At 35.8% G+C, this 144,179-nt stretch overlaps 4 protein-coding genes and 2 long non-coding RNA genes across 11 annotated transcripts; 2 read left to right on the top strand and 4 right to left on the bottom strand.

The window, feature by feature from the left end:
• Nucleotides 1-10,098: 10,098 nt before the first annotated feature.
• On the bottom strand, nucleotides 10,099-27,933 carry LOC127850924 (uncharacterized). 2 transcript variants are annotated; one of them, XM_052384325.1, is made up of 13 exons: nucleotides 26,431-27,933; nucleotides 25,702-25,909; nucleotides 24,878-25,170; nucleotides 23,533-23,673; nucleotides 22,086-22,316; nucleotides 19,604-19,719; nucleotides 18,138-18,279; nucleotides 17,140-17,497; nucleotides 16,125-16,788; nucleotides 15,352-15,534; nucleotides 14,674-14,809; nucleotides 13,961-14,142; nucleotides 10,099-13,142 (listed from the first exon to the last, which is right to left on the bottom strand). In XM_052384325.1, exons 1-13 carry the CDS (start codon nucleotides 27,163-27,165, stop codon nucleotides 12,920-12,922), a joined length of 3,612 nt encoding a protein of 1,203 aa, XP_052240285.1. In that variant the 5' UTR covers nucleotides 27,166-27,933; the 3' UTR covers nucleotides 10,099-12,919. The 2 variants fall into 2 exon arrangements, with proteins under 2 accessions (XP_052240285.1, XP_052240286.1); XM_052384326.1 differs by having other exon boundaries at nucleotides 12,925-13,142; nucleotides 13,970-14,142.
• Nucleotides 27,934-31,868: 3,935 nt separating this feature from the next.
• On the bottom strand, nucleotides 31,869-65,319 carry LOC127850207 (mesoderm induction early response protein 1-like). 2 transcript variants are annotated; one of them, XM_052383069.1, is made up of 13 exons: nucleotides 65,273-65,319; nucleotides 64,941-64,983; nucleotides 57,487-57,617; nucleotides 51,218-51,352; nucleotides 47,556-47,688; nucleotides 44,300-44,376; nucleotides 43,733-43,783; nucleotides 42,959-43,085; nucleotides 42,097-42,194; nucleotides 38,025-38,106; nucleotides 36,349-36,443; nucleotides 35,548-35,675; nucleotides 31,869-34,930 (listed from the first exon to the last, which is right to left on the bottom strand). In XM_052383069.1, exons 1-13 carry the CDS (start codon nucleotides 65,279-65,281, stop codon nucleotides 34,363-34,365), a joined length of 1,677 nt encoding a protein of 558 aa, XP_052239029.1. In that variant the 5' UTR covers nucleotides 65,282-65,319; the 3' UTR covers nucleotides 31,869-34,362. The 2 variants fall into 2 exon arrangements, with proteins under 2 accessions (XP_052239029.1, XP_052239030.1); XM_052383070.1 differs by lacking the exon at nucleotides 43,733-43,783 and having other exon boundaries at nucleotides 65,273-65,317.
• On the top strand, nucleotides 61,174-62,046 carry LOC127850211 (uncharacterized). 2 transcript variants are annotated; one of them, XR_008035130.1, is made up of 3 exons: nucleotides 61,174-61,408; nucleotides 61,569-61,722; nucleotides 61,939-62,046. It is a non-coding gene; the product is annotated as an uncharacterized LOC127850211 (long non-coding RNA). The 2 variants fall into 2 exon arrangements; XR_008035129.1 differs by having other exon boundaries at nucleotides 61,176-61,413.
• A 212-nt stretch (nucleotides 65,320-65,531) lies between the features above and the next one.
• Nucleotides 65,532-102,983, top strand: LOC127850206 (dynein axonemal intermediate chain 4-like). 2 transcript variants are annotated; one of them, XM_052383067.1, is made up of 24 exons: nucleotides 65,532-65,697; nucleotides 71,380-71,560; nucleotides 72,108-72,218; nucleotides 73,985-74,067; nucleotides 74,363-74,457; nucleotides 75,013-75,194; nucleotides 75,860-75,967; nucleotides 77,517-77,586; nucleotides 78,614-78,760; nucleotides 81,431-81,555; nucleotides 82,713-82,815; nucleotides 83,243-83,278; nucleotides 87,209-87,348; nucleotides 88,216-88,302; nucleotides 88,541-88,618; nucleotides 92,411-92,484; nucleotides 93,013-93,167; nucleotides 94,670-94,793; nucleotides 95,612-95,699; nucleotides 96,078-96,206; nucleotides 96,629-96,726; nucleotides 97,107-97,182; nucleotides 101,397-101,480; nucleotides 101,654-102,983. In XM_052383067.1, the coding sequence occupies exons 1-24, from the start codon at nucleotides 65,651-65,653 to the stop codon at nucleotides 101,795-101,797; spliced, it is 2,565 nt and encodes an 854-aa protein (XP_052239027.1). In that variant the 5' UTR covers nucleotides 65,532-65,650; the 3' UTR covers nucleotides 101,798-102,983. The 2 variants fall into 2 exon arrangements, with proteins under 2 accessions (XP_052239027.1, XP_052239028.1); XM_052383068.1 differs by lacking the exon at nucleotides 83,243-83,278.
• Nucleotides 65,666-69,278, bottom strand: LOC127850210 (uncharacterized). 2 transcript variants are annotated; one of them, XR_008035128.1, is made up of 5 exons: nucleotides 68,737-69,278; nucleotides 68,207-68,283; nucleotides 67,916-68,011; nucleotides 66,421-66,502; nucleotides 65,666-66,129 (listed from the first exon to the last, which is right to left on the bottom strand). It is a non-coding gene; the product is annotated as an uncharacterized LOC127850210 (long non-coding RNA). The 2 variants fall into 2 exon arrangements; XR_008035127.1 differs by lacking the exons at nucleotides 67,916-68,011; nucleotides 68,207-68,283; nucleotides 68,737-69,278 and adding an exon at nucleotides 66,991-67,146.
• A 35,537-nt stretch (nucleotides 102,984-138,520) lies between the features above and the next one.
• Nucleotides 138,521-141,391, bottom strand: LOC127850209 (uncharacterized). The gene is made up of 2 exons (XM_052383071.1): nucleotides 141,299-141,391; nucleotides 138,521-140,322 (listed from the first exon to the last, which is right to left on the bottom strand). The coding sequence occupies exons 1-2, from the start codon at nucleotides 141,380-141,382 to the stop codon at nucleotides 140,050-140,052; spliced, it is 357 nt and encodes a 118-aa protein (XP_052239031.1). The 5' UTR covers nucleotides 141,383-141,391; the 3' UTR covers nucleotides 138,521-140,049.
• Between the last annotated feature and the right edge of the window lie 2,788 nt (nucleotides 141,392-144,179).

The raw sequence follows: 144,179 nt of genomic DNA, 5'->3' as shown, positions 1-144,179 counted from the left end.
ATAACGAAAATGACTAAATTTATTTTCAAGCATGGATAAATGAGTGTTATATCAGCTCAAGGCACCATCATAAAAATTCTACTTTTATGGTTGTCGCGCCAAAAAGTGAAAGTTCGAGTTAAGACCGTTTATGGATTAGACCCAGGTATACTTTGTAAATATTAAGGTGGAGTTCACGAGTGCCAGGTATATGTTTTTAGCTATAGATTCATTTGAAAGCAGTAGACTTCGCTAGTTATTGATTCTTGTTTTCAAATGTAAAAACATTTATTTTCAAAGATTTATAGAATACACATAATATTTACCTGTGGCCAAAAGGCATCATTAATTGTATTATGGTCGGCGGGATCCCATGTTAGAAACGCGTCCTTCCAAATGAGATGCAGGTATGCGGTTGTTTTCATCTTTTCTTTGGCTTCGTTCAGCTCATTAATGGCCAGGAGATGAAGTTAACTCTTATAACTGTAAAAGCAAAGTATAGGATATAGTTTTATAACAAACATAAATAATGAATATTTTCGATATAATATTTAATTGAAAGGCTTGACAACATGGTAACGCATGACAAACAAGATAGAAAAAGTTACAAGAAGTAACAACATATGTTTATTCGTGTATCTTCATACTGGGATGGAGTGCACATAATTCATACATGTATATTGTATGTTTAGTATTCAATCTGACATACTTATATTTGTGCACTGGTTACATCACTGCGACATCAAGTTTATATATTTCATAACAAATATCAACTACGTTTGTATAAACAACCATTTTAGGACAAGCTGTATTAAAACAATACAATACTATTATAGATAGAGCATGTAATTTGCCAAGGATGCATGTACTAACGGAAATATATCGATTTTGTTGATGTGTGGTTTTATTCATGAATATGTTGTGAGGCTGTTACTCAGAACATTAACATACCAATATGTTGTTGATCATTCATTTAAAGGTAAGGAACTTGTTCAGAGATTTTAGCGTTTGTTTTGGGTTTGCAATTAAATGTCCTAAATGAACATCGCAAATATTATGCTCCTGATAATAACAAGAAAACAGAAAACATGATGTGTTACATAGGCGATATGCCTTAATTCTGACAAAACTCGTCGCAGTCTAAATCCCTTTCTTTGAGATCATCTTCATTAACGTCATTCAACTGTGAAATTTGAGCGAGATCTATCGAAAAGATAAATAGCAATTGACAACACTGTATTTCGGAATTATAAAATAATACACTTATTGAATATTAGTTTATGTGATGTAAAGGGAATTTCAAATTTGCTTACTGAATAAGACTACTGTACTTCATTAAATACTGGCTACGTTGCATGAAAGCTTTTACTCGAAAACATACACTGAAAAGCATTTTAACGGATTTCAATTGTAATTGACTAACACAAAAAATGAACAAATATATAGGGCAGATATTGCAAAATATATTGTGTTGATCATGTATTTATAATTACAATTAATATGGTAATAACCCTCTTCTATGTATTATGAAATACCATCCATATATAAACAAAGCATGTGGATATTTGATAGGGACCGTTGGACGTAAATGTTTTCACTGGGAAAGGCTATTTCGTGCGAGTTATTGAACTTTCTTTGTGTGTCACAAAAAATTTTAAAACATTACAATTTGACCATAGAATAACTTGGGGTTTGTTATTTCAAATAAACATGATCGAATAATTTAATCAACTTAAAATATGTATGATTAAACACAATTGTTTGTTGATGGTATATTAAACAAAAATATGAAAAAAGAGCTAGTATTTTCTGTTCCCATTTATATATCGATTTTAGTGACATGAATGCAAATAAGATAATATAAGCGACGTCCCAGGGGTCCCTTAAATAAAGAGAGTGCTTTCAATACACAAGAGTGATGTCAATAAGCACTATAACAGGGCCAGTAAAATGAATTGATTTTCACTCGTTTGTGAGGAATGCATTTGTTCATATTGGCACAAGGAAGGACATTTGCTCCGGTCAAAAACAAATCAATTTCAATTTGCCTTCATCAAATTGCAGGACTATTCGTCTATTAAAATCAAGCTATATATTGTATTATTAACAGACAAAGAGCATTATTTTTTTCTCGAAAACTCGTCACTGCCTGAATTCCTCATTAGTATACTTTTATAAACTTAAGAGATATAATGAGTAAAACCATTTGCATACAACAAATTCACTAAAGAGGAATATGAAACTACATCTATAGAGTTGTTGTTGTGCTTTTACCCTTTGGCATCTTTTGAACTACCTGTAGATATTATATTGTGAAAACAGACAAGGGGCAAAGTTCTGCCAATACTTTTCATAGCATGAAACTCCGAGTATCTGTTCATGACGGTTATTCAACAGTGACAGTTAAAGGGGTATTTTCACGTTTTGGTAAATTGACAAAATTATAAAAAAAGATTTCTTATTCGCAAATTTTCGTTGTCGTTATGATATTTGTGAGGAAACATTAATGCTGAACATTAACCATGCTCTAAAATATCCATTATATGCATCTTTTGACGATTTAAAAATCTGAAAATTATAAAGAGTGGCAACGCGAAACGATTGAATAATTTCGAGAGTTATGTTGTTGTCGTTATATTTTGTGGTACTACGAGGAGTGCTTGTATGAAGTATAAAATACATCACTCGTTGTATGGGCACAGGTGGCCGAGTGGTCTAAGCGATTGACTTTTATTCCATGGGTAAGTGGTTCAAGCTCAGTTGATGGTTACTTTTTTTTCTTTCTTTCATTTCATTCTTCTTTGTATTGGAGCTTTTTAGATCAATTGTTTACATTGATCAATATAAAGCATTTACTGACTGCAAAAATAAGCGTCGGGACTTCATGGTTCCAACCCCGTCTGGTCGGGAGGGGGGCATTAAAACTCAAACAAGTATCTGGAACAACCAAGTTTCGAAACTGCGTACTTTCAATTTGAAGCGTATCGCCTAAAACTGAACAGTACTCTTCTTTCAAGACAAACCCCGACGAACATTATGTGGCCGCATCAGGAGTCTAACAAGATCATCGGAGTTATAGTCGGTATGAAAACTTAAAAGTTTCAAAACTTAAAGAGAAACTAATGGACATATAGCTGCTACACCTCATAGTAAATTTGCTCTCTTAAAAAGATAAATTTACAGTTCATACACAGTTGCTCAAACATTATTTATAAATTACGTACGCTACCATTTTTGATCAATTATTTGATTGATATGTAAATAAACTAAATTAACAACATGATTAATTTATTACAATTTGAAATCAAATAAGGGCATTCGTTTGACATATTTCAACATTTCTCTATAATTAGGAGAGAAGTAGAAACGAAAACAAACATTACCTATTGCCTCCGACTGGTTGTCCGTGGGTCGCACCCTTTTGTCGTAGCCATTCGTGACGAACAGTTTTATAATCGCAGTAAAAATGGTTCTGAAATAACGATATGCGAACACTAACAAACACGGAACACAATATTAAATGGTATATTCCGCAATTGCGACTTTACAGTGCTATTTCTAAAGTCACTGTAACGCACTCGTCAACTTTGTGGAAAATGAACGGCTAACATATTGATTAATACGGTTCTGACTACAATTGAACGACAGTTGAACCATTTAAGCTCTGGAAAAAATATATAACTTACTTTAAACCTGCTCTATAACATCCTTGTATTCACAATTTATGTTTTTAACAATCCAATTGTTTGCATACAAATGTTATGTCGGGAATGTGTAATGTTTGGAAAACAAATAGCTATCCAGTTATAAATACAAAGAATAAAAATACAAAAAATAAACAATTGATCCACAAGCACGTTTCAAACAAACGATGTTTAAGTTGATATTTTGTTATTAAGGACCTAGTATGTTTATGTATCCAGCCTAAAACTGTGAAAGTGTACCTTACGAATGAAATCGAATCATAACAATTAAGGCGAAAAGAAATCGAAATAATTGACTGTGAGCTTTGGTTTTGCGGTTATAAACAACGGTTCGAAGTGCACTCTGTATAATAATAACCCAACACTTCGCCATCAATTATTACATACATAACTTCAACTTTAAAGTACCGTTTAAATTAACGACATGCAATAATAATTAACAATAATGACAACAATTAGGTAATTTATATTATATGAGATGTATTGTTGTTGTTTTGTGTTGTTATTTGGTTGTTGTTATTGTTGCTGACACAGTAAGCTCAATAGCAGCAGTGTTGACATTTTTATCAAGCGTTTTTAGCTTACGCACGGTGTCGTAACAATTAATTGGTATAATTGTTTTGCCCCGTCATATAGGACTTGACGCTTTTTGTTTTAGTAGACCGGCTACTTTTATGGCGCGGCAACAGAAAACGCAACAATTGAATAAGGTTCCTTGTATTTGGATATGTGATACAGCTTTTATTGGTGGCAGCAAATTAGTATAATAAATAATTATTTAAATACTTAGCACACTAAAATAATAAGTTTAACAACATTCACACGTTAACTCATAACATATTGAAAATTTAAACCTAAACATCACGTTTGCATTTGTATCCATAAAAAAGAAACTTTCTCATAACATTAAAACACGTATTTCATCGCATAGATATCTACAGAAACAAACACGTTTTTATAACATGCAAAGACTTTGTTTTTATTTGAAACACAAATTTAAATAATTGTTAAACACAACGTATGTCTCTAAGTTCTCGGACACTCTAGATTTTTGGACACCATATATTTTTAGCCCCAATAATTAATATTTGTAACTCTTATTGTTCTGACTCTCAGATTTTCTATTAAAATGACCTTACATTTACGGACATCTGAATTTTCGTTATTTTCGTTTATCCCGTAATCACCCCAGGAAACCCGATTCCTTTTGAGCAGTGTAATACCATTGGAGCAGTGTTCGGTAGTTTAGCATTAACATGGCCCATTTTGCCCGATCTTCTACTTCAGGGAGCCACATTTCGCTCATTGTTTAAGAAAATTTGTCAGGATTTTTTCTACGTGTAGGCCAATACCTTTGTTATCAATGTTAATACACAGTTGTTTCAAATTAATCTTTGCACTTTTTATTTTTTCCAATTTACTTACTCTAAGTTCGTGCTAAAATACCAAACACTGCTCCATTGGTATTACACTGCTCACAAGGTATCGGGTTTCATGGGGTGGTAATGTAAGACAAATGAATTGTGTTTTCACAATAGGATCGCGTTAATAAAACACGGCAGATGAATGTAAGAAATCATTGGACTTTTAGGTTTGCTTTATTTATATAAAAGGCACCTGTAGTCGATACCTCTAATGAAGTCATCCGTGTGTGTTCTATAAAACATTATAACGTATACCGTATTAGCCATTTACTCACGAAGGACGAATGCAACATGTACAAGACATAAAATAAATAAATATTATCATAATTTAATAAAAGATTTTCCCAAAATGTGTGTAACATACTTTTGGGGCTGCCTGGCTGGTCACTATTCTGCCATTGGACCTGAAGTGAGATTTTCTATTTCTTTTATTATACCGAACATGTTTGTGCAGATAAATGTCAATAGAACTAAAATTTAATAACACAATATAAATTCCGTCAAAATGTATCAGTTACTATTAATAATAATATATGTACCGTATTATTGTTGTGCGCGAGTTGTCTTCCTGTGAAAGTTGGACACGGAAAAATTCGCTTCTTTATACAAGATTCATTTTTATTGTAAAGCATTTCACATATTGAGATATGTTTTATATAGAGATTACTGCTTATATTACAGAAAACATGTTGCAAAACATTGATCCAAAATATAGCATTTAGTTTTTGTATTTTTTAAGATGTGATTAATAATAAAAAACACAAACTAGTGACCTGCCAAACGAATCGTTACTATTAATAATATGATAATATGAACGGTATTATTGTTGTGCGCGAGTTGTCTCCCTGCGAAAGTTGGACACGGAGAAATTCGCTTCTTTATACAAAATTCATTTTTATTGTAAAAAATTTTACATATTGAGATACATTTTATATAAAGATATATGCTTTTATTACACTTAACATGTATTGAAACACTGAACATAAATATAGCATTTAAGTTTTGTATTTTTGAAGATGTGATTAATAATTAAAAAAAACACACTTGTGACCTGCTAAACGAATCGTGCGTTTACCCTGAGTATATAATGCAATAATCTTTACCAAATAAAATTTGCATAAATGTTACAAATAACTATTCTAGCGGGCACTATTACATGCGCGCGCATCTAGTCAGCGGGCGCTATTCTGAATAGCGCCCGCTGACTAGATGGCGCGCGCATCTTTACCGGGCACTATTCAAAATAACGGACATGTGTAGTTTATATACGCAAAGAAGAAACAAATTTATGTGAGGTATAATATTTACAAATAGTACAACACATTTCATTTAAAACTGTTGTCATTTTTTAATATTTCTTTATGTGTAATCCATCCTTGAAATACAATTACAGTCGAGTATTGCTTCATGGATAAAACAGTCTCATTTCAATGTATAAAACATGAATTATTCAGATAAAGAATAATACCTCAACAGACTTGTCTATTGAAATACGTTAGCAGCGTTCAATGCCATCAAATAATATTTGTTTACAGTTCGAGTTTCACTGATTCGTTCATCACCTGATTACCTTTGTCTTTATGGGACATCCTGTGTCAAGTGTCAGGGTTTGTCTCAAGCCATCTCCAAATATGTCATAGTGCAGTAAATATGAACCAGTGAAAACATTCTGGTATTGAAATATATTGTATTTCATCAACATTATTTATGCTAAACAATTTACGTTTGGTGGGAAATTCATATTATATCATAACTATAATTTATGCTGAAGTTACTAAAATGAACTGCAAAATGAGTATAATAACTGAATTGATAAAAAACTATTTGTGATATCATTGATTTTTAATTGATAAAAATAATATAACAAGTTTAATTAATCACCGAGAATTGTATATATGGATCGCATACTGAAACAATTTCAAAATACACATCATTACAACGTATAACAGACGGTGATGTGGCCAGTGACAAAAACACAGAAGAAACCTACTACATGTGTACATCAAACAACCAAAACATGTTACTAGTGTAGAAAAGCAAATACATAGTTTACTGAAGCAACTTGTATCACATCACTTAATTCATTTGGAAGATGCACCTTGCAGAAACTAAGTGTTAGCTTCAACAAACTTATTGCAACACATTGCACAAGAGTATGTATCTCATAATCTGAATTCCAATTAAAACACACACAGGGATTTGCATAATCAAACTGTTTGTTTTTTGTGTTACCTTCCGGGATACTAGGTACGATAATAGGTAAGGAAAACAAATGTATATTTTTCTTTGTTACTTGTTCAAAACTTAAGCTGAGCAATTATACATCTATTTCAATGACTGAGACACTCATTTGTCTTGATATCATTTGCCTAGGCTACAGCTTGTCTATAGCAATATTTTGCGATTAAACGTAGAAATGAATATATAATAATTACTGGATACATTGACCATAATAAAGCACCCTATGTATTTTCAATTGCATATTTTATTTTGAGAACATCGTTGAAAAATAAGAATATTATGTTCATCATTAATTCATAATGCCAATAAGAATGTGTATCAACATATCCAATGTATTCTAAAATATCATAATTATATAACTTAAGCATGTGGATATTTGATATGACGACGTTAATACAAACACTGGGTATTGCCATTTCATTTAAGCTAGTGAAAGTTGATTTGTGTGTCGTAAATAGAATACAAACATTATAATTGGACCAAAGAATCATTGTAGGTTTGTGTGAACTTGATCTTCACTTCGTCGAATAATGTTATCAACTTAAGGACTAAAACCAACTGTGTGCCATTATTATACTTAAGAGGAATATGAAACTAGATATGTTATTGTGCTTTTCCCATTTAGAGAATGAAATTGATCAAGGGGGTTTATAAGATACACAAGGATGATCCTTTGACAAGGATTTTATTGGGTTAAATTAACCCAGGGAAGATTATTTACTTCTGTAAATAAAACTAATCAATTTCACTTTGCTTCCCTCAAAATGCAGGAATATGCGTCTATTTAAATCCCTGTATAGATTCTAGTATGACAAACGGTCAACAGCACAAGCGTCGGGACGTCCGGGTGTACATAGAGACGGTCCGACAAATGCAATGCTTCATGCTTCCGTTCGGGTGTTAAAAAAACAATATATTGCACAACCAATATTTTATACTGGGTACTTTCAATTTGAAGCATATCACCTTAACCACTCGTCCATATCCAACTAGCAAGTTGTTGTGCTAGTAACTGTAAAATTCTCTTCTTGCATTAAAGGTCAGGGCAAAGTAATTGTGAACATTTTTTCGAGACAATTCCGACAAACAATAAATGGCCGCGTCAGGAATCTAACCACAGTATCCTTGGATTTGTCGCCCAGTGATCTTTTAGCATTGCTATTCGGAGTTTGTCTTCAAAGCTGTTCTATGTTAAGTACATCTGCTTAACGAAATATGAATTGAACGTTTCCCAAACTGACAGAAGGATTTTAGTTCCACTAAAACATTGAAACATTAAAAATAATATAAAGTTATTACAAATTTGCGTTTTAACTTATTTTTTTCTAATAAATTTGGATACAAACACAGCAGAAGACCGAACGCAAAAACGAGTTTATAGACTGCGGCTTATTCTATACTGTAGCCATTGTTAATTTTAATTCGATGCAATTATAAACTATATTTCTGTTCTGTTCTGTTCAGAAACTTCGTCACTCATTTTCGTCAATGTTTTTCGACACCGTAACAAGTCCTTAATCAACAGATCGATAAAACTGGAGATTCAGAGTAAACATGTAATGTACACACCATAATTTGTTTTGCCTAAAATAAATAATAGCTTAGTCAAACATGACAATAAGCAAGATAGCCAATAATTCAAGCATATGAGAATTTATCTCTATAACGTTCAGCTCACCGGATTTAAAGAGTTTCATTTTGTTTAACAATACAAATCGAATCTCCAATATATGTTAGTTATTCAAAACTGTGCATGCACTTACAAACGAATATCGAGTTGGCTTTTTATTTGAACGAAATGCGTCTCCTCATCACGGCATCGGACACACGAGTATGTTATCGTCAACGTTTGTGTGCGTTTTACGCGTAAATGCGTCAACATTGGACCGGCTAGTTCAGTTGAGGGAGGGCTGGACTAAAACCCGAGGTTCGCGGTTTCCATCCCGCAATGGCCACAACACGTGTGGTGTGATTGGTCATGAAATTCTTTCTAAGGTCATCTCCTCTACCTCTGATTTAAGTAGGGAAGGTGTCAGTTACTGTTTCTTAGTAAATGCACTTAATACTGTTTAGCCAGCTGGCATGGACAAAATGTGGGTTGGTTTACCGACTGCCATTAATTGACTGAAATACTGTTTACAACGGGAAAAAACTAAAGCAAACGTAGAAAAGCGCAAACACGTCAATAAATGTAATACTTGTCGGCATTTTGCTTGATTTGGTTGCTGGAGAGTCGGGAATGACGGGGGCAGATTGCCCGATACTAAACTGAAGTATTAATTATATAAACCTGTTATCCGCGAGTGAAAATATATCAATGAAATTCAAATGGACGAAAGTTTATGTTTGCTGGCAATGTTTCAGTGATACATCATGGAAGGTAGAATTAATGATGTATATTACTATAGATTTAAAATCTTGTGCCACCGCGATATCACAGTGCTTATAAGTTGTGGAGAAATACCTTGGACTATACCCGGTTCTATTTGGTGTACATTTGGTATGTGTTGAGAAGATAAAAACAAAACACACCGTTTTATAGTTTAAAATTCTACATTAATTAGCTTAAGAAATGAGAAATGAGATGCAAGTTTACTCAGCTTGTCTATAATGTGTATATGGATGGAATGTAAAACTCGTGACCTTTTACCATTACAACTGTAATTCGTACATATTCGAGCGAAAAATATACACTATATTATCCTAATTCTAAACCAATACAATGTATGATATCTCAATACAACTGTGGGTGTTATTTTCATATTTTATTTGAAAATGACATGATATACGGAAGCATGACGACTAAATATATGAGAGTTACAACTAATCAGTGTGCAAAACAATGGTTGAAGGATATTTAACGTTCGTAAAGCGGCAATCAAAGTCTGACTAAATTATGATTGGACACTATATGCATGCTGTTACACGAATGGTTTTGAAATATATACTAAAACAAGGACAAAAGTTCCAAACCATAAAATGGAAAATTTAAAAACAAGATGACCGAAATAGCATCGAGTCCTGCTCGTGAATTTACGGCAACATAAAGAATGTTATAGCATATATTTGATCTTCAGCGCTGAACATTTATTTTATGTTTGACGATTAATTTTTGAAATACATAAGACAAATTATTTTCAGGAACTGAAAACAAGACATATAGCAAATAGGAAAGATCACAAAGTCCCCCTGTTTCTAAAACCATAGAGCCGGTTAACAACACATAAATATTCCAAAGCTCAGTGAATAATTGTATGCGACCTTTATGTGAACTCATATAATAAAGCATCATCTCAACAAATAAGAACAACATGATTTTTGTGAATTGACAATTGGCAAAAGTTGTTTCAATTATAAAAAATTGTTATAATGTATTCTGAGAAACATTCTTCTCAGACATACCTCATAAGTTCTCTCACAATTCTCCAAATATTGACGTCCATCTGTACTTATTAAATGCACGTGTTCAATGTTTTTGTATGCATGTCGAAAAAATGCAAACAAAAAAAACATTTTATTTTAAGTTAGAAATGCCACTAGAAAATTTAAGTAAAATCATGCGAGGCTTAGATGCAAATGAGGTAGTTTTGAAGATCGGGTGTGTTTTTTCACTTAAGTAATAGTATTAACTATAAATCATAATGTATATCATAAAATTTCGTAACTTGTATAATGCCACAATAACCAATACACCGATATTACGACTACTTACATGCGTTTGTACGACAAAAAATAATGTTACAAAAGAACTATATTGCCTTTACATGGTTGCATTCTTTTTTGTAAATAATAAAAAAGAAATTACCCGCATTACACTTGGAGACATTTCTAACGCAACACTTTTCAAACTTGAATATCTCAGTTGTGAGCAAATTTTTTGATTTAACATTGTACGTGTGATCATTTGACTATTCTGAGCAATCTCAAGCTAAAATTATTCATGCGTGACGATCGGACGCTTTAGCAGGTGGGGTATGTATGGCTTCATCTTTCTGCACAAGGCAATGGTGAAACTCACTATTATTCTAAATTTATTTCAATTTCATCATTTAAGGTGTGTTGTTACACCAGTAAAACATTATTAATTAATTAAAAAATGTATGGCTAATTTGAATGTTCAGAGGCGCAACTGCGCATTTTGGTCAATTGCAGGCTACAACAAACATATGGAATTATTGCACACAAATATGAAAGTTTATAACACACAAATATTTTTTAAATTGTACAACACGAATATCGGCATTATACCACATATATATCAAAATATTGCATACATATTATGGACTTTTAGAACATATATATGAAAATATCGAGCATAAATATGAAATTATACAACATATATAGGCCATACATTATATAGGATTTTAACATATATATGTTGTATATATAATTATACCACATAAATATGAAAACTTTGAATTTTGAAACGTTTGACACGCCATAAGTGAGATATTTAATTTTGATAAGTGTTGCGTTGGAAAGTCTCAAATACACTTACATGTAGCATGCAATGCGCCAAAATGCGCGGTTATGCTCTTGAATATTTATATGAGCCAATTTTTTTAAGTAATTTGATGTTTTTCTGATGTAAGAACCCACCTAAAATGGTGACATTATAATAAATTTAGAATAATATGGCGTTTCACCATTCCCACGTGAAAAACATATGACACCATACATACTCCACGTGCTTAAGTGTCTGGTCCTCAGGGATGAATGATTTTATTTCGAGCTTGCTCAGAATGTAGTCAACTGATCACATGTACAATTTTAAATCAAAATCTTTACTAATACATGAGATATTCAAGTTTGAAAAGTGTTGCGTTAGAAAAGTCTCCAAGTGCATTATGTACTATATTGTGGAGTTAACATTTCGAATAATGCATTTATTAAAGCGATAGACTATGACATTTGTTACTAAATCTCTGTTAATGAATCACCCACAAACCTGTTGTGCCTGCATACTCAGTAGACCAAAGAGTAATTGCTTCATTAACAATAATAATGTTCTCTGTGAAAATGGGGTTTAATGCATGTGCGTAAAGTTTGTCCTAGATTAGCCTGTGTAATCCGCACAGGCTAATCATGGACCAAAATTTCCACCTAAACTGGATTTCCGCTATGAAGAGACTTTCTTTAAACGAACAAAAATCATGAAAGCGGAAAGTGACGTAACCTAGGACGACACTTTACGCACATGCATGTAACCCCTTTTTCTCAGAGCACGGTCCAATTTATATAATAAGATGCGTCCTGTTGGTTCGTCCGAGTTGCTCATGCACATACTGAAATAGGTGTTCGCGTTGAAGTACAAGTTACTTCGAATACAACGGTTCAAAGCAGTGTACAGTTGTTCTTTATTTTGTCTTGTGTATTTACATTGTCATGATTGTACGCATGATTGTATACGTGTCATACGCAGACGTTCTTTGCCACATGTAGTACGGGATCTTTCAAAGATAACGTTCAGTGATACTGAGCCAAATATATCGATGACGACAAACTTCAATAGATCATCAGTAGTTGCATTGCTCAATCCATGTTCTCTAATGAACCATCTTATAACATTATTCATGTAGAGTGTCTGGTTTTAAACACAATCTGTAAATCTGTTGTCACTTCCTCTGCGGTTGGTCGTACGTCTGGATTGCCATCCCAACATCTCTCGATCAACTGAACAAGGTTAGATGGTATGGCGTATCTTTCTCTGCAGTTTGGGCGGGTCCCTTCCTTTATGGCATCTAGCAGGGTCCCGACGTCAAAAGTATCGTAAGTGTCTTCCGAATACGCGTGTCTGTTCAAGGAAAAAAAACGATTAAGAATTGAGTCGCGTTCTGAGAAAACTGGGCATAATGTATGTCGTCCCGACATTTGCCTAAAAGAGACATCATTTACACACAAAATGTCATAAAAGCGGAAAGTGTCGTCCCTAATTAACCTGTGCGGATTGCACAGGCTAATCTGGGACGACACTTTACGCACATGCATTATGCCCAGTTTTCTCAGAACACGACTCAATTAGTGACCAAACGCATATGCATAATTGACGGTTGGGGTAAACAATTAATAAATAGAGCATAACAAATAAAACAAAAAATGTCTCGTGGTTTACAATCAAATACTTTTAATGTTTAGCAGTGTAAACATAGTAGTGTAATAAAGTAGTGTCTGCAGGAGAAAAATCATATCAATACAAAAATCATATCAATACAAGGAACTTTATCAATGACTAGTAATACATTGCTTTAGAATTCGACACAGAGCAAAAAAGAAAGAATCACACATGCATAAATCTGGAAACTACTCATTGGAACAGTCTATACAAATCTTTGAATGTTAAAACCCGTTTATTCGAGCCCTATGTGACCCAGAATTATTACAATAAAGATAATAATAACAATCAATTTTTAAATAAGAAGAAAAAATGCATTCTACATAGTCAGAATTGTTTCACCTTTGCACGTTAAAAGTATAGTGCATATGCACGTTAAAAGTATAGTGCTTATGCAAGTCAAAAGTATATGGCCAATACAACTAAAATTAAAGTGCCCATTTTACATGCTTTTAACATATATTGGTATCACAATCACTGTTGTTTTAACTAACACTAACCTTCCATACCAAAGTTCCCAGAGAACTATAGCGAGGCTGTACATGTCTGTCTTCTTCGTATACGGCTTGCCGGAGAGTATTTCCGGTGACATGTGTGTACGGGTACCTGTGTATGTGCCAGATAAGTCCGTCTCGTGTTTGGCAAAGCCGAAGTCGCACACTTTGACCACCCCTTTGCTCATCTGCATACATATGAGCATGTGCGTAAATCGTCCTCCCAGATCAGCCCGTGCAGTCCGCAAAGGCTTATCAGGGACGACACTGTTCGCTTATACCGGATTTTTTGCTAAGTAGAGGCTTCCTTTAAACGAAAAGGACCGAAAGCGTAAAGTGTCGTCCCAAATGAGCCTATGCGGACTGCACAGGCTAATCTGGAACGACACTAAACGCACATGCATTGAATCTCGTTTTCCCAGAGCGAGGCGCATATATCATTCTTTGACTGAGTGAGGGAAATAGTGTCTATCATTAAACAAAACCTAATTGACTTAAGGTTGTATTGTTGTTGTTTTGTTTTCCAAATTTTTGACACGTTTAAAACTGTTACGCATTTCATTTTTAAAATGCAATAGTATAAGATTAATAAATAAAAATCCGATAGTGTTACAATAATAAATTGATTATAACATCGACTAAATGAACATTGAAATTCCAGAGACATATACATATAAAGAGAAAATATTAAAATCTTTTTAACGGTATCTCGGCATTACCAGGACATTGGCTAGTTTAAGATCCCTGTGAGCAAAGTTGCTGGCGTGAATGTGAGCCAGTCCCCTGGCTATGCCAACCCCTGCTTTCACATAGAAATCCAGGGCTTCGGTCGGTCGATCTTTTGAGTCGTAGTGCCTAAGAGTTGTGCAATAACCATATCTATGTCACACGAAGCATTTATTTTAGCATTGAATTGTTATTGAATATAATTTAGATACAAGCAAGTTTATTTGCATTAGGATTGAAGCATTGACACTTATCCATTCGGCGAATGATTAACAGCTAACCGCCAGCAAAAGTGACATTTTGCCATCAAACAGTTAATATTTTTGTATAATTAGTTGCTGACTTTAAGTTATGAACAGACCCTAACACACAACGCAAACTTAGTACTTATCACATGCTATGTCACATATTGTTAGAGGTATATATTAATTGTTTCAAGAAGACGTAATGTGTTTTGTTTTCCTTATTCCGTATCAAAATCAACTACATGTATAGCAATTCGTTGTGATAATGTATTTGGCCAAATTTGCTCACAGATAAAATATCGATTGTAAACTGATATTTTGTGCACATTTCTAAAAAAAATTGCAATCGATCGCAAATGAAGATGCGTTTCAGAGAAAAATACTATCTGCAAGCACAAGTGTCAGACAATCCTGCATAATACAAACCCGCATTGTAGATGTTGCGTTTTGAAGATGAAGTCTTCTAATGACTGGTCACATATTTCAAACATGAACATGAGTCTGTGTTGACTCATGGTTTCCAGACTGCCCCCTTCAGTGATCGCAGGCATTCTATCAGAGTAGCAAACACCGATGAACTCTACGATGTTTTCATGTTGTTTGAGTTTCCTGCAATGCGCAAAGCTTGAATGGATTGTAACCCATGATTATAATGATTTAAACAAATGCTGCATTAGTAGTCGTGCCCAATATTTATTTCATTTAAGGTAATGATCACGTGTCAAAATTAATCGATATTACTTTTAGTATTGAGTTATAGTGTCTTTAAACACGTGAAACCGGAAAATAAAAATCGTAGAATGCACACTGCTATGAAAATGGATAGCATAAGTTACCAAAAAAACAATATTGTAATGACTAAGAAGATTGCTAAAGTAGATCGCTAGTTTGAACAAGAAAAGCACATTGTTATCTGATTCTTCTTTAACCCATTTATGCCTAGTGGACTCTCCCATCCTTCAAAATTGGATCAATTTATTTCCAAAATTAGGGATGTATAGTATATTTAGTTTTATATTTAGAATATTTTTTACAGAAATTCCTTTAAGCAAACAGCGCAGACCCTGATGAGACGCCGCATCATGCGGCGTCTCGTCTGGGTCTACGCTGTTTGCCAAGGCCTATTTTCTAGACGCTTGGCATAAATAGGTTAAGTTGTTTCCAATAAAAAGGCGTTTACCGCCGCCAGCAAAGCTAACCTTAGGCACTCCAATTCGGTCAGCTGCGAGTATAAGTCTGCAGAGCGCAGCGTTAGGATCTTCAGAGCCACTTCTCTGCAATTTCCAGTGGCCGGATACAGCGCCGAGTACACTGTGGAAAAGCTGCCCTTTCCAATTTCACGGATTCGTCGAATCTGCGCTACATCGATTAAGTCTTTCGTGACGAATTTTAATCCGTATAGTTTGAGTTGTCCAATGATGTCCTGCAGCGTGATTTGAATAGGCTTAAATTCTCGGGTTATTGTCTTGGACGACCGCCGGTCTCGCTGTATTTGCTCCACTTGTTGAATGTCCGCCTTAATCTGTGCCGGAATAGTTTCTTCGCAAAGATCCTTTATTTTCCTCTCAAACAATGACATGTACGTTTCTGAGATAAACTTGTCAATGACCGACTCTTTAAAGAAATCTTCGATGACTTGTTCTGTCCATATTGTCATGTACTTCGCTTTATCTTTCGTGTATTCCTTTCGTTGCTGTTTTGCCTGAACGGTCTGTTTTATAAGCATCCCAACCCCCACCGGAAGGAACAACAACGAGGCGGCTGTAACCACGGGGATCCATAGTGGAGCAGCCACAATCAGAATCACCTTTTCACTTGTGGTAAATACAGAGGTTTTCACTTCAATGTTCTGTTTCCCAAAATCTATAAAAGACCATTACGACACAATTACTCAGCAGTCGCTCGTAGCTCACGAATTACAAGCATACATTATTTCTTTGTGACCTTTGTAAAAGTTTATTACATTTTTAATACACATTTTTATGGTTGTACTTGTCTGAAGGTTTCATAAATGACCAATCCGACTAATGGTTTTTCCAAAAGTAAGTATCATTTTTAACTTTTAATATAAACGGAAATGCAGTTTTAAGATGACATTGCCGACCTTGCAAACCAGTCTAATTATTAAGCAAGACAAAGAACTGTTGTGAAGGTATTATTCACATTTGGGTTAGATTATCGGTGGGTGACAAACATATTTATTTACAACCATACCTGACAATCTTCTCTCTGGAGTTATTATATCGCCTTCTATGAGGTTCTGAATATCAGTACACTCTTCCGTCAGTAACTTGCATTCAAGCTTAAATTCGTGTGTAAGCTCGTTCTGGACTGTCTTCACTATTTGGTTACCAGCTTCCCACTTTGTGATTTCATCCATTATTCGGGCTTGTATCATACGCTCTCCTTTAAGTTTCGTCGCGTCGAAATCGTCCGCTTCGATAACCGGCGCCTGCAAATCTGTCCAGAGTTTAATCCGAGCTTGTACATCGGGGTTGTGTAAATACGCGAAGAGAGAACTCGCAAGATTGCGACATCTGACCAGCGCAAATTCTCGCAATCTCTTCTTCACCTGTTAAATAAATATAATAACATACCACTCCAGAAATATCACCAGGAGATAGTCTTGTCAACATCCTCTATTGATTTAAGCCTCGTTTTAGGAAAACAGGGTTTAATGCATGTACGCAGAGTGTAGTCCCATATTTTCCGCCTTAACTTGATTTTCGCTAAGGAGAGAAAGGAAACATTCCATAAAAGCAGACAATTTTGTCCCTGATTAGCCTGTGCGGACTGTACGAGCTAATAAGAGAAGACACTATGCATATGCATTACGCCCATTTTCCCCAGAACTAGGCTGAAATACCGTTGCCGTGGCGCAGTGGATATAGTGTGCACCTAGCGACCGGGAGGTCATGGGTTCGATCCCCACTGTCGTAGCGTTCTTTCGATCACACCGTGGACATAAAGTACTGGTTCTAGTCATAGGAAACGGACTCGAGGGCGTTTCAAATAAGCCTTAAGCTCTCGTTCAGCTAAAATAAATAGGTTTAAACAAAATACGGAAAAAAATGCAAATCTAGAAACATTATAAGAAGACGGTTCTGTGAACAACCGCGAGAAGTAATTATGTTTAATATCAATGGTAAAAGACATCAGTGGGATTAACTCAAACGTAGTGAGTTCAATATGTTTAGAAAAGACTCACTTACATGGCCTGCGTCTTCTCTCAGTCTCGCCAGACGAGTGTTCACTTCTTCGAACATGCGTTTCTTCTCCACTTCTGTTGCACGAGCACGATTCACGCGGGCCGCCACATACTTCCGTATTTGCTCGAGAAAGTTGCCTATCCACCTAGAAATTGAGGTAAAGTGATTCTTTTTATGAACGACAGCGATTAGCGTATAGAGACGTTCTTTAATACTTTTTAAAACACTAAAGCCAATGTAAAGCAGATGAAGAAGTATAGTAAAAAAACATTCAAAAACCTGTCAAAATGAAATTATGCATTTATATTGATTACAATAATGTCAACAATCCATACCAATTAAATGATAACATATTTTAATTATTTTAGTATTTGCCATACAACAATACCTACGTATGTCTACCCGGTAAACCTTTAAATAACGTGTATCCATCATTACGTGACTGTCTCAATAGAGCATGTTTATTTTGATACAAAACACAAGCTACTTTGTCAGAACTTGAGTTGATCATAACACGCCGTACTAACCAACTTGAGTTTTCATGTTTTCATTCGTCGGAATGTATGTCAGTCTATTGCAAAATATATTGACCCTTTTTTTATTTTAATCGTGTTTAAACGGTTTGCGACCCGGTATGTTTTTATTCAAATTGATATAATTTACCGTTAAAAGTTGAGTTGCATTGTGTTATGTTTATATTTTGCACATGCATTATATGATTCTATTTTCAAACTTGGTAGTTTTCGACGAAAAAATCTGCATGTTGTTTATCAGGTAATGCTTCTTTAATAAACTACGTGCCGAGTATCACGTGACCTTTTATATTTTCGAAGGTAAATTCCGCAGAACGGATGAGATATAACACATAGAGTTTGTACAACTTAAAAACAAATAGTATACAAAAAAATCAATGCATATATTTGTTATGAATTTTTCTGAAGACAAATACGAGAGTTTTAGTACTGTTTTAGCCAATTAGTGCGGAGAATGGAATGTAAGCAATGTGTATTCCAAAGAAACTGATCAGCCAGAGCATGCAGCTAGATAATGGAGATTGAGTCGCGTTCTGAGAAAACTGGGCTTAATGCATGTGCCTAAAGTGTCGTTCCAGATTAGCCTGTGCAGTCCGCACAGGCTTATCAGGGACGACACTTTCCGCCTTAACTGGATTTTAGTATAGAACAGACTTCCTTTAAACGAAAAATACCATAAAAGCGGATGGTGTCGTCCCTGATTAGCCTGTGCTGACTGCACAGGCTTATCTGGTATGACACTTTACGCACATGCATTAAGCCCCGTTTCTCAGAACGCGTCTCTATTGAGCCTCTTTCTAGGAAAACTGACCTCAATCCATGTGCGCAAAGTGTCTTCACGGATAAGCCTGTGCGGACAACACATACAAATGTATGACGACAGTTTATGCACATGCATCAAGCCTAGTTTTCCCGAGCGCGGCTCAAAGTATTAACCTGTAGTGTATGTTGGCGTTGCCCGTCAGGCTCGACAAGATCAGCTTCTGCAGCCCTCCCATCAACGCCGCATACCGTCCCGTGTAGCCGATACCGGAAGTGATGTATCTGCTTGCCTGAATATACAACTTACGGGTATTGATTTTCTGACATTATAATGAATAAAGTATAAACATGTGAAATAATTATGCGGTAATTATGATCTTATATCATAAAACTTCTTTAGAATTAACGGCGGTTGAATCAGCAACTTCATGTATTTTATAACGTTTAAAGATACACGAACTTCATGTAAATTAACATCGTTGTGTTTGACATAAACTGCAGAGATTTCATCGGTATACATTAAAGGCTTATACATTCAACGCACCTTTTACCTACATTGTACAAAGCATTTTATCTGAAATATTCACCAAAAACGTAAATACATGTATTGTGATAGAGTTATTAAGCGCAGAACTCAGCGGATTGTATTGTGTAAGTGTATAGGAAATATGCCGAGTAACAGGTCCAGTAAAGTGCATGAGCATTGCCTTAGACAAACAACAGTCCTCTACCGGGTTTATGATGTCGGAGTAAGAACAGATCTCCATAACCCATTTATCCCTAGTGGACTCTCCCATCCTTCTAAATTGAATCAATTTATTTCCAAAATTAGGGATGTATAGTATATATATTTCTATTTTTAGAATATTTCTTACAGATATTCCTTTAAGCAAACAGCGCATACCCTGATGAGACGCCGCATCATGCGACGTCTCATCTGGGTCTACGCTGTTTGCCAATGCCTTTTTTCAAGGCGCTAGGCATAAATGGGTTAAGCAAACAACAGTCCTCTACCGGGTTTACGATATCGGAGTAAGAACATATCTCCAGAAGTTGTACGAAACTAGCTTCTGAACTTGTTTGTATGGCTAGATGTAGATTCTAGTTTCCGACTATTTCTGTAACCAGAGCAACCACAATTCAGGTCTGATAACAGTGAAATAACGTGCATATTCCGCATATGGCCGTCTATCCTCATACAGCGTTTCATCAACCTAACTTTATAATTTTTAGCTGACGCACGATCCATATTTTTGTTTTCCCTAATGTCTGTAACAAAAGCAACTACATGTATAAGGACAAAAAAGAAGTATTCCCATTTTTTGAAGAATCTAGATTCGGATCGACAAATCGGCACACGAAAAAAACGGACATACCGGGGATAAATATCTAAACCTTCCGGGTACCGGTACACAAACTATAGCAATATCTCAGTGGTGCATATTTGGTACATTCATCCAATATGATTAACAACGTAACTCTAATATGTTTTGTCAATTTCTATTTTCTTTCAACGGTTTCCGTTGAATTTTAGGATGTGCAAACATTATTTATGATTAAATATCTCCTAAAAATTTAATTTGAATTGATATACGATTCTGTCAAAAAGATCTTAAACGAACAATATCTTTATAAAATGCAATCACATTAGAAAACAATCATAAATATTTACCTTCAGTGAAAATTATTAAACATTTAATTGAGTCGAGTTCTGAGAAAACTGGGCATAATCCATGTGCGTAAAATGTCGTCCCAGATTAGCCTGTGCAATCCGCACAGGCTAATCAGGGACGACACTTTCCGCTTGTATGACATTTTTCGTTAAAATGAAGTATCTTTTTAGCGAAAATCCAATTAAGGCGGAAAGTGTCGTCCCTGATTAGCCTGTGCGGACTGCACAGGCTAATCTGGGACGACACTTTACGCACATGCATTATGCCCAGTTTTCTCAGAACACGACTCAATTGAATATGCAATACAAAGTATCAATTCCTCTGTTTGCCCTGTATCAAGTATGTAAACTAATATCTCCGATTACACTTTAACGCATAAATATCATCGAGGACCCTCACAAACTGTGCCGGTGGAATGTTGATCGTATTTCTGAATTAACAGGGCTGAAGGTCTATTCTTAACATCTATTTGCAAGTCGTAACACAAAAAAAAAGATTTATAAGATTGGATGTGGTGAGTTTGTTGTACATTCGCGCGATTCAATCAAATGTTTAAACAACTGTGTTTTTGTTAAACCACTCTGTATAAATCAAACTCGGCATAGCTATATTGCATAACCAGGTGATGTGCATTTGTAAATTATAGCCCTCTCCGGTGCAACCGCGTGTTTCAATAAGATGCAAATACAAAACCGAACGAAACAGCAATCGAGTCGCGTTCTGAGAAAACTGGGCATAATGCAGGTGCGTAAAGTGTCGTCCCAGATAAGCCTGTGCAGTCCGCACAGGCTAATCAGGGACAACACTTTCCGCCTAAATTGGATTTTTGCTAAGAAGAGACTTCATGTAAACGAAAAATGTCATAAAAGCGGAAAGTGTCGTCCCTGATTAGCCTGTGCGGACTGCACAGGCTAATCTGGGATGACACTTTACGCACATGCATTAAGCCCAGTTTTCTCAGAACAACGCTCAATTATTCGTACCTCAGTGGTGCTCATTTTGTACATATATCTGTCCCAGGAGAATCCCGGTAGGTGCTTCTTTAGTTTGTCCACCGTGTCCTGCCAGACCTGCGCCTCGGAGCCGGGCTGGTTCCGCTCCCGCTCCTCCACGATGTCCCATTTGTTGCACACGAACATGGTACAACTGGGATCGAAACTGAACAGACCGCCCTTAGCCTCCTCCAGCTTGAGGCGATTGAAGATCGTCACCAGCTGCGAACAACAAGATTCGTATTGATTATATGGAGTTAATTCATGTGCGTAAAGTGTCCTCCCAGATTAGCCTGTGCAGTCCGCACATGCTAATCAAGGACGACACTTTCCGCTTTTATGGTCTTTTTAGTTTCAAGGAAGTCCCTCTTTACCGAAAATCAAGTTTAGGCGGAAAGTGTCGTCCCTGATTAGCGTGTGCGGACTACAAAGGCTAATCTGGGATGACACTTTACGCACATGCATTATGCCCTTTTTTCTCAGAACAAGGCTCATATGAGGCTAATCATGCACAGGCTAATTAGGGCAAAAAATCATTTAAAGGCGGAGAGTGTCGTACCTGATTAGCCTGTGCGAACTACACAGGCTAATCTGGGAGGACACTTTATGTACATGACTTAATTCCAGTTTTCTCAGAACGATGCTCATAATAATATTGTTTATTGCATCATTTTTATACACACATATGCTTGTTAATTAACAAATCTTGCCAATGCCGTTTAAAGTGTATTTGATAATCACAAATACTCCTTGTTTTACTTTTGTAATCTTCAGGTGAATTTTTTTCAAGATTCGTCGGCTTTATGTAATAATTTTATGCAATAGCACTACATACACTCATGCATGTGAATAATACATAAATAGTTGAAGAATAAACATTCCTCAGATGAGTCTTGAATCATTGAATATATTTTCGTTTAAAAGAGACTTCCTTTTAACGAAAAGTTACAACGGAAAGTGTCGTCCCTGATTAGCCTGTGGTGACAACACATGCTAATCTGGGACGACGCTTAACGCACATGCATTAAGCCCGGATTTCCCAGAGCGCGGCTCATTTATCAATAGTATTTGTTTTTTTAAAGAAATGAGATGGTCGTAACATAATACGTATAAAACATGTCTTTTGAGGACACATTTCATTGTACAGGAAGTATCGCGCATTCATATTTCAGTTAAAAGGTATATGTTATATTTCAGACAAAAAGAGATGATAGCTGCTTTATAAGGTTTATAACGTTTCCGTAGCGTGATAGTTAGTTATTAAAACGTATGAGCCGCTCTCTATGAACTCTCTGGTGTTCGTGCATTCCGCACGGGCTAATCAGGGACGTCACTGTCCGCTTTTATGTGTGGACTTAACAAGCTAATCTGGGACGACACTTTACGCACATGCATTAAACCCCGTTTTCTCAGAGCGAGGCTGGTATACAGAACACACCCTATCCTCCTGGACTCCGCCGGAGTTGGCGCTGTTGAGCACATAGATGAAGGCTGCCGCCTTAGGGAGGTACTCGAACAGTTTCTCGGACAGCAGCTTGCACTCACCGACGCCCGGTGTGTCCACGATTGTCACATGCGACTGTATGTTATATAAAAACATTCAATGCATGACACGCTATAGTCATGAAATCTGCATACATTGATTATTAAAACGTTACGATGAATTCATAAATTTAAACAAGAATCGAGTAATTTAAACGAAACACGAGATTACTCTGAGGGTTTTTTTACTCACGAAACTTTGACACAGATAAATCGAAATATACCTGTTTGAAAGGTATTCGCAAGTTATATTGAATTGTTTGGAAAAACTTGCATCACTTGAATAGTTTAATTTACTTTAATCCAAAGTTGCTATTTACATTTCACCATATCGAAATGTGTTGATATGTTCTTTGTGTAATATTATGGCCAAACTGTTTTTGTAAATTATAAGGATTACCAAAATGCATTATTGAATCGAAAGAAAGGAATAATGTTACTCAATACCAATAATATCATATTACGTTCGAAGTACACGAATGTCTATCAAGATATATCCGAAAAATAATATATAGGTATATTACCGCTTAATATATGTTTAATCAAATCTACCGGTAGCCATTTTGTTTAATCCATTGTAGGAGAAAACGTCTTACATATTTAAAGTTTGCATATTTCCATTTCGGACATGACTTAATTAAGATGTGTATGAAATAAATACTTGGGCACTCTATTGGTTCGTTTTACAAGGAACAAACACTAGTGGTTTCAGCAGTAACCTCAGTGGTCTCCATTTCGAAAGAATTAATTGCTTGTTAGACGTAAACAAAACCATATCTGCATGCTGTATCACGTAAAACACTTGACATGTCTGCTACATAAAGTGTTTTTACTGCGCATGTTGCGAGTTTACGAACGATGTGGTCGATTGTATGTGTATGTTTGAGTTTTAGGGGCAAGGATAACGCCGTTTCACAAAGTATCATTTTCGCAGTGACGCATTCGTTTACAATAAGAATCTTTGCAAAATTAGTTGCGACATACGAAGTTTCGTTTACATCTCTTAGTTTCATACACTAACCATATGTATATTTTAGAACAAAACTACACTCTCTCTGTCGCAGTTAAAGGCGGTTGAAATTGGAAACCATGCGAATATTTCGCATATGGAACACAAAGACAAAACCAACTGGTCAAACTAACGCAACTTCATGAGGTGAAATCAATCACTCTAATAAGGAAGTACTTATATAAGTTAACGCAAATTAGAAATATAATAATAGTATAAAAATTAAACGTACGTTGTTCCCGAGCAGCGGCAGTTGCCAATATATATCAACACATTTATAATCCGTTCCAGCATCTCGGTGCGTCACTTCCTGTTTCAACTTCTCTAACGCTTCCACGTCATGTTCTCGGATCGTCTGCCTGTGTTCCGTGCCGTCTGCCTTGTGTACCACGTAGTAGCGTTCGGCGTCTGCCGCAATAGGGTGCACGCGGCAAATGGTTGACGTCGCGCACAGCAACGAGTACGGAAGCACATCAGTTCCCAACAGCAAATTCAGGAAGCTGCTTTTGCCGGCACTTGTTTCTCCTGTGTTACATACACAGTTTAGTCTAAAGGATTTTTTTTATTGATGTACACATAAAACACACAAAAATATTGATTTAAATCACTATGTTTTAAAAAGCAAAAATGGCGTGCACGGTTTTGTGAATGTGTTGGTGTCTTTTATAACAAACAATAGCTTCATAACCTTATCAATTTGTTACAGAGTAGTTTGTATTTCTTTTCATGCAACATATACATTATATCAAACACGTAGTAATGTATGCAATGATTTCAGTGGTTGAAAATCATCGAATTGAGCCTCGTTCTGGAAAAACTGGGCTTAATGCATTTGCGTAAAGTATCACCCCTAATTAGCCTGTGTTATCCGACTAAACTAGATTTAAGTTTGAAACATTCTTTCTTAAAACGAAAAATTCAATACGAGCGAAAAGCGTCGTCCCTGATTAACATGTTTCTGGACTGCACAGGCTAATTTGTGATGCTACTTTACGCACATGCATTAAGCCCACTTATCCCAAAACAAGGCTCATATTATTTACTATAAGGCCTTACCTGCAACAACAATTGGACATTCGGCCTCCAATAGGTCTTTTTTGTATTTGGACATTTTAGAAACATAATCCCCATATAATTCCGATAGGGACGTCTGAAGATCTTTAGTTAAATGTCCGACAAAGTCTAGTATGGTGGTGTACAACTCAGCTAGATCATCCTTCATTTGGCGATCACGTATGAGTATTTCATTCATTTCGGAATCAAGCTTAAATAAATAAAAAAGTAGCATATGTAACTTAATAGACGACCAGATGTTTGTTGAAAATGTTTGCTCACAAAATCATAATACTGATAATTAAATACTGATACTAATTCAGCTTTAACACAAGCAATGGGACCCTTTGACATTAATTTTATTAAACCAAACTATTATTATTAATGATTCCTTTATTTAGTTAGTTAATCACGTTTATAAAAAGAACTGGAAAAATCCAATAAGTCTCGTTCTGGGAAAACCGGGTTTAAAGCATGTGCGAAAAGTATCGTCCCAGATTAGCATCTTCAGTCCGCACAGGCTTATCAGGGATGACACCTTCCGCTTTTATGGAGTATTTCTTTTAAGACAGGTCTCTACTAACTGAAAATCCAATGTAGGCATAATGTGTTGTCCTTGATTAACATGTTCGGAATGCACAGGCTAATCTAGGGCGACACTCAACGCGCATGCATTCAGCTCCTTTTTCCCAGAGCGAGGCTTAATAATGCATCAAATTTTAAAGAACCTACCGATTGCTGTACGTTATGTTTTGTAGTAAGTGCTTTATTTCTCTCTTGAATGATCATTCTCTTAATAAGAAGCCTCATTTCATCCAAAGAGTTCAGATCATGATCGATGTTACGTTCATCGAGCCAGTCAAACGCTCCGTCGATAGTCAGGTTTGCTACAAAATCGGCTACACTGCTGTCGTGTTCACTTTCACGTTGTTGGGCATCATATTGGTCACCATTTGTATAGATAGTGTCTTCCTTGGGATCAGACGCCGTAACCTTGACAGTGTCAGATTGACAAGAAACGCTTTGAGGATTGGAAGCAATGCCTGACTCCATATTGTCCTCTCCGGGAGGGCATTGGTGTCTGTCTGGTTTATTGGTGGAAGCGTTCATATCACTTGTAAACTCAGTGTCGTTTACACCTGTGTTCAGCTCACTGGTTGTATTAGAAACTACACTGCCGTGTACAGTTACAGGTGTTTCATTGTGTTCATGATTTGTTAGAGCTTCAGAGATATCAACGTCTTCCCCTGGGTCACTTGTCGTACTATATAAATTATTGTCCGAAGGGACCCCTTTGTCGTCTAGAATTGTATAGTCTACTTCCATGGTTGTAACTGAAGTCACACTGTCACCTTCAACAGAAACTGTGTCAACAGCATCATAGTTTGTTCCAACGTCAGCGCGTTCTACAGAGGCTGCTTTATCCTCAGTCTTAATATATATATCAGCATCATGTGGGGCCTCCATTGCGTCTAGAAGCGTGTGTTGTGCTCGCACTGAGTCGGAAGTAGAATGGTCATGAGCAATGTCAACTGATTTACCTGTTCCATAGTGTTTCACAGCGTCATAAATTTAAATCCATGTGTTATTTGGCTAGTACTTGTTACTTTATGTTTCTGCTATCCTTCGAATCATTAGTTATCTTCATGATTTATATCTAAAATCAACCGCTACGTTAAAATGTACAATTGAATCCAAAACAACGTATTGTTCGAACGTGTTATATTACAATTACCAAACACCTTGACCTAAAAAATGATGTTAAAATTCATCGCTGCACTACCGTTCACAACGCTATTCCAAATGTATTGTAGTTACTACGCAATTCATCGTTGTTATTTCAACACGCTTATTTATAAATTTCTGTAACTTTTATGTTCAAATGATTAGCATAATCAATTTGGTTAAACCATCACACGACTCAAAAGCTCAACCTCACTTTAAAACGCCTGTAAAAATGTAAACATCCAAAAAAGTTAATGATAATAATATCGGAGATATGAAATAACATCATCAGGAAGACAGTAAATCAAATATCCAATCAGCTGTCCGAACCTAAATCACATATTACTTATAAAGATAGTAAACATAACAGGTACATCAAAGCGACATCAATATCCGTGTTATTTCAATATGTTCAGTTCAAGGTTTACGTGCGTTTATCTCAAACGACAACCGAAAAAGAAAGCGGAAGATTTTATTTTGGTTTGTGTCGATATAAACACAAGTGTTATACGTCAGATATTTGTTCAGTCATGTCATTCTGGATCAGCAGACGACTTATTGCATAAATCAATCTTACTGAGGATTCCGGAGATAGCCGGTGTATCACGATAGCAGTGAGGCCGGGCAGTGAGGTATACATTGCAAAATATTGCTGACACAATCGAGGTCTTATTTTAAGCAGAATTGTTTGAATGACACAACACATAGGTGGTATGCAATTGCGTTGTAAATCCGTTTGTTTATTATTTTTATCTTAGTACAAGTAAGATAAAGCGAGATTTAATTGTTTTATTAACTAAATCAGTGTTAACAAAGGGACCAATTGCTGATAACTGAATAACATAAGCGAATATAGTGCTATATACAATCATTGTAACAAGTAACAAACAACCTGTCAAAATTAACATTCAGTTGCTTGTTTTTAATTGCGTTATATTGATTTAAAAAAAAATAAACTTGATGTAGAGACTTTTGAAAACATCATTTCATGTTTGAATGCGCTGTAAATGGAGTGGAGTAGACGCATAGCTCTAAATATAATTCTTGCCATGTATATACATTCATGTAATCGACGATTTACAAGAGATCATATAAAACGCCTAAACGGCGCTAAATTGTAAGGGTATTTATTTTAGTTATATACTCACTTTATTATTTTAATGGGAACATGTAAATGAGCCTCGCTTTGGAAAAACGGGGGTTAATGCATGTGCGTAATGTGTCCTCCCTGGTTAGCCTGTACGGTCCCCACAGGTAAATCTGGGACGACACTTCACGCACGTTCATTGAACCCCGTTTTCTCAGAGCGAGGCTCAACGGGTCAGCTGGGCCGTACTCTATATTACCCAATAAAGACAACGTGAAAATAGTGGTAGAGTTGTATCAGCGGGAGAAAAATGTTATCGTCACTACGTTGTTTATGGCAGGTGACTAATTATTCGACAAGACTCGCGACATACACAAACGAATCAAATTATAATTAAGCCGCGCTCTGAGAAAACATGGCCTAATGCAAGTGCGTACAATTGTGTCCCATATTAGGTTGTGCAGTCCACACAGGCTTATCAGGACGAACCTTTCCGCTTAGAATGGATTTTCATGAAGGAAATACTTTCTTTAAACAAACAAGGGCTGTTTGTAAAACATGCATGCCCCTCATATGGGCTGTCCGTTGTACTGGCAGCCATCGTGTGAATACGACTTTTGTCACTGTGACCTTGACCTTTGACCTAGTGACCTGAAAATCAATAGGGGTCATCTGCAAGTCACGATCAATGTACCTATGAAGTGTCGTGATCCTAGGCATATGCGTTCTTGAGTTATCATCCGAAAATCATTTTACTATTTCGGGTCACCGTGACCTTGACCTTTGACCTTGTGACATCAAAATCTATAGGGGTCATCTGCGAGTCATGATCAATCTACCTATGAAGTTTCATGATCCTAGGCATATGCGTTCTTGAGTTATCATCCGAAAATCATTTTACTATTTCGGGTCACCGTGACCTTGACATTTGACATAGTGACCTGAAAATCAATAGGGGTAATCTGCGAGTCATGATCAATCTGCCCATGAAGTTTCATGATCCTAGGCGTATGCGTTCTTGAGTTATCATCCGGAAACCATTTTACTATTTTGGGTCACCGTGACCTTGACCTTTGACCTAGTGACCTCAAAATCAATAGGGGTCATCTGCAAGTCATGATCTATGTACCTATGAAGTTTCATGATCCTAGGCCCAAGCGTTCTTGAGTTATTGTGTGACAACCACCTGGTGGACGGACCGACCGACCGACATGAGCAAAGCAATATACCCCCTTTTCTTCGAAGGGGGGCATAAAAATTCCTTAAAGCAAGCGTCGTCCCTGATTGGCGTGTGTGGTATTCACTCATCAAATAATATCAAATAATGCGAGGCAATTACACATTATAGACATGAGTTCGGGGAAGTACATTTGACCTTCACAATTGACCCTGGCCTTTTCGGTAGCTCCATGCAGCGATTTCGCGAAACATCATATATATTATGTCAACATTTTGCCAGTATTTTAAAATTCTCCAAAACGTATTAAAGAAAAAAAAATGGACAAGTGATATCTGACACAAAAACTTCAACAATGGCCTTGCATGGTGACCTCCTTATGTGACACAAAGACTCACGTGTTAAAAATATTTTCAGAACTTGAACATGCATTGGACCGGTCAATGGCTCTGTTCAAACCTCAAACTATCAGCTTCAAATTGTCAAACGACCCGCCCTATCGGACAAGCCAACATATGCAGCGTTTTATTCTAATATTCTTCAAGGCCCGAAACTGTTAGAGCTGGCTAATTCACCCGAACGATACAAATATTGGCCAATTTTGTGCCAAATGCACATTGGAATCTGCTTACGCCAGGGAACGAGTGTAATGTGATTGAATCTTGGTGTTAATGAGTTTTCACTTTATATTTACGTCACCGTCTTGTGATTTACATATCTCGGAGTTGTATCGTGATAAAAATAATTGATTTTCGTTTTGACAGAACTGGGCGCAATGCATGTGCGTAGCGACGCCAAAATAAGTCCGCACAGGTTAATCAGGGACGACACTTTCCGCTGGTATGGTATTTTTCGTTTACAGCTATCTTCTTAGCGAGAATTCAGTTTAGACGGTAAGTCTCGTCCCTAATTAGCCTATGTGGACTGCACATGCTTATCTGAGACGACACTTTACGCACATGCCTTAAACCCCGTTTACCCAGAGCGAGGCTAATTTTGTTGCCTTAAGTTGGATTGTGCCAGTTACAGGACACCTGTCATTCATTAGGTAACACGGAGTCTTTAAATTCCTCCTGAAAAGTACATGTACTTACTAAATAGCTTGTAGAACGTTTCGATTTAAACAAAGATGCGTGTGGCATGGGATCGAATCTTACCATGCGGGTTTAAACCACCCATGTTAGCTAGCTGTTCTGTAATTACGTTTTACTGCCCGTACGTTGGAAGTAATCCAAGTCTCTTAAAGATTGGACCCGAAATGTGAAGTCTATGGTGCTAACAAAAGCAGTAGAAGGAAAAATGCCCCGCCCACTGGCGGCCATGTTTTTCAACAGACCGAAACCATTTTCAAACTAATCCAAGATTTCATTGGGACGCATGTTCTGACCCTGTTTCAGGAAGATTGGGCACACAATGTGGCTTCAAAAGTGTTAACAAGGTTTTACTAAAACCATTTAAGAAAAACTGCCACGTCCACTTTCAGCCATGTTTTTCAACAAACTGGAACCATTTTCGAACTCATCCAAAGTATCATTGGGACATATGTTCTGACCAAGTTTCATGAAGATTGGACAATTAATGTGGCCTCTATAGAGTGTTAACAAGTAAAATGTTCACAAGGCATGACAAACAAAAAGCGATCACAAAAGCTCACCGTGAGCACCTCATGTTCAAATGAGCTAATTAAAGCGGAAATAGTCGTCCCTGATTAGCTTGTGCGGACTGTACATTCCAATCTGTGACGAAAGTTTGCGCACATGCATTCAACCCCGATTAACGAAAGCCATATAAGGAAATCTGCCACCCGCCTTGGCAGCCATGTTTTTCAAACACCTGGAACCATTTTCGAACTCGTCCAAAGTATCATTGAGACACATGTTCTGACCAAGTTTCATGAAGATGGACAACACATGGGACCTCTTGAGTGTTAACAAGTTAAATGTTCACAACGCATGATGGACAAAAGGCGATCACAAAAGCTCACCATGAGCACCTTGTGCTTAAGTGAGCTAATTAAAGCGGAAATTGTTGTTCCTGATTAGCCTGTGCGGTCTTCACATGCTCATTTGGGACGACACTTTACACACAGGCATTCAATCCCATTTTCACAGAGCAAGTCACACTTGAATTTTGTAGACATTGCAAAGTATCGGGATATGTCAAGAAAAACAGAGACCTTGATAACATCATATTTCTGTATTATAATCTACAAAATCTGTAATATGTACACAATAAATAAATGAGATACGATCGACATCCGTACAAAACAACTGATGGAAAAGTAACAAAAACAAAACAATCATTGTACACTCTCATATCATTAGTCTTATAAAATCCACAAACTCATTCATGTTAACAATGTTATATTGCATATTATGTGTAATCATTAACTACAACTTCCACTAAGCACCTTTAGAAAACTGCTTTCATAGTTATTGTGAAAAGATTAAAAAGTATGAATAAACAATTATTAACAGCTTGCATAGAACTGCAAGCAAAATAGTATTCCAACACTTACCAATCTTTACATCTCAAACCCATTGTTCTATAAATCATTAGTAGCATCTAAAAAGTTGTCAGACCTACATTTACATGTATTCTCAAGATATTCCAAAATTGAAAATAGCCTTACATTTCACTTCTTTGAACCCTTATGCTTCAAAATTGTCAATGAGAAATAGTAATCTTATTTTTCTTAAACTGTCAACATATATAAGAAAATCTCACTCTAATAAATTTTGAATTTGCAAGATTTTGTTTTTTAATGTCAGTAAGAATTTGACTATTTGTAAATTCCATATACGACCCGATTTAAACAAAAACAATAGTTACATTATATATTTATTTTTAATTTTGTTACTATGGTATTTGTTATTAAGAGAAGATACAGATTTTGTCCCCGGCCATAAGAAAAACTAATATCTAGTTCTTTGTCCTTAAAGCCATACACATTGAAATGAAAGTAAATTTACGTATAAATAAGAAACATATTTTATCTATGCCAATTAGAATCAGGGGTTTTTCTGCCTATTTTGGGAAAGAGTCTGACCAAATTGGGAATTTTTTATCGACAAAATTGGCCATTTTGGGAATTTTTGCTTCGAAGAAACTGCTCATTGGGAAAAAATTGTGAATTTATCAGGCTTAAATAATTCAGTGGTTTAACAAATAAATTTGTTTTTATTTGTTATTTTGTCTTCTTTATATAAACAGATGCAATATTTGGCATATTCAATGTTTATTCAAGTACTGTAGTTTTGTTTTTCAGTTACACTCCGAGATAAACACTGTACAGTCAAAACCTTATGGTGGTTACAAGGTAGAAATCCGTCTTTTTTGCGCTTTACAACTTAAAAAATAATCTTGTTTGTTGAAATTGACGTATACGTCTAGAAATCCTAACATCGGTTTAAAAAGCGGTACCGTTTGAAAAAAAAAATTACTTGCTAACTAGGCTATAGATTTAATTTTATCTGTGCCAATTAGAATATATCTGGTGGTTACAAGGTAGAAATCCGTCTTTTTTGCGCTTTAAAACTTAAACATAATCACGTTTGTCGAAATGGACGTATACGTATAGAAATTCTACTTTTGGTTTTAAAACTAAAAAAAAATTACTTGCTTACTAGGCTATAGATTTAATGACAATTTGTACACTTTCAAATTGCATCTTTATGTATTGATTAACATGTATTTTATTTCAAGGTGTGTGGCTTTAAATTAATATAAAACATTTGCAACTGAAAACATGTATAACATGTAAGCTGCGATTGTTTTCATTTCCAACATTTCAGAGCTGGACTTTTTAAAACTGGGCCAGACATGCAGAATTGCAAAGCATCGTGTATTAAAGTAACAGCAAAGTGTTGTGTCACTCACAAAAAAACTGAATTATGAATTAAACAAACTACTTTTACTAGGAAACTGCCATTTTTCATCTTATTTAATTTAAGCTAAATAATACTGCTGTATTGGAAAACCAGGCAAAATGCAAGTGCGAAAAGTATCTCCAATGATTAGCGCATGCAGTCTGCACAGGCTAATGAGGGAAGACACTTTCCAGTTTTACTGAATTTTTAGTTTAAAGACAGTCTCTTGTGAGCGAAAATATATTCTAGACGGAAAGAGTTGTCACATATTAGCCTTATTGTATTGCACAGGCTAGTCTGGGACGACACTTTACACTGCACAGGCTAGTCTGGGACGACACTTTACACACAAGCATTAAGTCTGGTATATCCAGAGAAAGGCTCATACATACTCTTTACAGCGAACAATGCCAGATCTTTTTACTAAAACGACGTAACAAATCTAAATAGTACTAGATTTTCTTTTTTGCTATTATCACTATAAAAATATCAAGGCAACATGAAAATGAACACAATTGAGAACAGACTATTAGTATAAATTTTAACAAAACATTCCATCACTCTCACATACATGTATGTGTCATTTTCATTTAACCCTTAACAAAGGTTAAAGCTTAAATTTACTTCCTTATACCAACTTCCGTACAAACAAGAAAAAGCATTATGACTGAAGGTCTTTCAATAACCTCATTTGACAGCTTAAAATTATAATTCTGAAATATTGCACAAGAACTTAATACAAAATATTTTGATATCCAATGAAAAGCACAAATTCCTGAATAAATTGATTGGACAAGGTTGGAATGTCACTGGGAAACTTCTGCACTCCTTGTTTGAGCAAGATCACCACCAGTTAGCCCCACACTAGATATAGGAAGGACCCCAGGGTCCACATGTTTAGACTGTTGACTTTCAACAGAGAGAATTTTAATAGGGTCTATAAGCTTTAAATGTGCTTCAGTGGAATTAGTCTTTAAACTGAGATCAGTTTTATCTAGCTCACAAACACTATGCTCTGCAACAGAATGATCAAGTCTTGATTTCTTTAAAGGTGGAATATAACTATTCTCTGGAAGTCCATTGTTGGCACCTATGTTCTCAACCTCAGCAGCCTTGTGTATAGGTGTCTCAGGCATGATACAAGGTATGGTGGTGGTGGCAGTGTTAAAGTCAACTCCGGGGTGAATGGGTTGGAATGCAGACCCCTTCTCGGAGTCGCCCCGTGCCCCTGGGTCCGGATGTGCAGGGGGCTTGAGGTGGTTACGTTTGGGGTCCCCGTAAAGCAGGGAATGGACGGGGCTGGCTGACCGGTCCCTGTTGGGTAACGATGGCGCCGAGGATTCCTGCTCATCTAGGAAACGCTCCATGTAATCCCTGCAATATAGGTACCAATATCAGCAAGATGTTCATAGTGCAGTTTTATCTCAGACTTACATACACAAGTTCTAATAATTTCATAAAAAATTAAAAACTCAGGAATTTACATGTCCACAAAATTGTCATTTTAAAATAAACCAAAAGATTTCATGCCGACAAATATTCAATGATTTTGCAGTATAAACAAATGGTCAGGTGTTTGTAAAATAGGGAAAATGTGCATGGCATTGTTTTACACAAAAAGTAAGAAGTATGATCAGGTGTTAACAAAGAAAGGCAAAAACTAATTATTTCATTTTTCTTAACTTTTAAAATATTTTTTTCACAGAGCTTGAAATTATACTTTTCAAATGGGAAAATTGGTAATGTAAATCTTATTCGGGACTTATTTCTGTTCAGTACCATCATTTCAATGATAATAGCAAATTTATTGTTTATGCTGAATGTTTTTGTCATTTGTATGAATAAACATATATACTTAACTATGTTATGTGTGAACAGCTAAAATTGATCAGAAGAGGTCATAATCAACAATGCTGATGTGACAGATTTACTTCACATCATGCTCAAGGGAGTAAATTTTAACATAAATCATTGGAATTATTTTTACTTACGTTACTCCAGGATGCAATGTGTATCGTCGTTTCTCCAGCCGTGTCTTGTTTGCAAATATATCATGTCTCTCAGTTTTCTTCCAGAGGTAATAAAACTGAACCAACTCTCCAACAGAGCGAGTTTTCACCTGCATTAAAAAAACAAGCCTCTTTCTAGAAAAACTTGTTTTCATGCATGTGCGTCAAGAATCCTCATAGATGAGCTTGCACAGGCTAATCAGGGACAACACTTTCAACCTAAACTGGATTTTGGTTATGAGACTTCCTTCAAACTTAAAATTCCACAAAAGCAGAAAATGTCGCCCTGATTAGCATGTGCCGACTGCACAGGCTAATCTGTGATGACACTTGACTAGCATGTAATATACGCAATTTAGCCATAAGAAGGCAATTTTTTTCTGGACTTGTATATAAGAAATATGAACTTTCATCAAGTATGTTCTAAGCTCAAATCAGTGTTCAAACACGTTGGTTTTGTTTAAGTTAATTTTCTACTTAAACAAAATCCAGACAAAAACGCATCAACTACTGGTGGTAATATTCTCAATAACAAGTCACAAATGCATAGTTCTTATCCAAAACTGAACAAAACAAACGGTAATCAAATTACCTCTGTATATTACTTGAACATGCAAGCAATAGCTGTAGATCCTCATAAACGTTTCTTATTCCTTTTTAAACTTATGTTCAAACTATCAGATGCTATGACAAAAGGAGCGGAACTAAACATTATAATTTGCAGAGGGCAATCAAAGGTCACTACTTGTTTAATATAAACAATAGTCTACACTTTATCCTTACTTTATTTTGATGTATCATGTAGAAGTCCTTCCCATAGAAGCGGAGACCGGTCTCAAAATTGCTGCATTCCTCCTCAGACCACAGACTCATTGGATCTGAAACACACAAATGTCATGTAACATACAAACACACAAATGTCATGTAACATACAAACACACAAATGTCATGTAACATACAAACACACAAATGTCATGTAACATACAAACACACAAATGTCATGTAACATACAAACACACAAATGTCATGTAACATACAAACACACAATGTCATGTAACATACAAACACACAATGTCATGTAACATACAAACACACAAATGTCATGTAACATACAAACACACAAATGCCATGTAACATACAAACACACAAATGTCATGTAACATACAAACACACAAATGTCATGTAACATACAAACACACAAATGTCATGTAACATACAAACACACAAATGTCATGTAACATACAAACACACAAATGTCATGTAACATACAAACACACAAATGTCATGTTACATACAAACACACAAATGTCATGTTCTTGCTCTGGGAAACGGGGTTAAATGCAGGTGCGTAAAGTGTCATCCTGGATTAGTCCGCACAGGCTGACACTTTCCATGTTTACATTTTTTTTTGTTTAAAAGAAGTCTCTTCTAGGAAAAAATCCAGTTTGGGCGGAAAGTGTCATCCCTGATTAGCCTGTGCACACTGTACAGGCTTAACTGGGACCAAACTTTTACGTACATGCATTAAACACATTATTTCCACAGCAGGGCTCTTAAAAAAATCAACTAAGAATGTAAATGCTTATACTGCTTTAGAAGTGTTGTAGAATAACAAAACCTGAATATACATAGAAAACAAGGGACAAAATTGTCACAAAACCAGGTTTTCATTGTGAAAAAAAAATCTGATAAAGGGAGAAAACTCAAACTGAACTTTTGAAATGACCAAAAAAAATTAACCCCCTTTGTAAGTTTTTTTTTTTTTTAAATCTATTTTTAGTCGTGGCGACCTTGACATTGGAGATATTGACGTGATTCTTTCGTGGGACACACCGTCCCATGATGGTGAACAAATGTGCCAAATGATTTTAAAATCTCACAATGAATGACATAGTTATGGCCAGGACAAGCTCATTTATGGCCATTTTTGACCTTTGAACTCAAAGTGTGACCTTGACCTTGGAGATATCGACGTAATTATTTCGCGCGACACACCGTCCAATGATGGTGAACAAATGTGCCACATGATTTTAAAATCTGACGATGAACGACATAGTTATGGCTCGGACAAGCTCATTTATGGCCATTTTTGACCTTTGAACTCAAAGTGTGACCTTGACCTTGGAGATATCGACGTAATTATTTCGCGCGACACACCGTCCAATGATGGTGAACAAATGTGCCAAATGATTTTAAAATCTGACAATGAACGACATAGTTATGGCCCGGACAAGCTTATTCCGCCAGCCCGCCAGCCAGCCAGCCAGCCCGCCCGCATTCGCCAATCTAATAACCAGTTTTTTCCTTCGGAAAACCTGGTTAATAACCATGCTTAATAACTGCAATTTTTTGTTATTTATTTCAAATTGTCCCTAAATATTGTTTTTGTTTACAACTAATAAAGCTCCACGACTTATTCGTCCATTTCAAGACTCTTCTTATAATGATAGCACACGTACCTGTGGCAGGAATTGCTTGCATTTTCCTCCGTCTAAGTGCCTCTTCTTTGTTGTGACCACATTGGAGTAACAGGTACAAAGCCTGCAAACACAACAAAGCAAGTTCATATAGTTTTGTGAATGTTTACCCCATAATAAACATAAACAAATTCAAAGATTAGTGTAAACTATCCTGTACCGTAAGCACATAAGTAATAAACAAACACTGCACTATAAATAAACATCAATTAACGTCTCCAACTCCCTGAAAAAACATGCCTTTTAAGTTGCAGAAACCTAGAATATATATGTTTTTAACAGATTTTACCCAAGAATTGTTTTCCCAATAAACTTCAAGATCATGTTATAACATATCATTAATAATTTTAATATATTAACCATCGTCAGATTGTAATAGGTTTAACCAATATTTTAATACATAAATAATCAGTTTATTTAGAAGGGTTTTACACCCAGGTTCCCCCTAAATGATTATCATATTGTGTTTGAGATCGGACACCCAGCACCTTTTTACAATAAGGTAGGTGTATTCTTTCAATTTGGATGCTATTGTTCAATCCGCAAACTTAACAGCCATAACTTCAAATTGGTTCTTTAAGCTTATCGAATAATTTGAGATTATGGCCTAGATATTTGTAAATTTTACCAAATTTGATATAAACTTAAAAAGTGCTTTTAGGGCCTGCTCTGAAAGCGCATCATATGTAGAGCTGCAACGATTCACCAACAGCTCGATTCGATTCGATATCAGACACTCAGATACCTATTTTTTATTAGATTCATCTTCAAACCTAGTTTTATCATATATTCACTCTTCTGCCTCAAAATAAACATTTCTGTTCAAAAGTGTCGCATACCTAGATATCTTGGGCATTTGTCAAATTGACATGACGCCTTATCTATAATCGCTCCGCCCACTAGAATTGATCCACCAATCAGCGATCGATTAATCGGGCGCACTCGTTAGCAACGACCTGTCCGCCATTTTCTAGACAAGCTACATGTTTTGGTTCACTTTTATTCCGAGTTTCTTTTGTTTTCCTTTTTAAAAAAATGATTAAAAAATGGTTAAACGGTGTCAATGGGGATTATGTAACTCAGACAATCGATATCATGACAGATTAGTTGGTGACATTGAATTTATTTCGTTTCCAAACCCAAAAAAAGATCTTGAGAAGTGTAAGAGATGGATAAAGGCATGCGGTTGTCCCCACGAACAACTGAACATCAAAAACCGCATGCAAAAACGGTTAGAAAGGGTTAATGCAACTCTGACATTTGGTATCCAGAAAGATAAGTTAGATGAATTAAATTTATACCATTTCCAACGCGGCAATGCGGTCTTGACAAGAGCGAGTGGAAGCTTCAAGAATTACCGAGATCCCCTTTATAGAACATAAACTTATTTCACAAACTTGAAATGTCATATAAGCAATAACTAAGCATTATTAAGTATGTATTATGTCACGTGTGCATGTAAAATAATTGAGAATTTTGGTGCCCAATTCGTGTAACTTTACGAAATCCCCGTTAAAATCACATTTCTGTGTGTGTCAGAAACAAGTGAAAACCATTTTGTTATTATTTTTATAAAGACGTATCGATAAATGCTATTGTAAAAGAGTTATTATTACTGATATTAGTTAACCAATTAATGCGGTAACTTCGGGGAAGTCAGTACCTGCGCGAGCGTCTGATATTGGTAGCCTTATTAATTTATAATAGCCTGACCGTATTCCATTTGTACAACGCTAATTTATATCAGACAATGTCCAAACTTACTGTGTTTTTTTTGCGCTTTAAATTATAGTGATTGATAAATGTCCCATAAGCAATGTTTAATATGATTAATATCGCTTTTATATGCAATAACATGTGGGATTGAGGTACCCACCCGGCGTCAGAAAGCGCGTAAAACTTCACCGAATTCCCAACTATAAAGCGCTATTTCGTGTCAAATACACGGGAAGGGGGGAATGTTTCTGTAATAATTTTGTTAATCACACGCGTAAATACCGGTGAAGTGTTAATTTATTGCAAATACCACCATTACACGTAATAACGGGTTCGATTTCGGTAAGCGCGAAAGCGTTTGAGAGCGTGTTTAATGTACCGATTTACCCGTTATAAATAGCTGATGTTCTCTTTAATCGTATATTTTTTTGCATTTGCAAAATAACTAAATGGCATCAACCCCTTTACAAGTGTAATATGGTGTTAAACAAGTCCATAAAATCATCCGGAATATCGCGTAAATCTATATGCAGTCTATAGGCAAAGAAGCCATTTTGGTGTTAGCTTGTCTAGGTTTTCTTCCCGCTGAGCCACGTGATTAAGTGGGCGGAGCGATCACTGATAAGGCGTCATGTCAATTGTGTGTTTGTTTGATATAGTTTGGTTGGTTCAATAGTGTTTTAAAAACTGTTGAAAGTGTGTTAAATTAACATTTGTAAGAAATATTTTGCAAGATATTGCCAATTGTCTTTCAAACTATGTCAATATTTCAATAAAAAAAGAATAGCAAATAAGAACTCAATTTTAATATAAAAACGTATGACTAGAAGATTGTGTTGAATACACAATAATATAAAATTAAATAAATAATCATAAGAACATCTGGAATCAGTGGAGTGATAGTACTATCACTATTATACTTATATCCAAAACCGATACAAGCATGTCTACCATTTAGCCATGACAGCTTCACCCGTTACCTATAGGACAAAGCACATTCTCTACTAAACTTAACAAATTCCCAACAGAAACAGAACTACTTTTCTGGCTGGCGACTTGAGTAGTTGCACTTGTGATACCTCTTAGTCTTGCTAAATCAACGTTATGTTTGCATATGTGAAGCACAGTTTACACTTTGCTTTATCGGGAGGGCTACCATCCCGAAACCCAAAATACTGCCACACTTTTGATTTAAGCTCCTTAGGCGCATCCGATAATTTCAATTTGTCGGCCACAACTTGTTCAGCCATTTTGATGCTTTTTTCGAAAGTAGACCGTAACGCGCTTATTGATTGGATGACTAAAGTAATAAGCAGCCAATCGCACGTGTCGTAATTACAGGTAAAGATAAAACCTACACCTTCCCGTATCAAATAGTCAGAATACAGCGAGCTTTACGTATCTATGTATATATATGTCTATATGTTAAAGAATCGAATCGAATTTGGTAGTTTGGTACCGTAATCGAATCGACGCATTTCGAACCGATTTTCGATGCATCGGATCGAATCGTTGCAGCTCTAATCATATGTTGCTGAAAAGAATCACATGGAAGTATTGAAGCTTTGAAACAAGCAGTATTGATGTTAGACAAAACACATCCTTTTGGATTAACAAAGAATAAGTATTGTCAGCATTTTTGAAAAAAAGTTAAAGGTCAGGTTTTATGTCTGCTTTGATGGCGTGTGCCAACTTTCACATGTTTCCACTAATTACTGGGACAAAAGTCATCTGTTAACACTCGGCGCAGTGTGCAGCCAAGGCACATTGGCTTATTAGCCTTACAGGTACCCATTTATACACCTCGGTGGAGAGGAGCAAGCGTGGGATTAATTTTTTGCTTAGAAAATCCAGTGCCCTGAGAGGGATTCAATCCAGGGACATTCCGCTCCTAGATCCAAGCGTCCTACCACTAGACCACTGTCCCTGCTATATATTATACAAATATTAGACAAAATGTGTCGTTTTGGGCTTACTTGTAAACATGGAAGGAAGGACAGACCGGCCAGTCGCTATATACTGGGCTGAATCTGTAGACGATGGGGGTATAAAAACACAAGATGGCCTCCATCTATATGGACTCATTTCTAGAACATACTCTGTACAGTCAAACAACACAAGAGTTAGCTTAAAGGGGGTGAAACTATTCCCAAGGCCATTGACCAAACTCAAAATCCTTCCTAGGTGCCAAACTTCCGAATAGTTTTCCAATCAGTTTGTGAGATATTGAAATACTCCAGACTTTCAAGGTTGCTATCAAGAACCATTTGCTTATAAGCACACATTTTTATCATCCATTTATTAAAGTACTGCTTTGCAATACGCATGTTCTGCCTACCTGTTCATCGTCCCGTACATGGGCCCCTGTAGGCACTGCATGGACCCCTATGGCTGTCTGCAGGCACTGAAGGTGAATCTCTTCCAAATATTTTTCCACTGTAACAGAAACTGTATGTGTACATTGCAGACAACAACATTAATAAACATGTCACTTGAGATAAATATAAGAACTCTTCACATTCATAAATATTAAACATATGCCTCCTATATGTGGCAAGTTGAGCAACTGGATTGCTAAAAAAAGTCATGTTATTTAAAAATGTTCACAGTCCTTACATGGCAGATGTAAAGTTACTCTTAAAAGCTAGTAATTAAAATATAAATAGTTACTAAAACAAATAATAAAAGAAGTGACAGCCCATGGAAAACTCAATGTTCAACATAGAACTTGTATCAAATTTTATTTCATAATAATTTCAAAATAACTGTTGTTTAATCATAGTGAACAGTCGAAATTTTCCCTGGCCCGCCAAAACATGACAAAATCCTCATAAGCCGGGACTGTCAATAGTTAAAACTGAGCAAAAGTCTGCAAAAGCTTATCAGGGAGGACACTTTCAGCTTTTGTGGAATTTCTGTTAAGAGGAAGTCTCCTTCAACAAAAATCCATGTTGAGCCAGAAAGTAAGGCTCTTCTTGGAAAAAAATACAGTTTAGACAGAAAGTGTATTCCCTTATAAGGCTAAACTGAGATGACACTTAAAGCACACGCATTAAGCCCAGTTTTACAAGAACGCGGCTCAAGAATGACAGCTGGTCTTACCTTCACTGTCAATCATTCTGCTGGGATCCCATAGTACAGCTGGTCTTACCTTCACTGTCAATCATTCTGCTGGGATCCCATAGTACAGCTGGTCTTACCTTCACTGTCAATCATTCTGCTGGGGTCCCATAGCAGCCTGTCCTCGTTCTCATAAGCTGGAGCATCCCCGTACACGCACAGACCCTCTGGTACACTGGCCTGGTAGGCCGACCCCACTGAGATCGTCTACAAGAAACAAGTACCTGTTTGTAACATGGCATAAATGTTGATCAACCTTTTACCCATTTTGACCCATTTTCAGTGCCTTAAAAAATCATATAATATTAAAGACATTTCTTAATATATTTAAATGTTTAATGCTTCCAGTCCAACCCTATGACATTGATGAGCACCAAACAGCTTTAAACCTGAACCTGAACAGCCTGGTTTTATGCTTGTTGCACATAGCCATTATAACATTTCTTCTGGTTGGGAAAGTGTAGTGCGTTTGTGTTACGTACTATAACCAATTTAAAATTTTGCACATACCCACTATATAATATTTGTGTCATTCTCGTCGTCATATTCTAAGTTGCTTTTTTATAAGACAAATATGAAGTACAGTGCTAGTACACAAATATGAAGTACAGTGCTAGTACTGTACTTATACATACAAAGACTCTTTAAAGAAATGGAGAAGTGGTCAAAATATGCAACATCATGTAAACCCTGCTGATGTTAAACCGTGTAACAGAAGTGTTCACATTCTCCTTCATAAAAATTAAGAGATTGACATAGCATGCACAAATTCATAGATTGATTGCAGAAACCAATAAAAGTTTATAACCCTGATGAAAATCCGAGAATTTGAGAAAGACAGAATTACAATTTACCACTGTAGGGCTAGCTAGCTTGTATCTTGTACTGATTTCCATCACTGCAATCTGTTATAAAGGTGAGATTGTAACATTTCCTTGCTCACAAATAGCAACAACACTCTTGCTTACTTGACCTACCTTATTTGGATGACTGGAAGCCAGCATTCTTTTTTATAATAATAACATTTAAATAGCTCAAATGGAGCTCGATCATTCAAAGTAGAGATCTCAAAGATCTTAGATTAAAATGACATAACTAAACATACAAGACTTTCCTTGGAAAACAAGGCTAATGCATGTGCGAAGTGTCATACAAATATAAGCCTGTGCTGGCTCATCAGAAATGACACGTAACGCACTTTTCTTAAACTATCTTTGTGAAACCGCCTTAACGCCCTCATTTTGTAAATAAAAAATAGTGGCAAATGTGTGCAAAAACGAGTCACAAAATTTATTAAAATTTAGAAAATTTGAGTCATGAACATCCTTAATTTCCAAAAATTGAAGTCTCAAATTTGTGAAAAACGGCCACTCTCTAAGGAAAAATACCCTGCATGCATTAAGCCAGCACTAGGCTTGTACCTTTTTCCATTCTTCCTCAGGTCTATAGTCCAGGTCCTCCTCTGAATCACTGTCTTCACTGCCAGGCTGACTGTGGGCTGCAGAGAGAAACACGGTGAACAATATCAAATACTAGAACTTACAAAATAAAGAATGTGTTAAACAAGTGCTGTCAGAGGACAGCCCGCTCGACTATTCGAGTGCTTGACAGTATAACGTAAGCAATCATGGGGAAATTGTTCATATTCAATAATTTTTTTGACCATCTTTAAGGCCACGACTTTTATATTTCTTGGTTTACAAAACCGCCGACCCTAATTTTTGGAAAATGGGAAAAAAAAAAACAACGGAAAATCGCCTTTTTTTTTAATATTTTATTCCCGACCGCACTGCAAAACGAGCGAAACGAGAAAAAAATCGATCTGGTTTGAGTACGGTTGCGAATAAAATCAAGTACGTACAATCACCGATTGGTTCACATATATTGCAGAGATCGGGATATTTTTCAATGTGACACATTATGTACCAGTCCTTTTATGGGCACTTCTCAAAATTTATTTCGGGTAAAAATTACAGACAATAAGAAAATCAGCGTCAGTAAAATGTCGACCCCATCAAAATTTATTTCCGAGTCTGTGACGCAACTATATTGTTTAACATGTTAATTATATTAAACAAACCCGATATTATAGTAGATAAAAAGTATTTGATAATTAGTATAAATAATCCAATAAAACACTGCCATTATTTACGATATATGTGTTTAGGAATTTTGTAAACACGTCTGCCATAGTTTATAGGAACTGTACAGAAAGTTTGGAAATCGGAACAAATCGGTATATCTCGGAAAATCATTGATAAATGTATTTATCGTTTCAATGCTTAGGGCCGAGTAATTTCGGCAAATCGGAACTCAACTTGCGTAAAACACTTGCTCAATTAACAGTTAAACTCCGCCTCCGTTCTCTGCAAAAGATTCGAAGGCGGAGCTATGCACGTGCTTTTATTAAATTGGAGGATTGCAATTGAGAAACAAACACACGATTGGTTTCGCATGTTGATTGCTAGACAAAGGAAGCCAATTTTTTCGGCGCGAAATTTGTCGCTTTATTGCTTCCGACAGAAAGCGGCTTTCCTTTGATGACGTCAAACTGTCAATTCACACAGGCTGCACATTTTCGGAAGACTTTAACTGACTCCTTGTTTACAATTCCAGTAAACAAAAACACTTGCTAACATTAAACTTTGGATTAAATTATCAAAATAAAGCAAAAGCGAAGTTGACAAATATGATTAAATTAATTCGCGTCAGTTCAAATAAGACGTTTTGCTTTGTAAATCAACGAGTTTTCATGACAACAACAACTTTGACAAACATTACCGCGACGACGCATGGATCGATCTACCTCGATTTTTTTTCATGCACGATCTCATAAGTCGAGTAAGAGCAAACACATACCAGGTAATTTGTGTATGAGTAGTTTATCTTATATAAGATTTATGCAACGGGCATCGCATTGCGTAATGGTGCGCATCGAATTATGGAAATGAAGCGCAGTTTTTCGTTTTAATGGGAGAAGAACGCATGTCATGTAATGGAGTGTTTAAAATTGCCTGATGTTACAAAAGGTGCTTTTAGGACTCATTTCATTTGAAGATATAGATGTGTTTTATTGCATAATTTGATTTTTTGTCTCTTTGTTAAGGTTATAAAAGATATGTTGTCTTTGTTCTGATGTTATTAGTATTAACTTTTTTTTCCAATGATGTTTTTTTTGTTTTTTTTTCGACCGCCCGATGGACCATTTTCAAAATAATTTTTGTAAACCAATAAAAAAAAAAGTCGTGGCCTAAAAAATAAAAAAAGGAAAAAAAAATTTTTTGTGGAGGGGGGTATGGTGGTTGAGAGGGGGGTATAATGTGGGGTATGGTCATTTATAAGACGATCTTAAAAAAAAAAAAAGGAAAAAAAAAAAAATTTGGGGGGGGGGGTGAGAGGGGGGTATAATGTGGGGTGTGGTAATTTATAAGATGATCTTTCAAAAATAAAAAAAGGAAATATTTTTTTTTTTTTTGGGGGGGGGGGGGGCAGGGGCAAAATGGGGGGGGGGGGGGGGGCAGGGGCAAAATGTTCAATTATCTAAGTATAAAAGGGGCCATAATTCTGTCAAAATGCTTGATACAGTTGTCTGCTCTTGTTTATAGGTTGGGGTCATGTTGGTAAACAAGTATGCAAAATAAGAAAGCAATATGTCAAAGGATTTAGGAAATATTTGGGGTAGTACGCAAACTATAACATAGATATATCAATAATATGCATATTTTAAGTATAAAAGGGGCAATAATTCTGTCAAAATACTTGATACAGTTGTCTGCTCTTATTTATAGGTTGGGGTCATGATGGCAAACAAGTATGCAAAATATGAAAGCAATACGTAAAGGGACATTGAAAATATTTTACTCAAACTTTAACATTTGCTGCATATTCTAAGTGGAAAAGGGGCCATAATCATGCAAAAATGCTTGATAGAGTTGTCTGCTCTTGTTTATAGGTTGGGGTCATGTTGGTAGACAAGTATGCAAAATATGAAAGCAATATGTCAAGGGACAATGAACATAATTGGGGTAGAACGAAAACTTTAACATTTGCACGCTAACGCAGACGCCGGGGTGAGTAGGATAGCTCCACTATATATATTTCATATATAATAGTTGAGCTAAAAACAAACATGACGTAAATGAACCTCAAGTTTAGGCAACATTAAAACTGAGATTCAATTTGACACAGACATGCTGATCCCAGAATAAAAGTATATAAACTACAATCATTTTAGGTCAGAATTTGACCCCCTTCATGCGGAAATGGGTCGTATGTGATATGCTGCCTGTCTAGCTCAAGACCAGACTGAGCAGTTTTGTAAGGACCACAAAACCTTGATAAACTTTAAAGCGCACAGCTTTGCTCTAGACCAGCTACGCTGACTGCATATATTTTCCCCAAATGTTATGGAAGGTTTCCCAAAAGAGATTTTTTTAGACCTCAACTTTTTGTTCATCAGCTATATAAGTTCAACTTTTGTAAATATAATACTGATAACACATGTATTCTCTTTTTTAACGCTTATTTAGCAAAACAACAACACTGTTTCCCAATTTTTGCCAAAACGCAGCGAATTTTCCCAATCCAAAGGAACCCAGCCCCATTCCCAAAATGGTTGAAAAACACACACTGGCATCTCAAGTATCATTGATGTCCAGTCTATGATCCAATACATACATCTGAGGAGCCTGGCAGTCTGTGAGGAGGTAACAGTCTCCAGTAGTTCATCCACATCTGCATTCTCCTCCTCGTTCTCATCTGACCCCGACAGCAGGTCACGTGCGATCTGTTCTTTATCCAATGTCAGGTCCTGGGAGAGATAAAGCAGGGCTAAAAATAAGCCATGTTCTGGAAACAAGAGGCCCATGAGGGCCTGAATCGCTCTACTGCTATAAACACTGTGCAAGTTTGGAAAGAATAAGATAGAAACTGTGTACTTAATCGCGCAAACAAGGAGAATTTTCTCAAATTCAAGGGGAGATTATTGTGTACTTATTTCTCCGATACTGCTCATATTCAATAGGATTCAAGTCCTCATTGATATAAAAATACTGTGCAAATTTGGAAATAATTGGATGAAAACTGTGGAATTAATTGCGTAAACAAGCGGGATTTCAAAATTTTCTCATATTCAAGGGGAAGTCATTCTGGACTTATTGCTTCGATATTGCTCTTTTTAAACAAGGGCTGTTTGTAAAACATGCATGCCCCCCATATGTGCTGTCAGTTGTAGTGGCAGCCATTGTGTGAATACGTTTTCTGTCACTGTGACCTTGACCTTTAACCTAGTGACCTGAAAATCAATAGTGGTCATCTGCCAGTCATGATCAATGTACCTATGAAGTTTCATGATCCTAGGCCTTATTATTCTTGAGTAATCATCAGGAAACCATTTTACTGTTTCGAGTCACTGTGAACTTGACCTTTGACCTAGTGACCTGAAAATCAATAGGGGTCATTTGCCAGTCATGATCAATGTACCTTTGAAGTTTCATGATCCTAGGCGTAAGAATTCTTGAGTTATCATCCGGAAACCATTTTACTATTTCGAGTCACTGTGACCTTGACCTTTGACCTAGTGAACTGAAAATCAATAGGGGTCATCTGCCAGTCATGATCAATGTACCTATGAAGTTTCATGATCCTAGGCCTTAGCGTTCTTGAGTTATCATCCGGAAACCATCTGGTGGCCGGCGGACGGATGGACCGACATGTGCAAAACAATATACCCCCTCTTCTTCGAATGGGGGCATAAAAAGGGTTTAAGTCCTCATTGATACAAAGACACTGTGCAAGTTTGCTAAGAATTGGATGAAAATTATGGACTTTATCACATAAAAAAAACTTTTTTTAATTTTTTTCTCAAATTCAAGGAGAGATAATTCTGGACTAATAACTCTGATATTTATTGCTCATTTTCAATAGGGTTAGACTCATCATTCAGATAAAGACTCTGTGCAAGTTGGGGTATAATTGGATGAAAACTGTGGACTTTATTGCAAGCCTTATTTCACAATTTTCTCAAATTCAAGGGGAGATAATTCTAGACTTTTACTCTGATGTAACCTATTTTCAATAGGGTTCAAGTCCTCATTAATATAAAGACACTGAACAAGTTTGAAAAGAATCTGATGAAAACTGTGGACTTTATCGCCTAAACAAGAAAAAGTCTCACACATGCACAGACGGACGACGGAAACCAAGCCATGATATATGCTCTTCAGGCCTTCGGCCAGTAGAGCTCATTATGGGCTGTATGCATGTGCATTAAGTGTCGTCCCAGAATAGCTAGTGAAGTTGGAACAGGCTTATCAAGGAAGACACATTCAGCTATAATGGCATTTTTCGTTTAAAGTCTCTTTGAAGTGAAATCCATATATAGCGAAAAATGTCTTAAAAGATTAGCCTGTGCGAGTTGCACAAGTTAATCTGGGACGACACTTAAAAGCACATGCATTAAGCCTGGTTTTCCCAGGACAAGGCTCAAATCATAATTATTGTTCCTATCATTGAATGATGTGATTAACACTGCATCAGTGACAACAAATCTCCAAAAGCTATCATAAGGAATGATGGATATTTACAGCCCTTCCGTTAGTGGATGTCCGGGCGTAAATTTAGCCGGAAAACGGCAGTCGTACGTCCATTATGCAAATGGTGGAAGTCCTTTAGATGTCCGATAATCCTCATGTACGCTATTTTCTAATACACAACACGTACAAATGTCAACAGTAAATCGGGTTATTCAGACCGTTAACTCCGCCTTTGAGCTGCTGTTATGAATAAAATTCTCAGCGAGTGGCCAATATTGATTTTTCCAGCTGTCAATTAAAAAAAATTCTTCTTGGTAAGCGCATCATCCAATCAGCGTTCAGGCAGCCGAATACACGCCGACCACACGTGAAGCTGTATTCAGCTGAATACACGCCGACCCAACGTGAAGCTGTATTCAGCCGAATACACGCCGACCCCACGTGAAGCTGTATTCAATAATATAAGCGACCTCTGTGCTACGAAGTTTTTATTCAGCAATCAAATATTTTTAGTCCACGCTTTCCCCGAGGAAGAATGACGTGATGTTGCACATGAAGTATAATTTTTGCATGATTATCATCTGTACACGCAATACACGAGAAATGTTTATTTGTTGGTAGAATTTTCTTAACTTTCCGTGAATAAAATCTGGAAATGATTTCAGATAACACGTTTAAATATACGCGTTTGAAAATACTAAAATTGAATCATGTATTTTGTTATATCAACAGCCATAACACATAATGCAATAAGTAGTTAACTAACGTGTTTTGAGTTTACCAAACTATGCATACATATTGGTCTACATGCATGAATGACCTGACAAGTTATATCGCAATTCAGAATGAAGTTTACTCGGTAACATTTAAAGAAAGACGCGTTTTTATACTCTGAAATTCGCTTTCACCTACGCAAACATTTCTGAAAGGAGGAACATGTAACATTTAAAAAATCAGTCGTTGATTTGTCATAATTACTAAACATGACCAATGCTCTGTGCTTTCAAATCGCGTCACGTGATTAATGCATGCTTGATGGGAGTTCCCCCATCCCACAATTCAATTTGTATATGCACTTGCTTAAAGCGGACATGTGCAGACCTCAATATTGGGCGTACTTTGGTTTTGAAAATAGCAATCGTAATAATACTGGATTATCGGGTAATGGATAGAGTTGGAACATGTACGTACATTAAATTTCTGAAATAGAAGTGGTACTTCAAAATGTATGTCTGGGTTGTCCAAAATTTTCGGCTTGGAAGTCAGGACTTCCAACTTTTAAAAGCTAATGGAAGCGCTGATATTAAGCCTTGTATGCCAGACTGGGCCTGTAAGAAGTCCTTATACACTGAATATTGTTTACCTATCTGGCAGACACACATTTTTTCATGTTAACTTTTTGTGTCTGAATGCACTAAAATTTCAATCTGATCTGTACATGTATACATTCAGATATATTTATGTTCATGGAGGGTTTGTGTGTAATATCCAAGAAATAATTAGACACAGCAAATGTGTGGGGACTGTACAATCAAACTAGATGTTTCAATGTCATGTAAAAATGGGTCAATACTGCCTCAATTACAATGCAGAAAGATGCCTCTATTTCTATTCCTGCAGGTTGGCACTCAGGCCTTTTTCAGCTGTATTCCTAAAGATAACTGGTAGAAACAATTCCAAGTTTGAAACAAAACTTCTTGGATTTTATTTTAAAGAAGTGTCTAATAATTATTATACCTCTATTTTATTTCAATTAAATCTAAAGAATTATTGTTCAAAATGGCCAGAAAAAGGCCGGGTACTAACCTGGTTACTGAGTATCTCCTCCTCACTGCTGGACCGTGTGTCCTGTCCCTGGGAGTCCAGAGAGTTGTTGCTGGCCTCCTCGGCTGTCTGTGCTCCATACCTCGCCAGCAGCTGCTCTAGAGGCATGTTCCCTTCCTGGAATGTGATGGCCAATACATGAACATAGGGCTCTCTTTCCTTCTACAACATGGGCCTAACATTGGCCCTATCACACATAAGAATGTCTTAATAACAGTGTTTTGTCACCATTTTTGACAGAAATTGGTGTTTTTTGAAAACAAATGCTTCAAAAATGTGGATTTAAGTGTTTAAAAATACAATTTAATAATATCAGGGTTTTCCACAGGCCATTTAACGAACCCTCGCCGGGGCGCTTGAATTTCGAGAGTCCCCGGGGCTCTTGAAATTTTCCGATCATTGTATTTTTCAGTAAAAGAAAGTGGAGATTGTAAAAAAAAAAATCAAAGTTTCTCTATTAGTGTATCAATATTCCCTGTTTTAAAAGAGCACTCGGTACCTACTTTCACAAGTAATCGCCATAAACACCACATGGGGTAATGGAGAATCCACATGGGGTAATGGATAATCCACTGATAGGAGAATAGTATGATGCGCATATCGATTATTCTAGCCACATTACACAGTCATTTAAATGCTGACAAGGATGTATCAGGTAACTTTCCAGTCGTCAAACTGTGATGTTCATTGTCCTATCGGTTACGCGAATGCTTATGAGGGCGGGGTTAGCTATCGACCATTATTTTTGATTGACATCAGCACGAAGTAAGAGTTTATCGCAGCTTGATTAATAGCAAGAAGTTGTACCATGTACGTAATATAAAACCAGTAACTAGTACAGTACAGTACATAAAAGACGGTTTCGGGCATCATCATCACACCTTTTTACTGTAAACAAGTGTTACCTATGACTCATAATAAATACGAGAAATTAATTGCAAGTGATAAACAATTAATTGCTCATAGCGAGTAAGTTGTGCAAATAACTCCCAGTGACAATTATGCGATAACAATTTAATTCCAGTACATGTATATTTCATCATATCCATTTATAGAACTGATTCACCTCGTTTTTCTGACATTTATTCGACACGTAATGCGCGTTAACAAATTTTCGTTGAATTAATTACGCACACTTGTAAATGTTTCGTCCGATAATTGATACGTATATTGCTGATGATGGCAACCGGCCGCAATCCTCATGGACAACGTGAATTTCGTGTATAATTCCGTCAAAACATTTATTCTACATGTAAAGTGTTTAAACAAATTATCGTTGAATTCATAACACAACTGTTTATATTTGTTGAAATCTCAAATGGGAATAATTACTGTGAAACCATTTATTTTCGACAGCACAAAATTTCGTCATTTTTATAAAAATGACGATTTCGTCAGCACTTAAATTCGCCAATTTCTGATTTTGAATTTTAAAAAAATATCCGATTTGTGTGAAATACATATTCGCGATCAATCGCAGTTGCGAAAAATCGTGGTTCGAATGCGGGAGCACACTTGAGAATCACTGCAGGAGGTGGGGCCTGTTTGTCACATGCCAATTAACAGTCGTCAAACTGTGATGTTCATTGTCCTATCGGTTACGCGAATGCTTATGAGGGCGGGGTTAGCTATCGACCATTATTTTTGATTGACATCAGCACGAAGTAAGAGTTTATCGCAGCTTGATTAATAGCAAGAAGTTGTACCATGTACGTAATATAAAACCAGTAACTAGTACAGTACAGTACATAAAAGACGGTTTCGGGCATCATCATCACACCTTTTTACTGTAAACAAGTGTTACCTATGACTCATAATAAATACGAGAAATTAATTGCAAGTGATAAACAATTAATTGCTCATAGCGAGTAAGTTGTGCAAATAACTCCCAGTGACAATTATGCAATAACAATTTAATTCCAGTACATGTATATTTCATCATATCCATTTATAGAACTGATTCACCTCGTTTTTCTGACATTTATTCGACACGTAATGCGCTTACAAATTTTCGTTGAATTAAATACGCACACTTGTAAATGTTTCGTCCGATAATTGATACGTATATTGCTGATGATGGCAACCGGCCGCAATCCTCATGGACAACGTGAATTTCGTGTATAATTCCGTCAAAACATTTATTCGACATGTAAAGTGTTTAAACAAATTATCGTTGAATTCATAACACAACTGTTTATATTTGTTGAAATCTCAAATGGGAATAATTACTGTGAAACCATTTATTTTCGACAGCACAAAATTTCGTCATTTTTATAAAAATGACGATTTCGTCAGCACTTAAATTCGCCAATTTCTGATTTTGAATTTTAAAAAAATATCCGATTTGTGTGAAATACATATTCGCGATCAATCGCAGTTGCGAAAAATCGTGGTTCGAATGCGGGAGCACACTTGAGAATCACTGCAGGAGGTGGGGCCTGTTTGTCACATGCCAATTAACTAGTTTTGTTTTCAAGGGACAGTAATGGACCCTCTTAATGTATGCCATTCACACGTTCATTGTTATGATTAGCGGACAAGTGGGATCGAATAACCGTTAACGAGTGTTTGTAACAACGAAGCCAATTGCCAATTAGTCTTATTCTATTATTATAATTGCCATACTGATAACAATCGTACCTTTATCGGCACCAATTAGGGAAGGTGCGAACAATATGGATTATAACTAGTGTTAGGAAATTAATTTGTCACTTTTCAATAAAGTTTCAAGCGTTTTGCATCGTACATTTTTGATAATTTTAGGAACAGTAATTGGCCTCAAATGTCAATGTTTTTTTTTCAAATAAAATGCTTTTTTATTCTGATATCAACATTAAAATTATAAACTCTATGTGTGTGTTTGTTCTAAAAAAGTAAACTACCGGTATATAAATCAATAATGTCAATAATATAAAAATAAATAAATTGATACATATAAAATAGTAATAAGTGTGGTTATGGGCAAACAATCAAACAACAAACAGCAATTAAAATATTCTTTATCAATTTGTGATAAATACGCATGTTGATCACACATCGTCATCTTTTCATTTGGTTTATTGTCTTTCATCGGCATTCGCTGCGTGATGGCTAATATGCAACACCCCTGAAAAACACAATGCACCTAATGGGTAATAAAGTTATAAACAATTAGCGCTAATTCATTACCATTCTACATAAACGAAGTCAACGCATTCGATACAGCTGTACTGCACACGCGTTTTAAAGAAGTGTAACGTGTCAGTTAAGTACCTTGTGTAATCTACATCACTTTGTGTCAAAACCGGATTAATCTTGATTACGAAACAGCAGTGAATGTGTGCATGGATTATGTTGGAATTTAATGCCTAATGTATACGGTAAAGTTTTAAAATATTGTTCAACTTAGTGTTTGTTTTTGTTCAAACATAGAGCATGATTGTTCGTAAGGATCTTAAATTAGCCGATCGGTCGACTGACGAAATTTATAAAAAAATGCCTGACGATTAATAATGGTTTCACAGTAAATTTGAAATCCGAAACCCATTCCCGTAAGTCGATGTTAAAGCGTTTTTTAATCTGAAACACACTTCCGAATGTAAATGTTACCGCAACGTTAAAATATTCTTGCTTCAAATTTATTTTGTGTCAAATCTTTTTCTCAATTAAAAAGAGTGCGAAAATTATGCAGCATGTACAACGTCTCGTCGCGTCATTTGCATAGAAACTAGAAAGCGTGCGTGTATTGAGCGTTTTAACAAGCACACTACGCGTCAGATTGACACATGTTCAAAGACATTATTTCATCAAATCTATAAATAGTCACTTAAAATTTATTTGATACTATAGAAAAATGGCAAGGATTTGTGTTAAAGAAATAATTGAGAGCTTTTATCGTAAATATTTACAGTGATTTTTTTTGCTATAATTTGTTACAGCCTGTGCCTTTTGAATTGTGAAAATTAGCGTGATAAACAGTGAAATTGGGAAAAATAGCGCGATAAACCATGAAATTGGGAAAAATTAAGCATTATAAATAGGATTATAAGTAACAGAAGGGATATTGTTTTTAAGTGCATGTTCAGGGAGTTTTTCTAGAAAAGGAGTCTGGTCAAATTTTTTTTTTTTTAATCAATAAAAGTGGCAAGTTTGGGAATGACTTATGGACAAAAATGACTAAATTCAAGTTAAATATTTTGTAAGATGTTTAAAAAATAAAGTTGAGACCTAGATTTAAGAAATCATAATTAAGTTATATGAGACTTCTTTCTAAAAAAAAAAAAAAAAAAAAAAAAAATTTTTTTTTTTTTTTGAAGTTGGGCTTTTTTTAGGAAATTTTGGTCAGAATTTTGGGAAAAAAACGTGTATTTTTGCGATTGGGAAGCAGCCGAAATTCGGCTGTAAATTTGAGCAAAAAAAATCACTGATTTACCAGAAAGTGATTAATAAAAACGGGATTATCGGGTAATAAATAGAAACTTGAATAGTAGTACATGTAAGTATACAATAATAGAGTCGGGTTGAAACGGATGTATTGGGGAATCGTTCAAGTCGGGATTTTACTATCTGTGCAGGAAAGTTTTAAAACAATTAAACAATATAACAAACTATATTAGAGTTTTAAATGACTGGGGGATTTTCTTGAAGAGTCATAGCGCACCAAATGACGTCTTTTGACACTGTTTTTCTTTGTGTTATAACACACCACAGAACGTGAAATGACACGTTAAATTTTTAAAAAATCAACGGTGGGAGGGGACACTCCTCCCCAGGGCTTTTTTTCCTTCTTTGGGACCCGCCGAAAATCGGCCCTTTCCCCTCAGATTTTTTTTCCCCTCAGCAGGTAAATTTTCCCCCAGACTTCATTTTTTTCCCCTAAAAAAAAAATAAAAAAAAATATTTTTTTTTTTTTTTTTTAAACTTTAAATACATAAGTTAACCTGATCCAGTGTAGAAAATATAACATATTGCATAATTAAATTATCCGTTGCCTTGATTTTATTTAAAAAAACAGCAAAATATGTTGAATTGATTATTTAAGACTTTCCTTATTTTCCCCAAAATCCGGCGTTTCGCGTGATTTCCCCCCCCAAAATCCGGCATTTTGCGCAATTTTTTTCCCCTCAAAAAAGGCCAGGCCCTTTCCCCAAAATCAGATAAAAACCCCTGCTCTACCCGAACCACCCCTATCAGCCCCAGGGCGCCTGACAAATATCCTGTGGAAAGCACTGAATGTGTAACTTGTAGTGTTGGATGGGAGATTAACTAAATGTTACCTAAAAAATATATTCTTTTTTTTGAAACCTTCAATTGGGAATTGTTAGGTCCCATTTGGGGAAAATATATACTTTTTTCATAGGGCTAATCATTGACAACACTTTCCGCCCAAACTGGATATTTGCTTAGTAGAGACTTTCTTAACACAGAAAATATCATAATAGCAGAGTGACTTCCCCTGTGTGTTTTTTTGTTCAAAATGGGGGCCGGAGTCAGGCCCTATTCCCAATGGAAAACAGTATATTTTTGCACAAAGGGACCTAAAAATTCTCAATGGAAGGTTGCAAAGAAAAACAATATTTCATCCAGCTCTACAAGTTACACTTTATTAAATTTAAGATTTAAGCACTTTAAAACACTAATTTCCTTATTTTGGTTAAAACGCCTCGATTCAAAGGGACCCGACCCCATTCCCAAAATAGTGAAGAGAACACTGGTCCCTGATAAGCCTGTGCAGACAACACTTTACATACATGCATTAAGCCCCCTTTTCACAGAGCACGGCCCAAATATACAAGCCTGATGGGTGTCAGGTCATGATTGTTCACAGGCCCAAAGCAATTTATATATTTGAGGGTAATCCTGTGTGTGGGATATTGATAATTTATAAATCTCTTATTACATTGTAATAAATGTATTCCTCGTTGTAGACATTTTATTCGCATGGTTGAATAATAATGGGAATAATATATGCAAACAATTATTAATAACATAAAAATTAATATGCAGTAGGGAGCATTCCAGATACGACTGCGCGCTCGATAGTGCCCTTTTGACAAAATTCTGCATGTTTAAAGTTCCTTTTTGACAAAACAGCCCCCATGCCCTTTTCAAATCATAGCTGGAGCACTGATTTTGTACAAATGATTACACAAACGCTATACTGTTTACACCAACACATTCAAATATACTAAAAACATTATCAAATGTCATCACAATGGTGACAGGTACATTAAAAAAGACAGTCAACTATAGTGATGGTGAATGTTACTTACTTGTTCCAAATCATTGAGCTCCTCTGTCACACTCTCAGCACCACTCAAGTTTTCCTCTTCTTCCAGTGTAGCCTCGTCATCATAGTCATGAACAAGCATGTCTGCAGATGGGTCAAAGTCTTTGTCAGTATCTGAAACATCGATCTCATGTCAGTGTTTTTTTCACCATTTTGGATTGGCAAAAATCACTGCGTTATGATTAAAATTGGGAAATTAGTGTTGTTATTTTGCTAACAAATGCTTAACAAGTGCACTGCAAAGAGGATGCCAACGCTCGGCTGCGGGCGCAGTTTTGAATAAATAAAAGCTTGTCAGAAGATTTTTTTTATATCAGAGGTCACAGTGACCTTGACCTTTGACCTAGTGACCTAAAAATGGGTGTGGCATGTAGAAGTCATCAAGGTGCAGCTACATATGTAGTGTCTAAGTTGTAGGTGGAAGCACTATAATTTTAGAGCCAATGTTAAGGTTTTAGTGCGACGTGGCAGCGGAAATTGTATAAAAAATCCCAATAATTTTTTTTTAAAACAAAGAAATGTGTAATGTCTATTGTACCTTAATATTATTTAAATAACATCTTACAAAGCATATAATTATAAATAAAATGATTTTGTTCTTTTAATTTGAATTATCATGAGTTATATTAAATTAGTTTTTCCAAATTGAGTGGACCATTCGCGCCAAAAAATCCCAATTGCATTCCCCCCCCCCCCCCAAATGGCCTCTGAGTATCAAACAAGGCCCTAAAGTTGCATATGTAAGGATCTCAGTTTACTGAACAATTAATTTAATTAAATTAAAAAATACCCCAACTTCCCAAGTAGAAGATTCCATAATGTGAATTTTCTAAAAAAAATCCTTAATAGTTTTGCTATCGGGCTTGTATTAATAGTTTTCCCAATTGAGAGAAAAAAATCTGAAGGCCAATATAAGGCAAATTTTCTGGCAAAAATAGGAATTTATTTGATTTATTAGCCAATTATCTGCTGCAATACTATATGGATTTTGAGTTTCCTGTGAGGTAGCTGCTGATCAGTTTTCTCCAAATCTGTTTTGGGGGGATACGTGTTTTAAAATCTCTTTATTGATCACACTTTGTGATTATTTCAATCTTCAGTGCCTTATTTAATTTCCTTTTAGGCCTTCATGGTCAAGATACACAGATACCCCACAAGTTTTAAGTTTTAGTTCTATATTCTGTTTTATTTATTTTAATTGATTTCTTACCAAGTTCTTTCAAGATTATGCTATAATGTGATATGCATGTATGTAACTTGTATCTATAGTTTAGCCTCCTCCCTCTCCAGAGGATTATAAAATACTATATGTGTCTTAATGCTTATTTTCATAATATATAATACACACTGAAATCACAGACAGCAGTATCATAAATTTGCCCCCCTAATTAAGGTAGCGCACCTCTAATGATTTCCCACGATTTATTTTACGATCATTGCTGATCTTCAATGATCGCTTATTTCCGAGAGATGCATTTTTTTTTTCAAACTTCGAATTTTGATATATGTTTAACTCATTCATTTAGAATAGATTATTTTCACTTTAAATATTGACTTTGATCCAATTATCATCTGAAAAATACGATTTCCTTTTTACCTGTTGACTTATGCATATCTAATAAAAGGTTGCACTGATGTGAAGTTGCCGTGGCCCAGTGGTTAAGGCGATGGACTAGAAATCTTTTGGGATCTTCCCGCGCAGGTTCGATTCCTGCCGACATAGCATACTTTTTGCGACGTGTTTTATTTCTTTTCTAACGTAATTTGATTTAATATAGCACATAAGCTATGTTTATTGTTAAATATGTTGAAAATTGTATGCACATCCTCCATTTTTAAAATTAAAACAACGTTATGGCTAAATTGATTAATTTACTGCTGAAAATACGAATGATGCATGTTGCATTTTTATTTTTATTTAAAAAAGTAAACGGTAAATCTGTCTAATTTTTTGGTATTTTTGCTGTATATAGTGTTTCTATTAAAACTAAGTTTAGAATATAACTTAAATGATACTATTTTAAATTTTATGACACTTTGTTTTTAACCGACCCAATTTTCACTTGGCTGAAATCATGGCGCTATTCCATAGATTAAAATTTGTAAAAAATAAATGTCTGTAAAATAATACTTATTTCATGTTGTTTAAATTTTAAACCCCTTTACTGCATCTGTACACACCAACTGCATGACCATATTTGGAAATTTGAATGAATTATGGAACTTGTATATACCCCAGGGGTGAAAATAAACTGGACAAAAGCCGAGCGTGAGGGTGGTTTTGAAAATATCGGTATATTTTTTTTAAAAGCATGGAAAGCCTACCTACAAATTTGCATGTAGTTCAGTGAAATGATGCTGATTAGGAAAATACTTAATTAAATTATATTTGGATATGTGCCCATTAGAGGTGCCAGAGCTCCAGATAAGGTTTTGTGAAATTCTTAAATTACTACCAGATTTTCAAAAAGAATTCTTAACTCTGAAATTTTATTCTTAACGTTACTACTAAGTTTTGTAAAATAATTCTTATTTTTTATAAATGACCTAAAAATAAATAATAATGGTTATTTTCATGCAAACAAAAAAACAAAATAAACATACCAGCAACTTTATTTATATGAGTTCAACAGTGTCTTTTCAGTATTATACAATTTTATTTTTCAAATACCTTCATATGCCCAAACTGTGCTTAGATTGCATGCCTTAGATGAATTTTTACATATTTCACAATTAAAACGGGTCTTCCCTTCAATCTTTTCAACGATAAGCCACGGGACTTGTCCCTTCCACTCGTTGAATGTTTTTTGTGTGTTTAAGTTTGGACCCGTCGCGTTTTTGTTTAGCTTTTCCGACTGTGTCGGAAACTGAACATACAACATCGTATAAGATCATTTCTATAATGTCTTTCTAAACATTTAACTTCGGCTCACTTTGCGCGCAATATGTTAAAAGCGTGTTTTTGGACGCTTTGCAGTTTTTAGGACGCTCTAAGGGCGCCGCCATTGTTTTTTGACAGATAGACTGTATACGCCGCTTTTATTGGAAAAAATGCGCTTTGTTAAACAAACCCGATAACCATTCTATATAAGCACCGCAAAGATCTTTAATACGCGAAAAGAACTCAATAAAAATCGATACGAACCAATGACAAAAATAATATTCGTAACTTGAATTTGTAATTCTTAATGGTACGACAAGATTTTTAAATAAATACGTAACGGACTTGAAAATAATTCGTAATTACGAAAACACGACCCTTATCTGGAGCTCTGGGTGCGCTACCTTAAATAATGTAGGAGATCGGTTAGAAGTGTAATTTCGTTGCTTTTACTGTCTTTAACGAATCCAGTTGCATTTTGTCGGCAACTGCATGGGAACATGTGTGTTTTCGATGAAAAAGGCCACGTCCAGTGTTCCACAATCTTTCAGCAATAGGCATATAGTGCGTTTCATACCTTGTGTATATATAATACATATACGAGGGTTATTTTTTCATACTCAGTCGTCGAAATTCGCACTAGCCCGACAGCAAAAAACTAGTATTTTTTCTTTCGGGCTTGTAGGAAATCCAATATTACAAGCCCGACGTGCTTGTACAATTCATTAAACAGAAAACAAGTTCCACTTTCATTTTCAATATTTGTAAACAAAGTTTTGAGCCGCTTAAATCAACAACCGCTTATGTTTTAACACACTGTGCACACGTGCTGGGCAATCACTGCGCATAAAGCGCATGGTTTTGTGGTTCCCGGATTGCTATTATGTATAATAAATGTTTTGCGTTGCATTTGGGACACAGAGAGTAATGGCCGAACCATTTTGTACACACCGGTCTTACTGACCTATGTACTAACGCGAAAGGAATTGTGGGTAGCACTTCTTTTACAAGTGAAAAGCGAAAGGTCAGGTAATCATACTTCTAATAATCGCTATCAGTCTGAATAGAGATTAAAAATCACATTTAAACATAATTAAATAACATTTCTTTAAACAGCATTACGTTTTAAACACACAATAAAGAACGGTTTTTCTTTCATTATTAACTTTTTCATTCCTATGCAGAACCATTTTGGCGGAAGCATAATTCCCCAAACCAGGGGAATGTGATGCGTCTAAGAATAGAGGTGACAATAACGTAGTGACGTCACCATCTATGTATAGAATGATGGCCGAACAGTTGTCATTCAAGTACGTCGTTGAGGAATGCTTATCTGAGGTAACTGTGATTGACGCATTTGTCAACTGGCTTTTTGTAGAATAACCTGGCACTTAATTGCTTATATATTTTCTGGTGGTTCACTAGGTTTGCTCTCTCCTTTACATGGATAGATGGGATACATTTCTGCTATTTTTTTACCTAAACTTTATGTATATATTTATAATTGTGATTTGATTGAAATCCGTGTGTGAAATTAATTTCTTCTTATTTCAGGATCCGAAAGAGGCTGGCTCAGATGACGAGGAAGCTAACTTGGATGGTGATGAAATTAATAAGAGATTTGTATTGTATTCTAAAGATTGAATAAATGAATGCTTCTTTGGATGTTTTATGTTATGTTTATCTGCATTTTTAACAAAAATGTTTGGGCTAGTAAAATCTGACTCGGGCTTGTTCAAATTCCCATAGTACTAGCCCGACTTGCTTGTAGATTTAAATCTGAATTTCAATGACTGCATACTGTGTATTTTTGTCAGTATTCGTTGTTGAAAAGTCAACATTAAGTCAAAAAAGTCAAATTTATGATACTGCTCAGGGCTCGAAATTAACACTCGCACACTCGAAAAATGCGAGTGAAAAATACCGATTGCGAGTTAAGTTTTAAGCCACTAGAATTTTTTTGCGAGCGAGTGAAGAAATAGTGAAAATAAAAGTTATATTGCTTAATGCGCTCGACGTTGTGAACGCTAAACCGCAGGTCAACTAATAGAACGTCCGAATACCCATATGCGGAAGCTCGCACCTTGTATGTAGACTGGTATACTTATAGTACATATATGCGGATAGTATTGGTACAAAGAAGATGAAACAGTTGATTATCCACACATGTTCACTATAAAAGACAAAAACCTGAACAGTCATGTCGTCAAAGCGAAAAATAACTAGTTTCTTTTTTTCCCACAGATTGAAATAACAATACGAAATATAAAGAAAAGTTAACCGTTGAGTTGAGAGAAAAAAAAACGGAAATTTAATTCTTCCACGAAAACAGTTAAAAAGTGGGAAAAAGAACTTCATAGATAACACCAAAACTTGTGGTAGATGTCATATTTTATTTAGTTTTAATAATACTAAACTAATGTCCAAACTTTCTTTTATTTATGTTTCCAGCAAAATTTGCGAGAATGGTTTTGATTTTGCTAGCTGGTATTTAAGCTGCTCGCAATGTTTTGCTTGTAGAAAGAAAAATTAAATTCTAGCCCTGCTGCTGCCTGTGACTGAAATTAGTGATATTAAACCTTATTGCGCTAAACATATTGTTCGGTCATTATTGTGCTTAAATATCCATGATTAATAAGTCAATTATAATCTGTATCTTCAGATATGTGCTTGAGTAGTTTCAATTTTAGCAGATTGCTTGGATGATTGTTTTGATTGTCTAATTACCTATATAATTAATTTATTGATTGGTTTGATAAATAATCGATTTCGTTATCCAATATTATGCTGCCATGTATTGCTCATTTGTCATGTTTAAACAGTTTTAACATTTTAATAATGTGTCTTAAGTTATGTAACTCAGGCTTTTTCCGCTCCATTTTGGGAAAACGCCACTGGAATTTTGGGAATTTCGCGTCGTGAAAAAAAAATTAATCGCAAAATTGGCTCAATTGGGAAAAATTACCGCATGTAGAAAGTGTTTCTTTTATTTCAAAGAAGCCGTTAACTGGAAAATAACGACTATTTTGATAAATTATTATTAAAATTTTACAAAATATTATGAACATGTGTAATAAGTTAACTGGTAAATAACGACTATTTTGATAACTTATTATTAAAATTTTACAAAATATTATGAACATGTGTAATAAGTGCAGGTTTTTTAATCTGAATTTGGGAAAAAGGCCTGACCTTTTTTGAGGTGAAAAAAATCGCGCGAAGTGCTGGATTTTGAGGAAAATATGAAAAGTCTTAAATAATCATTAACATATTTTACAGCTTTTAAAACAAATGCAAGGCAACAAATAATTAAAGTATGCAATACTTTCTATTTTCTACACTGGATCAGGTTAACTCATATATTTTAAGGTTAAAAAAAAAAAAAAATTTTTTGGAATTGGGAATTTTTTGTTTCAATTGGGAAAAAAACAACTAGATTTGCATTGGGAATGGGGCCGAATTTCGGACCCGTGGCATAGGGCAGAAAAAGCCTGTAACTGTATACTGTATGTGCCATTGTGTTATCATGTAAATGTTGAGTTTATAAGTCGGTTTTAAAAGGCTTACGCTCTTCAGAGCTTGTGTTAATTTGTTTATATACCCGACTTTATAAATAAATATTACTTGACTTGACATGTGGTGGTGGTATATGCCACCTTCTTCAATCGCTCAGGGGGTTGGGGGCATAAAAATGCATCACAGAATCAGAATAGTGTGTTGACAATATGTAGCATGCAGTCAAATTCTCAAAACACCCAAACTGTACCTGTTCATGCTTTGATTTCTTTAATAAATTTCAACATGATTGAATAATAGCAATTGATTACCTATGACAACCGTGATGGTAGATATGGCGATTGCCTAGCAACAAAGAGGTCCTGGGTTTGATATCCACTTGGTTTAATGTTTAAACAAACAATCCCACAAGAGAGGATTTAGTTACTGGTTTTATCAAGGCGATAAAATTCAGCGTCACTCACTCCGAGGCGTTTTATCAAGTGGTGCAACACAGCTTACTTTAAGTAACCAAAACTAAAAAGACATAAACATTCTATAAATTACTTCCCTTATTTCAGTTATTAAACAGTATTGTAATTCACCGAGAGAAGTGTAGTGATGTAAGGTCACTTCCAACAGCCTTGCTGTTGAGCTAGCTTTTCAGCGACGTGGTTAGAGTGTCTGACTACCACTCCGAAGGTGGTGGGTTCGATCCACAATTGGAGCACAGTGTTATTACAATAATGGCTACGAGGAAAACACTAAATGTGATTCGGAACTTGGGTGTGAGCTGTCTAATGGCTTCAAGGAGCCGCTTGTGAAGCGGTCGATACTATAGCAGTGTCAATTCGACATGCTGTAGCGATCATGTCCTTGAAACATTAGGAGGGGGAGAACTGTAGTGATTTAAGGTCACTTCCAACAGCCTTGCTGTTGCATTAGCTTTTCAGCGACGTGGTTAGAGTGTCTGACTTCCACTCCGTAAAGTTGTGGGTTAGATCACCCATTGGAGCTTTGTGTTATTACAATAGAAATACTTATCCATATACAATTCATACCTGGGATACTGCCTTTGCTTGAAGTTGTCTCATTGGTACCAGTCTGAATCAAAAATAAATAAAACCATTAACAAAAATCATCAAATGAAAGGACGATAACTCTGTCTTACGCTAACCGGTCTCACTCTTCATGCAAAATTTCAAACGAAGATCGGCGCTCTTTTTTAAACACTGAAAATCTCCTCTATTTTTATATCGGAAGAGTCTGTATTCAAACACATAGGAGATTGGTTTGTAATCAACAAAATGGCTAAGTAACGAAGCGTATTTCTGCACAATAATAGTACAAGATCATTTTAAATTTCAACGATTCGCATTTCATATTTACTTACGGTCGCCATCTTTGAAAAATTATCGGAAACGTAATTCTCGTATCAAAATGAGGTTGCGTGACAGGTGCCCGCTAATGAAACTCGCATTTTGATTGGATCATTGCAGAATGGAAACTTTATGTATTTTTATAGAAAATTTACAATAATAACAGTATAATTGTAAAATAAAGCTTCACCTGATGAAAAACAATATAAAATAGATTCGCCTGGCTCGTGAATTAAGCATTGACATCCCGTAAGCATAAGGTTTGCCATCAAACCAAATATTTTCATATAAATTAACATCCAATGAAATGTTGGGTATTATAGCCCTTTGGTAACTATAGACGACCAAACGAAGCTTAGTTAAAATGGTGGACGTAAAACAACTGAAATAAAATGTCCACCAACAAAAGCAAGAAATCTCAGCATATGCTGACTACGGGGTAATAATTTATCTAAATATCTCAAACATTAAAGAATTTCATATTAACAAATTTACTGGAACTAGCAATAACCACTGATTTTGAAAATTGACATAAACCCAGTAAAATTATACATTTTCTGATAGATATTAGTAAACCATTTCCAAATATGTATGGTTTGTCTATATTACATTGTCTAAAGTAATGTTAGTGAATGCGGAAACATTGAAAAATCCCATGTGTAAAAATTGTCATTTTTCATTTTTTCAAAATAGTCAACCTGGGTGTATAATTTGTTTAAAATAATGATTTAAGAACACATTTTTTATCCAAACTTTTAATAATTCATTACAGATACATTTCAGCTATGTTAGATGTCCTTGCAATTGGATGGTCCGGCAGGATTCTGGTCTGAAACACGTTACCCCCCACCAACCCAGGACCCAAAAATTCCTGAAATAGACAATAAAAAGTTGATTTTTCTAAATTGCAAATTTGCATGTGATTCAATATCACAGTTGAAATAATGTACAACAAAACAAGAATAAATGTTGAAAAAACAAAAACTTATTTGGTTAGTATTTAAAAAAAAAACATTATCCAAAACATGTACAACTGCCCCACCCATCCAATACAAATGTGATACAACCTGGTATTTAAGAACATTTTCTAAGAAATATTATTTCTCTTAAACAAAATTTTATTTATGAACTAGCAGTTAAATTGAACAGGAAAAACACTTACGGTTGAATATGCAGCCAGTAATCTGAATTCTTATCCAAAATTCTGATATGTCGGTTGATTAGGAATGGCAGCACCAGGAATTCTGAAAGATCGACAATGCATTGCTAAATTAAATCTTATGTACTTTTGTAAGATGAAACAGAAACACTATTTGTTAGAATAGTTTAACACACACCTATTCAAAAAAAGATAAACATATAATAAAATAATTAAAAAAATATTATAATAATTACTGTAAGAAGTTTCGAACTCATAATAGGCGAATGTATGTAACAGCTCAATATCTTTAAACAACTTCTTGGATTTAGTAAATCATTGTCGATACATTAATTAAGAGCTTGTTTTCTTCATGAAAGGAACTCCAAAGATGCTGAAATATAAAAGTGCACTGCATGCAATTATTAATTAAGTGATACTGACAAACTGAAAGAACAGAACATTTAACCGCAAATGTTTTCTACAAGCTTTTACTGATCAGTGCCCCAGATAAGCTGCGTATCTGCGTCTTTCACCCTATTAAAATGTTTAAAAACGCAAAGAAATACAATATCATGCGTATTGAAAACGCACCCGATTTGCCTTTTACGCACATTCGTCTTATTTGATGCGTACGATACAATAGCTTTGATCGAAAAAACTTTGCTCATTTTCGGTATTTTTTGTGATTATTTTCGTTACGCGGCGACGCTTTTATTCAGCAAGCGCCTGGATGACGGGGCAATAAAACTGTCAAAGCTATTCAAACGCTCTGCGGACTAGATTTCATAGTTAAATAAAGCGGCTGACAAAATTATTTACGACGACATACATGCGTTTTCAATCTGACTTAATCCGTCGTTCATTGTGCAAATATTTGTAAAGTGTCTGTACTTTCAGTTTCTAATACGATGCGTAATAAAAATGTCTAAGAGAAAGACTTCCGCAATTGTTGCGCAAAAATATGTGTCGATCGCTAACTTTATCGAACCAAGAAAGCAAGAGTCAATAAGTGCCGAATCATTCGTGTTATCGATTTTTTTTAAGTTTAAAGTTTATATTATTGACAGTTTTAAGGATTAAAGATGTTATGAAACATCAGTTTATTAAAGTTAATTATATTAGTTTACAGTTTTATTGAATCAATACAATTGTGTGCAGCTTCAACAGAAGTAAAGCAGCAATGGTTTTACTGTATGCATCTTATAACTCATTTCACCCTATTCCAAGAATGAAATCACCCTATTTTTCAAAATCAGTGGGTGAAAACCCTATTACCGAAATAATTATCTGGGGCACTGACTGATTCAATGTTTCTTTTTTCAAAGTTTGCTAAAAAATCATGCTGAGATCAAAATTAGCCAATTGTAAGGGCATTTAATATTTCATCCATTTAAGTCATCTTTTTAATGTAGTGCCATATGATGAAATAACTGGAATTCCTTTGCCAACTGAAGTAATTTCCAATTTTATTTTAATAGTAATATTAAAATTAATAATAAGATGCAGTCACACATACTGTTTGTCAAAAAGGCTGTTAAATAACTGATCTTTCACTGGAATATTCCTGTCAACCAAAAGGTGAAGGTGGTTGTGTCTCGTCAGAGTCCGATATCTATGCAAATGAACAGACACATACATATTTTTGTCATCATACTTACAAAGTACATTTCCAACAATAATATTATTTCTTACAGTAGGGGCATGTGTATATTCTGTATTATTAAATAATTAAGTTTAAATTCAGGATATAATTGTTAACCATCAAATTCAATGTCTTCAACATGCAACTGATTAAAATGTTACTTACCACAATGTAACTGTGCTCATGTATTTGTGAAATCCCATAATAATCACTGTCCAATAGATCTTTGTCAGTCATGTTCTCTATAAAATAAAAAGTAAATAAAATAGAATTTCAATACCGGTATGCACAAAACCTGCGACACATAATAACCGAGTCTTAGCATTGCATCCTCAATTTTGCAAAGGTTAATTCTAGAACCTAACCTTTATATATAATAATATCCATTTATTTTTTGTATATTAATCATGTAAATGAAATAAGAACTGAAATTAATTATAGCAGTTTTAACACGTTAACAAAACTAATAATGAGATGGTGTGTGAATTATAATGCTCCCTAAATGTATAATCAACTTAAAACTAATAACGTAACTTAGCTTTTAAGTTTATGATTATGATCAATCACAGAAGTTACATTTTACATTTGTTACAAATGAAGACAAGTCCGGTACGACATGGCGCGGGTACGATCTGGAACAGATTTTCTTTGACATAATTAACACAATAATTTAGGTGATTTAAGTGAATTCATACCTGCATCGACACCAAATGAGACGATTTCTCTTCCTGCCAAACAAATAGTGTGTTTATCGTACGGATATCCATAAAACTGCTCAAAAGATCGCTCCCGAATTCACCGTAACAACAATGTAATAATTCCGCGTAAAGGGGAGTAACTCTACTGCACAGGAATAGTGGTGTTGGAAATAAATAAATATATATTATTTCACGCGCATATACCTGATTCAAATGGTTAGAATTTATTAAAAAACACAATAATTGATTTATTAAAAGCTAAATTTCAAGTGAATCTGCATTCTTTCTGCAAAATATTGGCCTTCGAATTTTTTACTTTCACTTTTGAGCAATGATTTTTTATTTTCCGGTCATGGCAAGGTCAGATACTGCTTATTTGGACATATCTCCTCCCACATATGCAAATTTTTCATTTGGATTACTTCTTTCATGCTCGTAGTGAAGCGTTAAAAACACCCCACATTTTTCGGTCAACTTTTTGCCTGAACACCGATTGCGCAATAATTTGCATAGCAGGTGCGTGGTTATTGCTACTGGAACGAAATGTTGAGAAATAATGTTGATGTTTTAACTATGTTATTATTTTTGACATTCACAAACTATGTCTATGTCTTAGACTATGATAAAGACTAGCCTATATTATTAGACGTTTTTAAACGGTAAGATCTAGTAGCGTCTATATTCCAACATGGAATAGTTTTCTGAAGTGAGCAAACATTAAATCATATTTGTATTGATCAACCTGGTACAGCAGAACAATAATATTTTCACTATTTGACTATTCTGTAGTTGTTCAACTTGTTGTTTTACTTTTAGTATTATAAAAAAAAAGTTTGTTTATATGACTTTGTGCTTAACATGAAAAGTGTTTATAATTGAATTTTTATTTTGCTGATACAATTAAATCTATAGTAGTCTCATTTATAAGACGCGCAAAGAATTTAGAGATACTTTTTATATGGGCTAAATTCTTTGGAACGTCTCATCGTTGAAGGACCTTTTTTGTGGTGGAAACCAGAAAGTTTAAATTTTCATCAATTTGCGTAAAATTGCAAAATAACATTACCAACTCATTCAGTTTTAATTCAGAAGTCCATTTTTACATCAAATATTGTTGATTCGAAGTTAGAAAGGCATAAATTCTTCAGTTAAACTTCTGCTTAAATCGCAAAACAATCACTGACCTGTAGCCATGTCATGAAACTGATTTAAATATGAACCAATCAGAAGAAGGCATTACGGTGTAACGTGTACGCGTAATTTTATTTAACATGATCTTTTAACACCGACTTTTACCTAACTAGATCTAGTATGCTAATCTTTGTCGATTTAATAAGCATATGTTCAAAACAGATATGGTGCAGTTTCTATTCACTGTTCTAAGTTTCAGCAAGTGTTTATGCATGTCTTTTTCGCACCTCTGTCTGTGTTGTTTTATGTACTTACATTCTACGTTACAAAGGACGGTATACTGTACGATCTGTATCAATATTATTTATGTACAGTATAAAAATAAAAGATGTAATTTATTTCAGAACTTTTTAATTGTCAATTTAGAAAAAAACCAATGCTAAATTAATCCACAAAAGTATAACATCGGTTTACTATGTAACGCGCTGCACCACAACAGACGAACGCAAACTGTATTTTACGCTGTTTATTCTTCCACTTTAAACCAGATGCTTTACATCGAGGTCGTGTTATCGATTTATATCTACACAACGAGCGAATCGAGAGATATTGAAAAATTGAATAGTGGTTGGATTTAAATTGCTCAGGCGTGCAAAATTCAAAGTGTCATTACATAATTTTTACGGAACATTATCGAGAAATGAATTATCTACACAGGCATGTAAATATTATTGCAATCCGTTGTTATTAAGTGTCTTATATCGGGGCTTGAATGTTGCGCACAAAATCCTTGCGCAACAATATAGACAAAGAACAAAAAATTCCCACCACATAATTGGTCTTTCACCCTTTGTACGCTCCAAATATTACCCATATAAAAAGTAGCTTAATATTTAAGAGCGTCAAAAATTTGGACTTAATCTATAGGTGCTTTACCATTAAATTATTATTTGATGTGTGCTACACATTAAACCACTAACCAGCAAGTAAAGTCTTTTATCATGCATATCAATGGATCCATTCCTCTTAATGATTTCACCTTGGATTTTTAAATGAAAAGATTTTAAAACATTGTCCCAATCTTAAGTTAAATATTTATTCTTGGACATAAAAACAACAACTGTAAATTATCTGGCAATATTTTGACAAATTACTGCCTAGATTTAGTTGTCCATAGTAATCTGTATCATGTACAATGTTTCTAATTGTTCCGGCCCTTCTGATTTGTTGCTAAGTTTAATTATTATGCACATGTGCTTGTAATATTTATTGTTTCTGAATGGAAATAGGCAACTTTTTTCATGTAGTTCTTTACATATTTTTACTAGTTTTTCACAAATTATTTTAAGTGAATTAAAAAATGTTTGTTAAATGTCCTTGTTAAGTGTTTTTTATTGTACACATTTTACTCTGGAAGGGATCTGACCCCATTTCCCATAGAGGCGGGCGAAAATAGATATTATAATTAACACAAGTCACAATGATTTATATTGTAAGTTGTTTTTCCAGGAACACTGGAGCCAGCACAACCTCTAAGAAGAGTCATGGAGCCACGAAGAGTAAATATGGAGCGTCAGTGCGAGGCACTCAATATGGGAGCTCTAGGGTCACTGTCCTTTCTTCTGCAAGCAAGACCAGAAGCTTGGCAAATGCACCTGATGCTGGAAAACCAGCTAAACCTCCTGTGCAGGTAACTAGTAATGATTTATATTGCGTTACTGGTTGTCTTACATCTTTCACGCTGTTCATAATTAATCAGATGCTTGACTGCATAATTTGAGCATCATGATGGAAAATAGGGGCTTAATGCATGTTCTTAAAGTGTCATTCCACATAAGCCTGTGCGGGCCCAAACTTTCCACTTTTATGGTATTATCATTTAAAGAAAGTCTCTTCTTAGCAAAATATCAGTGTAGGCAGCAAGCTTCATCCCTGATTAACCTTTGCAGACTTTACGCGCATGCATGAAACCGGTATTCCCAGAACAAGCCTCATTTATGTTCTCTGTAGCTAAAATTTAAAACATTATGACACTATTTTATTGATAACAATGCACTGCATCTAATTGTTTCAGTATCACACCCATAATTACAAAATTAACTTCAAAATTTTACCTTATCCGTCTAATCTAACAGCAAACTGAAATCTGTACCTTCAACTATGGAAGCATATATGCTATCACTCATTGGTACCTGGTTAATGTATTTAATAAATTGTTCATTTTTGATGTTTCACAGATATTTGATGAGAGTGGCAATGATGTGACGCCACTACCACTGTATCTCATTGACCCGACCTTGGTGAAGCAGAACAAGAGTAACCTGCTAGGGGACAGCTCTGGTGGCACAGTATGCAAACATTTAACTATATTCTAACCAGAGATTAATTAGGGCAGTCTTCGCCATATAAGGCCCTTATTGCTTTCTCTTTGTCTAGGGGGATTCTTTTCACAGCCCATGGCTGGATGATATTCTCTTTTGTTAGTGAGGCTGTTTTCCGAGAAAACCTGAGCTATTGTCATGGCCAGCTCGTCCGCCATCCGCCGTAGGTGTCGTGCTAAAACCTTAACATTGGCTCTAAAATCAAAGTGCTTCCACCTACAAATTTGAACTTCATATGTAGATGCACCTTGATGAGTTCTACACGCCACACCCATTTTTAGGTCAAAGGTCAATGTCACTGTGACCTCTAATATCAAACTTTAATATAGGCTCTAAAATCAAAGTGCTTCCACCTACAAATTTGAAACTTCATATGTAGTTGCACCTTGATGAGTTCTACATGCCACACCCATTTTTGGGTCACTAGGTCAAATGTCAAGGTCACTGTGACCTTTAATTTAAAACTTTAACAAAAACCATAACATTGCCTCTAAAATCAAAGTGCTTCCACCTACAACTTTGAAACTTCATATGTAGATGCACCTTGATGAGTTCTACACGCCACACCCATTTTTAGGTCACTAGGTCAAAGGTCAATGTCACTGTGACCTCTAATATCAAACTTTAATATAGGCTCTAAAATCAAAGTGCTTCCACCTACAAATTTGAAACTTCATATGTAGTTGCACCTTGATGAGTTGTACATGCCACACCCATTTTTGGGTCACTAGGTCAAATGTCAAGGTCACTGTGACCTTTAATTTAAAACTTTAACAAAAACCATAACATTGCCTCTAAAATCAAAGTGCTTCCACCTACAACTTTGAAACTTCATATGTAGATGCACCTTGATGAGTTCTACACGCCACACCCATTTTGGGTCACTAGGTCAAAGGTCAAGTTCACTGTGACCTCTAAAAAAAATAAATTCTGAGAAGCTTTCGCAGCCGAGCGTGGCATCCGTTATGCGGTGCTCTTGTTTTAACTTGAAATAGCTTGCTTCGTAAGATAATCCAGATATTCCACCTGCAAGGGAATTATTATCATTCTATTGGAAAGTCAAACTGTTCAGATAAATGATTGATTGATTGATAGATTGAAAATGTGCAAGTTATTGTTGTTATGATAATATCTGAGGATTTTTTTTCATTGTTTGCAAAAAAACAACAACACACTTCTTTTAACTTGTGTGAGCAGTCTTATTTTGGCTGTAAACAATTCAGACAGATTGAGAGCCCAGGTATTGTACCCCATTAAATGTTATAGCTATTGAATCATAATTCCTCATTATATGGGTACCAGAAACAGTCACACATTTGTTAAATCATATTTTTATAAAAAAAATCAAAATGGGATGAAATAATGTTTTTTATGCTACCCAGTAGGATGGAATATATTAGTTGGACTAGTCTATCTGCTGGTTAAATGGTCCATTGATCTTCGGCGAGATAGGCTGGTCGAAGTAACAGGCCCTGGACTTGAAATTTATTCTTAAGAATAACAGTTTTTCAGATTGTTTTTAATAAACGCTTGCCAATATTTACCTGATTTTTTGGTGTTTAAGTCTACCTACATTACTTTCAGATCAAGTTTGAGTTTCGTTCTGGTCCATTGATTTTTGACAAAGTTAAAGACCTTGGACATTACACTTTTCTCTAAAATAGCTAGGGGTTCAAAGAGCGGTAGGGGGCAATGTGTTTCACAAACACAGCTCTTGTTAATTCCTATTCCAGCCAACAGATCTGATGTCTCAAACCTCCATATACAACACTGGAACTGTGACAGCAAGTGCTTTTGGTGGTGGGCCTTTCACGAGGTAGGTACAGAAATCCTAGGATGGGCAAAGTCCCTGTTTTTTAACTACAAAATTCTCAATTTAAATCACCGTCTCATTTTAACATTTTTACTCATAAAAAAAGACATGATTGATTTTGGATCTTTGTTTTGCATTTGCATTTACTGCAAATTCAAGACAAAAATTAGTTATTGTATTTTTGCGCCAGTTTTACAAAAGATCGAAAGGAACTTTGTAACAGTTTTATGAGTGAGACACTATCAGTTTTACCTTATTTGTATTTATTTTAGCAACCATAATTATGTTCTGTGTGTAGGTCAGTGTTCAGCCAGTCGTACGATACTGCGGGGGAATCGATGGCAGAGCCAGAAGACACAGACCAATCACATGAACCGACCAGTGCATGGGGAGGTACAGGCATTATTTTAGGACATAATTCATGTGCATTTAGTGAGGTCCAAGATAAGCCTGTGCAGTCCACTTAAGCTTATCAGGGACAACACTCTCCGCCTAAACTGGATATTTAGAAGAGAAGAAGCTTAGAAGAGTTTTCCTTTAAATAAATAAAACAACCTTTAAAGCAGAAAGTGTCGTCACTGATTAATCAGCAGTTTGGGACGACACTTAAGTCTCACACATGAAGCCACAATTTCCCAAATCAAGGCTCATATGTCATCTACAAAACAAATCATTTGTATCTGACACAAACGTTTTTTTTTAGTAACGGCATACTTCTTACCAACATAACAACAACAGTCTCTCGCAAAAGTCCCAAGTCAGTACTGGCCATAGCGTCTGGAAAATTACTATTACAGCTCAAATACCAATTTACTGGCCAGTCACTTGCAAATAAGTACTTGGCCTTAATATTTAATTGGCCATGAGGGCCAAAATTTTAGCCCAAAATAATTCCTAAAAAATCTATTACATTTTTACCATTGATTAAAATTTGCCTCAACATTTCAGAGATTCGTCGTAAACATGAAGACGTAAAGGAGGATCTGAATGAAGGCGATCTGGAGAAGATAGTGGACCTGCAGTTGACCGAGACGGAGACAATATGGCTGCTAGACATGCCGGGGATCTGTGTATCCCTGGAGACAGATGAGGCAGCCACAGTACAGAAGAAGAATGAGGCTTATAAGGAAGTGAGCTGCTTTGTTGTTTGAATGAGTCGTTGTTATGGGAAAAGGGGACTAAAAACATGTTTGTATAGTGTCGTCCCAGATAAGCATGTGCAGTCCATACGGGCTAACCTGACATGACGCTTTCTGATTTATGGTATTTTTGTTTAAAAGAAGTCTCTTCTTAGGGAAAATCCGCTTTAGACAAGAAGTGTTATCCCTGATTAGCCTGCGAAGACTACACAGGCTAATCCTAGAAACACTAAACAAACATGCATTCAACACAGTTTTCTCAGAACTATGAATAACGGTCTATCCTGGGTTTCTGAGTTTACTCCTCACTCAGCCACATAACTAGTGAGTTTTTTAAAATTATTTCTACAGCCTTTTTATTTATAAATCAGTTTTCAGTAACTTGCTTGCATGAAGTTCTTGTTTAATCCCACAAACTTAAATTGTATACTCAATTTATTATTATCACTCAGATTATAAATACAAAGATGAATGTTTTCTTAGTGACCTACTCTTACTCCATAATACAATCATCTACTCCCTATTTAGATTACTTTTATTAAGACAACTAACCGTTAAAGTGAGGTTTTGCTATACAATATTAGTCCCCATGTGAACTAAACATGAGTGTGTATGATTCTAAGGCTTAACATAGCTTATGAATGCTTTATTTTCAGCTTGTGAAAAACAAACAGGGAAACGACAGTTACGCAGAACGAGGCATGAACACTTTCAATGAGCCACAGAAGTGCAAACTGGTGCAGACTAGCAAAATCGGTTACACTGTACGTGTTCATGACTTAATTGTTTCAATATAACAGTGTTTTTTTTGCCCAAACTTACAGCCTCTTACAGGCTTTTTCCCAAAGGAAAAAACTACATTTTTTCCCCCAAAAAACTTACCAAAATTTCCCTAAAAAATGTGCAAACTGTTCTTATAAACTAAACAATGGGCCTGTGGAGTCTAGTTTACAGAGATTTTATTCCATAGAACTTTATAATTTTAATTTAAAATGCAGTTAACCATGCACTTATAAACAATTGGAATACTGTTATTTATAATCCTATTTATAATGTTTCATTTTCCCCAATTTCAAGTTTAAACACGCTATTTTTTCTCTATCCAAAAGACACAAGCAGTAAAATATGAGGCAATATATATGAACAGTATTTAGACAGAGGCGATAGCCAGTTTACTCCTATTACCAGATGAAAATCTATAGTATTACAACGAACGTATAAACATGAGCTTTATACTATCGCTATTTTTAGATCAGATTTGGGTTTTTCCGAAAATTGAAAAATCTGTTTTTGTCAACAACAGAGAAAAAAATCATCAAAAAATGCAATATTTGACAATTATTAATCGAAAATAGGAAGGAAATAACAGGACAAAAAGAATATTATGTGAGTTTGGGATAAAGATCAAGTTTATCATGCCAGGCACGAATCATGTTAGCGCTTAGCAAGCCTCGCGGTAAATCGGTTTTAAGCCTGGCATGATAAACTTGATCTTTATCCCAAACACACATAATATTCTCTATATATATATAAAGTTCCGCAAACGGAATGGAAGTCATGCCTTTGACTTGGCTATTGCACATTTACCTCCCCTGTTAAGGTGCTTTCAGTATCATTGACAAGGGAGATTACTGCTTGCATTCCAATAAGAACACAATAGGTTTTTGAGCCTGCCTCTACCACAACCGGGCTTCAATCATTTGCGTAAAGTGTAGTCCAAGATTAGCCTGTGCTGTCTGCACAGGCTAATCAGGGATGGCACTTTCCCCTTTTAAGGAATGTTTCGTTTAAAGACGGTCTCTTCTAAACAAAAATCCTGTGTAGGTGGAAAGTATCATTCCTGATAAGCCTGTGAAGACTGCACCCTCTAATCTGGGATGACACTTTTTGCACATGCAGTAAGCACAGTTTGCCCAGAATGAGGTTAAATTTATCACTGTTCTTGACCTTTGATTTAATTTTGAATGGCATAGTTATCCTTTATTTAACAGTTTGATAGTATTTAGTGTCACTTACTTAACATTGATTCATAAATCTTTGTGTGAATCGTGCAGCAGTCTTAAAAACTGTAATTATAAATGAATGACACATCAGTTATGTTAGTATGCTGATTTAAATCTTGTTATGATGCAAATGATTCTAGGAGATAAATTACAGATCACTTTGCTGTGAATAATATTAATAAATAGTTAACTTGAAACAAACATATACTCCTATATTATTCCATATTTTAAATAGTTATAATATTGTATACATAGAGTTTCAATAGAATCATTAACTCATGTTTGCTCATACTATATTTTGCAATTTCAGGAAATGGGTGTCAATGCTAACACATGGGATATGTTTGACACATTTGAGCTCCTTGACAAGGCCAATAAAGGTAACTCATCTTGAAGAATAGTCAACATAACTATACTTAGTTTTGGTAATGGAAGAAATTTTTTCAAATACAATGTTATGGTAATATTTTCTAAATGCTTATACGGTTTTCTCGGAATAGGAATTGGTTGTGTTTCTTCCAATTTAAAGCCAGTATATAAGATCTTTTTAGTGTTTTTCAAAACATACAATGCTGGTGAATAAAAAACTAGAATTAAAGTTCAGAAGACATAGGACTAGGAAATAAGCAAATTCTTGTGTATAGCAGACATGTCCACTGTTGGGAAAACCCCATAGTATGTCCATTGTTGGGAAAACTCCCTTGTTGTGTGCAGATTCTTCATATGACCCATAGACTCAAATTTGGTTCTGCAACACATAAGAGTAGTGTCAGTATTGGTATTAAGTTGATCGTTTTACATTTCATTGCTGTAAACAATGATTGATGACTGGTGCCATATATAGATTGTACATTAAGTACATATAACATTCTTCTTTAATATTCATATGCTGGTTAAAGATATCAAGATAGAAGAAATGACATTTAAATCATATAAACTCCCTTAAAGTTTCAGGACAAAGCCAAAATTGGTCTCATTTTCCAAGTTGTAAAAAGAGCGACTGTTCTACATACCTTTTAATGCTTTCTGCTTCACTGTAAACTACTTAAATATTGTTTGGAAACATATATTTTACACACACAAAAAAACTAGCATTTGAGTCAAATGATCAAAAAGTGTAACAGAGCTTTACCCTAAAAATAGCGGTGCTTATTGTATATGAGTATAGTGTTGTGTCATGTTAGCTTGTACGCATAGGCTAGTCAGGGAAAATGCTTTTCTGCAAGAGACTTTCTTCAAATGAAAAATTCCGTAAAATAAGAAAGGCATGTCTTTTATCAGGCTTTGCGGACTGCACAGGCATAACTTGGATAACACTTTATGCACATGCATTTGACCCCATTAGCCCAGAGGGAGACTAAAACAACTATTAATGCTGTTATATACATATGGATGGGTGTTCAACAGTACGGTCAGAAGATGATGATGAGGAGGGTACGATATCTCGGCCCGGGAGCCCGAAGGAAGGGGAGGTGGAGAAAGTTGATGAGGGGACGGATACGGGGCCAGGCGGGGCAGTGGTACGGGAAAAGAGCGCTGCCTCAGTGCGTGTGGGTAAGTAGTTGGGTTGTGTCTGTGTGGGACTGTCTGTTTAGGTCTGCAAAATGCTGGGCTTTTGTATCTCTTGGGGCTGGGGTCATTATTCTCTTTGTTTTGGATATCTAAAATAATTGTGTTTTTTTATTTTAGGGGTGTAATTTCATAGATGGTAAATCTGCATGATTTCTATGAATTTAACGGAGGCATGACATCGTGAAAGAGCCTCAATTATTGAGAAGACAACAAGCCCTGTATTGTTACAAGTTTTTTTCTCAGAACACAGAACGGTGATGGGGCAATTTGAGAGAGGATACAGTTATTTTTCACCCATTTGGGAACAGGTCCGGTACTAATGCCATTGGGAATTTTTCGCGTCGTGAAATTTCAATATTGGGAAAAAAACAAGTCGCGAAATCTTCCAATTGGGAAAAATCAAGTTGTGAATTGTACCAATTGAAGAATGGTATTTTAATGACTTTGTTTAACTTTTGTCAGCTTTAAATGATAACAGGAAAGCAACATAAACTTGTATTCACAGTCTTGCACAAACAACAACATGCTATCGGAACACAGATTGCTACAGACAGAGTTCTCTGTTTTTATAGATTTAATCATCAACAGTTTCAAGTATCGTAGGACTTGTACGAATAGCTTCCTCATGTTCGTCGTCAATCTGCATTTGGCTACTGTCATCTTCGACAATTTTTGTTGCAGTGCACCGAGAGGAATAGGTGGACTAAACAGAAGACAAACTTTTTACGGAGCCAAAATCGCTTAACGATTTGCTTTTGACTTCATTAGGCTTTAATTTCTTTGTGTAATACTTACTATTGTGACTCATGTCAAATATTGCCTGAAGCGTAAGAAAATTCAAACGGGTTTATATTTCGCAATAAAATACACATATTTAATGTATGAATGTTACATTAAATGTTTAAACCAGTCAATGATTGAGTAGTCAAATCGGCTGCAAGTTAAAACGGTCTCAAAATACGTCATGTCGGCACTTTCAGGGATTGTTTACTCGAATTTGATTGAGATTTTTATATTTTTTTTGGAAATTGGGACAGGTCCGGTTAATTTTGGGATCGGGTCCGTAGGTCATTGGGAACGGTTCGGTTTACCGGACTCGTCCAAAGAAGGAAAAAAATCATTGGGATAATCACAACATTATTAATTAAGAAGGAACCATTTAAAAATGCATTATTTAATGTGTTTCTAGTAACAACAATTACTTCACCCTTTACTTTCATATAACACTTGTCTTCATTATTTTTCTCTTTCTTTTTCAATCATCTTATTTCTCCAAAATTAGATGAAATGTAGGTTTGTCTTCTTTTTTGATTGAAAATGCATGCCTCAAAATGGTAATTAGTACAACAATGAGTGTTTTGTTCTTATGTTGATAATTTATATATTTTGAAGGTAAAAGGCTAATAATTCTAATAATAAAAATGTCAGTTGTTTGTCAGTAATGTTGTTCTATTTAAATTTTAATCCTTCAGAATATTTGCCTTCTCTGCGATTTTATTAGTTATTTATATATTTATGTAATATTTTACCAGTTAAAGTAAAAGGTATGTAGTAAGCACTACTTTATTGGTGTGATTGACATGTTGAATGTGTGATAAATACTGATGTCGCTATATGAAGGCTTATTTATATCATTCCTTCATTTGTGTTAAATTTGTGTCCCTTTGTTTGAATTCAATCATCTTCCCTTTATTTTTATTCAGTTATTTTCCCTTCATATTTCCTTCAGTTTTGTACAATCATCTTTTCTTGCTGTGTTTCTGTCAGTCATTCAAAGTACAATGTATGGTGCTGGATCAACTAGTTTGACTTGTGCAATTGGTGACGTGGTTGTACAGTTGTGTGAAACATTCAGCTTTGGATATATAAAAGCCATGACGTATTACCATGTTATTGCTTATTAATCCCTTCTATATTCTATGTTTCCAAACTGTTTTGCTGTATTAAAAATACGTGCAGTTCATTGAATACTTGTTGGTTGAGGTGGAAAATATTTAATGCATGTGTCTTTCTGGCAATATCATGTTTGACTTGTAATGTTTTTATTAACACCCAGCATTTAACATAAGGAGAAGGACTATGAACAGTATTTGATGTATACCCTTTCAATATGACCCGCCTCATGCCAAAATGGATTTTACGCCATTTGCTGCCATGGTAGCCAAGCCTGCTTATCTGCGTGGTCTGGTCAGGAGCTCCCCTGTCCGCTATTGAGACCACACAACCTTACGTGACTTCATAGTGGCCAGTGTAACTTCTGACCAGACTCATGATTTCGCAGTCTGGTCTAGAGCTACAATGGCTGCATATGGCATAGGCCCAGTTTTGAATGACATAGGTGATATCATCATTTTGTTGATTGTAGATACTGGACAGTTCAATGTTCTCACAAATGTTGATAAAATTTTAAGGAAAACTCTGTTAAGATTGAATGACTATAACACTCAACTTTTTATTTGTGAAGAATTTTTTTTAAGGAATAATTATTTATTTTGTATTAAAATAAGAACAATATACTGGTCATGGTTATGAAGCAATTTAAAATGAAAAAAGTGACTGAATTTTGTAATGATTAAAATAAATGTTATTTAGTATCAGTTATCATAGATTTGTATTCAGTCCTAGGTCAATGTAATCATTATTTCCATTCAGACAGTAGAGCCACATTTGCTTCCTCGTTTGCGGGCTCTGAGAGTGTGGTAGCGAGTCGCGAGACTGGAGTGTCGTCCATGCCGACCAGTGAGTCCTCACAGATAGATGAGAACGTCATCTTACAGGTCAGCAGCTAGTAATTTAGTTGATTATGGATGGTTTTCAAACAAATGAGCCTCATTCTGGGAAATCTGGGCTTAATGCATGTGTGTAAAGTGTTGTCCCAGATTAGCCTGTGGGGACTGTAATTAGGGCAACACATTCAGCTTAATCAGGATATTTTGCTAAGAAGAGACTTTCTTTAAATAAAAAATACCACGAAACTGGAAAGAGTAATTTCTTATTTACCTGTGGGAACTGAATTGGCTAATCTTGGATAACACTTTATGCACATGCATAATGTCATTACAGGGCGCAGATATGTTGTTGTCATTCTGTCGGTTTGTCAGTCTTTCAGTCTGTCTGCATAAAATGTTATTAACATGTTGAAAATTGAAGTTCATCATCACAATAAAGTGTGAATATGCAGGAAAGGATTTTCACGTATAGTTATCCCTTTAATCTTCATTCTCTCAAACTTAGTCATGAAACCTAAAATAGACATTTTCACAGATTTTGGCATGTATTGACATTTGTCATTTAATGGCTTTAAATTGATAAATGTAAACTAATTGGAACTTAATAGCTCTGGTAAAAAAACAAGAATAAAATTAAAGGAAGAAATAAAAGTAATGTTCAACTGGGCTCGAACCACTGACCCTTGGAGTTATAGTGTATAGCACCTACATCACTGGGCCATCCGTGCTCATACAGTGAGTGGTGTATTTTGCACATTATATAAGCATAAGTAGTGTCACAAAATATAACGATTATAACAGAACTCTTCATATTATTCAAATGTTTTTTTGTTTTTAACGCTTTATAATGTTCATGTTATTATATCTTCAAATTATGCATATAATGGAAATTTTAGAGCTTGGTAAATGTTCAGCATTAATGTTTCCTCATAAATATCATAACTACAACGAAAATTTGCCAATCTGAAACCATTTTTTTTCAAGTTTTTCAATTTACCAAAACGTGAAAAGGTCCCTCTAAAACCTTTGAAGTATAGCCTTCATTTTAGTTTGTTGCATTAACTATCATTGTGTACTTTTTATGAATATTACAAATGGTAGACTAAGATCTAATATCATGGGTTCATAAGAGTACTATTTGAAAGGCAAAATGATGTACCTTAAACTGTAAATAGTTATTTACTATTTCATGTTTTCATTGTCAGAGTGAGAAATTCAAGTCGGACCTGTTTATCATGGAGAGAGTGATAAATCTCAACACCTACCAGGCCAAGCAGGCTCTTTACAGAGGTTTCAACATCATTAAAGGTACACAGCACAATTGAAATCAAAGACTTTCTCAGATAGTACAGTCATTCTAATTGCAGTCGAGCAGCAATCTGGGAAAATGGGGCTAAATGCATGTGCTAAAAGTGTCATTCTAGATTAGCTTGTATATTATATAATCTGCACAGGCTTAACTGGGATGACATATTGGGCTTTAATTGTATTTTCCTCTGAAAGAAAGTCTATTCTAACCGAAAATTCAGTTAAGACAATAAGTGTCTACTCTGATAAGCCACATGCATAAAGCCTTGTTTTTTGAGAGCGAGTCTAAACCTTTTATTGCAGTAATTGAATTTAACAAAAACTAATGATAATATTTATTTCTGTGAAATTTTGTTTAATTTCCACTAACTTTTTAATGGACATAAACCTGTTTCCTGTATGTAAAAGTCTTTCTGGTTCCGTACAGGAAGTCGTGTTAGTGACACTGGTTCCCAGCAAGCTGGTAATGATAACCACAATCTCTCCTAGCATCACTGTTTGGTTTCACTTTCTCAAGTCACAGTCTGTACAATATTGACAAAAACAAGGTGGTCATCTATTTGCAAACAATTTCCAACCTAAATGTGTTCTCAAACAGTTACATAATCCAAATGTCATTCATTTGTGTTTGGAACACTTAAAGGGACCTGTTCACAGTTTGGTAAATTAATAAATTTGAAAAAAATGATATCAGATTTGCATTTTTTCATTGTAGTTATATTATTTGTGAGGAAACAGTAATACTGAACATTTAACATACTATACAATATCCATTATATTCATCTTTTGACGATTTAAAAACCTGAAAATTATTAAGCATTACAAACGCAAAACGATTGAATAATTTGAAGAGTTCTGTTGTTATCGTTATATTTTGTGACACTACCTGGATTGTGTATATGAAGTAAAAATTGCATAAGATGTGTATCAAAACAGATAGCTGAGTGGTTTAAGTGTCAGACTTTTACTCAAAGGATCAGTGGTTCGAGCCCAGGTTTGGATATAATTTTTTGCACTTTAATTTTTGTCTTGTTTTATGCTGGATCTTTTTAGTTCTAACGTTTACATTTATCAATTTAAAGCTTCTAATTACAAAATTCAAAACATTCAGAAATCTGTGAACAAGTCCCTTTAATATAAGCAGTACTTTCCTATTTATATTCTTCATATGGAATGCAATTTGTTCTAAAAAATAGTTGAATAACCTACATTTAAAAAAACTATAAACCTTGTTGTTTGTTGATGACATTCTGTTTTAGCAGTGTCTGTTTGGAAAATATGTAGAGCATTTCTTTTCTGGTTTGGATTTGAAATCAAAGAACTATTTATTATCCCCTGCCAAAGGGGGAGGGATATAGAAACTGGCGTTGTCAGTTTGTCCGTCCGTCTGTAACCAAATTTTTAAGGACTATTTCTTAGAAACTATATAAGATTTCTACATGAAACTTCATGGGTGTATAGATATCAATGAGGAAAAGTGCCCTGCACAAGAACAATAGCCCTACACTTTCTTAACTAAGAGTTAGTGCCCTTGTTTTTTTGTATAATGTAATTTTTTAGCTCGGCGTTTTCTGAGAAACCCCGAGGTATTGTTATAGCCAGCTCGTCGTGTCGTGTCGTCCGTGTTGTGCCTTAACATTGGCTCTAAAATCTTTATATGTAGATGCACCTTGATGAGTTCTACACGCCACACCCATTTTGGGGTCACTAGGTCAAAGGTTAAGGTCACTGTGACCTCTAAAAAAAAAACAACCTGACAATCTTTCATTTATACAAAACTGCACCAGTAGCCGAGCGTGGCACCCGTTATGCGGTGCTGTTGTTTGTGCTATATCTCAGATACCATAAAAGATTTCAACATGAAACTTCATGGGTGTATAGATATCAATGAGTAGAATTGTAATGCAAAAAAGAACCATAACTGTACACTTTATTAAATGAAAGTTATTACCCTTTGTTGTTTTAGTATGATGTAACTTTTCATGGCTATATCTCAGATACGCTACAAGATGTCAACATGAAACTTTATTGGTGTAGAGATATCATAAGGAGAATTGTAATGCATGAAAACAATTACTCTACACTCAATTATTTTTTAGGATTATACAGTTTATCAAGGGCTTTGCACCCATTCATAAAACAATGTATTTGGTGGGGGAAATAAGTTTGAAGAATTAGCTTGTTTAAAAGCTATTGCCAATGAAGAAAGCCTCAGGCTCTCTGAGAACCTTCTTAAGTTCTTTTGCTATGGTGAGCCTCTACTTTGTTTCGTTGGAAATAGCCACATGCTAGGAAAACTGGGCTAAATGCATGTGCCTTAATTGCCATTCCAGATTATCCTGTGTGAACTGTGCAGGTAAATAAGGGACAACATTTTTGTGCTTTAATGGAATTTTTCGTTTAAAGAAAGCCTCTTGTAAATGAAAATGCATTCTACCGAAAAGTGTTGTCCTTTATAAGCCTGTGCAGACAGCACATGCTAATCTGGCATAACACTTTAGACACATGCATGAAGCTCGTCTTTCACAGAACATTGCTGGAAAGATCTAGAGAATGATTCACAGAACATTGCTGGAAAGATCTAGAGAATGATTCACAGAACATTGCTGGAAAGATCTAGAGAATGATTCTAGAGTGGGGTTTGAATACCTTCAGGGTGCAAGGAAGGCACCTTATGAACTTATGCATTGCAACTTAGTTATTCTTTTCGTTTTTTCTTAGTTGTTTTACCAAGATTTGATTGTTTATAATTTTCATTAAAAATGTACTTTTTATTCTTGTGTTATTGATGGTGTTGCTGCTACTGGTAGTGGTTGTTAAAACATAAATATCACACTCATGTGATTTTTATGTTCATAATGTTCATTTATGTTCATAACTTTCACATGATCAGCATGTGAAAAATAAAGAAGAGGACTTGATGAAGAAACGATTATTAAGAATAACTTTGCAGTTGATAGTATGGAAAGTAATTAACTTGTCTACGAGGCCAATGGTTTGTTTGATAAGTTTCATTATTTTTGTAGAAATGGTTGCGGTGTCACTCATAGTAAGCAAATTTAGATACATAAGAAACTTCTGCTTCGTTATTTCTTTTATGGTGTGTTTTCTCAATCTTCTGTTGTTTTGTCTTTACTTGAACACGAGGAGAACAAATGATCTGCATTCTGGGGAAACTTGGCTAAATGCATGAGCGTAAAGTTACATCCCAGATTAGCCTGGGAAGTGTCATCGCAGAGTAGCAGACCTCTAGGACTAATTTAGGGCGATACTTTCCATGTTAATTAGAATTTTGTTGCCAAGAAGAGATTTCCTTTTAAGGAAAATTATAATAAAATCAGAAAGGGTTGTCCCTGAGTAGCCTGTGTGGAATGCACAGGCTAATCTGGGATGACACTACGCACCTGCATTAAGCCCAGTTTTCCCAGAAAATGAGGCGAACATATTATTTTTCCTAGTTATAGTGGTGGTTTGTATGTCAAAAAGCCTTTACAATCTTGCACCTTTAAGTATCAATGACATTTAATTGGTCATCCTTGCTTAGGTTCTAAGCATTATACTGCTGCCAACATTGTGTACAATTGTGTTTTCAAAACAATGTGTAAATATGAAATATAAGTATCATAGGCAGTTGTAGGGTATTGTAAATATTGCAACCCAATGAGAGTGATTACTCTTTAATTACTCTTAAATCTGTTAACATTTACCAACCCAGAAAAATGTCTATTATAAATGTATTAACATGATTAGGCGGTACAAAAAATGTGCAGATTTAATATGAATATCAGGCGCTCACCAAAATTAACTTGATTTTTAGGGAGGCTGTTTTCAGAGAAAACCCGAGCTATTGTCATAGCCAGCTCGTCCGCCGTCCGCCATAGGTGTCGTGCTAAAACCTTAACATTGGCTCTAAAATCAAAGTGCTTCCACCTACAACTTTGAAACTTCATATGTAGATGCACCTTGATGAGTTCTACACACCATACCCATTTTTGGGTCACTAGGTCAAAGGTCAAGGTCACTGTGACCTCTAATATCAAACTTTTACATAGGCTCTAAAATCAAAGTGCTTCCACCTACAACTTTGAAACTTCATATGTAGATGCACCTTGATGAGTTCTACACGCCACACCCATTTTGGGTCACTAGGTCAAAGGTCAAGGTCACTGTGACCTCTAAAAAAAAAAAAATTCTGACAAGCTTTCGCAGCCGAGCGTGGCACCCGTTATGCGGTGCTCTTGTTATATATTATATAAGTACTTACCAATTATTCACTTCAAGGATTTAAAAATACAAATGGTGCTGCTTTTTTAGCACTATGCATGTGTTACATTGTCCATCATAAAACAGGCTAATTCAAAAATGATGACTGTTTATATTACAACCTATGCAGACATAGATGACACGACAGTGGTTCCACCACAGCAGCTGGTGCAGGATATGGGACCCAACTTTGACCGTCTCTGGTCGTACACCTGCAAGGGCACACAGGGCAGGAACGTCAGCTGTCTGTCCTGGAACAAGAGCAACCCGGTAGGAGACCTGTCTCTTGACAAACAGTTTAGGCGTAAGTGTCGTCCCTGATTAGCTTTTGCAGTATGCACAGGCTAATTTAGGACCACACTTTACGTATATCATCAAGCCCTGATTTCCCAGATGCTTAGTCATATGGAAAACAATTTTCTTACGACCCTGGTCACTATTTTCTGAAGAGTTTTTTTTAAATGTGTATTGTACTGTTTTGCCTGAGGTTAAAGGAAAGAGCTCAAAATTATTAAGCTAGTAATAACTTGTTTACAAAAGTCTGTTCTATTACAATCCAGTCACTCTACGACATTAATTTCTGATCACTACAGACAATAGTTTTATTTGAAAAGTCATTAAGATTCCAGTCAGATTGAACTATACTTACTTATAAAATTAAGATCTAAAGCAAATTTACAAAGAAACTTTTTAATTATGTCAATTAATGCACATTTAAACATTTAATTATATGCTTTCATTTCAAATGCCAGTTCAACATTGGCAAACCAGTCAGAAAACAGTTATGAAAGAGTTATCAAGAAGCTTTATGCTGAGTGACAGAAATCTGTGATTTATATGATTTATTAATAGCATAATAGCATAGCCTATGAGAGATCACCATTTATATATGATGGGGTTATGGACTATTAGTTGGCTTTATGAGAGAGGAGTGAACCAACTGCAGTTCTTTTCTAAAAAAAATATGATCTGGAAAAAAAAGATTTGCAAAAAGTTGATTGCTCCTACTTGTGTTTGTCGAATGTTGTTTTTAAAATAATTAGATGCTTATTATTGTATAATGCAAAAACAATATAATGAGCAACAGAAATACAAAGCCTGATTGCTCAAACCTATTCATTCTTTGTCTTATTTCAGGATTTGATAGCTGTTGGTTATGGGCAGTTTGAATTCTCCAATCAGAAGGAAGGATTGGTGATGTGCTGGTCTCTGAAAAACCCAGAGGTAAACCCCAACTGAGGCATTTCAATTGTTTGAGTGTGCTATGCAAACTCAAAATGTTTATGCCCCCAGAATCTACGGATGTCTTTCTTACAATTCAGTTTTTTTTAATTTGGAGTATGAAAATGATACCCACAAACATTGGAAAGAATATTTAGCAATAAGAATTTTCAAATGATGTCATTATAATGCAGGAAGATAATATTTGTGTCTCTATATTCAAGCCTTTCCCACGTTACAGTTTCCAGAGAGAGTGTACACATGCAAGGAGGGGGTGACAGCAGCGGACTTCTCCAAGGTCAATCCCAGTCTACTAGCGGTGAGGAAATCTGTGTTTTTGCTACCCCCAAAAAGATAGATAAAACTTTGTGTGTTTTATTAGCTCACCTGAGCGATAGCTCAGGGTGAGCTATTGTGATCACTCAGCGTCCGGCGTCCGTCTGTCTGTAAACAATTTGTAAACATCTTCTTCTACTAAACCATTGAGCCAATTTCAACTAAATTTCATGTGGAGCATCCCTAGGTCATGGGACAAAAGAATTGTTAAAAAAAATTTGATCACATAACCAAGATGGCCGCCATGACCATATATGGTAAAAACCTTAAAAAATCTTCTTGTCAGAAACCGCTCATCAGATTTTCAAAAAATTTCACAGGGATGACCTTTGAAGGCTCCCCTGAAAAAGTTGTTCAAAGAAATTTGATTCGTCAAAAAACATGGCCGCAGGAGCTCGTTGAACTTTGCATGTTTATTCGTTTTTGCCTATTTTGTGAAAACTTTCAAAAATCTTCCACATTTTTTGTCCGATCCTTTCCAAATTTGCACAGTGTCTTTATATCAATGAGGACACGAACCCTACAAAAAATGAGCATTATTGGTCCATGAAGTACAGAATTACCTCCCCTTGAATTGAGAAATTTTTTCATCCAATTCTTTCCAAACTTGTAAGGATTTAGCATGGTTCAAACAAGGGAAACAACTACGGTTTATGCATGTTCTTTTTATTACAGATTTGCCTCCCTTTAATTCATTCAAAATCTCATTTTACAGCAGAGATTCCAAATGTGACCTGTAAATGAGCCCCATATTTACTGCCAGTGCTAGGTTACCTTTTCCCATTTGATCATTCTTAAGTATTGGTCTTGTAATGCTGCTACTGCTTCTGCTACTGCTTCTGCTACTGCTACTTCTACTACTACTACTACTACTACTACTACTACTACTACTACTACTACTATACTACTTCTACTACTACTACTACTACTACTACTACTACTACTACTACTACTACTACTACTACACCACCACCACCATTCACAGTGACAAAAAACGTATTCACACAATGGCTGCTACTACAACTTATAGCCCATATAGGGGGGCATGCATGTTTTACAAACAGCCCTTGTTTCTATGGGATTTTAACCACAACTGTTCATGTTTATCTCCGACACATATTTTTAGGTCACCTGTCATGAAGTGACACGGTGAGCTTATGTGATCGTGTGATGTCCGGCGTCCGTTGTGCGTGCCTGCGTTTGTCCGTGCGTCTGTCCGTCAACAATTTGTTTGTGTAGACAGTAGAGGTCACAGTTTGCATCCAATCTTGATGAAATTTGGTCAAAATGTTTATCTTGATGAAATCCAGTTTGGGATTGTATTTGGGTCATCTGGGGTCAAAAACAAGGTCACTAGGTCAAATAATAGAACAACCTTCTGTAGACAATAGAGGTCACAGTTTTCATCCAATCTTTATGAAATTTGGTCAGAATGTTTATCTTGATGAAATCTGGGTTGGAATTTTTTATTGGGGTCATCTGGGGTCAAAAACTAGGTCACTAGGTCAAATAATAGAAAAACCTTGTGTAGACATTAGAGATCACAGTTTTCATCCAACCTTTATGAAATTTGGTCAGAATTCTTGATGAAATCTGTGTGTGATTGTATTTGGGTCATCTGGGGGAAAAATCTAGGTCAAATAAATAGAAAAACCTTGTGTTGACAATAGAGGTCACAGTTTTCATCCAATATTTATGAACTGTGGTCAGAATGTTTATCTTGATGAAATCTGGATTGGGATTGTATTGTGGTCATCTAGAGTCAGGAACTAGGTCACTAGGTCAAATCATAGAAAAACATTGTGTAGACAATAGAGGTCATAGTTTTCATCTGATCTTAATGAGTCAGGTGAGCGATTCAGGGCCATCATGGCCCTCTTGTGTATTGTATATAATATATAACATCTGTAAACTTAATTTATTTTGTGGGGCATATCAATTCAATGAATTTGCTTTATTAGCTCATCTATTTTTTGAAAAAAAATTATGAGCTATTGTCATCACCTTGGCGTCGGCGTTGGCGTCGGCGTCCGGTTAAGTTTTGCGTTTAGGTCCACTTTTCTCAGAGAGTATCAATGCTATTGCATTCAAACTTGGTACACTTACTTACTTTCATGAGGGGACTGGGCAGGCAAAGTTAGATAACTCTGGCGTGCATTTTGACAGAATTATGTGCCCTTTTTATACTTAGAAAATTGAAAATTTTGGTGAAGTTTTGCGTTTAGGTCCACTTTTCTCAGAAAGTACCAATGCTATTGCATTCAAACTTGGTACACTTACTTACTATCATGAGGGGACTGGGCAGGCAAAGTTAGATAACTCTGGCATGCATTTTGACAGAATTATGTGCCCTTTTTATACTTAGAAAATTGAAAATTTTGGTTAAGTTTTGTGTTTAGGTCCATTTTATTCCTTAAGTATCAAAGCTGTTGCTTTCATACTTGCAACACTTACTAACTATCATAAGGGGACTGTGCAGGCAAAGTAATGTATTTCTGACTGGCATTTTGACAGAATTATGTGCCCTTTTTATACTTAGAAAATTGAACATTTGGTTAAGTTTTGTGTTTAGGTCCACTTTATTCATACAGTATCAAAGCTATTGCTTTCATACTTGCAACACCTATTAACTATCATAAGGGGACTGTGCAGGCAAAGTTATGTAACTCTGAATGGCATTTGGACGGAATTATGGGCCCTTTATACTTAGAAAATTGAAAATTTGGTTAAGTTTTGTGTTTTGGTCCACTTTACCCCTAAAGTATCATAGATATTGCTTTCATACTTGGAACACTCACAAACTATCATAAGGGTACAGTAAAAGGACAAGTTGCATAACTCTGGTTGTCATTTTTACGGAATTATGGCCCTTTTTTGACTTAGTAACTTTGAATATATGGTTAAATTTTGTGTTTCGATCCACTTTACTTCATAAGTATCAAGGCTATTGCTTTCAAACTTCAAATACTTTCATGCTATATGAGGTTACTGTACCTGGCAAGTTGAATTTTACCTTGACCTTTGAATGACCTTGACTCTCAAGGTCAAATTATTAAATTTTGCTAAAATTGCCATAACTTCTTTATTTATGATTAGATTTGATTGATACTTTGACAAAACTACTCTTACCTGACAAACCACAATAGACTCCACCCAAACCATCCCCCGTGCCCTCCCCCCCCCTCCCCCCCTCCCCCCCACCCCCTATTTTTTTTATTTTTTTTTATTTTTTTTTTAGATCATCTCACAAATGACCACTACACCCTCACACTATACCCCACCCCCCACCCCACCCACCCCAATTTTGTTTTTTTGAAACGGTAAAAAACACAAAAAATTATTTTTATTATTTAATGTTTGAAATACCATCCAACCTTTGCACCCAAGAATCCTCCCCCCCCCCCCCCCCCCCCGATTTTTTTTTTTTTTTCCGCATTTTTGGAAAATAATGTAATAAATGTCCACACACCCACACTATACACCCCTCTTCACTCCACCCCTCCCTCCTTTGTGATTGAAAATGAGAGTCCTTTCACCTTTAAAAAGAAAATAGATGAGCGGCCTGCACCCGCAAGGCGGTGCTCTTGTTTTTCATAGGCCACCAATGCAGTTTCACATCAGGCTGCACATTGGCTATGAAACCTTGCATGACTTAACAGAGGACAAGGTTAGTTCTTGACCAGACTGTTACTGTGCAGGCTGATATTATACGCTGGCGCATATTTTGTTAGACCCATTGGCTCAACCCGGCTAAAGTACTGTTGTTTGTCATTAGGTCGGCCTTTATGATGGTGGTGTAGCTGTCTACAATGTGAGACAGACCAGTGATGAGCCCATTCTCGACAATTTGTATGTACACTCACTTGTGAACTTTATATGAAGAAATGGCCAGATTTTTAGCTCGGCTGTTTTTGAGAAAACCCGAGGTATTGTCATAGCCAGCTCGTCGTGTCGTCCGACGTCCGCGTCGTGCTCAAACCTTGACATTTTGTTCTAAAATTAAAGTGCTTCCACCTGCAAATTGAAACGTAATAATTTATGTAGATGCACCTTAATGAGTTCTACACGCCACACCCATTTGGGGGTCACTAGGTCAAAGGTCAAGGTCACTGTGACCTCTTAAAAAAAAAAATCTGACAAGCTTTCATTCATTCAAAACTGCACCCGCAGCCGAGCGTTGGCACCCGTTATGCGGTGCTCTTGTTTAGCCTTAATATATATAACTATTGGGACAGCTGTTTGTAATTTGGTTATTCAAAGCCACAAGTTTTTAATTGAATAATAAGGCTATAAAAGATATGTGCAGAGTGCACAGGCTAATCTGGGCAACACTTTACGCACATACATAAAGAGTTTTCAAGAGTCTTTCCCTTGCAGCCTGGCTCCTGGCAAGAACACGGCTCCTGTGTGGCAACTCAAGTGGATCGAGAAGGAGCGGGGTACCGGAGACGAGACTGCAGAGGTGCTGGTGTCAATATCCACCGATGGGCGGGTCTGCCAATGGTCCATCAGGAAGGGATTTGAGAGCTATGGTGAGTTGGTCTGGTGTTATTATTGTTTATTGGAAAATAATTTGAATGCTTGAGATATCTTTTTAAAGGTAGAATACTGGTATATGAGTAAGCTCTGAAAAAACAGGGCTTAATGCATGTGTAAAAGGTGTTGTCCCAGATTAGCCTGTGCAGTACACATAACCAATCAGGGATACACAGGGATGGAATTGTTTGCTTCAAGGAAGTCTCTTCTAAAAAAAATCCAGTCTTGGCTTAAAGTCAGAAGGGGTAATCACGTGATAGACAAGATGGCGACGTCCATACCGAGACAGTTATTTTTCGCCATTTTAAAACATTAAATAACTTCTGTTTATTTTTTAAATGATGCTCACTTTCCAGCCATATCAGTAAGAAGGTGATTAGCGTTTGTTTACTTCGTATTTTAATTCGCTTTATATCTCGACTTTACTCGGTGCAAATTTTCTTAGTGGAGCCCTAATTAGGTCATCCCGCTAAGAAATTGTGCACCGAGTAAAGTTGAGATATAGAGCGAATATTACTTTGAAATAAAAGCCAGTAACTTTCTTTCTAATATGGCTGGAAAGTGAGCGGAATTAAAAATAATAATACAAGTAGTAAAGGGTATAAAACAACTAAAAATACTTGCCTCGGCATGGACGTCGCCATCTTGTTTGTCACTTGATTACCCCCTCTGAAAGTGTTGTCCCTGAAGACTGCACAGGCTAATCTGGGACACCACATGCATTAAACCCCATTTTCCCAGAGCTCAGCTCATTTATGATTTAATTTTTATGCTCTCCCAAATTTTTTTGGGGGAGCATATAGTTGCCGCTTCGTCTGTACGTGTGTCCATCCTTCCGTGCACAATTGTTGTCCGGGTTATTTCTCAGCAACTAATGACCGGAATTCAATGAAACTTTATGGGAAGCTTCACTACCAAGAGGACATGTGCATATTATCAGCAGGTTCTAGTCAGATGATTTTTCACAGAGTTATGGTCCTTTGAAATTTTCTATAAACTGTACATATAGTGCAATTCCTGTCCAGACTATTTCTCCCCAACTACTGACTGGAATTCAATGAAGCCTTATGGGAAGCTTAACTACCTTGAGGAGATGCGCATGTTATTTGTGGGTTCTGGTTAGATGATTTATTTAGAGAGTTATGGCCCTTTGAAATTTTCAAGTTGCTAAACCATCCATCGTATTATTTTGTCCAAAGTTATGCCCCTCAAGACGTTTCCTTTTTTCTGAATATATAGTGCAATATTGTGACAAAAAAAAACTTTGGGGAGCATCACCCGTCTCCGACGGTTTCTTGTTTCTTTCTGTTTATCCTCAAAAATGACTTGATGCAATGTGACAAACTCATCAGGGAGTAGGAAGATGAGCATTTGGGGGGGGGGGGGGGGTATTCTTAGGCTCCTACTTCATTATTCTGGTCTTTTGCCATTTACCTTACATTTTTCATGGTTATAGTATATCTCATTAGTGCAAATGCTGTCTGTTTTGGTGCTGTAGATTTAATGAGATTGAAGAAGATACCAACCCGGATGGGAGGAAAGAAGGAGAAGAAGGGGGAAGCGTTTATCTCAAGACATGCTGGTGGTTTGTGTTTTGACTTCAACCCACATGACTCAAACATGTGAGTAATATATTTTAAATTCCTGGTTTGATTCAATTTTTGTATACCCCCATAATGGCTGAAGGGCATATTATATTACCGTTGGTGTGCGTGTTAGTTGGTGTGAGACATTTCATGTCAAGCCATGAACATAGCTATACATATAGGATTTGAAAATAAAAAAGCACTTGTGATCTTCAAATGAAGACCAAGTGTCGCATGTAACAACCATGTTGCTGGCTTCAATGTCAAGGTCGCATGGCACTTGGAGTATTTGCTCATGCATGCATGAAGTGTAGGTACATGTTCATGTCTGGCCCCTTTCTTTGTTGTGCATTATGGTATTTTAAAACATAATTAGCACCAGTAATAATTATGTCAAATAAGGGTATCACATTGGAACTTTTGAACCGAATCATTTCATGTTCTTTCTTAAGTCTCTATCAATGGTGGAGATTTCCATAAATGTATTTTTATTATGTTAATGAATTTTCTGATAGCTGCTTTAAATGTAGATTTAATATGTGAGTTGGCTTCACAATTATATTATTCAACATTTCCTGAAACCTAAAACATTATGCATTTTTTTAATTTAATATTTTTTTTGAAGCCTCTATTAGCTAAACCAATTAAATTTTAGACAACTGCTAAAAAATGTCGTCCTCTTACCATTGCAGCCTGGATCCAATTACTATCAGATTGGTTTAGATTTTGTTTCACTTTGTTGTAAGCAAAGTGTCTTAGTGCTATTAGGTAACATTATTCATACATGGCATATGACTTTGAAAAATAAATTTTGATCACAATTTTTATGCATAGGTATGTTACTCCTTTTTCAGCTACCTTGCAGGTACAGAGGACGGTCACATACACAAATGTTCTTGTTCTTATAATGAGCAGTTCCTTGAAAGCTACTTTGGCCACACTGTAAGTATATGGATGTATAACAAAGTCCAATTCTGTCGTAAACTTTCTTTCTGTGTTTGTAAGTAAGTTTTAATTTCTTGGAGCACATTTTTAGTTATTACTCATCATAGGCCAAATTTATACTAAATATACTTTTAGGATATATAAATGATTTTGTGATTGTAACCTTATTGTTATAAAACAGTTGATTACAAACATATACTTAAAGTTTTACTATTACCAACTATTCCACAATTGTAACAGTGCATTTTGTTATAAAATTATTATTAGTATTTCAGATTTATTATCATTTTACATGGTCACCAAATGATCTGACTGATAGCCAAAAAAAAGTATTCAGTTCATGGTCATATCTGATGTCTTACTCCCTTCTTCCAGGGCCCTGTCTACAAGATCAAGTGGTCGCCATTTGCTCCAGATGTGTTTTTGAGCTGCAGTGCTGACTGGAGTATCAGATTATGGCACCAGGACAAAGTCCGGCCCATTCTCAACTTCTTTTCCTCTACTGTATGTTCTTGTTTGTGTTTTATTTATGTTTATGACTAACATTTTTCTGCGTCAAATTTAAAGCTTATCATTTGTGAGTTACCGACACTTTTAGTTGCAAATAATGAGAAGCCTAGTTGTATTATTATCTTATGTTGTTTTTATGAATTTACCATGAATATTTGAGAGTTTGTAGAAATATATTTTGTAATTAATACTTTTTAAAGCATCCCTGTCTTCCAAGAACGGGGCTTTATTTGTCAACATTTCTGTGAAAATGTCTTTATGGTTACCTTTATTTACCACAAACAATTGCCATGAATTTTTTAAAGTGTGTATGACATACTAAAGCTGGTCACAATATGTTTCATCCATGTTTGTGAGGTTAGTTACTATACACTTACTCATAAAAAGCTTAACCATGTTTGTATTTCATTCCCCAGAAACCAGTGTATGATATTGCATGGTCGCCTAATTCCTCGACGGTGTTTGCGAGTGTGAACGAGGGCTCTGTGGAGGTGTGGGATCTTAACACCAGCACGTAAGTCTAGCTGCTTATGCATTTAGATGTCATGGACCATAAAGCATCTATGCACTTTAAGAAGTCTCCATGTAGCAATAATGCTGACTAAGGAAATATTATGTAAAAATTTCAATATTGCGAGTATGCTGCTAATAATTCAAAAGAGCAATGATCTGGGAAAACGGGGCTTAATGCATACATGTAAATAGATTCCTCAGGTAAGACTGTACAGTCCACACAGGCTTATCAGGGATGACTCTTTCCACTTTTATTGAATTTATTATAAAGGAGAAAATGTCTAAAACTGATAATCTTGTCAACACTTAAGGCACATGCATTAAGTCCAGTTTTCCCAGTACACGACTAAAAAATATTGTCCTCTTTTCTTCCCATTTCAGCCTGGATCCCATCATTATCATGGAGCCATCTTCAGGAGCCAGACAGACTAGTGTGTCCTTCTCAAAGAACTCAGACGTCAGTATCTTTCTGTGTTTTTGTTCATTTGTATTTATACCTCGTCCCTCTCCAGGTATTCTGGATTTACTATGGACATTTGTCTTTCCATTTATTTATAGAAATGAAATACTCCAAAAAGTACTTAAACACTTTTCAACTTAACAACATTCAAACTTACAAGGATGTTTATGCTCTCTGGATCTACACATGCCAATTTGCCTGTCCATTAGGTTATGGTTCCATTGGCATTTCTTCCTTGGGTACAAGGTGAACTCTAGGTATACCCTCAATGACACTTACATGTAACAACAAAAAATGCTAACTACAAAGCTTTGCAATAATGTTATCTGTGAATACTTTCAACACACCCCACATCACTTTACGTCATTTACACCTTGAAAATGACATACTCTTGGGCCTAGGCCAATGAAGAGTGTCAAAATTCTTAGATGTACCAAATTTTCTGATCAATTAACAGAAAGGCTTGTTTGGTAACTCAGGTTTGAAATTGCTCAAAATTAGTGGCCATTTTACAATTAGATATTAACATATGCTCTATATAGGCAGGTTAAAATTTGCAGTAAGCAAGTTTCTCAGGAATGGCTTGAAGAATTGCATTCACTATTGAAGTAGCATTCTCCACATTGAAATGACCTCAGTATAGCTTGGTAACTCTACTTCCACTTTGTGAAATTTAGGGCCTTTGTATAATGAGATATTGGCATATATGCAAATAAGTCAGGTTAAAGTTTATTGTTAAACTAGTTTCTGAATTACTCGGAGATATCACTCAAAGGTATATCATTTATTCACAAATGAATTTTTTGGCATTACTGTATAAGTTAGTCATTATACATCTTTAGTAATAATGTGGGCAGTTAAATATACTGCACTAAGTTTATCTTGGAGTGCATCTGGTAGAGAATCAGAGAATCACAGGTTCTATGACTGGCCCAGCCACATAACTTGTGTGCTTATTGGTCAATATATTATTTCTGCGACCTAATTCAAGCAGGGGAGTTCTCATTTACTGAGATAAGTATGCCCACAAAGTACTTGTGAACCAGCTTACCTAATTCAAGCAGGGGAGTTCTCATTTACTAACATAAGTATGTCCACATAGTACTTGTGAACCAGCTTACCTAATTACAGCAGTGGAGTTCTCATTTACTGAGACAAGTATGTCCAAACAGTACTTGTGAACCAGCTTACCTAATTAAAGCAGTGGAGTTCTCATTTACTGAGACAAGTATGTTCACATAGTACTTGTGAACCAGCTTACCTAATTAAAGCAGTGGAGTTCTCATTTTCTTACAGAAGTATGTCCACATAGTACTTGTGAACCACCTTACCTAATTACAGCAGTGGAGTTCTCATTTACTGAGACAAGTATGTCCACACAATACTTGTGAACCTGCTTACCTAATTAAAGCAGGGGAGTTCTCATTTACTGAGACAAGAATGTCCACATAGTACTTGTGAACCAGCTTACCTAATTAAAGCAGTGGAGTTCTCATTTACTGAGACAAGTATGTCCACATAGTACTTGTGAACCAGCTTACCTAATGAAAGCAGTGGAGTTCTCATTTACTGACATAAGTATGTCCACATAGTACTTGTGAACCAGCTTACCTAATTACAGCAGTGGAGATCTCATTTACTGCGACAAGTTTGTCAACATAGTACTTGTGAACGAGCTTACCTAATTAAAGCAGGGGAGTTCTCATTTACTGACATATGTATGTCCACATAGTACTTGTGAACCAGCTTATCTAATTAAAGCAGTGGAGTTCTCATTTACTAGCATAAGTATGTCCACATAGTACTTGTGAACCAGCTTACCTAATTAAAGCAGGGGACTTCTCATTTACTGACATAAGTATGTCCACATAGTACTTGTGAACCAGCTTACCTAATTCAAGCAGTGGAGTTCTCATTTACTGACATAAGTATGTCCACATAGTACTTGTGAACTAGCTTGCCCAATTAAAGCAGTGGAGTTCTCATTTACTAACATAAGTATGTCCACATAGTACTTGTGAACTAGCTTACCCAATTAAAGCAGGGGAGTTCTCATTTACTAACATAAGTATGTCCACATAGTACTTGTGAACTAGCTTGCCCAATTAAAGCAGTGGAGTTCTCATTTACTAACATAAGTATGTCCACATAGTACTTGTGAACTAGCTTACCCAATTAAAGCAGTGGAGTTCTCATTTACTGACATAAGTATGTCCACACAGTACTTGTGAACAAGCTTACCTTATTCAAGCAGGGGAGTTCTCATTTACTGAGATAAGTATGTCCACAAAGTACTTGTGAATCAGCTTACCTAATTAAAGCAGGGGAGTACTCATTAACTGACATAAGTATGTCCACATAGTACTTGTGAATCAGCTTACCTAATTAAAGCAGGGGAGTTCTCATTTACTGACATATGTATGTCCACATAGTACTTGTGAACCAGCTTACCTTATTCAAGCAGGGGAGTTCTCATTTACTGACATAAGTATGTCCACACAGTACTTGGGAACCAGCTTACCTTATTCAAGCAGGGGAGTTCTCATTTACTGAGATAAGTATGCCCACAAAGTACTTGTGAACCAGCTTACCTAATTCAAGCAGGGTAGTTCTCATTTACTGACATATGTATGTCCACATAGTACTTGTGAACCAGCTTGCCTAATTCAAGCAGTGGAGATCTCATTTACTGGCATAAGTATTTCCACTTAGTACTTGTGAACCAGCTTACCTAATTCAAGCAGTGGAGTTCTCATTTACTGAGACAAGTATGTCCATATAGTACTTGTGAACCAGCTTACCTAATTAAAGCAGGGGAGTTCTCATTTACTGAGACAAGTATGTCCACATAGTACTTGTGAACCAGCTTACCTAATTAAAGCAGTGGAGTTCTCATTTACTGACATATGTATGTCCACATAGTACTTGTGAACCAGCTTACCTAATTCAAGCAGGGGAGTTCTCATTTACTGAGACAAGTATGTCCATATAGTACTTGTGAACCAGCTTACCTAATTAAAGCAGGGGAGTTCTCATTTACTGAGACAAGTATGTCCACATAGTACTTGTGAACCAGCTTACCTAATTAAAGCAGGGGAGTTCTCATTTACTTAGACAAGTATGTCCATATAGTACTTGTGAACCAGCTTACCTAATTAAAGCAGGGGAGTTGTCATTTACTGACATAGGTATGTCCAAATAGTACTTGTGAACCAGCTTACCTAATTAAAGCAGGGCAGTTCTCATTTACTGAGACAAGTATGTCCAAATAGTACTTGTGAATCAGCTTACCTAATTAAAGCAGGGGAGTTCTCATTTACTGAGACAAGTATGTCCATATAGTACTTGTGAACCAGCTTACCTAATTAAAGAAGGGGAGTTCTCATTTTTACTGAGACAAGTATGTCCATATAGTACTTGTGAGCCAGCTTACCTAATTAAAGCAGGGGAGTTGTCATTTACTGACATAGGTATGTCCAAATAGTACTTATGAACCAGCTTACCTAATTAAAGCAGGGCAGTTCTCATTTACTGAGACAAGTATGTCCATATAGTACTTGTGAACCAGCTTACCTAATTGAAGCAGGGGAGTTCTCATTTACTGAGACAAGTATGTCCACATAGTACTTGTGAACCAGCTTACCAAGGGAAAGACTGAAACTGTTGAATATCATTCAAGTTTATCCTATAACTAAACCTTGTAATAATGTTAATCATTCCAAAACAGAAAAAAAATATTCTGCAGAAAATCACATTAAAGAAACAAACAACAAAAACAGTAACTAAGTAGGAATTCTATGGCTTTTCCTAGTTTTAGGCATAAAGCATTGCACTTGTCTGTCCATCAGTACTTACGCCCCAAATCTTGTGTTTACAATTCTTCTTAAACTGCTGTGTGGGCAGCTCTTGCTCAAGCTTTTATAGTTGAATGTTGAGTGTAAATGAAATGGAAACAAAGGAACTTGTAGTGGCACAATTTAGTTTTCAACTTTTTTTAAATTACTGTCGGCATGTCACTTATACTTCATAGTTAAATGACTTTGTGTAGATGATTGTAAATAAAGGAATTTAGGCTGCGACAAGTTCTAGTAGGAAAGGTATTCAGTATATTTTGAATTTCTTAAGGACTGTTAACGCTTCAAAGTGAACATCAGTGGTAAAGACTTAATATGAGTTCCATTGCCATTGTACCTCTTGTGTTCACATTTCAGTGTCTGTTGGTTGGAGACAGTGAGGGTCAGCTGACGGTACTACAGCTGCGCTCCATGGCCCCGCCACCCAGCCGTGACAAACAGGTACACAGATATTCTGTTATATACAAGTTGAGCAGTTTTTTATATCGTTTAGCCTAATTCTTTTGACTCAGCTTATCTAAAATAAATAAAAGTAACTTACCAAGTTTGCACAATTTTACCTAACAATATATTCCATGTTGGTCAATGTGTTCAATCTTTGATATGTGTGTCAGATGGACTCACTGCTGAAGATAATCAACACCAGTCTATCGAGCCAGCTACAGAACCAGTCTGCGTCAGAGCCAACCCAACCTGAGCGAGAGGAAACGCATCTGGAAGATGACCTGCCTCCTGATACAGACCAAAATCAATCTTAACCGGTTATCTCTCAGAAGTGCATTTTGATTCGTGTGTAGTCCTTGTGAAAATCAGATTAAATTACAGACATTTCTAACTAAATTTAAGTATCAAAGACTTTATTTCCAATGCTTAGATACTGATGATCAGCAAGAAGCATAAAACCTGAACAGTCTGCCATTTTCACTTTGCTTCTCAACTGGAAAGGGTTAATTACAAAGCTCCATATCGAAAACTTACATGAAAGGTTTACTTTAAAAAATGTTTCTTAATTTATTTCGTTTTTCAGTAGAGGTCTTGAAATAGTTTTAACTTAAAAATAAACATTTGAATATTTCGTTTGAACATTTGAATTTTTAGCTCACCTGAGCAAAATAGATATTTTTAAACTTGGACCTATTCAAATGGGTGATAAAATCAATACGTATAACTTAATATGTCTTCGACTGTAATAAACATAGCATATTTATTTTTTATAGGCTTTGTAAGTTCTCGTCCAATAATCAAGACAGTTTCTCTTTAGATAAGTTTTGCTTTTTAAAGTCAGAAATTTACTGTTAATGACTTCATCTTAGGACCATATACCAGTATCTAGTAAAAACAGTAAGTTAATAAAACTATTAGGGGCAGCATGATTATTTCTTTGATATTTCATTTTGTGTATTTAACGTTGTTTGTGCCTTATTTTTAAAGATTAAAAACTGCAATTAAAAATTTTTTCATGTAACATAGTCTTTACAATGAATATTCCATTATGTCATACATGTGAATAAATAGATACTTCTTTAATTTCTAAAAATAAGGAAAAATGAATTATAAAAACAGCTTCACATAATGGTGTGTACTGCTCAATACCTATTACATTTAAATTTGCCCATAATACAAACAATTTATAATACTTAGTGAGTTTACGTGTATTTTTGATTGAGAATTTTATTGGTATTGATGGGTATTTTATCTGTAACATTGTGTTTCACTCACAGTGTGACATCTATTGATCTTAGTATTTGCACTTGCATTTAGGGACTTTGACCTCTCGATATAACCTCTCATCAATCCGTCCATAGTTTCTCTACTTGTATGTATATTATTTTATGCAAATTGACTTTGACATATGTATGTGATGTTAAATTATTGTTTATAGAATTTTTAATAAAATATGTGATGCCACTGAACAAAAATAATAATAAAAAGAAATATCAAAAAGTATTTGTTTATTTTGTCATGGTGCTCATGGTGAGCTCTTGTGGTCACCCTGTGTCGGGCGTCAGTCGTCGTGTATCGACTGTCGTCTGTTATCAGCTTGTACTTGGTTACAACTCTCGAGGCCACGTTGTTCAACCAATCTTGATGAAACTACGCCAGAATGTTACCTTAAACCACAGATCTATAGAATGAATTTTATAGGTCTTTGCCATAAACATATTTAGATCCAGTTCGAATCTGGGTCACGTGCGTGTCAAACTATATCACCAGATCGAAACTTGGAAAAACCTTAATACCACGCTAGTAGCCTTATTTGTTACTTATTCTTGAAGCTTGGTCAAAATGTTTATTTTGACAGTATAAATGCATTTGAATCTACATCACGTGCGTCCAATAATAAGGTGACGGGTCAAATCTTAGAACAACTTTAATACTACTCTAGAGGCCGCAATTTTCATAAACTCTCTTGATGAAACTTGGTTAGAATGTTATTATCTAGACCGAGTTTGAATCAGGTGACGAATGCCCAAAACTAGGCCACATAGTAAAAAATAACTTTAGTAGCCATATTAACAATTCAATCATGATGAAAAATTCCCATATTTAAGCGCCGTAGCAACGATAAGGGTATCTTCTTGAGCTCCGTGAGGACGCTCTACAGCGACTACATGTCTTGAGCACATCGTGTGCGCGCTATGGCAACTTCTTGCGTGCGAGACGTCATGATGACTTAGAACGGAACGTGGAACCCGTGAGGACACTGTAAGGACACGGTGTTATCGCCATAGAAAACCAATTAATTGATTACTTTGTCAGTGTTTTTTTTACATATTCACGTCGATCGTAAAGATTTAAGCACGCATTGCAAGCGATATGGCAACGCCGTCCGACTGGGTCAACTAGATGCACACAAATAAAATGTAATACAGTAACCAATATCAATGATCTGGATAAGTGTCCATATAACACGGACGTTCCATCATTTCGTTTCTGTTATAACTGGAAATGCAATGAAATTCGTAGATTCACAATATCAAATGATGTTTAATATATCTTCATTTGTACAGATTCATCCCTCCAGCAGTTATAATTTCAGAGTTATATGCGACGCAAGTACAGCAGTATCAGTGCCAGCTAGCGCCATAACGTAGAAAACAAAGCTTACATCTGCATTATTGCCACGAGCTACCTGATACGTTAGAAGACATATGTGAACACTTCAAATATCCACATGCATTTTTTTAATTTTAAAGTACAAATACAATCAGAAGCTACAGCATAAATAATTGTATTTAGTTAAGGTAGGCGAGCTTGGTATCATGTTAAAACGTCGATAAAACACATCAACTTAGAATGATTCGTTAAGATCATTTGCCAGAAGAATATTAAAACAGCTCTAGTCTAGCTTTTGCACAAGCATAGAACATACACATAATGTATTGTTAAAATACCGACCGTCATGGTTTGTTTCAAATTTGAAATTAAAAGCTAGCATATTACGGGTATATATATATATATATATATATATATATATATATATATATATATATATATATATATATATATATGTATACTCACCTACACAGACTCACCTTTATATGTTATATATGTCATAAAAAAAAACTCGGAAATGATTGAACAGTACTCTAAGTATGACAATTAAGAATTTATCAAACAATATAAAAAAAACTTGAAAAAAGCTATTTTGACAAACTGCCTCGAAAACGCATATTAATCAAATCAAGTTTAATTTTCACGGAAAGTATTATTATCTTTACCTTTAAATGTTCTTTTACATTCTGTATCGCAGCTGAAGCATGTCGGGACGTTATCAGTCGTGTGCAGTGTATATATTTAGGAAAGGCAACGCGTTAGAGTTTGAATTGGCGTTTAAGTCAAGTTTTGCCGTAAGCGTTTACACATGGACATGTTATCATTTTGCGATACTTAAACACAGAAAATCAAGACCAACTTTTGAAATACTGAAACATTTTTAAGAAAAGAATAGCTTGGTATTGCATATTGTGTGGTAAAAATCCATCTGACAAGAATACAAAATCGAATAGCGTCCGACTTTAACTCCGTGTAATTACCATACATGCATAGGTACCTTATATAAAATTGAAACAACACCAACAACATGAAAATACGTTATTTATCAGTGACTAAAAAATTCAATCAGCGTGTACTACATTTGTACATATAATTAGTTAATTTGTATCTATACCTTAAAATGAACGTAATTTTAAATGTTGTTTGATAAGTAAATAAATTACGCACTATGTTTTGAATAAGTATTGAGACCAGTAGCCAACAAAATCAAGAAATGCACATCTTAAAGAAAAACAAGAAATACTTTCCAATTGCTATTGTTTTCATGCCGATAAAAACAATATGGCATGCATTTCAAAAACTAATTCTATTGGTTAAATATCGATACATCATTGGCCGATACACTACGTTACATAGCAAAGTACAGAATTAAAACAATACGTGTAAGATTATAATTTTCAAGTTTAATGCAAGCTACATTTTACCTTTCCTCGTCCAGATATGGAGTTCTTGCATGGAAAAATTAAAAAACGATATAATAGCTTCTGTCTTGTTTACCTAGAATATGAAATATAGATCAGGTTAGACTTCGAAACTTGATAAAAGACCAAGTACCGGCTACGGTTTATGCCAGTGCATCTTGGATCTGGAGTGGCCAATGTCATAAACAAACGTTCACAATGGATACTTTGAACTGCACAACTTATAGTGCAAATAATTTTTATATACACCGAGGTTATTTAATTTTTTGCTGACTGTTTAAAGAAAAAAAGCTAAAACTGGAATTTCTGTGCATGTTATTTTCAAACAATGACAACATGAATAATCAATATTTTCTATCAATATGCATTGAAATTATGATAATTTTATGAGTCACATTTGTTCAATTGAAATTTAGAGCTTTTAATTTTAGCTTTCGTTTAAAGGGACTTGTTGACAGATTTGAGTAGTTTTGAAATATAGCATTAAATGAATTCGATTAGAATTACGTAATATTTGAAATAGTCGTAACTAAGTAAAAAAGAATGCGAAACAAAGAAAGAAAATGTTTCTAAGTCGTGAAGTTTGTTTCGCTTTTTTGAAAGTACTATACACTTTAAAAAAATATTTGACTTTTTTGTTATTTTGCCTTTTTTTTTAAACAATAAAACGTCCCTTTAATTATTGCTTAATGAATTTTCTTCCGTGTTGTAAAATGTTGATTCAAATTAAGTTGAGAGTGGAACAAAAACAAAGTATTTAAACAATACACTTTCGTTATGGGTCTCATATTTGAGCCAGTATGGCTTCCAGAAATGGAGGGAATTAAGTTGGTTTCGTGTTCTAATGCTGTATGTTATCACTGGAAAAGGGGACAAACAACAAATCCTATGTCAACTATGTCACTGTTTAGATATAATAATAACAGCACACCGAAAATAGGTCCTTACTCTAATGTTGAACAGTATTTGTACAAATAAATATGTTTGAATGATAATATTTTCTAATGTACTATGAGCCATTAAAATAAAACGGTCTGGAGCAACTAATGTCAGCTGCAACATCCTTGATTAAATGAAATCTCATTCAGGACTACATAAGAATTCTGCTGATAATGTCAACGCGGTCATTTACAATATTGCCTTCCATATACATCCGTAGACGGACCTCTATATCTATCTCGCTCATGCGTCTGCCTATCTCCTGCAGGATGAAATCTGAGAAATCACACACCCCGTTCTCATCACTACATTTCGCGGCTCTGTTAAACCACTCCAGCCCCAGCATCTCCAGCTCCATCCTTCTCCTGCTGAACCACAGCAGCGGCTCTGGGTGACAGATAATGGCCTGTCGTATCTTCGGCAATCTCAGTATCATCCTCGGACCTTCCTCAAGCATTTCCGTAATATCTGCCACCCATTTACGCCGCTGTTCCTCCTGCAATCCACACCCCGCCATCAGATTTCGCTCGGGAATCATGTAGTATGGCAGCTGTGTAGAGAATATTGCAGTTCGGAGTGTTCCCAGTGCGTCATGTAACCAGTGGATCAAATGTCTTTCTTGAAACATTGCGTGTGAATTGCGTTCAGCTTGCCAAAATATTATATTTTTCAGCACGTAAGATGTTATTTCTTTCTCTTTTGGATTTAATACATCTCGTATAATCATTTTCAAAATAACATACACTTTTGTCTGAGTAACACTAAGATTGTTAACGAGTTCTGTTTCACCCGTGTTAAAGCAAATCCTCCACTCAAAGAATGTGTACTCACTACCTTTAAACCCTACCGGGGTAACAAAAGATCCCAAAGAAACGACTTTTTGGACAACATCCGGGGCCGGCCAATGTCGAGGTCGTTCAGCCCAACGCTGCAGGATGCAAGGACATTGACACCTAATTGCGTGCACATAGTCCACATGTGCAATCCCTCCTAATGTTATCGGTAATGACGGGCCCGCACGTACCAGTGGGACTCCGGTTGATGAAAATTTTGCAAATTCTTCAACAAATAAACCACTGCTAAGTATAGCGTTTCCTTGTCCGTCATCACACAGAGCATTCTGAATTATATCTAAACGTTTATAAGCTTGTCTCTCCAACGACAACCTGCAGTGCCCTGGATATACATGTGTGTCCATCCTGTATACTTCTATGTCGTCTGGTATTGTGTGTAAATCGACTCCAGCTTCCACACAGAGGACATCTTTCTCTACGAATATATTGTCAATGTCGCTTTCAAACCAGCAGGTCAGCCCCTCAGCCTTGCTTCCAGCTGTGATAACAGAGGCGTTTTTTGCACTTATTGAATTTAGTATACTATCCCTCTCCCTGTACTTCAAAATTCTTTTCCGTCTGATTTCATCTCCGTATCCCAGATATGTCATTATATTGCATACTTCTACGGACGTTTTTTCGACAAAATTCTAAAAATAAACATACACTGATTACTTTTAATTCATTACGTTTTATTTAAAATATCATAATCCGGTATTTTCCAAGTGGTTTTCATTAAATGATACAGTTTGTAATATCCACTTCAAGTTTATGAATCGATACCACAAACAGTATTAAAGTCCATGACCACTAAAAAAGACACTAAACGGCCTCAGTCTACGGCAAATAACGAGAATTTTGCTGAAAACCATTTTGCTTGAAAAACATGAATTAAATTAGATATTTCTGTTCAAAAGCTCTGGGTGCGAATGGAAGATATGTGCATTCGTTTGTTAAGAATCTATTCGATTAAGAGTTATTAAATGATTACTGATCACCCCCTGCTTATGACGTCGTAAGAGCAGATTTCTTTAGTGTTTTCGAAAACGGTGTATTTGTTTAATTACAATGAGACAGTGTTATAACTTTGGGCTTTTATTTGCAGAACCGGTTCTAAATATGATCTTATAACAAATGATACGGTGAATAGTAAGTTTATGAATAAAAAAGAAACATATACTTAATTTCTAAATCAATCGAATTTATATTTTCTATTATGTGTCAAAATAGTACTCCATCCGTAAATCAATTCTAGCTGGGAGTAAAAACTATTGAAACTCCACAACAGGAATTTTCTGCTAAGCACGTAGTTATGTTAGAAATAATCGTTAAGACAGGCATTTGATGAACTTGAGAATAAACAAATAAATATTTACTGTTTGAGTACATATTATGTTAAATTGTGTTCGTTTTGTATACTTAGTAAGACTTATTTATAATTGCACATGTATATCACACTAGCCTTATCCATATATAATGATAACATATATTTTTTTAAATAACTTATTTGTAAAATGTGGTGATAGAAGTACTGTTATTTTGTAAATGCATTTATCGAATTCAATTCACCGAGCATTAATACAGTATTTTCGATATGAATTATGCGTATATATGCAGCACCGATTAAAAAAAACAACATAGAACCAAACCGAATTGCCTGATATAGCATATGTTTTCATTCACTACCCTAATTGCTTTCGGACGATTTTAATTTGTTGATTCTGACTAACAAAATTATTTTGAAGAGGTGATATAGTGTAGCATGGTGCAAGGTACAGATTAACATTAGCAACGCGTTAATCTTAAATCAATTATGGTTTATGGCGTTTAAGAAATTAAATGGTTGAGAAGTCGCATTAATGGCACTTGTGTATATTGGATAAACATGACTTAGGTATTTATTTCAACGACGAGTGTATTATTTAAGTCATTTTTTGTTTATATCTGCAAACAACAAAACCATGTTAGATGCAAAATATGGTGTTGTTCACATGTATTAGATACATGGTAAAGTGCCTAGAAAAAGAACCTTTACACTCGTCAATTCATTAAGAGCGACGACTGCTGTATCCGACAAGGCATTCTGCATGACTTACTTAAGAATGATGACTGTACATGATGCCATGTCGGGGAACACTTTAAGTCTCTGACTAACCTTAAAATGTTGACTGAACAGACACTAGTGTCTGAACAAACACTTTATCACTGCCTAACGTGAGGTTTTTGACCGCACACAATGCTGTGGATGTGAACACTTTTTTGTCTCACACTAACCCACGAGTTACGACTGTGCGGAATTCTGTATCTGGTAACGCTTTCAGGGACTGACTTACACGTCTTAAGACTGTACATGTTGCTTCGACTGGGCAGATATTCAGTCCTTGATTTAACCTAGAGTAACGACTGTACGAGATACTGTGTCTCGGAACGCTCGCCGTTAATGACGCACCCGCGGTCTGTGTCGGTACAGGCTGCTATGCAAGGGAACGTGTTCAGCCTTTGACTTACCCATGAGTGACGACTGAACAGGTCACTGTGTCAGGGAACTTTGCTAGTCTCTGACTTTCTGGTGAGCAACGTTTGTGTCTTGGGATGGTTTAAGTCCCCAACTTATCCGCGATTAACGACTTTAGAAACAGCTGCGTGTGGAAACGTTTGGAGTCTCTGACTTACCCGTAGTTATTGACTGTAGAGCTGCTGTGTCTCGCCACCGCTTCCCGTTCCTGACTAACTCGACGTTATCGACTGAATAGGCTTTTGTGTCGATGAACACTTTCAGTCTTAATGAACCAAAGGTGACAACTGCAAAGACTGTTGTGTATGGGGACTCTTCTTGTCTTTGAACTCTCTGAGGGTGACTAACACCTAAAGGCTGTTGAGTCTTGGAGGTCTTTAAATCACTGACTTACCTTAGAGTGGTGACTGTACAAGATGCTCTATATGGAAATTAATTCACTCTCTACTTCCTGAAATTGGCGATTTTACTAGCTGTTTCGCACGGGAACGCATCAGGCTTAACGAGAGTGACGGTGGTATTTTGCAGCGCATTCAGTCTTTGACTTACTCGAGTGTGATGACTGCACAGGCTGCATCGGCTGAGTGGGCGTTCAGTCCCGGACATTCCGGAGAATAACTGTACAGGCGGCTGTATCTATGAAAGCTTTAAGTCTCTTACCAGAGAGTGATAACAGTACAGGAGCTTATGACCTGGGAACACGTTTAGCTCTAAAGTACCTTTAAGTGACTACTATACAGGATCCTGTGTCCGTAAACGTTTTCAATTGATAACTTAACCGAGATTGACGACTGTACAGGCTTCTGTTATTGTGAACGCTTTCAGTGTCTGACTTACACCAATAACGTCTATACCGACTGTTAAGTATGGGAACGTGTCCAGTCTTCGAGCTTTCAGCAGAACGTGACCTACAGGCTGGTTTGTCTGGGAAGCCTTTTAATCCCTGTCTTACCAGAAACTGATGACTGTACATGACGCTGTGTCTGGGAACGGTTTTAGTTTCTGACTTACTTGTGAGCGACGACTGCACAGACTGCTGTGTCCGGGCAAGCTTTCAGGCTCTAACTTAACTTAAAGTTGCTTCTGTCTCTGACTTTACCGTGGGTAATATGCTGCATGATATGTCAGGGAAAGCTTTCAGTCCGAACTCTTTGAGTCCCTGACTTAACACAGAATGATGACTGAACAGGCGGTTGATTTTGTTGACGCTTTCAGTTACTAACTTACCAGGGAATGAAGACTACACTATTTGTTGTATCTGGATATGATTTCAGTATCAGATTTTCTTGTGTGTGATGACCATACAGACTGCTGTGTCTGAGAACATTTTCAGCCCCAGATAGTGACGACTGTACATGGAGCTCTGTATGGGGACGCTTTCAGTTAAACTACTCGACAGTTACGGCAGAACAGGTTGCATTGTCTAGGTACCTTTCCAGCCCCTAACTTACGTGTGACCCGCGACAGTAACTGCTTTTATATCTCTGAATGAATTCAATCCTTTACATACCCTTGAGTGATCGCTGTATAGGATGCTGTGTCTGAAAACGCTCTCAGTGTCTGACACACTGTGTTCAATTCCTCCTTCGGCCATTTTCAGTCGGCTGCAATAAGGCATTTATTAAGCTATGAAACCAGGATGAGGAAGATGTTAATTGCTGCAAAATTAACTTGTTACCTAAAAAATTCCAATTCGTTTGATCTTCGAACAAATAAACATCTGACATGTGTCATCACTATGATCTGTAATAGCAGCGAGTGTTTGCCCAATCGTAAAAAGTAGCAGTACCACGCCCTATGGGAAAACTTCTCGCGCAAAAACTAAAATTGGCAATATTTGCGTTTTGAAATTGTCAGATACGGAATGATGGGGCTCTTTGGTTATCGGTACTTAATTGCAAAAAAACACATCTACAAAGTCTTTACATACTCTAGCCCGGAAACCCGATATGATGTGAAAAGTTGGACGTGCTTGGAAAAGTTTCCGATAAATTTTGCTTAATTTCGTTAGGGTAAGTAAATCCAGTTCTATAATTGTTTAAAGGCATTTTTGAATTTAAATATCTTTTGGTATATGCAAAAGAGGTATTATCATGTATGAAAGAAAAATCCTGGTTATGATTATTCAGGATTTATTGAAATATGGCTATTTGAAGTCGACGATGAAGGGATTTGTCCCATATTTAGCACTATATTTACAAAGTTCTTTAAAGGTACGCAAATGAAAAAGTTGTTGCACCGACACTGATATCAACCAATGTCCCCGAGTAACATATCCGCCAGGGTTTCTTAAAAAAAATCGTATTGGTGGAGAAATTCGACTTTACATTCAACATGTTGATGAAAAAATGATATGACCCGGTGCAGTGCCAAAGCTGTCAAGATATGACAAGAGTGCAGTTCATTGATAAACTTAAAAGCTCACTATTACAGTTGATTAATGCCCATTCTGATGCATTTTAGATCATTGTCATTGAACTTTGAAGTTTAATGATTATATCCGATCTGAAGCTTAGTTAATTGCCGGCTAATTTGTATCTATTGTTTTTTTATTGTTTGAAGATCATTGTAAATGTAAAGCAGTTGATTTATTTATATTAATATTGTATGCCTATAGTTTCAATTATGGGTAGACTTTCATAAATCTGAACTTTATTTGGATCAATGATACATGACTTAAAGATGAAAGCTTTGCAAACATCTTCGACAATACACGTGTGTCAATGTCTGTTAATTTTTCTTTTTTTTTTTTGGTTATGATAAATGCAAAATGTAAACATAAATATTCAAAACCCAATCCAAGCCGCCTTCTTATGTGTATTTGCATAGATAACACGCAGTTCTCATCTGCTGAAGCCTCACGCCTTGATGGAATATATTCACCCAGATTTCAGCAAATTTGTCAAGATTGCATTTAACTCATATTGCTCTGGTCTTTTATCACTATACTTATTAAATGACGTCATAGTATGTGTTTTACTTTACAAGCCATTTGAAGTTTCACGTCATGGATAAAAGATATTTATCATATTGAAAATTATGTACGACATAGAGTTTGTTTGCAAGTCGCGTAACCGACTAAAGGTAGATTATTAACTAACGGCTCGCGCACACATTCAGGACATGATGTGTTTGTTTTCTACGTAAGAGTATCATTTACTCCACAATTATTTTAAACAGTAACCAAATAGTAAGTATGACAAGTCTCAGTGCAAGGCATGCAAAGCGCATAAATCAGCTGTAATAGTGAGCTTATAAATGAACTGCACCCCTGTCATATCTTAACATCTTTGGAACTGCATTTTTTCATCAACATGTTGGATGTAAAATCGAATTTCTCCACCAATACGAATTGTTTTAGGAAACCCTGGCGGATATGTTACTCGGGAACATTGGATGATATAAATTTCGGTGCAAACACTTTTTTACTGGCATACCTTTAACGAACTTTGTAAATTAAGTGCTAAATAGGGGACAAACCCTGAATCGTCGACTTAAAATAGCCATATTTTAATAAATCCTGAATAATCATAACCAGGATTTTTCTAACATACATGACAATACCTCCTTTGCATATACAGACAGATATTTTATTTCAAAAATGCCTTTAAACTATTATAGAATTGGATTTACTTACCCTACCGAAATTCAGCAAAATTTATCGGAAACTTTTCCAAGCAAGTCCAACTTTTCACATCATATCAGAAGGCCCGTATTCACCAAACAATTCATAGACTTAAAAAAAAGAAGAGACGTGGAACCAAGAAAAATGCATCCAGTGTTTGAGTATATATATAACTCCACTGGTAATTATGTCATTAACACAATGTTCTACATAATCAATCCCATAGATAGAGCTGTTTAAAAACAACATTTACTCAAAATTCAAGCAATTATTGAATATATCAATTTAAAGAAAATTCTTTATTCTTAGACTTAAGTCTAAGAATTGTTTGGTGAATGCGAGCCCGTTTTGCTAAAATGTTCTGTTTCAGTGCTACTTTTATTTTGTTTTATGCAGATGATGCGCATTTGGAACAAAATTGGCGCAATTGTCCGTTTAGGAACTAGTCCCACGGCAATTAGGAATTGTAAAATTGTTCCTCGATCGGGAAAGTGCCTTTAACGGGTTTTTCATACAGAGAGAAACTCATGTATGATTCTACGGTTTGCAAATCAGTCGATATGGTTTTAATAGTGTTTTGGTTTCCTTTTACTGAATACACAACTATAACGCGATACATACATGAAATTCCCCATCATTTTTTTAAGGGACTGGCAACCACGAATGAAGAAAAAAAAGAAAACTTTTAAAATACCGTATTTTTTTTAATTATTATTTTATATTGATTAAACTTTCACGACTGGTATATAACATTACTTAAAAAAAGTTCATATTTTCAGTATATTCGGTAATAAAATTTCGCGATGTGAAATCGAAAGTACATCGCGAAAGTAGGTGACAAAACGATATAGACCCTATAAATAACGCAAGTAGATTGATCATTTTATATATATAATAGTTACAATTCACTATGCATGCACAATTTGCATTCCTGGGTTTACCACGTGACGATGATGATCAATATACTGGCTTTATTTATAGTTATAACAGATAGTTACCTGGTAGACATACCCAGTAAAATTAATTACCGAATATACTGAAAATATGAAAACGTAACAACTTGTTTGAAGTAAGTTAATCTACCAGTCGTGATATTTAAATCAATATAAACTAATACTTGTAATAAAATACGGTATTTTACAACTTTTCTTTTCTTCGTCGTCGTGGTTGACAGTCCCTTTAAAGTAAGGCGTGTTCCAACTTGAATATTAAAACAAATGCCAAGTTGAAGTGTCGCATTTGTGTGTTTTATAAGAAGCCAGATTAAGAAACTTCACAACTGAAACATGTATGGCAACAAGCGCGCCGTTGAAAACGAAAACCTTATAAAGTGTTATTAAATAAACGTATTTATTTTCAAAAAGTTTCTGCACTTTCGATTTAAAAAAAAAAACTTTAGTATAAATATGCCATAAAATGATTGTGTGAGTGTACACATTTTTGCCATGTTAATTGAAAATTATTGTGTCCTGTAAAACAATCTTGATCAAACTATGATTATGTATAAATTAACATAACATGTTATGTTTACTAATTAGATATAACTCACCCTCAGAGTAATAACTAGATAAATATCTATCAGCTGTAGATCAATGCCACGTTATCTTTACGTTCTCTTAAAGAGACCTTTTCACGTTTGTTTAAATTGACAAAATTGAAATAAAATTGTTGCAGATTCGCACATTTTCGTCGTACTTATGATATTTGTGAAGAAACTGTAATACTGAAGATTACACTTGCTCTAAAATATCCATTATATGAATATGCTGACGATTTTAAAACCTGAAAACTATCAACGCGAAACGATTGAATAATTTTGAAAATTCTGTTGTTGTCGTTATATTTTGTGACACTACGATGGTCAGTTGTTCGAGCCCAGTTGAGGGTTACTGTTCTTCTTTCTTTATTTCTTTTACTGGAGCTTTTTAGATCCAATGTTAAAATTTATCAATATTAAGCATTTTATTACAAACTTCAATATCTGCAAAAATCATGAAAAAATGTCCCTTTAACAGCATGCGCGTCACATCTCACAATATATTTATCTACATGTCATAAATCAGCCGATGCACTCGTGTGAATGATTATTTAATAGAACGGATTCCTAAATCTTACACCTCACACTGGTGTTTAAGAGATTTAACTCTAATGAAGAACTAAGAGACTAAGAAAAAAACTTTCATATATTTTATTGGTATCCTTAATTGCAACCAAGGAGCTTGATTCCAATTTACGACATGTCACACTATAGGCTGAGACGTAAACACGTCTCATTACTATGATCTAGTGAGTCTGTAAGACGTATCCCGAATAGTGTGCGTATTTCAAGTTTTATGAAATCCTTTCCAAGCGAGATGCTACATAGTGTGCGGACCCGGAGTATGCCCCAGCATTCCTACTTAATAAACTGACTAGAATTACGAACGTGTCGGCGAAATTTTAACTGTACCTGCAATTTACAGCTATTTCGTTGTTACTGAAATATTTCCAATTTTGGTGAGGTATTCTATTGTTGGGGGGAGCCTGCGTACATGAAGATATGGCGACAACCAAACTCACATGCTACCGGGGACGGGAATGGAACCCGGATCGCTTAGGTGTATACATGTAATAAATAAACATTAAGCTTATACAATCGATATATATCATCACAACATATTACAAAATATACAAGTGAATAATGTTATATTGACAACAGCATTATATTATACACTTTTTTATCAAATTAACTAGAGAGAAATACATATAAAGATAATATATAAAAGATAATTTACATTTTAAGGGCAATAAGTGGAATGAAGAAGGAAAACCAGTCCTACTACATTTATTTACCCTGCATATTAAGCTGATTTTCTGTAAGTTGAGTATTTAGAGTTCCATAGCTGTAATGCAAATATAACGTAAACGCTAACAGCAAGTATGTGTAACATGTACAGTTCAGCTAGTTTTATGTCTCTGTATAAAGCATTGGGAAGGAACACTTCTACAGGCTCACGTTGCGTCTTGTTAACGTGGCTGTTGTGTGTACTGTAAGCATATTCATACACAGCGCAAGGCGACAGTACGATGTCGATACCACGACAGTACGATGTCGATACCACGACAATACGGTGGCAATACCATGAAAGTACGGTGGCGATACCACGACAGAACGGTGTTGTCAATGAATATAACCAGACATTACGATGGTGAAAACATAAGAACGATATTATTTCGCAATTATCATCATCAAGTCGTATTATCGTATCTTCGTCATCGTACTGTCATGTTGTCGCGTTATCGTTATCGTGTTTTCGCGTCATTGACTTTAAAATCAGTCCATGTATAATACCTCAGTCACAAATAGAGACCGATCACCTTTCGATCAGCGGACGACTTTTTTTTACGCTCATCGGGCTTGCACCCGGCCGTTGATCGCACGGACACCGGGTCATTTTGTAGCATCTAGCGGCGTCCTGATTAATTTAAAGTCTCACTTAAAAAGTCTCAGTCTGCTCAGGCTAATTAGGAACAACACTTTCTGCTTTTATGGCATTGTTCGTTTGAAGGAAGTCTCTTCTTTTTTTAAATCCTATTATAGCAGAAAGTTTTGTCCCTGATAAGCCTGTGCAGACGTCCTCAGTACCTGAGCTGGCTATGCCAACCAAAAACAAGTATTCAGTTCAAGGTAATATATTATGTCTTACTGCCTTCTTCCAGGGCCCTGTATACAAGATCAAGTTGTCGCCATTTGCTCCAGATGTGCTTTCGAACTGCAGTGCATCCTGGAGTATCCGATTATGGACCAGGACAAAGTCCGGCACATTATCAACTTCTTCTCCTCAACTGTATGTTCATGTTTGTGTTTTATTCATATTTGTGACTTTTGCATTATATTAAAACTATATTATTATAGTACCATTACGGTAGTTTTAGTTTGCAAATTATTAGAATTCAATTTGGATTATCTTATGTTATTTGTATGCATTAACAATGAATATTTGAAATTTATAAGATACATATTTCGTTGTTAATACATCAAATTCCATTTAAATATATTTGTACGCTTAAACAGAAAACAGATACTACTTACAATATGTAGTCATTAATTGCATGCTAAACAATCTCCCTTAAAGTTCAGGTAATGCTTTAAAAGAATTATCCATTGAGCGTCTGTGAAAACTTTGCCTAATGAATGTGCGAATGTGCGCAGAATGCACAGGCTAATCTGGGACAACATTTTACGCAAAACTTTAAACCCTGGTTTCCCAGAACGAGGCTGGTTAAATCCTTGAACAAACCAGTCTGATCTTGATGGGATTCTATTTCCCAAGCACCAGTTAAATGGCATTGCATGGTCGCAGAATACATGAACAGTGTTCTGGCGTATTGTAATCGTCCACATATCCATAAACATGTCATTAGCGTTACATGTTCTTGTTTGCACAAACAATTATTGCGACTCCATTTTTCCGTATGTTTATGACAATGACTGGTCACAAACATGTTCCTTCATGTGTGTGAGTGTGCTAAGTTGCTAACCATCCTATCTCATAAAAAGCTTAACCATGTTTGTATTTCATTCTCTAGAAACCTGTGTATGATATCGCATGGTCGCCCAATTCCTCGACGGTGTTTGCCAGTGTAAACGAGGGCTCTGTGGCGGTGTGGGACCTCAACACCAGCACGAAAGTCTGGCTGCTTATACATTCACATTTTACGGACCATAAGCCATTAATGTGCATTCAGAAGTCTCACATCACAGTTATGCTTTCGAATTTAATATTATGTACACGTGGCAATTTTGCAATTATGCTGCACATAATTCAAAATAACAGCGCTCTGGGGAGAACGGGGCTTGATTCATATGCGCAAAGTGTTGTCTCAGATAAGCCTATGCAGTCTGAACAGGCGAATCAGAGATACTTTCCACTTTTATTGAATGTTGTGTTAAAAGAAAGTCTCTTCAAAACACAAGTCCAGGCTAGGGGGAACGTGTCGTCCTTGATTAGTAAAGTATGTCTCCTCATCCCATTTCAGCCTGGATGCCATTATCATTATGGAGCCATCATCAGGAGCCAGGCAGACTAGCGTGTCCTTCTAAAAAAACTCAGACGTGAGAATCTTACTGTGATTTTGTTAATTGAGGCGCGACCTGAGAAAATATTTAAGCCATTAGACATCTTTAGTCAGTATGTTGCAATTCAAATACTATGTTTATTTTTGAGTGCATTAGGTAGAAAATCAGAAGATCACAGGTTCCATTACCAGCCAAGCCTCATAAGTTGTGTGGTCAATGATTTTTATATTATTTCTGTGGCAATTGTTCCCCTACCTCATTTACCGACATACCTAAGTGCCTGGCATTGAACGTTGCTTTTGTCTTTTTGTCTGTAAGTGTTTCCCAAAGCACTTGTTATAATTCCTCTTGAACTGCTGTGGTGACTTTGCTCAGTGCTCAGGCTTTTCAGATGAATGATCTTAATTTGTAGATGATGGTAAAGAAAGGAATTGTGGGTGCAATAAGTTTAAGCAGAATTACCAGAACTAAATATATAGTTGCACAATTTGGTTTTCAACTTTTTTAAATACTGTGTGGATCTTGCTTAAAGTTTTACAGTTAAATGACCTTATTGTGTACATGATTGTAAAGACAATAATTTTGTTTGCGTCTAGTTTTGGTAGAATTATGGCCGTTTATATGTTTTTTCATTTAAGAACATGTAGTTCCAATATGTTTTGTTTTCTAATAATCTTTTTCTGTTTTGCTGATTTTTTTCTAAATCTTTCAGTGCTGAAGAACCGTAATGTGCAGATGATCGTTAAGGAGGGAATATTGGCTTCATCCAGTTTGGGTTGAACTATTGACATGTGTCTTGTCGGTTTGTCTACTAATAAATATATGATGTTAAAGTGGATTTGTCTTTGTCCAAACACGTGTTGCGGGGCTTCAGTATCTGTGAGACATTTCTAGCTTAAAATGAGCCTTGTTCTGGGAAAAATGGGCTAAATACATGTGCGAAGTGTCACCACAGATTGGCCTGTGCATTTTGCACACGCTTATCAGTGACAATACTTTTCGCTTTTTTGGGAGTATTTGTTTTAATGAAGACTCCTCTTGGTGGTTATCCAGATTAGGTGCAAAGTGTCGTCGCTGGTTAGCTTGTGTAGACTGCACAGGCTAATCTTGGACGACACTACGCACATTCATTAAGCCTAATTTTCCTAGATCAAGGCTCAAATGAGTTTCATTGGCATTGCACCTCTGTGTTTACATTAAAGTGCCTGGTGGTGGGAGACAGCGAGGGTCAGGTGACAGTACTACAGCTGCGCACCATGGCCCCTCCACCCAGCCGTGACAAACAGGTACACATACATGTATATTGTGTTATGTACAAGTTGAGCAGTCTGTTATATTGTGTCTTATGCTTTTGACCCAGGTTAGCTAAAATAAATAATAGTAACTTACCAATTTTACCTTAACAATATTTTCAATAATATTCAATGAGTTCAATCTTTGATATGTGTGTAAGATGGACTCACTGCTGAAGATAATAAACACCAGTCTATCGAGCCAGCTACAGAACCAGTCTGCATCAGAATCAACCCAACCTGACCGAGAGGAAACACATCTGGAAGATGACCTGCCTCCTGATACGGACCAAAAAGACTCTTTACATGTTACCACTCAGATGTGCATTTTGATTCGTGTGTAGTACAAATCAGATTAAATAAAAATAATTTCTTAGTAAATTTAATTATCAAGGAGTTCATTTCCAATGCTTATTTACTGATGATCAGCCAAAAAATCATAAAACCTAAACAGCCTGTCATTTTCACTGTGTTTCTGGAAAGGGTAAAATACAAAGCTCCATATAGAAAACTTACATGAATGATTTACATTCAGAAATGTTTCTTATTTTATTTTCGTTTCTGGCCTGGGAAGAAGCCCTAAGGCCATAGTAATGTTACAAATTTCTGAGACAGTCAGAACTGGCTGGCTGCCAAAACCCACGAATGAATGAATTCCAAAAGTCCGATTTACCACTTGGCGCAATCAAAGATGTTCTTCGAAAGAAGTTCTTCGTAATCTCAATAACCCGCCTTGTATATACAGTTTTTATTATTGTTTGCATATTCATGCGAGAATAAGTTCCTCACTTGACGGTCTAGGCCGAAAAGATACGAGTGTCTACGGAGACAATGAGAAGATTTTTTTCTGATACATTTTTAAGGTATTTGCACTCTAATGAACTTCGTGCAATATCGCCTTATTTCGTACATATCCGTCACTCCGAACGTTATCCGGGAATGTGCGGAAAACTACGAATATTCTATAAATACGCTTTGAAATACTAAATGTAGGACCCGCAAGCTAAATAAAATGACAACAAATATGGCCGACATTGTACCTGACAGATTGCATCGCTTAAAGAAAAAGCAATTTGCTATATTGAAAGAAAAAGATGAATAAAAGTCTTATTAGTTTTCATATTAATGTGACTGGAGTTAATAATAAACGTCAACTAATGCATGGCAGTGTTGATATTTATGAAGAAAACGATTCCTAGAAATACGAAAGTCAAACGCTTGAAAATTTTGACCACTGTCAAGAATAACGTTTAGAACCCCTGTCACTTACAAAATTTAATATTGTTGGTAAGCAGTAAAAGGGGATAAAGTGGATTTATGCTTGTGAGCTGACTGTAGCCATGTGAACGGGTTATCGTACGGCAAAACCCATCACGTAAAGAAGATAGCTGCAATAATTCAACTCCCAGCTATTGATCCCCCGGGTCTGAACTGTACGTATGTACTTATAAAAGCTCAGAGCATTCAAGAAGAACTACGTAAAGAAGAGTCTTCAACTTTTCAAGAAAGGAATGCCTTGTTTTGCTATCAACACAAAGTTCAGAACAGGAAGGTCCATGGATTATGCAATATTTTTTTTCAAGTATAACAGTTTCATTATTCATAATTGGAGTAAAGTAGATTTTGTAGGAAAAGTGCACCCTGTCAGTGATTTTTACCACATAATCAGGCTCATATTTGCTTTCATTTTGAAAAAGAAAATATGCCATGTAAGGAAAAAGTTGTGTTGTAAATGCATGGAAATTAAGGACAGCATATTTGAATTTAATGACCAAGTAATAATGTTTTCCTCAAACAAACAACAAAAAAGTATATTATGTCCCAACTACTAAAATTACTATTCGGAAAATGATATGCCAATGACTGCTACTTGTGTGATCACCTAAATTATGTATTATGATTATCCAAATTAAAATGCTGCAATTAATTATTTTTTTCAGCAATAATCAACAACATCGGTGGTCCAGGAACGGTTAATTACTTTTTATCAACACTGTATGTTCCAATGATCAATTGAACTTAAAGAAAATAGAAATATATGCGGGAAGGACCATTCGTCAAGTTTCAACTATCTCTTTTAGAGCAGACAGTCTTATAAGATGGAAACGAAGTAGGTATTTCACTGATTTATGTGATTGTTAATGTAGAACCAATGTTTTAAGTAATAAATAACATGTAACGTTAATAGTCAGTTTCATATCCGGTAGGGATAATACATGTATTTGGTATTAAAATTTGGATGAAAAATGTATATATGAGGTGTTTACGCGTACTTATTAATCCAGTTTAAAAGGGTGTATCATAAAAAATACTAGTAATGACATGCTATGTCGTGAATGTCTGAATAAATAAAAACGATGACGCATATCATAATGGATTATGTCACACTTCTCATGAGACACTAATGTCAGTTCTTACTCCTATACAACTGCTTGTGTATTTGACATCTGTATATGATTATTTTGTTGAATAACATGAAGAAAATGTTGTCAATTTATAGAAGAAACAACTTTGAGAAGGCTTATTGAAACAAAATAAATAAGAAAATACCAAATATTTTTATTTTAATAAATAAAAATGGTTAAAATTATTCAAACACAATTTGCAATTATGTTTTATTTTCCTTCGACTGAAACTTATTGAAGTTCTTATGAACCTGCCTGAATATAACTACTAGTCAAACATCAACTTCAACGGAACAATGGTGTTATCTTTTCAATGATATGCTGATTACCTGTGCAGGAGGAAAATGAAACCAGACAGATTATGGACTCAAATTCAACCCAGACAAAGCTAGGAACTTGCAGTCACTGAGTGTTCTTGTTTACAGTCATGTGTTCAATGCTGCAACAACATAAATATTAAAGCTGGCTCTGGACTCAACCTTATGCATCTTAAAATGATCTTTGAACGCAATGGTATCAAGAACAGTTTCATAATGAATAACTTTGACGGTCAGCCCAGGGTCACCAATGCCAAGCGTCTTTTGGTGACACTTATTCCAACCTGTCGAAGTTCTTCAAAGAACTACCATGACAATCATGTATTTGTTATGCCCCCCTTCGAAGGAGAGGATGTTTATTGTTTTGCACATGTCGGTCGGTGCGTCGGTCTGTCATTGATCATGACTGGCAGATGACCCTTATTGATTTTCATTTTTCAGGTCACTTGATCAAAGGTCAAGGTCACAGTGACTCGAAACAGTAAAATGGGTTCAGGATGAGAACTCAAGAATGCTTATGCCTAGGATCATGAGACTTCATAGGTACATTGATAATGACTGGCAGATGACCCCTATTGATTTTCAGGTCACTAGGTCAAAGGTCAAGGTCACAGTGACGGGGCCAAAATTTGGCCCCATTCCCCCCTTAAAATAGTATACTTTTTCCCCTATTTCAGCTGAAAATTCCCCCCTCAAAAAAAACAAGTTTTTTTTAAAAAACTTTTATACCTTAGTTGCCATTTGGTATTGTGCTATTAACCTTTGATTAAATGTTTATTTATGCAAATAACATTAAAATATAGCAATTTTAAGTGCTGAATGGTTGGTGAAAAGATCTTCTAAAATTCCCCTTTTCGCCCAAAACGATGCGAAATTCCCCCCTTTAAGGGCCCCGGCCCCAATCCCCCAAAGTGAAGCAAAGGCCATGTAGGATCATGAAACTTCATAGGTACATTGATTATGACTGGAAGATGACCCCTATTAATTTTCAGGTCACTAGGTCAAAGGTCAATTTCACAGTGACTTAAAAAACAGTTAAATGGTTTCCTGATGATAACTCAAGAATAATTAGGCCTAGGATCATGAAACTTCATAGGTACATTGATCATGACTGGCACATGACCCTATTAATTTTCAGGTCACAAGATCAAAGGTCAAGGTTACAGTGACAAAAAAAGGTATTCACACAATGGCTGCAACTACAACTGACAGCCCATATGGGGGGGCATGCATGTTTTACACACAGCCCTTGTTTTGTTTGTCATAATAAGTTTAATGTTATCACTAGTATCACTAGTCATTGATAAATTGATAAATCTTTTTTCCTTTAAACGTGTTTGATTGAATGATTAAATTTGACTTGTTACTTAATTATTAATGTTCTTATTTCCCTGTAACATGTTCAAGTCTTATTTAAAGAAGAACGCATTTTACGTGCAATTTCAAACTAGGTTAGCAAATCTTACTGCACTGAGTAGGTTCCATGTCACACATGGTATATGCGATGTATGTATCGTTATATGTTTATGAGTTTATTATAGGCTTTTCCCCTTTTTTAATATTTATAATAATTTTTGAACATTTAGCTCATCTTTATGCTCACATATAAAAATCTCAAATTCAGTATGGCGTTTCTGGAAAAGGGGGGTAACCTTGATTGTAAAGCAGGAACTTTTCGTTCTCACTGGTGACCCCCATTTTGTTTCTTTATTTTTCATTCAAGCATACATTGTAGATTATTTCTATGTTCGAAGATTGTAATTCCCTTTTGCCATTTTTGTGACAATTAATTTTAAAAAAGACTCGTGACTAGAGATTGCATTTTTTCTCGTTTTCGAAGGATGATGACATCACTTGTTTGTTAATTTTTTCTTTATTCCTTTTCTCACATGTTATAAACTATCATATTTGTATATATTATGATATACATACTAAAAAAGTGGTGTTTGTTCAATATTTAGATGAATGAGATTGAATTTTGTAAATAAATGGTTCAGAAAAAATGGAGAAAAAAAATTGGGGGGGGGGATTCAAAACTGAAAATGTCAAAAAAAAAATTATTGTTCGGTGAATTGTATTTAAACTTTAATGATCAATGCAGAATACCACAATACTAAGAAATATGCGAAGAAAGATGAGAAAATCAACATGTCCCATTAGAGTGCTAATACCTTAAGACATTACATTTGGTATTTATAAACATATTTTAAGATATCATTTTATTTTGCGTTAACGAGACATTTAAGAAAAAAGAAAATGAAAAAAACAACAACAAATATTCATGATCATTCTCGGAAATATACGAAGGTACCGGATATGATATTTCACTGCGCAGATCGAGCGCGCAAATCGAGCGCGAAAAGTTCTACGTGAGACAACGTAAAGGCCCAGTCTCATTATGATGCCGGCGGAGCCCCGGTGCGTGATCCGGGATGAACCGGTGCTCCATCGAGGACGACCGGGGAAAACCGGGGCTAAACCGGGAAAGTATTAAAATGTTTAATACCTGCGGGATGAACCGGGAGTCATCGGGAAGGATCGGCAACGACCGGCGCGGCACCGGGAACAACCGGTACGGCACCGGAAACAACCGAGACGGCACCGTAGCTCCACCGGGGCCCATACAGACCACGGCAGAGCTACGGCAACGCCCCGGTGAATGCCGTTAGAGTCCCGGTATGGCTACGGTACATAAGAAAACCGGCGCTCTGCCGGAACGCCACCGGCATTCACCGGGGCTTCGCCGGGGCATTACCGGCGACGACCGGGGTGAAACCGGGGCGTTGCCGTAGCTCTGTCATGGTCTGATGCCGGTATAGACACGGTGAGTGCCGGCGGTGTTACGGTATACTGGGGCTCTGCCGGGACGCTGCCGGCTTTCACCGGGGCACTACCGGCGACAACCGGGGCTATGCCGGGACACTGCCGGCTTTTACCGGGGCACTACCGGCGACAACCGGGATAAACCGTAGTCAGTCCGGGATGACCGGGACTCTGCCGGGCTGTTGACCGGCTTCAACCGGGGCGGCACCGGAAAATAGTGTGACTGCGTTAAAAAAAATCTACGAATCATCCCGGTCCTCGACGGTCGATCGGTGTTAGCAAACCGGGATGGACCGGGGCTCTACCGGCAAAAGTGAGACTTGGGCTTTAGTGGATTTTCTTTTGTATACACATTACAAAGGAAGTATGAGTGTTTTCCTTATCTGTTAAGTATGTAATAGAAAACTATTGTAGGCTTTTGAAAGGTATTTATTTGACGCCAACAATAACAGTAATTTGCGGCAATGTTGATGTTGATGTATATCTTCACCGCCTATGTAGACGAACCTCTACCAGATCTGTAGAGTTGAACAAAAGGTTATCGTTCCCACAACCAGTATCGTGTTGTCCTCCACCGTCTATGTACACTGTAGTATATACACAACTATTGTCTTTCCTTGCAGTCTCTGAGCTTCTGCACTCAACCGCTAGGGTCAATCCGTATAAATTCGGACAAAGGGAGAAATTCGGACAAAACATCCTAAATGCACTTTACGTCACACTAAACATAGCCCAAGGCCTTCAGCGCCTACAGCGCTTTGATTCGATAGAGGTCTTGAAATAGAAAGAAAAAGTTTTAACTTAAAACTTAACATTGAAATATTTCATATGAATTTTTAGCTCACCTTAGCAAAATGGTGATATTTGAACTGAGACATAGTCAAATTGGCGATTCAAACAATTCTTATAAGTCTTCCACTGGGGTCATGTGTAATAAAACGCTGCATATTGTTTTCTAATGGTTTTGTAAGTTATCGCCCAATAATCAAGACAGTTTCTTTTTAGATAAGTTTTGCTTATTAAGGTCAGAAATTAACTGTTAATGACTTCATCGAAGGAACATATACAAGAAACAAGAAAACAAAATACAGTTAAAAAGGGTTTTTAACAGATTTTGGCATGTATTGAAGTTTGTCATTAAATGCTTTATATTGATATATGTAAACATTGGATCTAAAAAGCTCTAGTAAAAAAAGAAGAATAACATAAAAGAAAGAAAAAAAGTAACCCTCAATTGGGCTCGAACCACTGACCATTGGAGTAAAAGTCTATCGATTAGACCACTCGGCCATCCATGCTCATTCTTAAAGTTTTGTATTTTATACCGTATATAAGCAACCCTCGTAGTATCGCAACATATAACGACAACAACAGAACTTTCCAAATTATTCAATCGTGTCGCGTTGCAACGCTTCATAATTTTCAGGTTTTTGAATCGTCAAAAGATGCAAATAATGGATATTTCAGAGCCTGATAAATTTTCAGTATTACTGTTTCCTCACAAATATCATAACTACAACGAAAATTTTCGAATCTGAAACATTTTATTTTAATTTTGTCAATTTACCAAAACATGAAAAGGCCCCTTCAATAAAACTATGGAGGTCAGCATGATTATTTCGTTGATATGTCATTTTGTGTATTTTACGTTGTTAGTGCCTTTTTTTAAAGATTCAAAACACAACTTCAACAACTTTACATGTAACATAGTCTTTATAATGAATATCCCATTATGTCATACACGTACATATTTACGTTCTTTAGTTTCTAAAAATGAGGAACAAGAGCTGTCACCATAGCATGACTTATGCACCCTATAAACGCTTGATAGAAGTTATGAGCGTATGGAAAGACCTTGTCCGTATACACATGCATACCAAATATGAAGGTTATATCTCAAGGGACATAGAAGTTATGAGCATTTTTCAAAACCTAAACGCAGATTTCGAAACCTAAACGCGGACCCTTACTTCAAGGTCAAGGTCACAGGGGTCAAACTTTTTGTGCGTATGGAATGGCCTTGTCGATATGCACATGCATACCAAATATGAAGGTTATATATCAAGGGACATAGGAGTTATGAGCATTCTTCGAAATCTAAACGCAGATTTTGAAACCTAATCGCGGACCCAAAGTTCAAGGTCAAGGTCACAGGGGTAAAAAGTTGTGTGCGTATGGAAAGGACTTGTCCATATACACATGCATACCAAATATGAAGGTTATATTTCAAGGGACCTCGAAGTAATGAGCATTTTTCGAAACCTAAACGCAGATTTCGAAACCTAAACGCGGACCCTAAGTTCAAGGTCAAGGTCACAGGGGTAAAAATTTGTGTGCGTATGGAAAGGCCTTGTCCATATACACATGCATACCGAATATGAAGGTTATATCTCAAGGGACATAGAAGTAATGAGCATTTTTCGAAACCTAAACGCAGATTTCAAAACCTAAACGCGGACCCTAAGTTCAAGGTCAAGGTCACAGGGGTAAATTTTTTTGTGCGCATGGAAAGGCCTTGTCCATATACATATGCATACCAAATATGAAGGTTATATCTCAAGGGACATATATAAGTTATGAGCATTTTTCGAAACCTAAACGCAGATTTCGAAACCTAAACGGTGACCCTAAGTTCAAGGTCAAGGTCACAGGGGTAATTTTTTTTGTGCGCATGGAAAGGCCTTGTCCATATACATATGCATACCAAATATGAAGGTTATATCTCAAGGAACATAGAAGTTATGAGCATTTTTCGAAACCTAAACGCAAAGTGTGACCGAAAGACGGATAGGCAGACGGACAGACGGCCAGACGGACAGACGGACAGTCCGATCATTAAATGCCCCCTTTTCTTCGAAAGGGGGCATTAAAATGTATGATCGAAACAGCTTCAAATAAGTGTGTGTTTTAGCAAACATATATGAAAAGCTATCAATTTAGAGTTGAAAGCAATTGGGTACTGTTCAATAACTATTACATTTATATTTGTCCATAATAAACAAGAGCTTTCACCATAGGATGACTTATTCCCCCTATAAACGCTTGATAGAAGTTATAAGCTTTTTTCGAAACCTAAACGCAGATTTCGAAACCTTAACGCGGACCCTAAGTTAAAGGTCAAGGTCACAGGGGTCAAAATGTGTGTGCGTATGGAAAGGCCTTGTTCATATACACATGCATACCAAATATGAGGGTTATATCTCAAGGGACATAGAAGTTATGATCATTTTTCAAAACCGAAACGTAGATTTCGAAACCTAAACGCGGACCCTTACTTCAAGGTCAAGGTCACATGGGTAAAAATTTGTGTGCGTATGGAAAGGCCTTGTCCATATACACATGCATACCAAATATGAAGGTTATATCTCAAGGGACATAGAAGTTATGAGCATTTTTCGAAACCTAAACGCAGATTTCGAAACCTAAACGCGGACCCTTAGTTCAAGGTCAAGGTCAAAGGGGTTAACATTTTGTGCGTATGGAAAGACCTGTCCATATACACATGCATACCAAATCTGAAGGTTATATCTCAAGGGACATAGTTATGAACATTTTTCGAAACCTAAACGCAATGTGTGACGGAAAGACGTACAAACAGACGGACAGACGGACAAACGGACAGTCAGATCACTATATGCCCCCTTTTCTTCGAAAGGGGGCATAAAAAACAATATTACATGGTGAGTTAACTTGTTTTTGATAAGGTATTGTATTTGTATTGATGGGTATTTTATCTGTAACATTTAAGTTGTTCACTCATTGTGTGAAATATTTGCACTTTGACCTTTCACTCGTACCTCGCATCAATCCGTCCATAGTTTTTTTACTTGTATGTATATTATTTTATGCAAATTAACCTTGACATATGTATGTGATGTTAAATTATAGTTTATATATCTTTTTAAAATAAAATATGTGATGCCACTGAACAAAAAAAATAAATAAAAAGAAATATAAAAAAGTATTTGTTTATTTTGTCATGGTGCTCATGGTGAGCTATTGAGATCACCCTGTGTCGGGCGTCAGTCGTCCTGTATCGACTGTCGTCTGTTATCAGCTTGTATATTCGATACAACTCTCGAGGACGCGTTGTTCAACCAATCTTGATGAAAATACGCCAGAATGTTCACCCTAAACATCTGTTCGAATCTGGGTCACCTGCATGTTAAAACATATTTCACCAGGTCGAAACATAAAAAACTTGGTACCACTCTAGAAGCCATATTTGTGACTCAATCTTGAAACTTGGTGAGCATATTTATCTTGACATATAAAGGCTGCATTTGAATCTACATAACGTGCGTCCCAAAATAAGGTGGCCGTGTCAAATCTTAGAACAATTAGAGGCCACATTTTCCATCAATTCTCCTGATGAAACTTGGTTAGAATGTTATTATCTAGACCGAGTTTGAATCTGGTGACGAGTGTCCAAATCTAGGCCCCATAGTAAAAAGTTTGATAACAATCGCTTTAGTAGCCATATTCATTATTTAATCATGATGAAATTTCTCCATATTGGAGCGCCGTAGCAACGATTAGGGGATCTTCTTGAGCTCCATGGGGACGCTGTACAGCGACTATGTACATGTCTTGAGCACGTGGTGTGCGCGCTATGGCAACTTCTTGCGTGCGAGAACGCTATGCTGTCTTAGAACGGGATGTGGACCCCGTGAGGACACTGTATATACTTACGAGGTCAATATAAATCAAAGTACTGACAGTACTGGTGGGACGATGCTTTTGAAGAGGATGGATATAAAAACATCAATTTAAGTTGATCTACATCATCACAATTGTGTATGTGGTTACGAAAAAAAAATTTGGTACGAAACTTTTGGGAACGAAAAAATTATGCCAACAAAATATTTGGTTACGAAAAAAAATTGGGTACGAAAAAAAATGGGTACTAAAAAAATTTGGGTACGAAAACTATTTGGGAACGTAAAACAAATTGGGTACGAAAAAAAATTGGGTACGAAACATTTTTGGTACGGATAAATAATTGGGGGTACGGGGACGTAGTACCCCTGGGGAACTTAATCCACAATCGCATATTCTTGGCCCTTTCCGTCAAACATCGGATAAGTACCTCGAAGGCAATAGTATGAATACACATTTATGGCGTTCCATTTGTGTCGAAAGTCAACAAGACCTAGTAGGTAAAAAGAGAAATGTACTTTGACGTACAATATGTACGTCGAAGTTCATTTTTTGTACGTCGATGTAAACAATTGTATTTCGACGTTCAGTCTTTGCTGACTTTTGAGTGTTAGCCAATAAGAAGAGGCCTTACATCTGTTGCTTTTAGTGATATTTGACATTGAACATTATTAGTATTATTATTTATACCAAATTATGCTACTATCGACCGCTAATTAATAGAAAATGAGAGTATTTATTGAACATTATTATTATTATTTATACCAAATTATGCGACTATCGACCGCTAACTCATAAATATTGTGCGTATTTATTGACCGGGCGTGGCGGAATTAACCTCTGACTTATGCAAATAATGGTTAACACAAAATACAACCAAACCAGGGAGGTTATTATACAATTTTAATCCCGTAATCGTTTGGTAACTATTTGGTTACCGTTGGGAGTTTCCTACACAGTAATGCGCTGGACCGTGATATTCCGTCCCGCATGGTCAATAAATACTCACAATATGCTTGATAATTTTATTTTTAGAAAAGGTAACCTTGAATCTTCTTCAAATGGGTATATAATATATTTAAATGCATTATATACTCGAAACTTCTTTGTAAAATGTATTTTTTTCTTTCAATTTTGATATTTTTATTTATTTTGTCCTTAATTAAAAAAAGAGATTTTAAACATTTATTATGAATAAATCTGAAGGAAAAGCGGCTCATGAGACAAGTGTTTTGATCGGCTGTTAAGAAAATACTTCGACGTACAAGTTTATACTTCGAAGTGTATTTAATTTTGTACTTCGAAGTACAATGTGTGTACTTCGACATACATATTGTACGTCAAAGTACATTTGTCTTGTCACCAAGTAGGTCTTGTTGACTTTCGACCCAAATGGTACGCTATACATATTTCGTAAGCGGTAATGTTTGGAAAGCGGTTCGACGTATAATCCCAAGAAACAAGGTTCTCGCTTGAAGATTGCACATGACTTTAAGAACCCAAGTTTTCAAATGAGAACCTAGGTTTTCATGAGAACCTAGGTTCTCATTTGAAAACCTAGGTTCTCATGAGAACCTAGGTTCTCTCTTGAAGATTGCACATGGCTTCAAGAACCCAAGTTTTCAAATGAGAACCTAGGTTTTCATGAGAACCTTGGTTCTCATTTGAAAACATAGGTTCTCATGAGAACATAGGTTCTCATTTGAAAACATAGGTTCTCATGAGAAACCTAGTTTTTGCGGTTCGACGCATAATCCCGATAAACTAGGTTTCTCATGAGAACCTAGGTTCTCAGAATGAGAACCTAGGTTCTCCAAATGAGAACCTAGGTTCTCGCTTGAAGATTGCACATGGCTTCAAGAACCCAAATTTTCAAATGAGAACCTAGGTTTTCATGAGAACCGAGGTTCTCATTTGAAAACCTAGGTTCTCATGAGAAGCCTAGTTTCTTGAGATTATGCGTCGAACCGCTTGCCATAGTATTGCGGTCCTACCTATGCACGTCAATATGTAAGCGAAATATGTAAACAAAGTGGTAGCCTTTCAGGAATGTTTGAATTAATGAAGAAAATCATGTATTGATGTAAGTTTATTAAAGAAATGTACAGAAAATATGTTAAATAAGCAATAGCGATATTTTTCTCAGCCACATTATTGTTGATAGTTTGATATCACAAAATCAAAGTACTGACAGTACTGGTGTGACGATGCTTTTAAAGAGGATGGATATAAAAGCATGAATTTAAGTTTATCTACATAATCATAATTGTGTATGTGGGTACGAAAATTTTGGCTACGAACAAAATGGGTACGAACATTTTGGGTACAAAAATTATGCCAAAAAAAAATTGGGTACGAACAAAAATTTGTTTACGAAAAAAAATTGGGTACGAAAATGAATTTGGGTACAAAAAACAAGTTGGGTCCCCAAAAAATTGGGTACGAGAAATTTGTGGGGGGGCGGGGGATTAGGGGAAGTTGTACCCGTGGGGAACTTGACCCATTCAGAGAAACTGGGTGGCGGGTTACATTCTCGATCAAATATAACAAGAAATATCTTTAAAACGATTTTCGACGTGTATTTTCTGTACCACTTATCTTAAAAAACGTTATGTTTCAGTAAAATGTTTATGGGTTATAACATTACGTTATGTCGCAGATATATTCAAAACTTAACATGCTCTTTAATTACAACATGCTCTTTAATTTCACAGGATTATCATACCAAACTTTATATTTCGTTATTTCTTTTGCTAAGTTAATGATGTTATGTGTACGGACGTGATTTTACATGCCCATGTGCATGAACATATCATTTTTTCTTTTGATTATTGTTTTTTCTCTAATTCAATAAGCTTAGGCATGTTTGTTCGTTAAGTACGGCAATAATTGCATGATGAATTCCGAAAGTAGGTATGAGCACATAGTCGAATACGACTTGAATACGTGAGTTCGCCCATAAACACATGGTAAGGTTAAGTAAATCTCCGCAATATGACCTAATATGTGTTTAAAACAGAGAACAATATCCAACAAACGAATGAATTATCAAACATAGTGTGTGCACTGATGTGGCTCTTTAATTTCTGTTTGAAAAGTTTATTAAATATGCAAAATGAGAGAGCACGCACTAGAGCGAGTTTCATATATGTCGCACAGCTATTATGCTGTTTATATAACATACTAGCTTAAACGTTTACAAATGTCAGTTTCGAAATAATTCGTATTCTTTAAACTCATGATCGCGTATAACGTTAATTATACATGTTTTCATTCGCAATTTTTTTACAGAATCACGACAAATGTCAAATACAATACAGAAAATGCATAGTTGTTTCATTGATCTATAAACATATAATGGATTGAATATAACTGATTTAAAATTAACGTTTTTAAACTATTATTAAATCTTTTTTCCCAGAATATGCTGTCCTATTTATAGCTGAGCTTCCTTTATCTTTATCAATGATAATCAGCGAGGTATGCCGATTACAAAAATCTCAATCGGACTGGCTCAGTCTTTTACATAGGTCGCCATTGTGCAGAATTTGTCATGGTATGATAACTTAGACGAGCTGCTTCGCAGCATCGTCAATAAAAGTGAAAGTAGAACTGTCAAAAATGACAACCTGTCAATGTGTTGTTTTTGCTGGCACGAGAGGGCAATTACACTCAATGTGTTCACATTTTTTACCATAGGCTTTGCCAATGACCTTTATTGTATGGGTGGCTTTGTTATTATTCATTGCTATCATGTAACTGCATGATTGTGTATATGTTTACAATACACAAAGCATAAATTATGATAAAAATATACTGATTGAGCTTATAATAATCTGATAACTATAGCCAGATCAAGTACATAAAATACATTTTTTGTTGTCCTGATTTCATGAAGACTTGAGATATTTATGCACATAGATATGGGTTGATCCACAAATGAAAAGTATTTTTGATCTGTGTTCGGTGCAGGCTCTTTTTCCATGACTGTTAAAGTTAAACTTTCATGTGAAAAGGATGTCAATTTTTTTCTGAAGTATTTCATTCAGCCATTGAATAAAATGAACTGTTCTGCATATAATTTGCCATTTTGATAGGTGTTTGTTAGGTGATCAACAGGAGATGACCAGGGTGCCAGAGAAAGGGATAAACATTTGAGATCTGGTCAGGGCTTCATTATAAAAGTGGTTAAATGGTATACATTTTATATCTGGCCAGTGCTCAAGAACAAATGTGTACATTTCAGAAAATTTTACCATTTAATAATGGTTAAATACCGCTTGACTAAGGCTCTGAATTCATCATGAACACTTGTCCTATATCTTTTTAACACTAAAAATAATATTTAATGTACATATTTAATCTTCCAATGTGTACAGATACTACTTAACATATATTTGACTGTATTGAATATAGGAACTAGCTAAAATATCCATTAGAAAAAAAGATCAGGGGCTGAAATATTCATTGCCTGAAGCTCTGGCGCTTGAGCTATGTTTATATATCTTTAAACACACTGATTAAAAAGGTAAAACAATACAATGATACAACAGAGGGAAAATCATCCCCTCTAAACAACATGGTACATAATTATGTATAATATTTTTGGATCTGGATCATGATTGGTACACAGCAGGGCCTTTAGGTATGCGCGCTGCGGGAGAGAGATGGGAGTGACTTACATTTTGGATTTAATTTTTATCACTGAAATTCATCACTGAAGTTACAGTATGGTCTCATTTGATATAGATGTTCATGATTGTAACAAGCAACATAATTAAAAAATTATCAGTATAAAGTACTGTCATGATTTCAGTATCATTTAAATGATTTCAGTCAAGTTTATCATTCATATACATTAATTTTGTAAATATTATCAATATAAGTATACTCGATGCAAACATATTTGCAATAATACAGTTTGATATACTGTTTATAATGTAACTACACATTCAAGCAGTCCATCAAACCATTGCAGCAGAGCCACCTGGTGTGCCGACGCACCAGCAGACAAGTCAAATGCCTTCTGACTTATTGCATTTTACTATTTATAACATCTACATTAGTTACAGATGCATGTTTACATTTGTATGTGTTTGAAAAAATGTATATTAATCTTTAATGACATCAACTGACCATGCATGTCCTAGATTTCAAAATCAAGGACTTGGTCTGACACATTGGTAACATTAACGTTAAACTGTTACCAATCTTCTGAAATTAATTTTTATTGAACTATGTAATGAAATCTAAATCGGGCACTGATTTTTCTTGTTTTTAAACAGTCATAGATCAGTTGTGGCCTCTCGGTAATGACCCATGTTTGCTTACTTGTCACGACCTTAAAACTTTACACACTTTTATAATAGCAAATCCGGATTTAGGTGATCTTCAATGGTACATTTACACTTTAGCTCTGTCACAAGAGTGCTGGAAAAGTCAAGACACATATTTCAATCTAGGCCATGTCAAACTCAAAGTGTCAAAGACAAATGAAAGATGCGTTCATTAATTATTGTCCCATTGTTTACTACCGCTGTGAGTTTTTATATGATATAAATGATGACCATCATTTGAGAGAAAATTCACATTATCTTAGTATATCAGGTTTAGCAGCCTTTAAGATAACATAGTTGGCTAGTTTTCAATGTCGCTTCTGGGGATCAAACCCGCAGCACAACCTCCTTCAATCAAAGACGACACTCTACCACTAGGCTTTTAGGAAGATTCTGAAATTTTTCGATCCCTCGTCAGAGCAACCAAACAGAAAATTAAGTCAAATATTGCCGACTCGGTATTATTGAGTCAGTTTATGAGAGATAATGGAAGATGCAACACCTCTCACGCCTCCTAGCATCGCCTTAAGCAGTATTCAATTCTCAACACGAAAGTGCTGGAGTCATTAATTCCGAGGGACCAGAAAAAAACACAACATTTGATTAATGTTCGGAATAAAATCATTTGATTAATGACATTACTATTATTTGAGTCAGGCCACAGGGAAAGGGCAGTCTAATCAGTATCCAATTAAATTATTTGTTATTGTCAGAAAACCGCTTTAAAGCAAACAGCTTTCAAGCGACTGCAGGCTGATCTGGATCCAAACTGGCCACAATCGCCTTAATGTCTCTTTTACTGTGACACAGTTCATTTGTCTTAAAAATGATATTAAATACTAAAATAGAATAAGAAATAATACAAACCAGTAATTTGAGTAAAGAATTTGTAATCAATGTTTTCAGGACAGCTTGGTGATCTGCAAATACCATGTGATATGTTGATATCGGGTATCATAGTCATTCAATAAGTGGCAAAATGCTCGAATACAGTTAACAAAGCAAAATGTGACTTAAATTGATTACTAAAAATACCAGTTTTGCCGTGTCAAGCTGTTAAGATCCAGAAAGTCCTGCATTCACATCGAATATATCCTTCGAATTCAATCCATAGCGGAGATTTAGTTAATAAATAACTCATATATCCTAAATGACAGTTTCTAAATAGCCAAACACGCCGATGTATGCTTTAAGAAAGTTTTGACACGAGTTGTGAGCATTCTCTCATGGGCGCGGCCATTGTTGTATGTTGAGGCACGAACGACAACTCTGCTGGAGAATGTTATCAATGCAATTCAGCGAGATATGCCGATTAGAAAAATCGAGGTATCTCAATCGGACTGGCTCGGTCTTTTACATAGCTCGCCATTGTGAAGATTTTTTTCATGGTATGATAACTTAGACGAGCTGCTGAAGCAGCATCGTCAAAAACGGGGTCTGTATACATTTACATAGCTCGCCATTGTGAATATTTTTTTCATGGTATGATAACTTAGACGAGCTGCTGAAGCAGCATCGTCAAAAACGGGGTCTGTATACACATATATATGTAAGGCAACGCGTTTGAATTTGAATCGGCGTTTAAGTCAAGTTTGCAGTAAGCGTGCACACATGGAAATGTTATCATTTTGCGATACTTGAACACAAAAAAGAAAGACCAACTTTTGCAATATTGAAAAAAAAATAAGAAAGAATCGCTTGATATTGCATATTGTGTGGTTACAACCCATCTGACATAAAATCGAATATCGCCCGTGTAATTTCCATATATGCATAGGTACATTATATAACATAAAAACAACAACAACATGATTATACGTTATCAGTGATTCTAAAATAAAATCATTGTGTATTACATAACTAGTTAAATTAGTATCTATACAATAAAATGAACTTATGTCTGAATGTTTTATAATAAATAAATAACAAATGCACACTGTTTTGAATTAGTATTGAGATCATTATCCAACACCTTAAGAAATACACATCTTATAAGGAAAAAATGAAATACTTTCCAATTGTTATTGTTTACATGCCGATAAAAACAATTTGGCGTGCATTTCAAAAACTTCTATTGGTTTAATATCGATTGAGTATTGGCCGATACACAACGTTTCAGAGCAAAGTACCACATTATAACAATACATTAAGATAAAGTTTCAGAGGGGGTAATCACGTGACATTCAAGATGGCGACGTCAATGCCGAGACAGTTATTTTTCGCCGTTTTATACCCTTTATTACTTCTGTTTATTTTTTAAATGACGCTCACTTTCCAGCCATATCAATAAAAAGGTGATTAGCGTTTATGTCGTATTTTAATTCGCTTTATATCTCGACTTTATTCCCCGCATATTTTCTTAGTGGAGCCCTAATTAGGTCTTCCCGCTAAGAAATTTCGCACCGAGTAAATTCGAGATATAGAGCGAATATTATTATGAAATACAAGAGGGTAACTTTCATCCTAATGTGTCTGGAAAGTCAGCGGAATAAGAAACAATAATACAATTAATAAAGGGTATAAAACGACGAAAAATACCTGCCTCGGCATGGACGTCGCCATCTTGTTTTTCACGTGATTACCCCCTCTGAGTTTCAAGTGTAATGCAAGCTACATTTTATCTTCATCGTCGTTCAGATATAGGAATTCTGTCATAGAAAAATTAACCAACGGTATTATTGCGTCTGTCTTTGTATACCTAGCTTCAGAATATGAAACATAGATCAGTTTAGACTTCGAAACTTTGAAAACGACAAAGTACCGGCTAAAGTTTATGCGAGTGCATCTTGGATCAGGAGTGGCCAATGTCATAAATAAAAGTCCACAATTGATACTTTGAACTGCGCAACTAATAATGCCAAGTATTGTTATATACACCGAGATGATTTCTTTCCGACAATTTTGGAGAAAGAACAAAGCTAAAACTCGAATTGCTGTGCATGTTATTTTCAAATAAGGAAAAATGTTTAATCAATCTTTTAATAGCAATGTGCATTAAAATTATGATAATTTAATGACACACATTTGTTCAATAGGAATTTATAGTTTTTAATGTTAATTTCCTGGACTTGTTGACATATTTTTGTAGTTTTGAAATATAACATTGAATGAAATCCAAAACAATTATGTAATATTTTGAATCGTTTTATATAATAAAAATATAAAATAAAACATAGAACAACTAATGTTTCTAAGTCCTGAAGAGTTTGTTTCGCTTTTTTGAGTACTATACAAACAAAACAATAGTTGACTTTATTGTCATTTTGCCTTTTTTCAAACAATGAAAACGACCCTTTAATTATTGTTTTATTTATTTTCTCCCGTGTTTTAAAATATTGATTCAAATTTTAGAATTTAAACTAAACACGTTCGTTACGGGTCACATATTTGAGCCAGAAATGAATGACATTAAGTTTGTTTCGTGTTATGTATTTTATCACTGGAAAAGGGGACAAACAGTAAATCCTATGTCAATTATGTCACTTTAAGTTATAATAAGAATAGCAGACCGAAAATAGGTTCTGACTCTTATTTTAAACATTACTTGTAAAAATAAATATGTTTGAATGATAATATTTTCTATTGTACTATGAGTTATTAGAATAAAATGGTCTGGAACAACTGATGACTTGCCACCTGCAACATGCGTGATTAATTGAAATCATATTCAGGACTACATAAGAATTCTTTTGATAATACCAAAGCGGTCATGAACACAATTGCCCTCCATAAACATCCGTAGAAGGACCTCTCTCTTTATCTCCTTCACGCGTTTGTCTATCTTCTGCACGATTATATCCGAGAAATCACACACCCCGTTCTCATCACTACATTGCGTTGCTCTGTTCCTCATCTCCATACACAACATCTCCAGCTCCATCCTTCTCCTGCTGAACCACAACATCGGTTCTGGGTGACCGACAATGGCCTGTCGTATCTTCGGCACCCTCAGTATCATCCTCGGACCTTCCTCAAGCATTTCCGTGATAACTGCCACCCATTGACGCCGCTGTTCCTCCTGCAATCCACACGCTGCCATCAGATTTCGCTCCGGAATCATGTAGAAGGGCAGCTGTGTAGAGGATATTACTGTTCTGAGTGTTCTCAGTGCGTCATGTAACCAGTGGATCATATTCCTGTCTTGAAACATTGCGGGGGTATTGCTTTCAGCTTGCCAAAATATTATATTTTTCAGCACGTAAGATGTTATTTCTTTCTTCTTTGGATTTAAAACATCTCGTATAATCATTTTCAAAATAACATACAATTTTATCTGATTTACGTTAAGATTGTTAACGAGTTCTGTTTCACCCGTATTAAAGAAAATCCTCCACTCAAAGAATTTGTAATCACTTCCTTTAAAACCTTCCGGGGTAACGAAAGATTGCAATGATACGACTTTCCGGACAACATCCGGCGCCGGCCAATATCGAGGCCGTAAAGCCCAGCGCTGCAGGATGCAGGGACATTGACACCGTATTGCGTGAACATAGTCCATATTAAAATTCCATCCTAATGTCATCGGTAGTGACGGGCCCGCACGTTCCAGTGGGGTCCCGCTTTATGTAACTTTCGCAAATTTATCAAGATATAAACCACTGCTAAGTATAGCGAGTCCTTGTCCGTCATAACACAGAGCATTCTGAATTACAGAAGAACGTGTAGAAGCTTGTCTTTCCAGTATCATCATGCAGTGCCCTGGGTATACACGTGTATCCATCCTGTATACTTATATGTCGTTCGGTATGGTGTGAAGATCGACTCCAGCTTCCACACAGAGGACATCTTTCGGTACGAATACATTTTCATAGTCGCTTTCGTAACAGCAGGTAAGCCCCTCAGCCTTGCTTCCAGCTGTGATAAAGGTTATATATATCCACTTTGCATTCACTATTCTATCCCGTTTCCTGTACTTCAAAATTCTTCTCCGTCTGATTTCCTCTCCGTATCCCAGATGTGTCATTATATTGCAGACTTCTACGGACGTTTGTTCGACATAATTCTACAAATATACAGAGACTGAATTGTGTAATTCATTTAATTTTATTTAAAATATTATATTCCAGTATTTTCCATGTCGTTTTCATTAATTGATGCAGTTTGTAATATCCACTTAAAATATATTAATCGATACCATAAACAGTATAAAAGCCTCTGACCTCTGAAAATGAAACTAACCGGCATCAGTTCCACGGACAATAACACGATTTCACTGGGAACTATTTCGTTTGCAAAAACATGATTTTATTTGGATATTACTGTTCGAAAGCTCTGATCGCGAATCGAAGATAAATACTTGCGTTTGTTAAGAATCTACTCGATTACAAAATATTAAATTATTACAGATTATCCCCTACTTATGACGTTGTAAGTGCAGATATCTTTGATTTTTCGAAAACGATGTATTGTTTTAATAACAATGATATAGTGTTTTTACTGTTTGGGGGCTTTAATTGCAGAGCCGTTTAAAAATATGATTTTAAAACAAATGATAGGGTGAAAAGGCAGTTTATTCTGTGGACGCTTTCAGTCACTAGTTTACCCGCGAATATTCGTTGTATCTGGAAATGCGTTCACTATCAGATTTACTTGGGTGTGATGCCTATACAGATTGCTGTGTCTGAGAACATTGTCAGCCCCAGAGAGTGAAGACCGTACATGGTGATTTGTATGGGGGCGCTTTCAGTTAGTAACTTACTCGGGAGTGACGACTACCCTATTTGCTGCATCTGGGAATGCTTTCATTATTACTTGTGTGTGATGACCGTACAGACAGCTGTGTTTGAGAACATGTTCAGCCCCAGATAATGACGACTGTACATGGAGCTCTGTATGAGGACGATTTCAGTTTCTAACTTACTCGACAGTTACAGCAGAACATATTGCTGTGTCTAGGAACCTGTTTATCCCCTAACTTACCCGTGACCCGCGACAGTAAGTGCTTGTATATCTCTGAATGCTTTCAATCCTTTACATACCCTTAAGTGAGCGCTGTATAGGCTGCTTTGTCTTGGAACGCTCTCAGTGTCTGACACACTATGTTCGATTCCTCCTTCCGCCATTTTCAGTCGGCTGCAATAAGACATTTATTAAACAATGAATTCAGGATGAGGAAGATTTTCATTACTACAACGTGAACGTGTTACCTAAAATGTCTAATTCGTTAAAGATAAATTTTCAAACAAATAAACATCCGGTATGTGTCATTATTATGATCTGGAATGTCAGCGATTTGTTGCCCAATTGGGAAAAGTAGCAGTACCATGCCCAATGGGAAAAATTCGTGCGCAAGAAGATTAAATTGGGAAAATTCGCGGAGAAAAATTTTCATATAGGAATTATTGGCCCTCTAGTTGCTCGGTGCTTAATTGCACAAACCTGTATAGTTCGGCACATGCCTTTTTGCTAAAATGTTCAGTTGAAGTGCAAATTTGTTGATGCTCTTTTTGAACGACATTGACACCAATATTCCGTTTTGGAATTAGTCCCATGGCAATCAGAATTTTTGTAATCGTTCATCGATTTGGAAAGTGCCTTTACCGGGTACTTATTATATAGGGAAAATACAATCGCAAAGATGATTCGAAGGTGTGTACATCAGTGGATATGTTCATTAAATGTTTTGTTTCACGTTTTGGTACATAGACAAATTGGAAAAAAATGTTTCATATTCGCAAATGTTCGTTGAAGTTATGACATTTGTGAGACAACAGTAATACTGAACATAATTCATGCGCTTAAATATCCATTAAATGCATCTTTTTCCGATAACAACCTGAAAATTAAAAGCGTTGCAACGCGAAACGATCTGTTTGTGTCGTTATATTTTGTGATACTACGATGATTGCTTAAATAAATTATGACATACATCACTATTTTATGAGCACGGATAGCAGAGTGGTCTAAGCGATAGACTTAATCCAGGGGTCAGTGGTTCCAGCCCAGTTGATGGTTACTTTTGTTTCTTTAATTTTATTCCTTTTTAAATGAAGCTTTTTAGATCCAATGTTTACATTTATCAATATCAAGCATTCAATAAAAACCTTCAATACATGCCAGAATCTGTGAAAAGGTCCATTAGTAATGTTTTGGTTTCCTCTACAGTACACAGCTAGTACGCAATTCATACATGAACTTCACATCAGTTTGTGTTACAGTAGGCGTTTCCATGCTTGAATATTTAAACAAAAGCTAATGTTTAAGTGTCTCATATGTGTGATATAAAATGTCAGATTCAAAAAATTTAACAACTAAAACATGTATGGTAACACGAGCGCCGTTGAAATATAAAACACTATGAAGAGTCGTGTTTAAATAAACAGAGGATATTTGTTGGATTTGGATGCGCCAGGAGTGACAATGTATTGATCACGAATGAATTAAAATCGATATTCCAACAAATCCAACAAATTATATTTTTATTTTATGCTTACAAATGAATATATTTGTATTTTTGCCATTCCGGACAATATAGCTCCCCGTTGAGCGCCCAGAAATCTTAGTACATGTTATGCATAATAATCGCCCTTTGGGGTCAAAATGGCGAAACCAAAGATATCTAAAAATAGTTCCGGTCAAACAATGAAAATCATCGATAATGTGCACTGCAAATTTTCACTGTTTGAAAAGTGAAATGTTAGTTTTAGTTAACTTATTCTATTTCTCTATAAACCGTCGGAAAGCATACGATAAACGTGTTTATTTGCAAAGTGTTATGCACTTTCGATTTCAAAAAAGCATTTTAGTATACATACTGTATTGCATTAAAGTGAACGTGTGAGTGTTAACATTTGTGCCATGTTAATTGTAAATTAGTGTGCCCTGTAAAACAATCTTGATCAAAATATGATTATGTAAAAATTAACAAAACCTGTACTGTTTACTAATTACATGTGAACTCACCTTCAGAGTAATCACTCGATAAACATCGAGCAGCTGTAAATCAAAACTATGTGATATGTGCATTCTATTAATAGAGTGTGCGTCACACTACCCAATGAATGCATCAACCTGTCATAAATCAGCCGAAGCACTTTGTGCTTATGATTATGTAATAGAACGGGCTATAAATTATTACACCTAACAAGGCGTTTAAAGGATTTACATGTAACTATAATGAAGACCTAATAAACTTAGAAATACACTTTCATCTTTTTTATTTGTATCCTTAATTTTTATGAACGTGTTATAAACATACCGAACATTATTCTAGTTTAGAATTGCACTAAAGAGCTTGACTAAATTTTACAAACAAGTCACACTACAGGCTGAAACGTCATCACTATCATCTACTGAGATGTAAAAACGTGTCCCGTATAGCCTAATGTGTGTGTGTATTTCGAGGTTTATGAGGTACTTACCGAGCCAGAGGCTTAATTATGTGCGGATCCGGCGTGTGCAAAAGCACTCCTACCTAATTAGCTAACAAGTCTCGCGAATTAAAACGATTGATCAATTTCCAGCTATTTCGTTGTTACTGAACTATATTCAATTTTGGTGTGGTATTGTGTTGTTAGGTGGAAGCCGGAATGACTGGAGGAAACCACACCTGCTGCCGGGAACGAGAATTGAACCCGGGTCGCCTCGGTGTAATGTTCTAATGCACTATCAACGTCATGTCGTATCTTATTATCGTCATCGTACTGCCATATTGTCGCGTTATCGCCATCGTGTTTTCGCGTCATCGACATTAAATTTAATCCATGAATAAGCGAAGGTCCTAACAGAATACCGAATTCAATTGCATCGTGTCGGGCTATTAAGATTTACATTTGTTTTGCCTAAAATTGCAATGATATTGCATTCCACGTATTTTCTTTCTTACATGTGTACTTGTAGAAAGTATAAATACTTATTTGA

This window comes from Dreissena polymorpha, chromosome 11, assembly GCF_020536995.1.
Source record: "Dreissena polymorpha isolate Duluth1 chromosome 11, UMN_Dpol_1.0, whole genome shotgun sequence".
In the NCBI taxonomy this organism is placed as follows: domain Eukaryota; kingdom Metazoa; phylum Mollusca; class Bivalvia; order Myida; family Dreissenidae; genus Dreissena; species Dreissena polymorpha.
This window is presented reverse-complemented; position numbering and strand designations above follow the sequence as displayed.

Coding starts and splice junctions, on each gene's coding strand:
- LOC127850924 (XM_052384325.1), bottom strand. CDS start 27,165: ATGGAGGCCCCACATGATGCTGATATATATATTAAGACTGAGGATAAA. Junction 22,317..23,532: donor GCGGAGTCCAGGAGGATAGG/GTGTGTTCTGTA, acceptor TGTTGTTCGCAG/CTGGTGACGATCTTCAATCG. Junction 17,498..18,137: donor TGAGAGAAGACGCAGGCCAT/GTAAGTGAGTCT, acceptor TTTATTTAACAG/GTGAAGAAGAGATTGCGAGA.
- LOC127850207 (XM_052383069.1), bottom strand. Junction 43,086..43,732: donor AGCTAGCTAGCCCTACAGTG/GTAAATTGTAAT, acceptor TGTTTCTTGTAG/ACGATCTCAGTGGGGTCGGC. Junction 34,931..35,547: donor ACATTGCATCCTGGAGTAAC/GTAAGTAAAAAT, acceptor CCTATATTGCAG/GGATTACATGGAGCGTTTCC.
- LOC127850206 (XM_052383067.1), top strand. CDS start 65,651: ATGTCCACCAACAAAAGCAAGAAATCTCAGCATATGCTGACTACGGG. Junction 65,698..71,379: donor CAGCATATGCTGACTACGGG/GTAATAATTTAT, acceptor TTGTTTTTCCAG/GAACACTGGAGCCAGCACAA. Junction 95,700..96,077: donor AAAGCTACTTTGGCCACACT/GTAAGTATATGG, acceptor CCCTTCTTCCAG/GGCCCTGTCTACAAGATCAA.
- LOC127850209 (XM_052383071.1), bottom strand. CDS start 141,382: ATGGCGGAAGGAGGAATCGAACATAGTGTGTCAGACACTGAGAGCGTT. Junction 140,323..141,298: donor TATACAGCGCTCACTTAAGG/GTATGTAAAGGA, acceptor GTATATTTGTAG/AATTATGTCGAACAAACGTC.